The sequence below is a fragment of the Acanthochromis polyacanthus genome, chromosome 9, assembly GCF_021347895.1.
Source record: "Acanthochromis polyacanthus isolate Apoly-LR-REF ecotype Palm Island chromosome 9, KAUST_Apoly_ChrSc, whole genome shotgun sequence".
Taxonomy (NCBI): domain Eukaryota; kingdom Metazoa; phylum Chordata; class Actinopteri; family Pomacentridae; genus Acanthochromis; species Acanthochromis polyacanthus.
The window spans coordinates 31,456,489-31,570,134 of NC_067121.1; the positions used below are offsets into that span (position 1 = coordinate 31,456,489).

The 113,646-nt window shown below is 40.4% G+C and overlaps 7 protein-coding genes and 1 non-coding gene across 15 annotated transcripts; 4 read left to right on the forward strand and 4 right to left on the reverse strand.

Annotated features, from left to right (window-relative positions):
• Positions 1 to 2,392: 2,392 nt before the first annotated feature.
• On the forward strand, positions 2,393 to 16,669 carry LOC110964557 (discoidin domain-containing receptor 2-like). 2 transcript variants are annotated; one of them, XM_051953669.1, is made up of 16 exons: positions 2,393 to 2,666; positions 3,535 to 3,641; positions 4,775 to 4,877; positions 6,525 to 6,762; positions 8,837 to 8,984; positions 9,142 to 9,244; positions 9,339 to 9,522; positions 9,971 to 10,211; positions 10,336 to 10,401; positions 10,935 to 11,071; positions 12,822 to 13,334; positions 13,600 to 13,727; positions 13,842 to 14,060; positions 14,156 to 14,390; positions 15,699 to 15,848; positions 15,967 to 16,669. In XM_051953669.1, exons 2-16 carry the CDS (start codon positions 3,557 to 3,559, stop codon positions 16,099 to 16,101), a joined length of 2,685 nt encoding a protein of 894 aa, XP_051809629.1. In that variant the 5' UTR covers positions 2,393 to 2,666; positions 3,535 to 3,556; the 3' UTR covers positions 16,102 to 16,669. The 2 variants fall into 2 exon arrangements, with proteins under 2 accessions (XP_051809629.1, XP_051809628.1); XM_051953668.1 differs by lacking the exons at positions 2,393 to 2,666; positions 3,535 to 3,641; positions 4,775 to 4,877 and having other exon boundaries at positions 6,251 to 6,762; positions 12,822 to 13,032; positions 13,111 to 13,334.
• A 652-nt stretch (positions 16,670 to 17,321) lies between these two features.
• On the forward strand, positions 17,322 to 25,659 carry LOC110964314 (3-keto-steroid reductase/17-beta-hydroxysteroid dehydrogenase 7-like). Of its 4 annotated transcripts, XM_022213020.2 has the most exons (9): positions 17,327 to 17,514; positions 19,790 to 19,993; positions 20,121 to 20,213; positions 20,316 to 20,430; positions 21,491 to 21,685; positions 21,839 to 21,943; positions 22,039 to 22,095; positions 22,208 to 22,306; positions 22,436 to 25,659. In XM_022213020.2, the coding sequence occupies exons 1-9, from the start codon at positions 17,444 to 17,446 to the stop codon at positions 22,568 to 22,570; spliced, it is 1,074 nt and encodes a 357-aa protein (XP_022068712.1). In that variant the 5' UTR covers positions 17,327 to 17,443; the 3' UTR covers positions 22,571 to 25,659. The 4 variants fall into 4 exon arrangements, 3 of the variants coding, with proteins under 3 accessions (XP_022068711.1, XP_051808870.1, XP_022068712.1); XM_022213019.2 differs by having other exon boundaries at positions 17,326 to 17,514; positions 22,208 to 25,659; XM_051952910.1 differs by having other exon boundaries at positions 17,326 to 17,514; positions 20,156 to 20,213; positions 22,208 to 25,659.
• Positions 25,660 to 29,796: 4,137 nt separating this feature from the next.
• On the forward strand, positions 29,797 to 39,358 carry serbp1b (SERPINE1 mRNA binding protein 1b). Of its 2 annotated transcripts, none has more exons than XM_022212993.2 (9): positions 29,797 to 30,187; positions 30,901 to 31,081; positions 31,404 to 31,544; positions 31,836 to 31,907; positions 32,225 to 32,299; positions 32,599 to 32,776; positions 34,035 to 34,100; positions 34,343 to 34,528; positions 37,560 to 39,358. In XM_022212993.2, exons 1-9 carry the CDS (start codon positions 29,932 to 29,934, stop codon positions 37,617 to 37,619), a joined length of 1,215 nt encoding a protein of 404 aa, XP_022068685.2. In that variant the 5' UTR covers positions 29,797 to 29,931; the 3' UTR covers positions 37,620 to 39,358. The 2 variants fall into 2 exon arrangements, with proteins under 2 accessions (XP_022068685.2, XP_022068675.2); XM_022212983.2 differs by having other exon boundaries at positions 29,802 to 30,187; positions 34,340 to 34,528.
• A 1,168-nt stretch (positions 39,359 to 40,526) lies between these two features.
• LOC110964307 (UDP-N-acetylglucosamine/UDP-glucose/GDP-mannose transporter-like) lies at positions 40,527 to 49,322 on the forward strand. Its single transcript, XM_022213006.2, has 13 exons — positions 40,527 to 40,776; positions 45,196 to 45,229; positions 45,324 to 45,410; positions 45,508 to 45,575; positions 45,660 to 45,731; positions 45,816 to 45,884; positions 46,894 to 46,996; positions 47,075 to 47,167; positions 47,257 to 47,324; positions 48,182 to 48,260; positions 48,737 to 48,819; positions 48,894 to 48,946; positions 49,045 to 49,322. Exons 1-13 carry the CDS (start codon positions 40,580 to 40,582, stop codon positions 49,053 to 49,055), a joined length of 1,017 nt encoding a protein of 338 aa, XP_022068698.1. The 5' UTR covers positions 40,527 to 40,579; the 3' UTR covers positions 49,056 to 49,322.
• Positions 49,323 to 49,972: 650 nt separating this feature from the next.
• Positions 49,973 to 60,185, reverse strand: mier1b (mesoderm induction early response 1b, transcriptional regulator). Of its 2 annotated transcripts, none has more exons than XM_022212971.2 (13): positions 60,103 to 60,185; positions 59,284 to 59,308; positions 58,125 to 58,273; positions 56,490 to 56,675; positions 55,658 to 55,787; positions 55,476 to 55,543; positions 54,986 to 55,058; positions 54,743 to 54,894; positions 54,558 to 54,639; positions 54,354 to 54,448; positions 53,921 to 53,967; positions 53,118 to 53,245; positions 49,973 to 51,790 (listed from the first exon to the last, which is right to left on the reverse strand). In XM_022212971.2, the coding sequence occupies exons 1-13, from the start codon at positions 60,109 to 60,111 to the stop codon at positions 51,471 to 51,473; spliced, it is 1,464 nt and encodes a 487-aa protein (XP_022068663.1). In that variant the 5' UTR covers positions 60,112 to 60,185; the 3' UTR covers positions 49,973 to 51,470. The 2 variants fall into 2 exon arrangements, with proteins under 2 accessions (XP_022068663.1, XP_022068659.1); XM_022212967.2 differs by having other exon boundaries at positions 53,921 to 54,048.
• Positions 60,186 to 60,586: 401 nt separating this feature from the next.
• Positions 60,587 to 63,634, reverse strand: dynlt5 (dynein light chain Tctex-type family member 5). 2 transcript variants are annotated; one of them, XM_022212958.2, is made up of 5 exons: positions 62,723 to 63,634; positions 62,369 to 62,469; positions 62,104 to 62,192; positions 61,608 to 61,732; positions 60,587 to 61,533 (listed from the first exon to the last, which is right to left on the reverse strand). In XM_022212958.2, exons 2-5 carry the CDS (start codon positions 62,464 to 62,466, stop codon positions 61,330 to 61,332), a joined length of 516 nt encoding a protein of 171 aa, XP_022068650.2. In that variant the 5' UTR covers positions 62,467 to 62,469; positions 62,723 to 63,634; the 3' UTR covers positions 60,587 to 61,329. The 2 variants fall into 2 exon arrangements, with proteins under 2 accessions (XP_022068650.2, XP_022068642.2); XM_022212950.2 differs by having other exon boundaries at positions 62,894 to 63,622.
• Positions 63,635 to 64,110: 476 nt separating this feature from the next.
• Positions 64,111 to 89,878, reverse strand: sgip1b (SH3GL interacting endocytic adaptor 1b). The gene is made up of 23 exons (XM_022212938.2): positions 89,420 to 89,878; positions 82,642 to 82,705; positions 81,590 to 81,635; positions 80,639 to 80,695; positions 80,249 to 80,306; positions 79,005 to 79,180; positions 78,841 to 78,852; positions 78,324 to 78,335; positions 77,848 to 77,872; positions 77,256 to 77,319; positions 77,073 to 77,143; positions 76,903 to 76,977; positions 76,704 to 76,772; positions 75,884 to 76,618; positions 74,594 to 74,715; positions 74,266 to 74,416; positions 73,665 to 73,776; positions 71,845 to 72,000; positions 71,570 to 71,702; positions 69,721 to 69,923; positions 69,298 to 69,362; positions 68,597 to 68,761; positions 64,111 to 68,506 (listed from the first exon to the last, which is right to left on the reverse strand). Exons 1-23 carry the CDS (start codon positions 89,427 to 89,429, stop codon positions 68,484 to 68,486), a joined length of 2,604 nt encoding a protein of 867 aa, XP_022068630.2. The 5' UTR covers positions 89,430 to 89,878; the 3' UTR covers positions 64,111 to 68,483.
• A 1,744-nt stretch (positions 89,879 to 91,622) lies between these two features.
• trnak-cuu (transfer RNA lysine (anticodon CUU)) lies at positions 91,623 to 91,695 on the reverse strand. Its single transcript has one exon. It is a non-coding gene; the product is annotated as a tRNA-Lys (tRNA).
• Positions 91,696 to 113,646: the final 21,951 nt, after the last annotated feature.

Below are 113,646 nucleotides of genomic sequence, written 5' to 3' on the forward strand. Positions count from 1 at the left end.
CTGGGCTCATAGAAGGCCACTTCAGAATAGTCCAACGCTTTTCTCTCAGCCATTCTTGGGTGTTTTTGGCTGTGTGTTTTGGATCGTTGTCCTGTTGGAAGACCCATGACCTGCGACTGAGACCAAGCTTTCTGACACTAGGCAGCACATTTCTCTCCAGAATGCCTTGATAGTCTTCAGATTTCATCGTACCTTGCACACTTTCAAGACACCCTGTGCCAGATGCAGCAAAGCAGCCCCAAAACATTACTGAGCCTCCTCCATGTTTCACCGTAGGGACAGTGTTCTTTTCTTCGTATGCTTGCTTTTTGAGTCTATGAACATAGAGTTGATGTGCCTTACCAAAAAGCTCCAGTTTGGTCTCATCTGTCCAAAGGACATTCTCCCAGAAGCTTTGTGGCTTGTCAACATGCATTTTTGCAAATTCCAGTCTCGCTTTTTTATGAGTTTTTTTCAGCAGTGGTGTCCTCCTTGGTCGTCTCCCATGAAGTCCACTTTGGCTCAAACAACGACGAATGGTGCGATCTGACACTGATGTACCTTGGCCTTGGAGTTCACCTTTAATTTCTTTGGAGGTTGCTCTGGGCTCTTTGGATACAATTCGAACGATCCGTCTCTTCAATTTGTCATCAATTTTCCTCTTGCGGCCACGTCCAGGGAGGTTGGCTACTGTCCCGTGGGTCTTGAACTTCTGAATAATATGAGCCACTGTTGTCACAGGAACTTCAAGCTGTTTAGAGATGGTCTTATAGCCTTTACCTTTAAGATGTTTGTCTATCATTTTTTTTCGGATGTCCTGGGACAATTCTCTCCTTCGCTTTCTGTTGTCCATGTTCAGTGTGGTACACACCTTTTCACCAAACAGCAGAGTGACTACTTGTCTCCCTTTAAATAGGCAGACTGACTGATTATGAGTTTGGAAACACCTGTGATGTCAATTAAATGACACACCTGAGTTAATCATGTCACTCTGGTCAAATAGTTTTCAATCTTTTATAGAGGTACCATCATTTTTGTCCAGGCCTGTTTCATTAGTTTGTTTTTTTAAATAATTATGTTAATCAACAATTCAAAAGTAATGGCTGTTTTTGATTATTTAATTTTCAATAAATTTTTATTTATTGTTACTTTTGTGAGTTTCAAGTGATTTCAGTGAGAATTGTGGGTTTTTCCTTCTTTAACTGAGGGGTACCAACAATTTTGTCCACGTGTGTATATCTTGATAAGTTTGATTTTTTTTTATTCCAGGGCTATCTTTTTAAGTTACACATACCTGTGACTAAACATGTTGTGCGATTGTACAATCACTGTGATCAGTTGTAATGCACACAAATAAATGTTAAACTGAGTCATAGTGTTGTTGAAATTGCACTTACTTTAATCTCTGGTTGTTTCTAATATAGTTTTTAAAAGGACAGTTTATTACATATAAAGATTTTTCTAATGTACTTGTTCTCCTTTGCACTAAAATGTTGGAAAAACTTAGACTTATTGTTACTTCTCAGTAATTATGCTCTAAGTTTACTGGTCCGGCCCCTTTGAGATCAAATTAGGCCGTTTGCGACCCCTGGACCAAAATGAGTTTGACACCCCTGGTCTACACTGTAACACTGACTGCAGCTGGAGTTTGGCCTATTCGCCAACATTTCAAACTGTTCCTTTAAGTGTACATGAGCTATCTTGACAGATTTAGCATGGACACACTAACCTTATGATGACAGGTGCTGCTGTTGTTCTTGATCAGCAGTTAAAAATCAGGGATCTCAGATGTTGTAAAATCCCTTGAAAGACTTGTGGTTTCAAGAAAAGCAAGCTTAAGTTAAAAAAGGAATGTGTGGCTTTAAATAAACAGCTGTAATAAAAGTCTTATTTTTCTTTTCTTCTTTCTTTCACCGACACATTTACCCCAGACACTATTTTCTTATAAAACATTGAGAAGAATTGTTTAATTCTGTGTGTAAAACTCATGCAGGTCTTTGTTTCTTCTCTGAATTAATATAGAGAACATGAATATGAACTTTAACTGTCTAAAACCTTTGTAAGCTTTTATTCAGAGTAATGAGAACATAATTTAACATACATACCATGGGGTTTTCCATTCAGCAGAACTATTCTGAGCCTTATACTAATCTGTAACCACTAAACTAGCTTCTGTTCCCGTTCTGGTCTGACTGCTGCGTCCATTTGACTTTTATTACCCAACTTTACTCATCTTGTTTGTATCCAGTGAGCTTTTTCTTGAACATCATGTCATCATACTTCAGTAATTAGCAGGCTTTCCTCTGTAAGGAAATGACCTCCTGTCTGTTTTTGTCAGTAGCGCTTGTTGGAAGCTGCCAGCTACTGCAGCTCTCAGCTGCCTTTGTGGGCCATAATTGAAACCATTCGTATATCAGGTGGAATTCTGGGATTTTGGCCTCACCTCAAAATCCTGAACCGTGTTATTTTCTCTCTTTCTTTCCTCCAGCCAGAAAGACTCTTACATCAGCCTCAGTTTCCTTTCCCTCTCTCTCTCTGCCTCTCTTGCTCTCTTTTCCACTCCCAGAAAGTCCTTCCGATTAAGAGGTCAGCGGCTCGCAGTGCTGAATGCATCAACTCACAGTAGATGTGGAATATTCCCCGAGACAGATGGATTCATAAAAAAGGAGAGAGAAACTTGCAAAAAAGTAAGTCAAATCCATATTTTCTCATATGTGGCCACGCTGACTTTAGAAAAAGTTTGTGTCAGAGTGCTTCAGTTTAGGGAGTGACATCATGAAGAAAAATATTCACTTTTAAAGTAAGTAGAAGTAGAAGCAGTGCATTTGTCTGTGTATATTTTAATCAGTCACCCTCATGTTTACGCTAAAGTAGCTCTAGAAAGTAGTCATTGATCATCATAATGCTGCGACAGAAATAAAAACTCCAGTGAAATATGCATTAAAGACTCAAGGTTTCGCTACAATATACTGCTCTGATGCAGCATATTAATTCAATATATATTCACCCTTTTAATTTCACTCATGTTTATGCATGAAAGTGAAGAAATTACCATATTCCTGAGTTGCAAATGTTACCTTTATATTTATATCTTTGAACTGCAATGCTTTGTACCCTTCACAACATTATTACTGTTTTTTACATTCTACTGTTGTTGTTTTTTTAATAATCTGTTGGCGGTTTTGTCTTAATTAGATAAATACGGAGGAGAAAGACAGGAATTCTGGGGAAACACTAGCAAGGGAATGACAATAAAGGGTCAACCACCAGGGAATGAAACCGGGGACTCACTGCTGGCGGCATTTGCGTCCATGTGGTTTGCACACCAACTGTTTGGCTCTCAGGTTGTCCCTGCACGCTAGTTTTTCAACAGAGCCTCGCGAGTATGCAAAACTGCCTTTCTGGCTTCACAATTAAAGCCTGTGAATTCGTCTCCATCATCCAAATTTTAGCTATAACACACGGGGCCTGCTGAGGACATGAATTAGTCTTTTACATCAGATCGCCTTGATGTCAATGTTAATCTCACCCACTGATCTGCGACCTTCCTTCCAGGTGTGCAGCTTCTTAAGAAGACATGAAGGTCATGGAGGTTAAACTGATCTCACACCAGGTCTTCTTTATCCTGCTGGCTGTCACTGTAAGAGCCCAAGTCAACCCAGGTAGACATTTATCTCTACATTTTCCGCCATTAAGCCGACAGGAAGGGGTTCATTATCTTGAAGGAGGACAGTTTGGAAACAGTACACATTACAGGGAATAATCCTCAGACATTTACCGCACGAGAATCAGAAAATCAGTGCTAGACTGGGGTGAGCTGCTTTTTTTTATTGTGATCAGAGCAAAAGTGCACAAGCCGGACCTATGCATATGTTATGTTCAAGCTTTAAATAACTTCTTCATGTTCCCAAGGGATGAGCGTGTTGACAAGATGGAGCAGGAAAGCAGGTTTAGGTGGGTGGGCTCTGAATGCAGGAATATAATGTGTTGTGTGTGTCTCTGCGTGTGTGTGTGTGTGTGTGTGTGTGTGTGTGTGTGTGTGTGTGTGTGTGTGTGTGTCTGGTTTACCTAATGGCCAGAAAGCAAATATCCTCAAAACAGGCAGCGCTTTCACAAGCAGGGGGCATTTGTGGAAAAAAAAAAGTTAAAATTTGTAGGCGTAGTTGTAGGTAACACACACACACCTACACAGGCTTCCCCTCACACACATTCAGCTTCCCACTTTGAATATTTTCACAGTCAAAAGCTTGTTTGTCCGTCTGCTGCCTCTGAGTCCATGTGAGGGGTTTAGGTGGAATTATGGATAAAACACAATGTGCCTTAATGAGCAGGTAGCAATGAGAGGAGTAAACTGGTAGATGGAGTCGGCTGCTGAGTTATATTAACACTGTAATGCTACTTGTGTTGTTGTTGAACCTTTTTTCTTACACACAACATATGAGTTCATGTCCAGCCGACACCTGGCCGTTAAAAGTCCAAAGGTTCTCTCACGTGTCTCTGGTAGAAATTATAAAAACGGACGAAAAATGAAGAGCGGGCAGCTTCGAGGACACTCCCTTCTCATTTTGCTTAGACTGGCACCTACACAGTGATGCCTCTGTTTGGCTTTTGAGGCCTTGCAGGGCTGCAGGAAAAGAGCAGGGGGGGGAAGGGACGAGCTCTGACCGCTTAACACTCTGCTCCTGCAAGGATACGAAAAGACATGTGAAGGCATATTTGTCAGTCACATGTACAAACATGCAGCACATATTAAAAACATGAGCGACGGGCATCATTGGTATTCATGTGTTTGCAGAAATGTGCCGCTATCCTCTCGGTATGACTGGTGGGCAGATTCAGGACGAGGACATCTCTGCTTCCAGCCAGTGGTCTGAGTCCACTGCCGCAAGATTTGGAAGGCATGTTCATTTGTACACTTCTTTTACTGCCTTTTATGCTTTAGGGCAGCATACTAAGCTTTAGCTCCAACAAGCACGGTCTTACACTTTCCATTTCCAGTGATGTTCTTTGGAAAATTCTCTTTCATCTTACATGAAACTTTTTATTTTCAGCCATGTTGGTCATTGCTGCTGGTGGCAAATTCTTCTATTTACTCCCAGCTAATGAGCTGCTTTGTTTTTAGAAACTGCCCTATTAAGTGTAAGGCAGTTTCTAGAAACCAAAAAGCAAGCCAAAAAAACAACAACCAAAAACTAAATAATTTCACCCACACAGAGTTTTAACTTGGATCAGATTAATGCCATATTTTGCTCTCCAGGATCAGGTACTCTGTCTTACTTTTGGGCTGGTTTTTAAAAGCAACACTGTGTTGGATAATCCTGATCCAGATACAAACTTTTAAAGATTACCAAATTCTCCTAATGGTGCTCTAAACTACATATTACAATGTGGGCTACTAAATACGTAAAGAACGACAGGCTGCATGGTTTTACTTTAGGTATTTGATTCAAAGGGACAGAAAACAGCACAATAAAGCAGCACAAGCAACCCTGAAACAGTCAGAGCCCTTATCTCACCCACAACAAATAAATACAGAGAAACAAATGTACAGAATTCACAAATACATTGTGAGCATCCGTTTTAAATCACGACAACCTGAATGTCCAGTAGTTAATGAAATACACAATGTTCAGATTTCTTCCTCATTTCTCTACTTTATCACTGCAATGGTTAAACAGACCAAGTGTAATATAGAAATAAATGTACATATACTTGAAGCAAATGCTGTATTATTTGACCAATTTCAAAGCATGAATGCATTTTTTTTCCTTTTAAACAAGTCATTTTCAAGATGAAATCCAGTCTGAATATATCTGAACAGCTGGGCCCAGGTCCATTTAGTAGTTGTGCGGGAGCTTTTTTATGAAATCACATTATCTTTATCTTTGGGATGGATTTGTTTGAGCTGGAACTGTTGAACAAACTTCACAATAGCGCAGCAAAGTCTGTCTGCAAATTAAGATTGTGTGCGATGAATTAAAAGCCTCATAGGAGGTATTAAATGGACTTGGAGAAGAGATTGTTCAGTTAACTGTAGCTAATAAAGTCAAGGATAAGCTCAAAACAGAATATAGTGGTTAAAAGCAGTATTGTGTTAGGAAAGGGTCAAAGGTAGAGGAATCGTTCAGTATTTGTTAAATATGCATTCTCCTTCTTCATGAGAGTGACATGAGAAGATGTTCACTTCTTATCTTTGTGTGATAAATATGAACCTAATGACAGCAGCTGGTTCGCTCTGTTTGCTTTGACGCTCAGCATATGTGACAGTTAAAGAACTGACGCATGTTAGTTGCAACGTTTTCAACAACATGTCCAGTGACATTATGTAATAGTTGAAGATGTTCTCATGCATTCCTTAATATAGAAAAAACATGTTCTAGCAGATAATGCCACTAACATTTCCCTCTGTTTGCGTTTCTTATCCACAGTCCCTCTTCTTCCTGCACTCACGTCTTTCAACATTTCTTCCTCTCCTCCTGTCCATGTTTGTGTACCTGAACTCTGATCCCTCCTTTCCTTCACCGCCTCCTCTGTGCTCTCTGCAGACTTGACTTTGACAACGGAGACGGTGACGGCGCCTGGTGTCCTGACATCATGTCAGAGCCGGACGGCCTCAAAGAGTATCTCCAGGTGGACCTGCGCTCGCTGCACTTTATCACGCTCGTGGGCACCCAAGGTCGCCATGCTGACGGCATGGGTAATGAGTTTGCCCAGAGGTACAGGATCAAGTACAGCAGAGACGGTAGCAACTGGGTGGGATGGCACGATAGGAAGGGAAGGCAGGTGAGCTGGTGGCCAGATATAAGACGCTGCTTATCTTTGATTCTGTTCTCACACATCTGATTCACTTTAGGCCCACATATGTCTCTGCATTTACTGAAGTTTTAAGGTACTTGTACTATAACTGAGTATTTCTACTTCATGCTGCTGAAATACAACTCAAAGGCAAGTATTGTGCTTTCGACTCCGCTACATTCATTTGATACCTTCAGTTAATAGTTATACTTTGCATATTCAAGTTGATAATACAGAATGCAGTCAACAAATGTATTATTATCCATTATGATTCAATTATTCATATTGTTATTGTTCTCCAGGATTAATTAACAAACTACCCAGCAGTAAACAATGTTAAACATCAGCTTCAGTTTTGGCAGTCACACATTAATCCACTAATATAATATACATTATTCTGAAATGGATCATTCTAATCAATGAGGACTTTCACTTTCGGTGCGTTAAGTATATTTTGAAGCTAATAGTTTTGAAATTTGAACACAAGACTTCTGTTTGTAACAGAGCATTTCTACACTGTGATATTTTTACTTAAGTACACGCAAGATTTGAGTACTTCTGATTTTATAAAACCAGTGCTCCTGGTTATAAATTATCCTAACAGCATCAGGAGTTTGCTGTGACAGGTTTGCTTTAGAGGCTGGGCTGACATTATGGGCATGACAGTCGTCCATGCTACAGTTTTAACCCCTTGATGTGCAGTGTGGGTCAGGAGATGCCCATTTTCCATTGGATTTGGGTCACTTTTGACCCATTTTGCGCATCAAAGGGTTAACAGGTAACCACTTTGAGTTTGTATACTTAAATGAGATGAAGAGTCTTAGCAAATCCCAAAGATATTTAAATTCTAGACGTTAGACAGCAGTTTAACTTTTAATGATATTACATTCTTTCTCAGACTTTAAAGTCTACAAAAATGAAAGTGAGTGTTGGAATGTAATGGAGTATATTTACTCAAACACTACAGCTTAGTTTAAATTTTAGATCTTTGTTCTTCATTTCTTATTTTATACTGTTACTACACCACATTTCATGTTTTCAGCCTCACTGCATTCACTACTCTTTACTTCAGAGACAAAATTTAGATAGAACAGATTACAGATTCTAAATTTAAAACAATATATGAAACACTGGTACTTAAAGCTCCAGTAGGCAGTATCTTTTGGCATCATTGTGCTAAAGTTCCATACTAAACTTTTAACTTTTGGAAATCTAGGCTGTGATGGGAGAGTTACTGATCAGATGGGATGGTTTAAATTGCAAAAAAAAAAAAAAAAAAGTCAAATTTTAAGCACAGGATGTGTCAGTGCAGATTTCAGAGAAAATATAACATGACACATTCAAATATTGACATTGAGCTTGACTAACTTTGGGTCTTTGAGGAGCTTCAAACAAAGAACAGAGGAAAAATGCAGGAAGAGAGCTGTATATTATGTATATAAGTCTGACATTTTTTTGCTTTTTGTTGTATATTTTACCAAATTTCAACCAATTGCAGCTTTAAAATCAACCAGCCACAGTAGAAAAATACCACTCGAAACAACAAGCATGATTGTACGGGCGAATAGCTCAACATTCAGTGTTCAAACTCCTGAATTGTTGATATATTTGCTTTTAACACTTTTAATATTTCAGATTTCAAGCAAATTAAGTTTTTGTATAGTTCTTAGGTTAATTATCTAAATACTTTCTCCACTTCTGGTGAAAGATTCCGGGAAAGAAGATGTATTCTTTGTAGCAGACAGAAATATTCCCTATAGTTTCTACTAAAAGGAAATGTCTTCTGAAATCAGGAAACAGTGAAATTAGCCAGAACTACTAATTAGTAGTAACAATTATCAGTTCTGGTATGAGGTAAAGAGGACTGATTTGTCACAACTGATTTGACAATTATACATTTATGCTGCTACACATAGCAATTTAGTCTTTCAGCAGCTCCGCTTTCCTGCAGCAGAGTTCTTGTTGAAAGCATTAACACTGTGTATATTTCTGTGGTTTGGTTTTCATTCGTGGCACGTTTCACTCACAGTCTAAATTCTGTCGTCTTCCTCTCCTCCGTCAGGTCATCGAGGGCAACAGAAATGCGTACGATGTGGTCCTGAAGGATCTGGAGCCTCCCATCATCGCTCGCTTTGTTCGCTTCATGCCTGTGACGGATCACTCCATGATCGTGTGCATGAGAGTGGAGCTGTACGGGTGTGAATGGCTGGGTTAGTCACCGATTCCCGTTACAGAGCGGAACGTCTTCACACAGTCCGGTTGATTTAGTGTTTGCTTTTATCCAGTTTTGTTATAGTGCACATGCTGAAATCTTTGTGTATCTGAATAAATCGGTCATGATTTGTCGTTTTGATCTGCCTCTTTCAGACGGCCTGATGTCTTATAGCATCCCAGATGGAGACCAAATGATCTACAGAGGCCTGGACGTCTTCTTTAATGACTCTGTGTATGACGGTGCATCAGCCGAAAGGTCTCAAATTAGTGTTATAACGTTCTTCAAACCTTCCTTCTTCTTTTGAGCTAACAGAGCGCCCATGAATTCACAAATTTCCCCCCACCACCAGGCTGACAAAGGGCCTCGGCCAGCTCACAGATGGCACTTGGGGTCTGGACGACTTCCTCCACAGCCACATCTACGGCGTGTGGCCCGGATACGACTACGTGGGATGGAGCAACAAGAGCTTCCCCAAAGGTTACGTGGAGACAATCTTCGAGTTCGACCACGTCCGAAACTTCACATCCATGAAGGTAAGAATCCAGCGTGGGGTAAGAACCTCAGCACAAGAGCGAAACGGGGGAATATTTTTAAAATTGCTGAGTGAACACTGCTGAATGGAGCTGCACTGTGCCACGCTGGGCAAGAACCCATCTTTTATAGCTGCTAGAGGTTTTATTGGGACATAATTTTTTTTTTAAAATGGACGTTGAATAGCCTTGTAGTGTGAAAATTACATTTCTTGTATAATTAGTCTATTTGTCATGGATAAGTGCTGTGGCTGGAGATCAGGGATGGTCAATGCACAGCAGGACAGATTAGTCATCTCTACACCTGCTCCTGCGTCTTCAGCTTCCGCTTCAGTCCCTTGTGCGCTTGTTAGCTGAACGAAAACAAAAATGCCTGTCCGTCAAAGATTGCAACATGATAATTGAGCATTTGCAGTAAACATTTCCTTTCTTCTACGTGTATCGTCTCCAGGTTCACTGCAGCAACATGTTTGGCCGAGGAGTGAGGATGTTCAGACAGGTCACTTGTTACTTCCGGTCGGGATCAGACTGGGAGTCCGACCCCGTGACCTTCAGGCCTGCCGTCGACCGCACCAGCCAAAGCGCCCGTTTTGTCAACGTGCCCCTCGGGGATCGAACAGCCAGCGCCATCAAATGCCGTTTCCACTTCGGTGACCTTTGGATGCTGTTCAGTGAGGTGGCCTTCCAGTCAGGTAGTAAAGGACACGTCGCCCTAGAAGCTTTAACTCCATGATACAGTGATAATGCATGTTTACTGAAGTGCCTGACTTCCCCGTGCAGCCTTTAGCCTCGTCTTCCCTCCTTTGTTTCTTTCAGGCTCGGCGGTTTACAATACATCTCTGACTCCTCGCAAACATGGACATCCCACAAACACTCTGCCAGGTAAACAACCGAGTCTCTTGGGATTATTTTTATTTCTTTGGGTTATTGCTGTACTTTTGTTGGCGCGACTGTCAGGAGGTGGAGAAAAATGCCTGCAACAGACCAGCTGATATATGGGCCACTGGGAAAGGATGTGCTTGTAAACAAAACATGGGATGGCTATTGTTTTATTCATCAAAAAAACACTATTTATGAAAGATTGTTAAATATTTCGAAGATCATCATCATTTTACTATTTTCTCAACTCTGTGTCTTACTTCTCGCTGTAATCTATAATGATTTTGTAAAGGTGTTAAGCACGTTTATGTGCACAGTTTAAAGCTTAAATAAATAGTTTTCTGGTTCAACACTGCCCCCTGCTGAGAGTATCAGAAACTACCCATTATTATTAAGATCAATGGGCTTCTTACTGTAGCTGTAATGAAACATCAAGGAGATTATGCAAGAACAATGTAATGATTTTTATAATGTACTGTAATGAGATTTGTGACGGCTTACAGAAAATCCATGTCAACTCTGATCTGGTTTGTTAGGAGATGATCCCACTCATAAAGTGGATGACAGCAACACGAGGATCCTGATTGGCTGCTTGGTGGCCATTATAGCCATCCTATTGGCTATCATCGTCATCATCCTGTGGCGGCAGGTCTGGCAAAAGATGCTTGAGAAGGTAAAAAGAGCTTCTTATTTATTCATTTGATGTGTTTCTGTTGCTTTATTCTTCTACTCAACAACAGTTCAGAGGCAAAAATGACACTTTTTTACTCCATTACATCTATTTGATAACTTAAACTGCTTTGCAAATTTAGTTAAATAATATAAAATATTATCAGCGGATAGAAAAGAATAGAATAGAATAGAATGCAATAGAATGGAATAGAATAGAATATCCTTTATTAAGCCCACAAGGGGAAATTTGTAATGTCACAACAGCAAAGTGGCAGTAAGAAAAGCAAGAGGACATAAAATATATACACTGTATATACAAAATAAATAAGAAAAAAATAGAGAAAAATACACACAAGGATACTAGAAACACAAAATTAATCATATATATGAATAAAAAATGTAGAAATGATATTTTTGATTAAGATATAACTTAGCTGATCCCTGTGGAGAAAGTTACAAGCTCACCAGCAAGTAAACAATACAAAATACTTAAATTGCTTTTACCAGCTCCAGTGTTAAAGTAATACAATATTAGGGTATTAGAAATATGCTATTCTGCATAAGGAGTACTTTAACTTTTGCTAGTTGAAGTATATTTTGATGTTAATGTTTTTCCACTTTTACTGTTTAGTAAAGATGTAAAAGCATGACTTTGACTCGTATTGTTTGTAGTGTTAGTCTTACTTCAGCACAAGCTCTGACTCCTTAATCTATCTCAGATTATTTCAGTTATTTGACATTATGATTGTGACATGTCCCGCATTCTTATTTGAACAGGAGTCCCCAAAATTTAAAAGTAACAAAAATGAGTGGAAAAAAGAGTGTAAAGAAAGGGTCGTGGCACCTACATGACATTGAAAAATAGGATAATTCAAGCAGTTGTTCATATATTGTGTATATAGTATGTACAAAAAGCAACAAGTCAATATGCAGTATAAGTTTTGGTTTGGCTCTGGAAAATATAAAACATCAATGAAGGGGTAAATTAAATTACATTTTGATTTGATTGTATGTGAGTTTTATGAGCTGGAAATGACTTCAAGCAGGTGTTCAGTGCCATCAGCACCATATGGTGTGTTGAAAAAAGTCTCTGAAGCGTGATGATCTGGAGAATAACCTTCAGCATTTTAGATGTTAAACACTGTGTCGTCACAAAGTTTAAATGAGGGATTAAAGTCTTCAGATCATGATGTGTTCTTATGTCAGAGTGGTTCGTCATTAATACCGGATATGATTTCTGCTAATTTGCTAATATGCTAAATAAATATCAAAGATTACAGAAAAAGTCCAAAAAGTGTAAACAGACTTTTTTTTTCTTCTCTCCTCCTCCATTAGTCATGTGACATGCCCTCAAATCTGTCAGTCTGCTGCCTGTATATGAAACTCGATATTAAGTAGCTCAAAACTGCACACAGACACACTGACATTTCAGTATTTATAATCTAATGATGCCATGTGTAGCGATATAACAGAGGGACTAAACCGGTACTTTTACTTCAACACTTTAACTTTAACTTCTGTATTTTTACAAATACTAATGCAGTGTCTCCACCTGACATTCTAAAAGCAGGAGGAGGTTTGTGCCAGATAAGACTTTACAGGTAAAAACCCTGCATGGATAAACATTTTATGAGCTCCTATTTCCCTCCCTTACAATTGCTGCCTTTACCAGCACACAACAAGATACTGATGTCCTACCACGACCCTTCACAACAACTCTCATATTGCATCTGATTGTTATGTTTCTTCAGGCATCCCGTCGCATGTTGGACGATGAACTCACCGCTCGTCTCGCCGTCCAGACTCAGGCCTTCTCCTTCCATCACTCCTCTCTGTCCAGCGAAGGTGGCTCGACCTCCAACTCCACCTATGAGAGGATCTTCCCCATCTGTGCCGACTACCAAGAGCCTTCACGCCTCATCCGGAAACTGCCTGAGTTTGCTCAGTCCTCTGAGCACCTTGGTAAGTTTGCAAAGAGCAGACGTCTAAAACATCAGCTCAAGCTACAGCTCTGTATCGTGCGTTTCTCTCCCACATCAGAGCCGAGCGCCTCCTTCAGAGCTCTGACAGCCAGTGGTTCAGATGGAGCTCCTCACTATGCAGAGGCGGATATCATCAGTCTGCAGGAGTCTTCAGACAGCAGCACCTACTCCATCACAGCTGTCAGCATGAATCTGTTCGCTGGCACTGATTCATCCATGAGAGAGTTTCCCAGACAGAAGCTCACCTTCAAGGAGAAACTGGGAGAGGGCCAGTTTGGAGAAGTACATTCTGTTTCTACTGCTTTCTGGCATGCCTTTATATATTCTCTGTTTGGCATCAGTGTGTTGGTGTAACTTTATAGCTGTCTTTTATAAAGTTAAATGACGGAGCCTGCTGTGTAGTAAAAGCACCAGACTGTGAAATACAGTGGATATACGTTACACGCTGACGGATAGGCAACACAGAGGGGCATTAAATGGAGCTAAACAGATGGTTTCAAGTGGTGCCAAGTGGATGATGGACTGACAAAGTGCTTTTTTTAAACAGGTACACTTGTGTGAGGCCGAGGGCATGCAGGACTTTTTGGATGAGGATTTGTCTATAGAAGGAAACAACGAGTCACCTCTGCTCGTCGCTGTTAAAACATTACGGGAAGATGCGAACAAGAATGCAAGGTAAAAGCAGCTAGTAGAAAGATGTGCAGGAAATTTGTCTCCAGCTCAATGTGGCTACTTTTTCAGTCACTAATCAAGCAGTAAATTGCATTGTTTGCTCCCGCTGTGCTGCAGGAATGACTTCCTGAAAGAGATCCGGATCATGTCTCGTCTGAGGGACCCCAACATTGTCCGTCTGCTGGCGGTTTGCGTGGACACGGATCCTCTGTGCATGATCACTGAATACATGGAAAATGGAGACCTGAACCAGTTTCTGTGCAATCTCAGACTGAAGGAGGCCGCTGATGAAGACAAGACAGAACAGGAGGAGAAAGAAGAGAAGAGTTTGGTCAAGTAGGCTCCTATCTTGACATTAAATTGGTATAATGAAATAATCTGCAGAGCCAATTCTGTGAAAATTCTTTACTTTTGACCCTCTGTGTTCTTAGTTACACCAAACTGATTGGCATGGCAGTGCAGATTGCATCCGGAATGAAGTACTTGTCCTCTCTCAACTTCGTCCACCGTGATCTGGCGACACGTAACTGCCTGGTGGGTAAAAACTTCACCATAAAGATCGCCGACTTCGGCATGAGTCGGAACCTGTACAGAGGAGATTACTACCGGATCCAGGGCCGAGCCGTCCTGCCCATTCGCTGGATGTCCTGGGAGAGCATCCTGCTAGTGAGTGATCTGATGACCTGAGACAGTTAGTCCATTATTCCCTAAATGTAGACATAAGAGTGGTAAACCCCACTGTGCAATAGAGAGACCTGCTGCATGCAGAGGTAAAGTTATTAGTTCATGATATTTTGTTGACCTGGGATCAGAATGCAGAAAATGGCAGGATAATGGTACAAAAACAGCAGCCCTTCAATAATCCAGTAGTGTGTACACTGAACAAAAATATAATACTGCATGGTAATGATCGTCTTTTATGACCTAGAGAAAATGTTAAAAGTCTCATTTCAATTGTTGTGGTAAGAAAATGGTCAAATTTAGCCAATTGTGGGACAAACGTGCACGGATCAGCTGCCGACAAATTCTCTGCTATGTTCAGGAGGTCCTCGATTTACATCAGAGTTCCATTACTACGGCCTGACATATGCCAATTTTCACTCTAAGTTGGAAGTCCAGCAAAAATGTCCACTCCGCTCACTGACTAGTTCCACGTAACCAGTTCCGACAAAACGCTGTACGTCGTAAATCGTGGGCCCGCCCATAACCAGTTCCGACGTAGCAACGAAACGGCATAGCTCGAGGACATCGTAAACTGAGGACCCCCTGTAGTTGATCCATCCACGATCTAGTCAGCCGTGGCTTTAAAGGACAGTCAATAGATAGTGTGACCGGTACACAGGCACTCCTTTGACTGGTGACTATAAAAGGCTTTAAAATAAATTAATCAAACATGTATTCAAATGACACAATGCCACAGATGACAAGAGAAAGATAAGAATGAGCTGATGGCTGCTGAATGCTGATATTTCAGTTAGGGCTGAGCCAGACATTTTCATGTTTAAAAACTCCTTCATTTATCTTCAAAAAAATTCATTTCTGACAATTCAGGATCGACAAGTCTGACAACATGATCCTGTCTCCCAAAATGTCCATCAAGTTCCCCAAGACCTTCAGAAGGAATTGGGCGATATTCACAAGCAGCATCAACAACTTCATTAACTCTATGCATCACAAATGTGTGACTCAATACTGACTTATTTCTGGTCTATGACCCCACTTTCCATCTGCCCTCATCCATTCTGTTGTAGAGATTCTGTGTGTTGAAACAAAAAATACTTGTTCCCTTAATGTCGTAAAGAATCAAATGGATAGAATTCAATAAAATATTGACTGTTGTGCCAGTTGGATTAAAATGATTCCAAATGTTTTTGTTCTTGTCGTTAATTTTTACTCCAAAATATGAAAAAATGTGCCCCAAGTTTTAAAAACAGCTGGATCAGCCTTTAAGTTATCTGTTGTCTGTCCTCTTAGGGTAAGTTCACCATGGCCAGTGATGTTTGGGCGTTTGGGGTGACTCTGTGGGAAATTCTGACGCTGTGTAAAGAGCAGCCTTATTCCCAGCTCTCTGATGAGCAGGTCATTGAAAACACAGGAGAGTTTTTCAGAGACCAAGGCAAGCAGGTGAGTACTGTTTCAGAATGTATTTGTTTATTGAATTTACAAGAACTATCTCACATTTCTACTGTATCTACATATAGCATAAATCCCACAGAGTGATTATTTTGTCCTGTGATCCCAGGTTTACCTTCCAAAGCCTCCCTGCTGTCCTGACAGAGTCTACAATGATCTCATGCTAAGCTGTTGGAGGAGAAACGCCAAGCAAAGGCCGAGCTTTCAGGAGATACACACTCAGCTGATGGAGAGTTTGGCATAGCAGATGGGATTTATAGTTTCTCTCTGCCATCCACTGTCCTCTTTGCTTCCTTCAGCGTGGATTCATTTGGATTATATTCAGAGTCAGAAGCAACACATCGAATGATTTTGTAAATGCTTGCTTGTCACAATGGTGCTGTACATAACAACACACAAAAATACCCTTGAACAGAGCCTTATATTGTAGATATGCAAATTAGCACAGTGTACTCACACCTTTGTGTATTTATTAACTATTTTTATTTCGTATGCTATGTATATTTATAGAGTACTTCATGGTAATCCTAGATTAAAGAGTTGTGTATGTTTTTTAAGTCTTTTACCCATGCATAGCCAACATGTAATTCTATTGCACATTTATTAGAGAATGCCAGCACTGTCGTGTGACCTTTATTTGACATTTTGTTGATGAGAATGTGTCTTACTATGCAGAAGCTCAGTTACATGTTTTATAAATATGTTGCAGAGATAAATTTGCTGTATATAGCTGACAAGTAGGAAAAAACAAACATTTTTTTTTTTACTATATTTCAGACCAAAGATTCTTGTAAATAAAGAAGAAATAATAATTGATTGTGTTTGCCACACTTTATTCAAGGTTTTCTACAAATACTAAAAGTATGAGATACACTACAGGCTAAAAGTTTGGAAGTACAATCAATTTTGTACAAAAAAGATCATAATTCCATTTGTATAGCGTGTAACAATATAAACGTGAATATTATATAAAGAGTCACTAATCAGAATGCATTTTTACTACAATTATCAGGTATTTGTATCTGTACTCCTGTTTATTAACTCAAATGTTTCTTTCTAGCCTTTTCTGGGGTAGTTGCAGGGATATGGATAGAGTAGAGATTTATTGGAATTTTTGCACACAAACTCTCAAAAGCGAAAGAGCTGAAGTGAAAAATGCTAACTGTGATTCGTTTTATACTTTTGCACTGAAGTTGTGACTCTTAGAAATCTTCTCAGCTCTAAAACTTAGCCCTTCTTTTCTTCTGTGGACATTTATTCTGCAGTTACCTAGTAACATCAAAGTATGCCTAAAGGTAAATTGAGGAAAATAGGCTTGCTGGTTTTATTGAAAACATAAACTTGTAGTACACAAATTCACGAAGATGCACTTTTGATGATTGCGCTCTTCTTCCGGTTTGGACCTCCTCGCTCTCCGTAGATGGATTCTGATTGGCCAGTTGTTTGTTGACATCCAATCACACCACGGCTGTGCTGCTGCATATAGGCTGAGTGCTAGCAACTGAATCGGACGATGGGCTGAACGTCTGCGGGTCCATGTGTACTACACGGAATAAATAACTCCTTTTAGACTTTGTTCTGGTGTCATGTTCGTCCACAGCAGCTGCAAATTCCGGTCAGACATGGAGAAAGTTGTCATTGTTACCGGAGCGAACAGGTGAGTCCAGAAGCTACGTTATAACTACTAATATAGACTGTAACTATACAAATTAGCTGATAAAAAGCTGAATTAATGTGTTTGTGAATAAAATATAGCTTCACTGAGAGAGAAAGTCATTCCTCCAGAGAGATTACCTGCTTCTAAATCTCTTATAAACTGGTTTTGAGCTGTTAGAATATGTACCTGTGTATTTTTAACTATAGTTAATTATCAAATACTTTCCTGACAAGATATAGCTACAAACTGCATCAAAAATACACAGGTTATATGCATTGCATTACATTAAAATGCTGAAAAAACAAAAACAAATGATCCCATATGTGAAAATCTAATCAAATTTTAGAGTTGACAAGATTTACAAGAGTCACAACTTTAGTGCTAGAGTAAAAAAAAAAAAAATCACAGTTTGCATTATTTACTTTCGCTCTGCAGATTCTGTGATGTCTCTGTGTAAAAAAAAAAAAGGTAGCTCAGAGAGAAAGTTAGAAGCAATATAATATACAGCTGTTTTCATCCATGCTGTCAATCATAGATGCAGAGAGAGTCTTCTTCCTGAAGAAGCTACAGAGTCTGAAACAGCCCATTTATAACCAGGCTAAGATCAGGAGTTACACAGTCATGGTGATATGAAGCTTCTCTGCAGTATTTTGAGTTGGAAAGTTGAAAGATGCATTTTGGGGAATGTGTGAGACTTTCATTGTTTTGCTGAAAAGTGCAAAATTTGGGACATTTTACTAATACAGTTAATAGTAGTGGAAAACAAATGAGCATTACTTAGGCATAGTCTACTTGATAAATTTACCAGGATGATTCTGGCAACTGTTTGGACACACCTACTAATTAGAGGGAATGTTCTTATTTTTACTGTTTTCTATTGGCTTAAATTGTCAAACAATACAGAAGAAATCAAAATTATGAAATAACACATATAGATTGATGTAGTTAGCAATAATAGTACTATAAACTTAGTTAATTTTTAAATTCTTCATCGCAGCGACCTTCTGCATTGATAACCGCTTTGCACATTCTCCAGCCAGCTTTGTGAGGTCGTCACTAGAAGCTTTTCCAACAGTTTTGAGCATGTCCTGAACACTTGTTGGCTGCTTTTCCTCTGAAACCATCATAGTTGGGTTTTAGATTGTGGGATTGTGAAGCCAATGTCATCTGATGCAGCCCTCTATTACTCTGTGTCTTGATGAAAAAAGTCTTACAGTGCTTGGAGGTGTGTTTGACCTGTGGAAAAAGCAAATCATGGTGCCAGAAAGCTCCAACTAGATGGAATAGCGTGTCGCTGCAGGATGTTGTATTAGCCACTCATCAGCTCAAAGTCCAGATGACCATTGGTCTGATGTCTATTTCTTGTGTGTCATGCCGCAAGCAGCTGGTTGATTTCTTTGCAGCAGTTTGACCATAAAAACCTAATTGACTGTTTTTTGAAGATGTATCTGCTGCTTGAACTCTGGGAATCATTGAGGTGGGATCCATTTTGCAATTTTCAATGCTGGTGGATCTCATGAACTTGTCTTTTTCAACTTTGATGGTTTTTGTTCTTGCACTTGAATCTACTGAAAATTTACAAATTGACTGAACTGTTTAGACGTAAAGATAGACGATTGATTCTCTACTTAACTTAGTGATTCTTGTCATAATATGACTTGTGTGTTATTTCATATTTTTTGATGTCATCTGTCTTGTTCAGTACTGTAGAAAGTAGAAAAAATAAAGCAAACCTTGAATTAGTGGGTGTGTCCAAACTTTTAAGTGGTACTGTAGGTGTCAGTGTATCTCAGAAATTGGAATTTATATGACCTGTAAAAATATTTTAGTTATTTTATAAAGCAAGAATAGATTTTAGAGAATATACGACTGTTTCATTAACAACTTCCTCGTCATACATTATGTTTTTGAAGAGTGAGCATTGCTTCCAGTCTTTGTGCTAAGCTAGAACAGCTCCTTACTTAACAAGCAGACAGCAACAGCCAGACAACAGCCCATCATTTTCTCACTCTTAGGTTTCACACAATAGCAAATATATCAAGTAAACATAACTTACTAAACTTATGAGTCACCAAAAAATAAACACAGAAATGTTTTCAGTATAGTCACTATTTATTCTCCAGTTTTGTTACTCCAGGCTACTTCTATATATAGAAATGCATATGAATTGCTTTATTTAAACTGTGAGATGATTCACATGTAGTTCTTCTGGGACGGTTTGTTATTAATGTGCAATGTGGCTTTGTTTGTCTGCCATCTGTCTCTCTGTCTGCAGCGGCATCGGCCTGGCCTTGTGCGAAAGACTGCTCACTGAGGACAGCCAGCTTCGACTGTGTCTGGCCTGCAGAAACCTGCAGCGGGCCGAGGCCGCCCGCTCTGCCCTCCTCACCTCTCATGTCGATGCCCACATTGACCTGCTGCAGCTGGATGTGGGTTCTGTGCAGTCAGTGCTGAACGCTGCTCAGCAGATCAAGTCCAGGTGAGAGACCTTTAATGTCCTGACCTCATGCTGCTGTTCTTTGATTGTTGTCTTCCCTCTGTGGTAACATCCCCAGATATGAAACTAAGATTGACTATTCTGTAATGTGCATTGTCTTTTTCCACAGGTACAGCAGAATTGACTTTCTGTATCTAAATGCAGGAATTATGCCCAATCCACAAGTGGACGTTAGAGCCTTTTTCAAGGGTCTGTTTTCCAGGTAAACTTCCAAAAACAGGTCATGATTTACTTTGCTTTGATTTATTTGGCCTGAAGTTGAATGGCCCTGCTGTTATGTAATAGTGTCCCTTCTCTGCTGCAGGAATGTCATCAACATGTTTGCGACAGCAGAGGGTCTCCTCACGCAGCAGGACCGCCTCAACTCAGATGGCCTGCAGGAAGTTTTTGCCACCAACCTCTTTGGTCATTTTCTCCTGGTACACCACAGACCACACACACATATAGACTTAAATCATAAAAAAATGACAACAAATCCCTTTATCTGGTATAATATAGCTGTTAGTGTTACATTTTAGCTACACAGAGTAAAGGCTGGGTTCTGCTTTCTGCAAAAATGAGCCGCGCGAAAATGAGATGCTTGGAAATCCACTCGAGAGAACGTGTGTGACTTTATACTGCATGCGGCGTCTGCTCCCAAACTGCAAGGGCAGTGTATCACAAACACACGTCTACCTCAGGGGTGTCAAACTCATTTTGGTCCAGGGGCCGCATACAGCCTAATTTGATCTCAATGAATTGTTGGCGGGTTCGAGGAAACGGCAGTCTGTTTTCACCGGAGCCATGAGGTCAGCGATGCCCTCAGTGAAAGCCAGCTACCGAATTGCTAGCAAAACAGCATTAGCATCAAAGCCGTACTCTGAGGGGGAGTTTGTTAAAACTTGCACGCTGAAGGCTGCAGAAATCTACCTAGTCTACTTTGGAACTAGAGTAGAAGTTTGCCATTGTTTACACCACTAACAACATGGTATTTTACCGAATAGTTACATTTCAGCAGTTAGTTTTAGTTTCACGCCATGAATTGTTCATAACTCGGTTACCACAGTGATCTCTGTGTGATGAATCGTATAAATGCCTGTATTTCTGCTGCTAGGAGCTCCTCTTCTTCCTCCAGTTTTCCGCATGTCTCTGTCTGTGTAGTTAGAAAAATTTGGAGGTGCATATCACAGAAATTTTCTTCTTGATAACTAGCTCTGCATTGAATTGCACGATGATAATTATCAACCTTGAAAGGCTTTAAAATAAAATATCCACCATTGTCCAACATTAGCATTGACAGGTAGATAATGCCTTAAAGTCTATACTATAGTGTGTAACTGTTAAGTATAATGAGATATAGCAGACATATTCATGAAGTTATTGTTTTTATGCATCTATGATGTATTGTTATTCCTCTACCTGCGAAACATTACCCATGTGTGTTGCCTCTGCTAGTTTTCTCTGTGAAGCTGTGGTGATATTTATGTCTGTGTGCTTCAGATCAGGGAGTTGGAGCCTCTGCTGTGTCAGTCGGGTCACGCCACCAGAGTAGTGTGGACCTCCTCCAGTAACGCCCGCCGCTCTGCCTTCAGCATTGATGACATTCAGCACAGAAATGGGACGGAGCCCTACAGCTCCTCTAAATATGCTTCAGACATGATCAGCGTGGCCCTCAACAGACACAAAAACAGCCAGGTTTGACTGACTCACTCTGCACTGCACTAACACAGTAATATTTATCACTGCAGGTCATATTCAAGAATTCTTAAATAGCCATTTACAAACTGAAAGATGGAGCAAACAGACAGCAGGGTTTATCATTTCCCTCTTGTCTTGTTTTTGTGGCAGGGGCTGTTCTCCTCTGTGATATGTCCTGGACTGGTGATGACCAATCTGACCTATGGCATCCTCCCCTCATTCTTCTGGACTCTCATCATGCCCATCATGTGGCTGGTAAGTGGTGTTTTTTTCTTCTCTTTTTTATTCACCATAATTAATGCTACATATGAACTGCCTCGTGTTCTTATATTTATTATCTCGCATTACAGATTCGGATTTTCACGAACACTTTCACACTTACACCCTACAACGGGGCAGAGGCACTGGTATGTTGTCAGCTTGTGCTGTTATTTTCCATATGAAAAATCCTCTAAAAGATGCTGCTGTCTCTGCAGTAAATACACTATAGACATGGATTTCTGCTCTTGTCGTTCACAGCACTGGTTGTTTCTTCAAAAGCCAGAGTCTCTGGATCCAAGAGCTAAGTATCACAGTTTAACATCAGGACTTGGAACTAATTACACTCAGCCTCGGCAAGTGAGTAACTATGAGATGCTGTGTTATGGAAAGCCGAGCAGGGAAGCACGGACAGTGGTGTGTTGTTTAAGAGGCTTCATTTACATGCAGTTAATTCAGATTTTCTGTGTACTCATGTTCGTGTTTCAGATGGACATCGATGGTGAAATGTCTGAAGTTCTTTTCTCCAAACTGCTGGAACTAGAGACAGTAGTAAGGAGGAAACTGAGTGAGAGAAATGCTGAGGATAAAGCTCATCAGCAGTACCTGAGAGACATAGAGTAGTGAGTCTCTCTTCAGATGGACTAAATGCAATTTGAACCAGCATTACAGCTCCGAAATCCACATTAAACAGTATGTGTTTTGTTGAAATGTAACACCAGTACTTCTGCTACCTCAGTCAAGATCTCAACTTGGATTTATGTAAGTGACTATATTGGTAGTGTCTACGGATACGGGTCCGTATCCGTAGCCCACAGGCTACGGGTATGGCACTTTCCATTTGCCAGACAGATACGGACCCGTACGCGAGTCTCGCGAGTCAAGACGCTGCTAACCACTGCAAACTGTTGAAAGGTAAGCAAAGGTTAAGGTTAGGGTTAGTGTTAGGGTCAGGTTTAGGGTCCGTACCTGTCATACCGATGCTACGGTCCGTACAGCTAGCGTCTACCGGGAGTCACGTGACCAGATCTCGCGCATCTGATTGGCAAATGGCAAGTGCCGTATCCGTAGTCCACAGGCTACGGGTACGGGTCCGTACCTCTAGCAACAACCGACTATATTGGCTAAATGTGTATGATGACCAATGGAACCACAAGGTAACGCAGCTCATGTAGGAAGTAGCAACATGTCAAAGTAAAACTATCTGTTAGAGGAGGATTTATTTTTTCCCCATAAGTGACTTATTTTATTTAAAGAGCCCATATTATCCACATCTACGGGTTCATAACTATGTTTTGGGGGTCTGCTAGAAGATGTTTACATACTTTAATGTTCAATAAGTACATTATGTTTCTCAAACTGCACACTGGTGCAGCACCTCTTCTCTGCCTCTTTCTGAAACTTTCCATTTTAGCTCCTGTTTCTCTAAGGATCCCTTCCCATAAGACCCAGCTCTGATTGGTCAGCTGACCCAACCAAGCAAATCAACACTGATCTGGGGCCTCATTTATAAAGCTTGCGTACGCACAAAACAGGGCTAGAAAGTGGCGTACGCCACTTTCTACGCAAAGGTTGTGATTTATAAAAACAAACTTGGCGTGAGAATGTGCGCACCGGTGCACCAACCTTGATTCTTGATGCTTCTTTACGCACAAAACAGGGCGTAAATCACAAACTTTGCGTAGAAAGTGACGTACGTTGTGTTCGTTGTGATTTCTAAAAAAAACTTGGCGTGAGAATGTGCGCACCGGTGTGCCAACTTTGATGCTTGCTTAAGCACATTTTGGAGACAGAGGGAACGGCAGTGCCGGAGGGTGAAGTGGCGAATTGAAACCAGATTGATCTCAAACCTTTATTGTTATCACATATTAGACTTGTAGAGCCGGATAATCATAAACCCTCATTGTTGTAGATGTTCATATAGTGCGCCATTCGGCCGACGACTGTATTTGCAGAACTATGTTCATATATCAACAGGGGCGGATTGAACGTTATTTCATTCGGTCATTTAACCGAAGGGCCGGTATCTGGGGCCGGTGCGGTGATCTTTATTAAATACTTTTGTTTACTGATCACCCGGCGCCCGTATGGATCATCGGGGAAAGCAGAAGACCCATTTGCAGGGGTGGTCTCTGACGCAGTGGCCCGGGTTCGATTCCTGCCTGCGGCACTTTTATGCATGCCTTCCCCCTACTCTTCTCCCCATTTCCTGTCACTCTTCACTGCAACTATCACAGTAAAAAGGCAAAAAAAAAAAAAAAGTAAAGAATGTTGTTTATTTATCCATATGCGGCCGAATGGGATGAGCGTCCAACCATTAATCAGTCCTGTACAGGCACACAGGCACACATGCTTCACACCACAACCCCCGAGTGAAAATGAATTTGTCTATGTGAACCGAAAAAACGTACATTCAATCAGTGTACAAATTATTTGTACATCGGACATGATCATAACAAATTTAGTGGCAGGGTGGCCTGGGTCAACACATGATTCATTCATCCTGACGCACAGCAGTGAAAAGACTGCCGGCCGGCGCTGCGTGAAATGCCGTGGATCAGCAGCTTATTTAAATACAGATACATTCATGAGTTACTTTGCATTGACCATTCATGGTAAAATGTGGGTGTGTTGTGGGCGGAATGTGAGGTGGATCCACCTGTGCAATCTTCCAGCTGGTGTCTGATTTATCAAGAAATTGCGTGCAGCTGTGCTTACGCAAAGTTTTATAAATCAGGGGCGAGGGGCATACGCCCTTTTCGTATTTTCGGCGTACGCAAACTTTAGTATGGATCCTACGCAATGTTTTATAAATGAGGCCCCTGATCTGTATGGCAACAACAGATCTGATAGGATAAGAATGTACGCCTAGCAGAAACAGCTTTAGTTAGGGAGCTGCTCATTCTTTGTTTAAGGACCAAACTAGCTGCTAGGTATTATGCAAATGTGCTACATGATGACATCATAAAGTAACGGAAGAAAAGCGTAGATTTCAAATGAGGCATTTCAGGCAGATAAGGAGAGAAAGCCTCCTTCTGGTGTGAACCTTTGGCTTTATAAGTTTGCAGACCTTTTACATGCACAAAAAGCTAAACACACTAAAGGAAGGAAAAGCCTAAAAAGCATCATATGGGCTCTTTAAATATACTATTGCTCCTGATATTGTACTTTTAAAACTGTTTATAGTTTTACTTTTTATTTACCAAAGAGACAACATATTCATTCTTGCACATGTTTTATATAAAATAACAGTATATATTTTTAATTCAAAGAAAATATCAAATGGGAATAATCACAAATTGGCTCTAATATTCACACGACTTTTTTCTGTGAATTGCAACTTTTATATTCTGCTGTTATCTCGTTCTTAGCATGACACTGATGTCAAAGTCGTGCAGAAAACACAATCCTTAACTCTTCTTTGAAATGAGAACTGTGTATTATGTGCTCAGTGCTTCTGTACGCCACGCTATAAAGACTTGAATTCCAATCATAACATCCACTTGACCCTCATCACGCTGAGATCTGATTTGAATAACTAAAATACCTAAGTGGGTGTAAAGGGCCTTTTGTGATGAGCTATTTCATCTTCTCTACAAATCTACTCACATCGCTTAATGTGCCGTTTTCACATTTTGGTATAATAACATGAAGAAGATACATTTTATCTCTTGAAAGTTGGTGCAAAAAATAAAACTACATTTGTCTCTTGACCTAATCCTTTCACATTTTTGTGTACAATATATTTCTTTCTTCCATATACGTCCTTTTTTTTGGACAAACAATAAAGTCAGGGTCATCAAGTTCCAATGAGATCAGTAACCAGCAGTGGTATCATCTGTTGCTGTTTTCCCGCTGTAACGCAGATACACCCACCTGCTGTGTTTTCACCTGATAGCTGCATCGTGTTTCCTGCCTCACAGAGTTAATTAGCGGTTTGTTTATGATCGGGTTTCTCGAGGCCACTGACTGTCCACCGGCTGTCTGTGATCTGGGGATCGTTTCACCACAAATCATAAATTATGGACGACTGGCCTTGTTTAAATAAATGAAACGATGAGGTTTAAAATCGGCCAAACAAGGAATATAAATGCGATCAGGTGTGAGATCATTTACAAGGTTGACGTGAGAAATTGTAAATTGTAATGCAGCACTACCTTTGGTACTATCTCGTGAACACAAGCCTTGTTTAATGATGATGGTGGTTTCACAGTTGAAGTTCATCAGAAGTTGGTTTTGTTTGACCTGCTGTTTGGTATGAACAGATATGCACAGCTGCCACTCTGATTTGTAAGTGTGTCTCTAAGCATTTTCAAATCGGGAACAGTTAAACCTCTCTTCTTGTTTAATGATATAAAGCAGTAGGAATTGTGTGACAGACTAAATTTAATGTACTACGCATTAATATGACTAATTATTAGGTTGCTTCATAGGTGTGTTCTTAGTTGTGATTATTAACGATCTACAGAGGATTTCAAGTGTGAGTCTGAGAAATCTGGAATATTTTTTAAAACTTTATATGACATCATGTTAATAATACGCATGTAAAATTTCAGAAATTATCCATCATCAGTGATGATCTGATTGACATTCCAACATAGGACTATACAATATAGTTGTGGTTAGAAACTCACTCCATCTTGAATTTTGAGTGTCATTTATTTACAAAAAAGAGACAAAAGATGATATAATCAAAGCTCAATTAAACTGATAGCACTATTGTTTAAACATTTTCCACAGATATGTCAGTGATGTTTTCGCAAATTCTTTTGGTTACTATAATCGTGTGGTGAAAATCTGATGTAGTGACAGCCTAAATTTCTAGTGTTGGTTATCTTTATAGCGCCACAGTAGACCTAATTCAGTTATTCACTTCAGTGGGGAGTTTAGTTTTTTTCTGAATTCAATATCTATCAGTAACTCCCTCCAGTTATAGTAGGGTCCCTCTAGTGACAATGAAGTTTTTCTTTACCCTGGTTACATGTCTATATGATGTGTGTGTGTGTGTGTGTGTGTGTGTGTGTGTGTGTGTGTGTGTGTGTGTGTGTGTGTGTGTGTGTGTGTGTGTGTGTGTGTGTGTGTGTGTGTGTGTGTGTGTGTGTGTGTGTAATCCTGTCAGCTTGCAGGACGGGGTGTTTCTTCTTCAGAAGCAGTTTCCAGAGCAAACATTGCCTAAATTACTCTGTTTACTCTGTTACTAGAACTTGCCATTGTGCAGCACAGAGTAGTTTTTACAGTGTTTGAACAAAGTTGAAGGTGAGCTTATGCGCTCCACCACAGTGAGCAGGGAGAAGTGGATTAAGAGAAAAGATACATTTTAGAGGAAGAAATCATCTACAGTTGCATTGCACCTCAGTAGGATGTCTGATCTCAAGTGCAGTGATCTTGATTCTTGTTTTATATCAAAGACACGAATAACTCAGAATAGGAGTTTTAACTGAGATGAAGAAGTGTCTGAATTTATCTTCAGCTTTAGTTGCATCTTTCTCTGCGTACCGATGCGATGACTCTGCAGAGGGCTGACCTGTCTGATATGTTACCACCAGCTGTTACTCAGACTGCCCCTACTGGCCTGAACCATGCCATTTCCTGCTTTTTATAAACTCACAAATCCCACTTAATCTTTTGATATGGGAGCCTGGAGCATCAGCGTAAGGTCACAGCTGCACATACTGAGTTTTTAATAGCAATACTTGAATCCTAGTAAAGCTTACTCAGGTACATGTTAAGTACATTGTGGTCTCAGACTATAATATGTATTTAATTAGGTACTTAGGACTTTTTAAAGTTAGCATTGGGAGCTTTTCTTCTTCAGTTGCCCTCTTGTCGTGTGGGGTCCCACAAGGCTCAATCCTTGGCCCCATTTTGCTTAGTTTTCATCTGATGCCTCTCGATGATGTTATTTTCACCTGTTATACCACTGCTGCACTGATGACTCCTAGTTGCGAGTCTCATTTGCCTCTGAACATCATGACAGTCTGGATTCTCTGCAATACTGTCCCACTGCAATCAATGTCAACATGGCTTCTGATTTCTGATAACTTCACACAGATAAGACAGAAGACCTGGTTATTGGTCCTGACTATATTTCTAGCAATCTCATCCCCCTACCTGGGACAACAATCAATGAACATGAACTTTAACCATCAAGTTAAGACTCTAAATCAATCCTGCCATCTACAAATTGCAATTATATCCAAAGTCAAATCAATGTTCCCCAAAAACAGCTTATCCATGCAATCATTTTATGGTTTCAGTTGATATAAAACTCAGCAACAAGACCGTTCACGAAGACTCAACACAGGGAATCTGTAACTCTGGTCCTGGCTGAGCTATGTGAAACTTGATTACTTTTAAATCTCTACATTGTCTGGCTCCACTTGATACCTCTGAACTTTTAACATTTTATTCTGCACTGAGACTCCTCGGATCAGAGAATCAGATAGTGTTAAAAGGTCCATGATCCAGGCTTAAAACAAAGTGGGAACATCCTTAAACGGTTTTAGCGCCAACGCTCTGGTACAAACTCCCCATCACTGTCAGAAAAGCCTCGATTCAGAGAGGTTGTAGAAGCCTCCCTGTGTAGACCAGTATTTGAATAGTATTTTAACCTTTTTTGGAATATACCGTTACTGCTCTTTTGACTCATGTTTTCTTTTACTGTTTTATTGTCACTTTCTAATACTTTGTATATGTTAATGATTGGTACAGCACCTTCTCCAATTTTGCTAATTTTTACAATGAGCCTAATAATTCGACATTTTTGTCTCTTATTTTTGCATAGCAGATTTTTTTCTATTGCCAGAGGCATTTCCAGGAGAGGCTACAGCGACCCATAACATTTCACTGCCCAGCCCTGTGGCCACCTAAAGAGAATCAAGAGATTCAGTAGTTCTTTTTGTCCCATGCTCTTGCAGTATTATGGACAGTGAAATGGTTAGTGAGAAGCAAAGTGACTGTTTGATATGACATGATGGGGAAAAAAGAACTTAAAAATAGAAGGAAAACAATGAGGAGCAAACTATCTGATCTGATAGGTTAATATCATTCATAGAAAGCAGTGTCAAAGTGTCAGTGAATGCAACTAAGATGTCTACGTGCAAATAAAAGCAGCTGTTTACCACAGTCAGAATATCTTTCTGTCAAATCAAGTTGTTTTTAATTTGTTTTCTTTTCATTTCACAGTCTTGCAGCAGTGGCATTATTGTGTGAATGGAAGTGTCGTAGAACAGGACCTCTCTAAACAACCACACAAAATATGGTAACAAGTAGCTGAGTAACAATGAAAACACATTTTAATATCCTGTTACTGGCTGTAGTTTGATAAATGATCACCACACGTGGACAAACAAATCTGTGGGTGAACTATTCCCCCTAAAATACTCTGCAGCATCTCTCCTCATGGGTTTGTCTGAACTGTGAGTTGCATTTGCAACTTCTACAGCGTACTATGGTGACCACAGTTCACACTAAAACTGTGGGGTATCCATCCAAACACACCAGATTATTAGTAACCTTCACTCCAAAATAAAGTACAAAGTATGAGATGTATTATTGTCATTCCCCCCTATAGATCAAATGCATAACAGAGTTCCTGAAATTCGTGTGTGACTTCCAGGTTTTTAGTTTCTTTCCACCTCTGTGAGCAATGTCTGTCCTCAGCAGAATATCATGTTTACAGAGCAGCTGCAGAGCCTCAGAGCCTGATGTGATGCTGCTAAAAGCCTCCCCTGCATGTAGCATCCTCTGAGAAATTAAAGCTCGGATTAGAGCAGCAGGAGATGAAAGCACACCATTACATAATGTAAATAAAAACATTGCAGCCGCCGCGTGCTCAGATTGGTGCGCGCCGCGCGATGTCCCGGATGGTGCTCGCACCGGAAGAGAAGGGGCAGCTCTCCCAGCCATCTTGTGGCAGCATCCAGCGATCTGGTCGCATCAAGCCTCGTAGAATCGGAGGTGAATCCCGTTGAAGGGGCGCCATCATGCCCGGACACCTGCAAGAAGGCTTCGGCTGCGTCGTAACCAACCGGTTCGACCAGTTATTAGACGACGAGTCGGACCCGTTCGAGATCCTAAAAGCTGCTGAAAACAAGAAGAAGGAGGGGGCCGCTGCTGGTTCCACCAAGACCGCGGCTCAAGCCGCCAAGCAGCCGAAGAAGGAGTCACAGAAGGACAGAAAAAACCCGCTGCTGGACAAAAAGGAGGAGTCCCAGGCGCCGGTTCCCCTGAAGAAAGAAGGTAAAATAACGGCACCTGCTGCCTCGCTCGTGTGCGGTGAATGTTTATTTTGTGGTTTTGATAGCAGCTGTCATGTGCAGCTCCTGTTAGCTACATTAGCTGATGCTGGTCGGAGCGAAACACAGCGTGAGGTCAACATGGACCCTGTCCTGCTGCTATAGAGGACAGACTCATCCAGACTCCAGGGCTGGGGTTAGTCGGACACGGACACACGCCTGCAGCTCGGAGCTTTACTGAGATGCTCTCATAAAGCCACCAGCAAGGTCCTGTGCAGACTGTGTCGCAGAAATGGTTTCCTCCAGCATCCGACTGGAAGGTGCAGTGTTGGGTTACTTGTCTGCTGGGTGATGCTCAGACTTTAGCTGCGCAGCTCCGCTAGCAGCTGGAGGCTTTGCAAAGCAAATATTTAAAATACTCACCTGAGCACTGGGGACACTAGGCTGAGCTCTCTGGATGAAGTGAAATCTGACAAATGTTTCACAGCTTATCGGTCATATTCTGAGGTTATATGTTGAAAATGTCGATGTAGCATGAAGTAAAGAATAGTTGCATGAAATAATATAAACTGCAAACAAGAGAGGAGAGGAAGTTAAATTAGTTGTTTACATAGTATTTTGCATGTTCCTGCACACATGGTGCAAACACTCAAACAGCCACATTATAAGTACTTCTTGAACCAGCAAAGCTTAATAGATTCCTTTTGTGCCCTGCAGGTATCAGGCGGGTGGGGAGAAGACCGGACCAGCAGGGCCAGTCTGGATCCCAGCACCAGGGCGGACAGGGCGAAGGGCGGCCCGGAGACAAGAGGCCGGACCGGAGACCTCCTCGCGAGCGCCGGTTTGAGAAGCCCACTGAGGACAAGCCTGAGGGAGGTGGAGAGTTCTCGGTGGACAAGTGAGTGTCTGTGATGAATGATGAAGAGCATATTTAAACAAGCTGAGGAGCTCCAGGCTGGCTGGTGTGATTGCAGGACCAGTGTGGAGGTGGATGCGGGGTTTGCTGCTGTTGATATAATCTTAGCTCGCTTAACCGCAGCATCGCAGTCATCTGTAAATTAGTGGGTCTGGGAGCTGGGCTGCTCTCTGACATTTCTGTGGAAACTGTTATTAATAAGATTACATGTGCTTGTGTGTTGCATGATCTTCTAGAGATGATTGCTTCTCAAATAAGGTCACTGTTGTCCACTTTTCTAAATTGTGTCCGTGTCCCCCATCAGGCCTTCTGGAGACAGGCCCCCGAGAGGGCGTGGTGGCGGCCGAGGTGGGCGTGGTGGAAGAGGTCGGGGCATGGGCCGAGGAGACGGCTTCGACTCGCGTGGGAAACGAGACTTCGACAGACACAGCGGCAATGACAAATCGTGAGTCCTCAGCGGCCCGCTGAGTAGAAATCACTCACCAACTGCATGTCATTTTCAAATGGAGCCGCCTTCCTTTGTGCCGCATTTTATCATCACGAGAAAGTGTTTCTTAATGATGTCTCAGATTAGGATCAGCGCTACCATTTGTTCTGTCGGCCAAGTTAAGTGCGCTAATCTGCTTTTGACTACAAACGTGAGGTCAAGAGTTTGTTTTCCAATTACTCTTCATTGTGGGCTGAGGGGAATTTTTAGACACATTCTCAATGCGCTTGTTGTTTGTTTTTGCTCCAGCAATCAGAAAACTGAGGAGAAGCGCAGTGGCAGCGGCTCACACAACTGGGGCAATGTGAAAGAAGAAGCGAGGTGAGTTTTTCACAAACGGACACATGGCCTGTTTTGTCAGAGTGTAACTGTCAGTGCACATCTGATATTTGCACGGACATGGAAATATGTAGTTTCTTAAATATATTTTTGCATTAAAGCAAAGATTTTTGATGTCCATGCCACAGGATACTGCAGTCTGACTTTCTGAAATGTTTACAGCTCAGTTCTAGATTTTATTGTTGCCTAATATTAGCTTACACAGTTTGTGAGCTAGCTTGGAAAGGCTCCACTGTGGGATGATGCGTCAGCTTGAGCCAATTTATGATTATTGACAAGAAGTGTTTCTTTATTCCCAGTGAGGCTGAACAGACTGCCGCTCCAGAGACGACCCCAGAGGGAGAGGAAAACGCACCTGCCGGCTCTGAGAACAAGTGAGAACCCATTTACTGTCAGATGTTTTGAGAGACACTGCAATGAATCTCACCTGTCTAAGAATACAACTACAAAAAAAATATTATGTCATCAGGCTGTGATGCTCTGGATTTTGGATGTCGTCGTGTGTCGCACACAGTATTATTTCTGCATGCGCATTCTGCCTTGAAGCTTAAGTGCAAATGGGATAAACATTGTCACCGACCGTTTGGCCTCAGGATTAGAGAGCATGTATAGAGGTAAGAGGATTGGCTGTTTGAGGACTATGGCGCTACATTGTTGTGTGCTCGCATTCCAGAGAGAACGAGGTTGAAGAGGTGAAAAATGAAGGTCCCAGAGAGATGACCCTGGACGAGTGGAAGGCCATGCAGGACAAGGAGCGCACCAAGGTGGAGTTCAACATCCGGAAGCCCAACGAGGGAGCCGACAGCCAGTGGAAGAAGGGATACGTGCTGCACAAGTCCAAGAGCGAAGATGTGAGTGTGATGGTTTATGATATTATGGACAGTGGAAAACTTTTTCCCACTGTGTGCAGATCAGATATTTACGGTTAGTCTTGTGTCTCTTCCTGCTGAGATGATAAATGCTTGTTAAACCAGTTAATGATGCTACACATGTACTCGTTTGTAATTCAGTTTTCTAGCACAGAACAAAGTGCTACGACAACAGAAATGTGCACTTTGGAGGCTCTCAAACCTGCTCAAGTCGTGTTGCGTTTTTTAGGATGTCAGCTCAGATGTTGAGTGCATGACAGAAGGTTTACTGCACAGACTGCTAGTGTTTGAGCGATGTAGTTAGCGATTTTTCAAGAGCAAGTTGGCTAATGGCAGATGTAAAATACCGATATCATGTTGTGTTTTGTTTTAGTGCGTTTACTTTAAACAAATCAACTAAACCTCCTTTGTCTAATGTGAAGGTGATGAAGAAGGAGAAGTTTTAGTGCACTTCACAGCATTTATCAGCAGATCACAATACTTCCTGCAACTGTTGGGAAGATTTATTGAACTGTGACAGTGCCGTTTATCTTGACTCATGCCTTAGCACTTCTAGTAACGCTAACTCTCTCTGCACAGTCGCTAACTTCGAATTTGCTTCCTTTTTTCAAGCATCCGTTCTGCAGAATTCCCTGCTGCGTTTAGACTCAGTGTATACTTATCATGCTCTCTGAGGTCTGCTTGATTAGCAGATAACAATGGCCTCTGTGTGTTTGTAGGTTCTCCTCCGCCTCTTTTAGCGATAGTAATATTTGTAGTAAACGCAGCCTGTTATCAGCAGTGGAGGTGAGGCTTCCTGTCATGAAGTTGCTGCTGTGCACACTAGCTGATGCTGATTTCTTCAAAATGCCATTTACTTGACCTGATTAATCAGCTGACTGATTAGTAGATCTGTCACTAGTGCAGACCCAATGTGAGCACTGCTGATATTTCCATAGCCTGCAGGTAACCTGATGTAGACTTCAGGATCTGACTGCTCTCTTGTTGTCTTTGTAAATGAAAGGGCTGTGATAAAAGTTGCCAGCACCTAGATTTTGTCGTCTTGTCTTTCTTTGTGTGTATTTAAATAGACGATTGTCACAGGGCTCGCTGTGATGTTCGCTCTGCAATTTGTGTGTGACGTTAGCATGAGGTACACTCACTGTAGTGGTGGTGGAGATCACGTGGTCTTCTGGCCAGTTAGTGAGATATTACGTCTAAAAATAGCTTCCTGCTGATGTTCATTTTGTTTCATTTCCAGAGGCCTGTTGGTGCTTTGATTGACGCCGCAGAGACGGAAGCAGACTCTCACACTCTGTACCACAAGGTGTCTACATCTCTCACACTGGTCCTTCATCCACACAGTCCAGGAAAACATTTGGTGTTAAATCTGTAATAAACCATCTGTTACTGAGGGTTTTAATCCCCCCCTCAAGTACTGAGAATAGTCTAGAATATTTCATTTTTACTTGGTCAGTTCCAAAGAAAATGGAGAAACAGTGCATGCAAAAGAAACACTTTGCTGTAATGCTCTGTAACCTACTTGTCATGATCTGTGCTCATCAGCAGGGCACCGCTGACGAGTCCAGTGACCACCATTTCCGCAAACCAGCCAACGACATCACATCTCAGCTGGAGATCAACTTTGGAGACCTGGGCCGCCCCGGCCGCGGGCGTGGGGGCGCGCGTGGAGGCAGGGGAGGCCGCGGCGGGGGAGGCAGCAGGACGGCGCGTGGGGGAGGACGGTCCGAAAAGGTAACAACAAAAGCTGTAATCGCTGCCAACGACAAAGGTTTAGTGTCGATCACAAAAAGCTTTAGCCCGCTGACTCGAACACGCTGTAAAACCACTGACTTGGAAAATGTGGTGTGGAACATAGAGGAGCTGAAATAACAGACCAGTGACTACATGCTCCACCAGGCAAAACACACTCCCTGACAATGGTGAGGAGGACATCTGTTATGATAGAGCAGAGGTTAGAGTATTGAACTGGCACGATGGCATCAAATCCATACTTCTTTTTTTTTTAACTTTGTGAAGCCTGATCCATCCAAAAAATAGCCAGAAAATTCAGTTTTTTTGGAACTGAGATGTTTATTAAAACCTTTCTAACAAAATCCACAAAAAAAAGCCACGTCATTTTGTTGATTTTTTTTTTTTTTTTGTCTCCCATTTGATACATTGGGCAGTTTTGGGAACATTTTGCTCACAGCAATGTTGATTTTTTTAGAAACAAAAACTAATTTTGTCCTATTTGTTTAACTATTTATCATGTTGTTAGAGGTCTCAGAAACTCATGTAGCAAAGATTATATGCGTAGGTTTTTTATATGCCGTAATTTCTGGACTATTGAGAGCACCTGAATATAAGCCGCACCCACTAAATTTAAAAAGAAGAAAGGTTTTGTACATATATAAGCCGCACCTGACTATAAGCCGCAGGTGTCCACGTTGTAACATGAGATATTTACACTGAAAGATTTTATTTAACTTGTAATTAAATACATACTTTCTTCCCGAACAGTGCCTGCAACATGGCAGTGAAACACATAAAGTCAGTCCACGCACGCTGCCAACTCCAACGCGCTAAGCTAGCACGCTTAGATTAACACGCTAGCGCTAAAACTTATCTTTAAGTTTTTATTGTATCGTATATCATCATGATGCATTTCACTCTGCAACACACACACACACGGCTGCAGCGCTCCTCCTCAAGTCACACACACACACACACACACACACACACACACACACACACACACACACACACACACACACTGTAACCTGCCTAGGTTAAAGGAGAGCAGGCTTGGCCTGCAACAGCTGCATCATACGCATTTCTTCGTGTTTTCCATGATGAGGGTGTGTGCTTGAAGCACAGAATGATTGATCTGAAGAATTTAGTGTGTTTGATTTAATTTGAACAGTGTCAATGGTCCACTGTGACCTGTTTGGTAATTTTATTGGTCTGATGTGACGAGGCTAAACTTAATGATGGCATGAAGCTCCCACGTAAAAATCTGTGCATAAGCCGCATCTTTGTATAAGCCGCAGGGTCCAAAGCGTGAGGAAAAAAGTAGCGGCTTATAGTCCGAAAATTACGGTAGGTTTTTTCCTAATCTAAGGCTGCCTCTATCGGTGGTTTTCATTAACAGTTACCTAGACTGTGGCACCCAACTACAGTCTAATAAGCCACCACTCAAATAAAACATATCAAGAACACCATTACTCAGTCCAGTAACTCAGATAATTCATTATTATTATTAAACCTTGCAGAATGTGGCATTATTTTCAAGCATTCCCTTTCAAACTTAACACTTCAAGGTATTGAGCAACACTGTGCTGCCAAAATACTAATGTCTTTTCCTCAAAGAAACCAGTGGACTTAAAAAAAAAAAAAGGCATTTATAGTGAGAGTTTATGCCCTGCAGCTCCACTACGTCCTTGTCTATTTACTATTCTTACCGTCAGTCTGATCAAGTCGTGCTCTGCTGAGCCACCTCAGGAAGAGCTGCTCTTTTGGTTTTCGTTGCATATGTCACTAATGCACAAGCAGCACAATCATTGAATGTGCACTGTCAACCACAGTTTCCTACCCTTTCAATTGATATCTTCAACATAAATCTAAGTGCATGTGCCAGTTTAGTCACTCTTTCTGTTGCAACCAGTTGAGAAGTCTTTTTGACTGAAGCTCCTGCCATCTGTACCTCAACAATGAACCCTCTTTAAAAGTCACTTAGATCTTTTCCTCTTGCCATGTTTATATATTAAATCGGAATAAATTGGACCCGCTCAGCATTGTTGTACCTGCAAGAGACTGTAATTGGATGTTATTTGGGAAATGAGAACATGCTTTGCACCTGTGTGGAAGCATCTGCATTTGTTGTTTGTACACTCATTTATTTAGTCTGTGTTTCAGTAATATGTGTGAGCATTATGTGATCAAACCTGGAATTGTGGTGGCTCAGATTGGGCCTTTGGGAGGTGATTATGTTTGTCAGTAAGCATCATTCATCTGCGTAAATGAGTTTGTGCTGCTTTCCGTGTTTCTACTCAAGCAAAATAAGCAGTTTTTAACACTTAATTTTTATTCCCAGTCATTACTATTTTGGCCCTGTTGATAGTTCTTTGGTGCTTACTAAAACCTGTTTGGGGGTCACCAAAATTTCCTCTATGCAGCAAAAACCCTGCAGACTCATGGTACCGTCTCAGCACTGGTTTTTAACAGAAAGAACCCTTGAGCACAGCCCGACTCTTCATATGGGCAGACCCATCTGCCTGCTGGTCGGGCAGGTTGAGGGGGACAGAAGACATAGAGAAGTAGAGGGGGAGAGGGAAGGGAGATGAAGGGATGGGAGAAGAGGAGGGTGGGGAACAAGGAACACAAAACACACAGTTGGATTCATGCATGATAAGATGGTTCTTAGCCTGATTTTAGCAGCTTCAGAAATCTTCTCAGTTGTTTTCTTTGCTTTGACCCTTCTGAGACAGATTAACATCTTTTTTATGACACAGGATGTCTTCCAACTTGGTTGTTTAAGAAATGAGAAGCTCCTCACTGCATCAGCTTGGGGTAAATAAGTTGTTGCAGCTGAAATGTATTCATCACTGCAGTAATTATCCAATGGAAGGCTCTTATCTATTTGATTAGTTAAATCCAGGTTGTGACTTTTTTTTTTTTTTTTTTTTTTGGGGGGGGGGGGGTGGGGGGGCAGGTATGTTGATTACAGCAGCTTCAATACAAGTTTTGTTAACGTTCCTGCTTCTTGTGTGTTTCCTCCCACCAGGCCAGTGGAGTGTCAGTCCCCAACGTGGATGATCCTGAGGCCTTCCCAGCTCTGGCCTAAAGGCTCCCTCTTTCACCACCAGCCCACCCATCAGCCCTTCCGGGGCCCCTCCTCTACGAGGCTTGCATGCTTACCACATCTTCAAGTATATAAGAAAACAAAGAGAGAAAAAAAAAATAATGACAAAAAAAGACTGTCATCCCATACCACTCACACCACCAGAGGACTTAAATTTTACCTGTTTTAAAGGAGAACAAAAGACAAAAAAAAAAACAACGGCGGAAAAAGGACCTCTTGTTACACTGAAGTTTTGTATTTAGGAACATGAAAGCAGGGATGTTTTCATACTTTTTTCTTTTTTTTTCAGAGATTATGCATACTTCATTGATATTTTTGTGCTGCTTGAATTTATGCATTTCTGCATTTAGGTTGAAGTGTGTGTATCTCTTTCCCCCTCAAAGCTTTTGTGCTATTTTTTTTTTTTTCTCATGACTTCAGCTCAGTATTATGGGGTAATCTTTAGGAAAGACTTTCTACTGGAGGTTTTTTTTCTTTTCCCCGCAGTAAGACACACTGATGTGGTAGCACTACACTACATAAGAAACTTGTACTAGATGTCTGAAGTATGGCTTAACATGCATTTAAAGTGTAATTACTGGGATCCTGACTACCCATCCCTTTGCGAGGCACAAATTCCGGATGGGTAACCAGGCAAAGTGACTTCCTACTAAAGCTCGGTATTTTTCTGCTTGTCGTGCAGTGAAACTTAATGCCTCTTTTCCTTTATATTTTTATTTTTTTTGGATAGCTTGCCTTTTTTTGGTGGACCAGTTGTTAGTAACGCTTCGTATCCCCTGATCCAGATGTGCTACCCGTGTTTTCAGGGTGTCCCAGGGCCCAATGTATCTTTAGGCTGGTCCTCTTAGGTCATACAGACTGTACTACTTGTAACTTCAGGACCACTAAGCAGATATTGTATTTTTTTGTTAAGGATATACAGTGTGTGTGTGTGCGTGTGTGTGTGTGGCTGTGTGTGTTCAGCAAAGTGCGACTGAATGTGTGAATTTGACAGCTAGTTACTTAGAATTTAAGTATTCCTCTGCTAAGAACTTGCCATTCTCAAACAGTAGACGGCAAATTCTCGCCTGAAGTAGTTCATACTGTCTTTTGAGAGGCGATTGTTGAAATGTAGGTGAGAGTGATAGATAGGTCATGGACATATCTTGCTTTTAGAGAATCTGCTGTCTTTTTAGATCTCAAAGCATTTGGTTTTATCAGCCCCAGTCCTCTGAAGATTTTTTTTCTTCCCCTCTTTCCAACTTATTTGCTGTTATTTTATTTTTTTTTATCCGTGCTGATGGGTCAATGCATAATTTGTCTGAAAGAAATGTCGGCTGTCATCGTGGAACAATCATGAGCTACAGAATGTAAGCTAATGGTGCTTTCAGCCACCTGTGTCAGCGTCGCCAGTGAGCGTTTTTTTTTTTGTTTTCTTTTTAATAAAGCGGGTATGTCTGACATGGGGAATGGGCAGGGGTGGGGGGGGCGTTACAATGAAGACATGGAGTGAATTTCAAAGCTTTACATGTTGTGCTCTGCAAAGACTTGCTGGCGACGCGCCGATACAGACGGCTGGAGCAGTTCTCTTGTACGACTGTTTGAGCCACGTGACGATGAAACTTTTCCCTGCAAACATCCCTGTTCTAATAAATTGCTTTAGAGGTGTTACATGTATTCTGTCGATGGCCGTCGGGTTGTTTCAAATCAATGCTGTGATTTTAAAGGTGTATACAAATGTGCTGCCGACTCTTTATTGCTTTGAACACACGAGGGGGTTGTGGTGTATTTCCAGCTCATGTCATGTAGACTTAGGAGGAATATAAACAGTCTGTAAGGGTTTGGTTTACACTGTTAGCCAGTTTAGGTAAGATTCAGCTTTCTTGTCATGGCAGAGTGTGGTGAATTGAAGTCTTGTTTGCAAATGTGATGTGGTTAGGGGCTTGTTTTGGGTCCCAACTTGGCGTTTGCAACCCCAACCTTCTGGTTAAAAACCCAAAGTCTTAACCACCGAGCCACTAGATAGGGATGGTTGTGGTTTATCTGGTAAACCAAGCAGAACAAATGCAGTCTAGTACAACATCTCTGCAATAAATCAGACCTTTTGTTGAAAGTTTGGAAGCTGTAGTTAAAGGGCCTTTTAAATTGGACTCCATTTTATTGAGAACTGTTAGTCTAGGCTCACTTTTATTTTATTCGAAAATGTAACTCGGAAAAAACCCAGTAGCATCACAAATTAGTCTCCAAATGACCATGAAGCCCACGTAGTCTGTTCCTGGTGGATTGTGTTAAACTGCATTGGTTTGAGGTTTAACCCTTGTTTTCTACTACCAATTCAAATGTGTTAAGATAATGTTTTCTCAGTTTTTTAGTGAGTTAGTTTAAAACAAACTCTTCAAATGTTTTCTATATTAATCTGATATGTGGCAGAAGTGGATAACAGCCACTATAACTTTAAATCTGTGTACTTTTCACCCATTAAGCTTCAGAAAAATGCAGCTGGACCTCATTTTTTGGTTCTTTAAATTGAGTTTCAAGAGGCTTCATTGGTTTTGAAAATCTGTAATGAATGTGCTTTTCAAAGTTCAGGTCCTTGGGTTTAGCGAGTTGTGAAATGAACAGATGAAAGACAGATATGAGGAATTGTAAAGGCAGTTTTGAAAAAATAATGAAGTAGTCTCATGTATGAAGGGTGAAATAGTTCCAGGTAACAAAAAAAGTCTTAAAGATCGACTAAACTCAAATATACAACTCAGTTCCATATTTTGAATGCAGAGTACAAGTTAAAATGGTTTATAAAACTTTAAACTGACTTCTTTTGATTGTTTTTAAAGAGTTTTCAAAACGTAGTTAAATCCAGATGTTTTACTTCCTTACTTTCAAGTGACGTTGTGCGCATGTGCAGACGGATTCACAGGTTTCCGTTGGAAGTTGATCCTCGCAGCGATGCGAGCTGGACATTAATGATGGCGGCGGCCCGAAAACGGAGACACGAACACGGCGACAGGAGCTCGGCCGCCGGCAGAGCATCCTCCAGGAACAAGAAGGACACGTCCGGTGACGGCCCCACGGTTCTGGTGAAGCTGTTAGCGGCGGCGTTTTACGGAGTCAGCTCGTTCCTCATCGTGGTTGTGAACAAGAGCGTCTTGACCAGCTACAGGTAAGAAGAGCAAAGTACGAGTTAGAAAGGACGTTTGACCAACTTATGTCAGCGGTGACAGCTAGTACATGGAGGCAGACAGCAAGGAGAGGGTGAAGTAAAGAAAACTAATGTTATCCTGAGAAAGGAAAATGTTTCTATTCAAGACAATGCTGGACATGTACTGAAGTCAGTGCTACTCACACACCTTTATGTGTTTACAGGTGGTGTGCCAAAAACTGAGTGCTATCCTGAGCAGCAATTATCCTCATATTCTGTGCCCTTAAATACAACCAATCCAGCAGATTCTACTCGTTAAAATAGCTTTAAAGCATCAATTTCAGCTCGTATTATGCCATTTTCCACTTGCCAAAAAGAGTGACTGCAGCCCCTACGTTGTGACTGAAATGATATTAGCACGTCATAAAGAGTAATAATAGCTTTATTTGTGTAGCATCTCTTGGAAACCAACTTGCAAAGTGCTTTATACTAAAAGAAATGTGAAATCTGACAATAATGACCGCAATTTCAAACAAATGTGCCAACAAAGTTTCGTTGCAGAAATGCAATGACAAAAGTATACAGTATTTTTATTTTTATTTTATTTCTTTAATTTTTTTGCTCTTGTGTATGTGTGTGTGTATATATATATATATATATATATATATAAAGTCTAAAAATGAAAAATCAGCAAAAAGTGTTAATGTTAATTTTTTAAAATATCAAAAATAAAGCAAAAAAATTCATATATGTGTGTAATGTTTAATTTTTTTTGCTGTTTTTTTCTATATTTGGGTTTATATATTTGTATTTTTTTCTATGAGTCAAAATCTGCTAAGGAGTAATAATGTGTAACAAATCATCTAGAAATTCACATTCTTTTATTGATTAATCAAAGGACATTTTATTACACTTTGATGATTGCCTTAACAATAGAAACATATGAAAAGATAGTAAACTAGGCACGTTTTTGACAAATGGCCAATCAAGTGTCCAAAATTATGCTTATGTATGTCACTTTTTGACGGAAAAAAGTTAACTGTCATTTAGTCCGGACTAAACAAATAACAGCAGCATGAATCTCAAACATCATTATGAGGAGTCTGGATTGAGGTTTCTCACTTGATAATGATCAAAACATGAAATTTAGGTTGGTTTAAAGGAATATTCCACCTTAAATCTCTGAATGTTGACCTAAAAGGTTAGTTTCAGGAAGTATTCCACCTACAAGGTCCTCACACATCCACCTTAAAGGATCATTCCACCAAAAATCCCGGACATGCACGTAAAATGTTGGTTTAACCGAGTATTCCATCCAAAATCGTCAAAGAGACCTGAAGGGCTGGTTAAAAGAAATATTCCTAAAACCTCAACTAGGGCAGTACAGAATATTATTTCTTATTTTAGGTGTGATAATTGTCAGTAAATATTCTAAGAAGTGGAAATTGACAGGGTTGTATATAGTGCTGTTCTTGTACAATATTTGTCACTTAATTGCCCTCAGGATTCTGTCGTTGAGCTTACTAGTTTTACATAACAGGCAGATGCTGCACCTAATGATGCTGTAATTCACATAAACAAGGAAACAAGTCCATCATAATTTTAATGTTAACAGTCCAAATGAGAAGGTCATATAGAGCTTTCCTATTGGGTTCAGGAGCCAAAAAAAAACCATGAAAACTACTTTGTAAAAGTGAGAGGTCGGTTGCAGCTTTCATTTTTTCTTACACCTTTTCGGTGCCCCCCCCCAAAATATCTGTTGTACCTCCTGTACCGCCCCCACCCCCCACCCCCACCCCCCGGATCCGCCCCTGTTCACAATGACCTACCTCTGCCATCACCGCTGACATAAAGTTGTGCATGTTTGACCCAGATTAAAGTATATAAACTGGATGGTAATCAGTTTTTGGGACAACATCTGTGATCAAAATGCAAAGGAAGCAAAGTTTACAGAAAATAATGATATTCCAATTCATAAAAGTTTCTTTAAAAATGGATTATTGCTGCAATGGAAAAGCACTCAGATACTAGTGAGACTATTGCACTGGAAACCTTCTGAGCAGACATGCAGAGCTAATATTTGTTCACGAGGCACACCTATAGTGATGGTAATGAATTCTAATACATTGAAAATATTATCAGCCAAAACATCTAGCTCAGTAGCATTAATAATAATGAACTTTATATCTACGGCTTTGGAAATAATTAGCTGTATAGCACCTTTAAAAATTGGATTTACATTCATAAACAACAACAAAACATTAAAAAAGACGATAAAACATACTAAAATATTCTACAAATGCCATTCTGTTTGTGTTCTGACAGTCATGAGGAGCTTTTTCTCCAGTCTTAAGCTAAAATAGTGAAAGTATTGCTAATAATAAATAGTTTTTAATGATAGCAATATACAGTTAGGAAATAAACACAAGTAGTCACTGAAGCTGAACTGAAAACACACATTCTTAGGAAAGGTTGCAGCTCAGGCAGACTCATCTAATAGGTTCAAAGATGCAGTCTGTGAATAGAAGACGCTTTTATTTTCCTGCAGGCATCGTGGACGCAGCACAAGCTGTCCATGTTTATCAAGCTGGGTTTTGAATCTTTCTTAATAAATGTGTCGCAAACAAAGAAACCATCAGAGGAGAGAATGATGAATGAAAGGATGTTACTAGTTAGCAAAGTAGTTTACGTCCGAAAGGCTCCCAGCAGCTCCAGGCAGCTTTTTATCATTCACAGTTGTATCACTGGTACAGTAACTGCATTAGTTCAACAGCAGAGTAAATTTACTATATTGACCCTCAGGTGTCAATGTAAAAAGGAAAAAAACATTCATCCAAACAAATGTCCTATAAATATATATTATTGTTTTTCCCAGTTACCCTCCATTAATTTTTTAAGCCAGTGTCAGTCTTGATTTTAACAGACATATGTTTTTTCTTATTAAGCATTTTAATCTTTTAAATAGCTTTTTTTTGTTGCATGATGTCACTGATTTTTTAAAAAAACAAATACAACTCAAATAATGAATCATCTTCCATATAGTTATGACATTAGATTGATTCGCACAGCCTTGGATGTGTCAGTGCTCAGCATCAACGTTGATTTTGATGTGTTTTTTATTTTTGAAAACTCACACCTGGGAGGACACATGAGTCAGAGTCCAAAACTGTCCTAAAAAGATTAAAAAATGAATTATTTCCCACTTTCACAGCATCAGTCCTGAGCATAACTGCCAAATATTCAGTCGTTTTCAGGATTTTAACCTTAAAATGTCATGTCTTACACGAGGCCTTTAATGAGAAAAACATATTTTCCATGTAATATGTGATGAATTTCCCTTGATTACCCCTGGACCTGTCTAAAACATTTCCAAATCTGTATTTCAGAGCTCAATCATGCATTTTAGAAAGACGACCACTGTGTCTCTGATCAGCGGTACCATGGCTTCTTCTGCCTCCTGATTACTCTAGGAACTGTGCTTTGACTGAATTTTCGCTTCTCACTGAGCTTCCTGTGACCGTTTGCCTCCTTATGAAGTCCGTTACCTTAGACATGGAGCCACGATGTAGATAAGCAGCCCACAGGTCCAAAGTTGAGAAGGTTTTGGTGTTCACAGGTCAGTTTATAACTGTGTTCATCAGAAATCAAAGGTTTGTTTGTTGTTTGGGTGATCACAGCTGTATTCACTTGTATTGAGGTTGTAAATGAGGGCCTGTGTTTTCACTTTCATAAGAGGAAATATTCTACCTGTTGACCTAAATACTCTATAATGAAAGGTGACACAGTTTGACTCATTTGACATTTAAATGATATTCCACAGGGGTTGAAATGGGAGTATTCTGTCACTCATGTCAAGGAAAACAGTTTCAGAATTGTAAGATTTCTTTAAAACTAAAATTAGATAAAAGCATTCCATCTAACTTTAGAATTATGAAATAGCAGTTTCTTTTTCTTGCAAATTAAACGCCCTTTAACTGAGCTGTAGCTTCAGGTGGCTAATGCTAGTCTGTGTAATCAGATTACTGAGTCATTTCAAGTTGCACAGTTTTGCTTTGCATTCTCAGAAGTATTAATCTTTGTCTGTGTTTTGTAGTGGACTGTGTAATACATAAAATGTGTCAGCAGCATTTTAATGGTGGCGGTGGAGCTAACTCAAAGATCAGTACATCGTTGGGCGGCAAGTAATCACGTTTAAGTGCAGTAATTTAGGAAATGTGCTTGGTTGCTTTCCATCACTGTTAATACGCACTGTTCTGCTGCCAAAATGCTGTTTTTAAGATTTTCTTTTGGTCTAAAAATACCATAAATTAACCTTAAAAAGTGCATGAGTGCATAATGTAAACTCTTCTTCATGTGATTAACTGGGAAGTGAAGCAAAGGTTGGACCCACAGCAGAATTTGCATGATTGATTGTTATTTTTTTGCCTCTGTGTTTTACAGATTTCCATCGTCAACATGTGTTGGAATCGGCCAAGTAAGCATCTCTTAAACTAACCCACACTACTTCCTGTTTGCTTAATAACAGAGCCTGACGTTTTATTTTTCCACCTGCTTTTAAACCTCTGCAGATGCTGGCCACAGTTGTAGTTCTGAGGACCGGGAAGATGCTGGGCGTTATCTCATTTCCAGACATGGATTTGAGCATACCACGCAAGGTCAGGAGGGGACTGTTGAAGCTGAAGTATAAATTATAAAGCAGTCATCACATCAAAGATCAGAACTGCTCTGATGTTATTATATGTGTCTTTCCAGATGTTCCCGCTGCCTCTTCTGTATGTCGGGAATCAAATATCAGGACTGTTTGGAACACAGCGACTCAAGTGAGAACCTGCTGGCCGTTTTTAAAGCTTTACATCAGCAATAATTTCCTAATAAATATGCACGTTGTGTTTTTCCTTTCTCAGTTTGCCCATGTTCACAGTCCTGAGGAGGTTCAGTATTTTCCTCACCATGGTGTTTGAGGGCATCTTGCTGAAGTAAGTGTAGCTCTTTACCTCCTCCTCAATATTTACCGACACTGTTGAGTGAAAATGAATCATTTCTTCCTGCAATCCTCACAGAAAGCAATTCTCCACGTCCATTAAGATGACCGTGTTCACCATGATCTTTGGGGCTTTCGTTGCTGCCAGGTGAGACGGCAGCAAACGCCGACATCCGCTGTTTAAGCTGCATGTTTAAGTACATACACTGGAAAAGATGCTCCTCTGAAAACAAGAAAAATAACTTATTTCAAAGAACTTTTACCTTGAAATAAGTGAAAAAAAAAATCAGCCAATAAAACAAGTGAAAAGTGGCTTGGTGAGATTTCTAGAAATAAGAGATGATATTTAGAATATTGAGATCTTAAAATTAGCTGGGAAACTTATTATATGCTCTATTTTACTAGGATCGCCAAGCTTAGGTGTCCTAACCGTCCTGTTGTCCTCATTTATGGCACCAAAAATATTGTTGCCTTGTCTGAAAAGAAATCTAAAAAATTATGAAAATTTGTAAAACCTTCAGGAAGAAAATTCCCTTAAATGTTTCCCTTAGAAGTTTTATTTAAAAAAAAAAAAAATCCCCAAATTTGGCAAGAAATAAAAATTTAAAAAAATAAATTATAAATATTTTTAAAATGAATAAAAATCTTCAAAAAAATCCTAAAAATATCTAAAGTGATTCCATATATATCAGTAAAGCTTCTGATATTTTCTTTAAGAACATTCAGAAAAAAATCAACCGAAATCCAGCGAATCTCGATTTTTTTTCAGAATGTTCTTAAAAAAACATTTTTTGACATTTTTTTTCTTAAAAAAATGTTCAAAAATTTCCCCAAAAATTTTGAAAATGTGCAAGTTTTCACGGTGAAAATATTTTTTCCCACATTTTCAAGCTGTAAAACGGATCAATTTGACCTGCAGGATGACATGAGGTTTAAAACAAGATCATTTCAAGATTGTTTGACTTAACAAGACATTTAAGATGCATTCTCTTAAAACAAGTCCCTCCATCTTGCTGAAATGTCACTTGTTCAGTGAATTTATCTTAAGTCAAGTGAAATGAGACATTTTGACTAAGAATAAGACAAATAGACTTTGTAAGATCCTGAGTTTTTGCAGTGCGTTTAACTGTTTGGCGTGTTGTCGTTTTGTTCCGTAGCGCCGACTTAGCTTTTGACCTCGAGGGATATATCTTCATAATGCTGAACAACGCTCTGACAGCAGCCAGCGGGGCGTACATGAAGCAGAAACTCGACTCCAAGGTGAGCAGGGCAGCAGATCGCTCAGTGTGACGCTGCTACAACATGAATATTCCTGATAGCGCGCTGCTGTTCTCATAGGAGCTGGGCAAATACGGGCTGCTGTATTACAACGCTCTGATCATGATTGGTCCCACTGTGGCGTACGCTTACTACTCAGGGGATTTACATTCGGTAAGGGAGTTTTCTTAGCACAAAATGGTGTGTTTAATTTGTTCAGACAGCTGGAGTAAGTGCTGCTGTGTGTGTTTGTGTTCGTGCAGGGGATGGAGTATGGAGGCTGGTCCGATCCCATGTTTGTTGTGCAGTTCGTGCTCTCCTGTGTCATGGGGTAAGTTAGACCCTCCAGAAAAACGCGATTATGCGATCGCATGAATTCCCGCATTAATCACCAAAATGCCGCTGATTATGCGGGGGTCAATTATTTCCTAAAAGACCGCATAATCCCCGCAAAACAGCGCATAATCCCCGCAAGAATCACGCATTTCCACGAAAAAGAAGAGAAATATGCGGGTCCCGCTTGATTTCACAATTTCCGCATAAAATGAGAAAACTATGACCAATATAAATGGAGTTGTGAGTGAGTTTTTATGTGACGCCCGGCCTGACGTCATCAGTTCGCGCATTCAACACACACACACACACTAGAAGCACGAGCTGATGCGGAGCGCGGCGCCAGTGTTGCCAACTTGACGACTTTCTCACTAAATCTAGCGACTTTCCAAAGAGTCCTAGCGACTTTTTTTGTCAAAAGCGACTAGCCACAAATCGAGCGACTTTTCTGCCGTTTTGGAGACTGACAGGAAAACTGGGATCATTCTGCAGTTACTGTCCTCAACAAGCAGCAGGTGCTGCTGTGAGCTTCTCCCCCTCCCAAAGCACAGGCTGTCAGTCCAGTAACCCCGCAGCAGTCCCAGTGTCTGATTAGAGGACTCATCCCTCCGCGGCCAGACGGCAGGTGAATCGCGCATATTTTTGCTTATTTCATAACTATTCGCATACTTTGCAACTTTCCGCAATTTCTCCGCATAAAAGGGCATAAAAACCCTGCATATTTATTCACATAATCAAGGATTTTTGCCCGCGTTTTTCTGGAGGGTCTAGTAAGTACAGTAGATGCCTATGAGTATGGATTATTAGTAGGTCATATTCTGCTCTTGTCTAATTCTGCTCCACTGTGTTGCACAGGTTCGTTTTAATGTACTCCATCATGCTGTGCACGCAGTACAACTCAGCACTCACCACCTCCATCATAGGCTGTATTAAGGTAAGTCATTTCCTGTTGGCTCCTGATCAGCGTGTGAATGATAGGATAGATTTTGGGGCAGCTCACTGTTTTGTTTTTTTTTATTTTTTCTAGTGAGAAAGGACACTTTTAGCTTTCTTTCAGCAGCACGGAGAGTTAGTTTAGTTGAAAAGTTTGTATGTTTTTCTGGACTTTAGATTGAAGTGAATGGCGTTTCTGATGCTGTGCCACGTTTCCATGGTGATCTTTTATTAAAGTGAATTACTCATGAATCACCCTCATGCATGAATTACACATCAGAAATGCTTCACCCATAGTAGAGAAAATACAAAAAAATAGACATCTATGGCAACAAAGCATTCAGTCGGTATCTTAGAGACAAAACAAAATTGAATAAATCCTGTTTTTCTCCGCAAGCTCGTGTCCTTTGTCGTTCACATTCTGATAGATTTTAGTATAAAATACGTGTGCAGTGATTTTCTTTTTGACATCCCTAGAATATCCTCGTCACTTACATTGGGATGGTGTTTGGTGGAGACTACATCTTCACCTGGACGAACTTTTTAGGCCTTAACATCAGGTAAGAAACAGACACTCACCTCACACGGTTACATTGTGAAGATGAAGTTTTGTGACGTTTGTGTTTTCCCACAGTATCGCCGGGAGCCTGGTGTACTCCTACATCACCTTCACACAGGAGCAAACAAGTAAGAGCTGTTGAGCTGAATCCAAACCCCCACCGTTAATGTTTTATTTGTTTGGAATGATCTGTAACGTCTGAAATATTTTGCTTTAAATTGAACAGAAAAGGCCTAAATCATGCAGTCCCACATCGACACTGAAGAGCTACATCCAGCACATGCCATGTTATCCGTGCTCTGTATGTGGATTTATTTTTAAATCATGCTTTTATAAACACTTGAGTTTTGCTACAATGATAGAAAATTATTTTTTGATGTGATGTAAACTTTTTGTCTGTGATTTAGATAAAATATGCTAACTTTTATAATTGTTTTTATTGATTAAATGCAATGGAACTGATATTTTTATATGAGAAATCAATAAAATTAAGATAATTCTGGATTTCAGTTCATTTACTCAGTTCACTCTGTATGGTATTAACCTTCGTGTTGTCAGCAGGTCAAAATTTACCCGTTTTAAAGTTGAAAAATGTGGGGGAAAAAAAATAAATTTCACAGTGAAACTTCTGATGTCCACATTTTCAACATTTTGGGAAATCTTTGAACATTTTTTCGTGGAAAAAAGAAATGTTAAAAATGTTTATGAACATTCACATAAAAATCAACCAAAATCCAGCGAATTTCGCTGGATTTTGGTTGATTTTTATGTGAATGTTCTGAAAAAAAACGTGAAGTTTTACTGATGTATATGTAATCATTTTAGATAATTTTAAGATTTTTTGGAAGATTTTTACTCATTTTTTGAAAATATGTACAAGAATTTTCTTGCCAAATTTGGGGGAGTTTTAAAAAAAAATATAAAACTTTTAAGGAATTTTTGGAATTTTCTTCCTGAAAGTTTTGCAAATTTTCAGCAATTTGGGGAATTTTTTTGCTGAATTTTTGGATTTTTTCAGACAAGGAAACAATATTTCTTAGTGCCTGTAAATGAAAACAGGAGGGTTAAAACCAGACTCAAAACACTGATCTATTAGGTTGTAAAGCGTTACTTTCTCTGTATTTAATTCTATAACTCACAACATGACAACTCCGATTCATTAATACATTTATTAAATATAGCCAATGTTACTCAATTCATAGTCAGTCTTGGAATACACTTCATTTTTATTATTCATGTCATCATTTACAGAGAAAAAAAAAGGACATCACTGTCAAAAAAACAAAAAAAGAAGGACTACATGGATCAACATTATTGGAGACAAACTTATCTTAATTTCTGAATGTAAGTTCAAAAGCTGGAGTACAAAGTAAAACATTTACGCATTAAGCCGAACAGCTACTGTACCAAAACAAGTCTTCCAGGTCACACGTTCACGTCAAACAGGCGTGTTAAACTGCTGGAGATCCACGGCTCTGAAGACACTTACTGAGGAACCACAGCAGATACTGCTGGAAACTAAGCATTCTGAATAAGCAGCACACAGAACCACAACGTGGGGCTTTTTCTGCAGCAAACTGTCGAGGTTTGAGCACAGGAATGAGAAGTACTGCCAAACAGAGAGGGGAACTGGAATGGCTACTTTTTTTATTACATCCATCTCAGAGAAACAAAAGGCGAAACAGCTTCCCAACAAAAAGCACAGCCTAACAAGGAAGACCAGAAAATACAGAGATGAACAGACAGACGGTTATAAAAAATGTACCAACTGCTCAAGGTAAGAAATCTATACAAACTTTACATTAAAAGTCACAAACATTCTGTCTAGTAAAAACAAAGCGTTGAGCAAAGCACTGACTATGAAAATCCAAAAATACAGAGATCTTCTACACCAGTTATATTACAGGACATCACTGATGTCAGCTGCTTTACACAAACAAACCTGCAGGGGGGGCTAACCCGTCGGTTTATTTACCTAAAACATACGGCGATGACAGAGAAAGAAGTGAGGGAGTGAAAATGTATTTCTGCTGGGTTCTGACACTCATCAACAAAGATGAGACACATACAATCAAAGTGCAACTAAAGAGAGCTAGCGGCTCCTGTTTCTGCCTAATCTGCATCTTTTCGACAACTTAAGCACGTAATCGTTTAAAACATGTCCTGTCCCATGATCAAATCCTTAACAGCAAACAAATGGCTTTAACAGCAATGACCCATCGTTAGATTTTTTTTTTTGCGTTAAAAAATATAAATATCTCTCGTGTAAAAAAATATCACAGGTGATTTACTTTCTTTAAAGTACAAATAGAAAAAGGAAATTCTTGGCAAAATTTTGTCAGTCTCCAAAAAGGGAGATGATGGGTAGAAGATGTTTTGTCGGACATGATCTGGCTGTGGTGCTTTGGGATGAGCTGAGTGGGTGGTCGGTACATGGATGATGGAGGGGCGGGGCTGAGCTGGGGCCTCTGCTGCCCCTCCTGGACGACCAGCTGCTGATTTTCATCGACCTCAAAGTGAGTCTCTGCTGTGCTCACGGGTCGATCCTCCTCATCCTCCACTCCCGTAAACTACCCACTGGTGGAGAAGTAGCAACTAATTTTTCAGCCCAAACCAGAGTCTGTTAGTCAACACTGCTGAGCCGGGCAGCCTTCAGTTCTCCTGCACTCTGGATGGTTCCATCTCGCTTTGGCCTAAAGGTTCTGCCTCCGTCCTGCACCTCTTGGCCGGCCGGTCATGAGCCATCGCTGCCGTGTCTCTGTGGTCCAGAAGAGGCTCCAGAGAGCCGTTTCTGTCGTGGCTGGGAGCGGTGGGTTGGCTGCAACCGTTGGAGTTGTTGTCTGAAACCGGAGGAGGAGCTTCTGCTAGCGGATGTGAAGGACCGTTGGACTGAACGCCCTCAAGCTTGACTTGATTTGCTGGAGGCAACGGAGCGCCATCCACTGGGTGGGTGGAGTTGTGGCTTGTAATACCTGTCAGAGAAAAATAAAACGTGAGTGGAATGGGCTGGATCTACCAAATTACAAAAACTACGATTGTATCAGACCATTCAGATCAGTGTGGAATTACCAGACCAGGTTTAAGATCTTATTGTTTACTGCCTGTAGACACTACGGTCCTAATATCACTCTTGAACTTGTTTTATGGCTCTTATCCAGGTTGTTTTCTCCTCACTAGATCTTTGCTTGTGTTGCATCTACTCTCAGATGTACGTCGCTTTGGATAAAAGCGTCTGCTGAATGAAATTGTAGAAGATACTACTCTCAGATGTCAGCCTTCATCTGGATAAAACATGAGGAATGTGACATAATTTGTGGCATTGGCAACTTTTAATATTAATCTCATCCCCACCAACAAAAATAAGATCAATATTTGCGGGTGATGGTGCTGTAGAAGTTACTGAACATAACTGGTCAACGCTGAGCACCATGAAAGAAATCCTGAACATTTCAACTGTGGTATAATAATAATACTAAATTTATTTATAGATAATGATAGAGGCAGAAACTTATAAACTGATACCTGAAAACTTGGAAGAAAAACTAAACAGATGGCCATTAGTAATATCTCTTTCTTTAAACCTAAATTGAAAGGCGTCATATCTTTAATCTTTATTTTTAAAATTTGTCAGACAAAAGCTGTGACAACAGAAAGAACAGTTCTTTCAACACATCATGTGTGACTTCCTTCTGGAAAATTAAACAAATGGAAGCTCAAAATTGTTAAAAACATCCCCCTAAATAAACTGCATGATCTAAGCCAGATATTTTAGCTCCTTGTCAAAACCTTGAGACCATAATTACTCCTCCACCACCGGTCTACTTCTACTTTCTTCCAGTTATGGCACTTGGAAAAACATTGTACATGTTGATGGAAGTTTTTTGCTCATTTTTTAAAAACTAAATAATCTGAGGGGTTCATGTTTTCTAACGTACGGCATAATACCGTTATGCTGCACAAAGAACATTTTTGAACTCTCCGTGTTGTTTCCATAAAGGTGCAGAAGGTGAATAAGGACTCATTAATAATAACTACTTGCTTTTATTGCTTGGTTAACTGGTTTTCATGTACTGTTTAATGCAGAAAATAGAATTGTGTTTTTTTCTTTTAAATTACCGTAGACTCAACTGACAGTCGACACTCTTGAAGCTGGAAATGTTTTAGTTGAAGCCTTTGTGTCTTTTAAAATGAAAATAACCTTTCGTAACTGTGTGTGTGTGTGTGTGTGTGTGTGTGTGTGTGTGTGTGTGTGTGTGTGTGTGTGTGTGTGTGTGTGTGTGTGTGTGCGCATGGGCTCACCGTTCTGACTGCTGCTGTCTTCCCTCTCTGAGTGGCTGGTGCTGCTGCTGGAGGTGGTGGGAGGAGGTGAAGCTGCTCTACTCGATGCTGCGCTCTCCGTCTCATCCAGTAATCTGTCCATGTAGTCTCTGATGACACACAGCGACACACACTCCGTTACACACCACATCAACTCTAGACATAGCTTCATAAAGCGTGCGGGCAGATATTGTGCTTCATCAGTGAGTACAGGTGGGACTGACTTTAAAACACTCGAAGTAAGCTTCTTGTTTCATCATGTGTGCAGTCAGTGACAACAAATATCAGTGAAAGGACCACCACCCATTCTGTCTTCACGCTGATGTTGTGTTCCATACAGCAACTTTAGTAGTTACACAAAGCTCATGTAATGACTTCACAATCATTTCTACAAAATTCTAAATCTTCTTATTTTGTAATAGAGTTCATCAAACAGGTCTGAGGAATCTTACAACATGAAAACGACAAACATTCATCCTGATATCCTGGGTTGTGTCAGTCTTCATAACCTTTTAATTCTGGCTTAACCTCTGTTCTTTCTTTGCCTCGTCTAACTGTTCTGCCTCGGCAAAACGTTACTATACTGCACCTCTCATACACAGAATGGGAATGAGAATAAATAAACATTTCCATGAGTAGTTTTGATCTCTGTGTTGTTTGTAACCACAGATGTCTTATTGAAATACCACAAACAGCAAAAACATCAATGCTTTTTTCCATGAATACTTTTGCATCAGTAATGTTCTTCACAACGGCACGTTTTTGTTAAAAAGAAGAAGACTTACGTGACACCAGGGTGAAGGTTGTATTTCCTTTTCCCAAGTCTGGTTTGCTGTGCAAAGAAATCATAACGCTCAGACTTCTTCCACATGTAATAAAAGGCCACACATTCTCCTACAGACCTAGTTCTCACCTGAAAGATTTAATTCAGCAGACATGAAATAGCCATTATTACCATCGTCTGAAGAGATCGGTTCAGTGCAAATTCAAATGAGAGACAGATCAAATTTCAGTTTTCACAAAGGTTAAATGACCTGCAGTCACTTTAACATTTAGAAAAACAGAGAAATTTGATTTGTCTCAAAAAGCAGCAAAGTCAAGCAGATTGCAAACCTTAGCAACAATAAACACATCAACAAAGAGGTCAGATTAATGTTGTGGGTATCAAAAATATGAGAGTGCAAAAAATATGGTCATGATCAGAAACACTTCTCTTACCTTGTTGGCCTGTATTAAATGAAAGTCTTTGCCATAAGCTTTTAGTCCTTGTTCAAAATTTCTACATTCTTCTTCGGTCCAGACAGATAATTCCTCTGAAGCAGAGAAGGTCAGCGTTAATGTTGCATCTGTATGAAAATCTTTAGAGGATAAAACTATTAAAATACTGAACCAGAGCAAAACGTCTGAGCAAAGTCTGCTTACCTCTGGCTGCTTTTACATTAAATCTTAGTCTTCTTAAAGCTTCCTCTGTGTCAAAGTCACATTTCACGAGTTCATACAATGCCTGCAGGAAGAGAAGTAGGTTTAGATTAGTCGTGTAAACAGTTAAACATATGATGCACCAATTTATGTGTATTCATTACAAACTTCAGATGTGCTGCTCTCACCTGTTCGTTATCTTTGATATGGGATCCCTCTGGGATTGCGTCCACCCCTTTCTCATCTCCTGTTCTCCTCGATGCTTCTGTCAAGAATTCCACAACTTTCCCTTCAGGAAGACACTCGGGGTTCCACAACAACTGGTCGTCGTTTTCATAAACTAAAGGACGAGTTCAAACAAAAGAGAAATAAGAAATCAACCTTGTCTCCACTAGAACTCACATGCAGACGTCCACAAACCACCAGCTTACCTTTCTCATTGTCTTTATATTTACACAGACCAGCAGGAGTTTCTGCCTGATACATGGAACCCACCATAATCTCCTGTTGGGGGAAAAAGATTCAGCATAAACCAGATGATAATCACTTAGTAATTTATTGCAAATAAGAAGCTCGCTTGCACCATTCTTTATAACATGAATATACAAAGTCATGTCTGGACAGAGTTGGATTTCTCTCAATGTATTTTTCTGTTCTGTTGTAAAAGTTCACTCTGAGAAGTTCAGTTTAACATTTCTGCAGTCTCACAGTATAATTCTGAATGCCAGAAATCCACCACAGTGACAGCCAAATTTGACAGCTGTGGATTTCTAGACGTCTGAAGGACTGATATAAATGAGACATGGCCTGTATACAAACTCCTCTGATAACGTTTTTGGTCGTTCACATATTTGAAGGTGCAGCACAAATTCAGCTGTAATCTTACCGCACAAATGTCTTTTAAACAAAGCCCTTACAAACCTTTTTCCAGTCTTCAGATGGAACATAGTCCTCATCCTCATCCGACTCCTCCTCTGCATCATTATTACCTGAGACACAAGGCAAGACCTGCTCAGCCCTCTAAACCTCACTAAAAATTAAAAATCCATCACCATGTAAAGTTGCAACAAGAGAAAAGACACCAAAGAAATGACGGCACATACTTTCAAAGTACTTTAGTTTCTGAGGACGAATGAGTTCTGCTGTGCCAAGCGACCGGACTGAGCGTGTGCGACCCTCAGAAGTTGACTGAGCTTCACCGGCCTGACCCGACGAGTTCTTCACATCCTCACCCTGAAAACACACAGAAAATAGAAACAATACTGAAATGATGTAAACAATGCACATATCCAGGACTTCCAGTTCAACTAAACTCACTTTATACAGTCAGATTGAGACGTTTCAAAAGACAGAAGCTGAAGACTCAATGCTGATCTTTTATTTTTATTTATCGCTGATCTATGCTAGTGAGCGCAACTGATTCCAATTCTGGCTTGTTCTCAACATGTCTGCAGCTTGATTCTAGTCATGCATATTTTTTTATGTCTGTAATGAAAAGGACAGAGTCTGTCGCTCTTGCCGTCAAAACTGATAACAGAGTTGCCTATTTGTACAAACTTGTATTTTTTCAACCAATTTATCTATTGCCAATGTTCACATTTAATGCTAGTTTCACGTGATAACGTGTTGACTGACCGTACAGTGTGAGCAGAGAAGGTGTGGGATCTGGTTGTGCAGGAAGGTAAATTAAAACGCTCTCCATGAATCAACACATCATACAAGGTTAATAAAAAAGAAAACTACCAGAATGTTATAGTTGTATACCCTAGATATAGTATTAGCTGTCAGACTGTCAGGTAACAATGGGTACACACTGGCAACATGTTTCAGTGGAACTCATGCTCTAAATGTTTTGTTCGTGGGGCACAAAGACATACTGGCATTTAAGTAGGAAAAATTATCACTATGAATAGGCCATTAAAAACACCAGCGTACCTCGTTTCTTTTCAGTTCACCAGTGCTTCTGCTGCTCTCATCATTATCGAGGTCCTCTTCCTCATCCTCTTCCTCCTCATCCTCTTCTTCCTCAGGTTCTTCCTCTTCCTCCTCATCCTCATCTGCTGGCGATCTGCCCCCGTAACCGTAGAGACTCAGCAGCTCATGAATGGGCATCTCACCCTCCTAATAAAACAAAAGTGACATTGTTTTCTAAAATTTAAGATTCACAGTAGGACTGAACAATCTGGGAAAACATCTAATCGCAACAACGCTGGCAGATTTTGTAGCTGCAATTTAATTTGATGTATCATTTTATAAAAGTCAACCCAGGGTTCTCGCCAGCGCATTTCAGCGTAACGGCCCGTTGCGCTGTCATAACGGCCCGTTACGCAGTCTTAACGGCCCGTTACGCAGTCTTAACGGCCCGTTACGCAGTCTTAACGGCCCGTTACGCTCATTTTAAAAGATTACGCTGTGATTAGGGCCGCTACGCCAGCGCATTTCAAAGATTACGCTGTTGTTATGAGAGTGTGTGGCTCCGTCATGAGAGTGGGAGAGAGAGCAGCGTGTGTGTGTGGGAGGGAGGGGGAGAGCGAGTGAGAGAGACGGGCAGTCGGTCCAGTCGGAGGAGGAGAGTTGGGTTGGCGGTACTGTGCGGTTCAGCCACTGTTTATAGACAATAAAGGCTGCAGTGTTCTTCGATACGGCTGGGCTCCTGTGTCTTTGCCTCTACGGCTGCTGAGGAAGTGAAGGGGGTTAACCCCGGGCTTCCTGACCACGGTCAGGGGCCGAACAGGAAGGGTTAACACTGTGATTAGGGCCGCTGCGCTGTTATTTTGACAGATAACGCCATGTGCGTTTGTTTTTATCAACTGGGTGCCTGTCTAGGTTAATGTATGTCTCCCCACCTCAGCCGTACTTTCCTGTCGATTGACCCGTTCCCGTCAATTGCGTGCGCGCTCGTTCTCGTCTATTGCGCGCGCAGGAGGACCTGCCGTTACGCTGAAAAAAAATCCTGGCGAGAACCCTGCAACCTTTAGTTCAACATTAAAGTAACAAATTTAAAACATTTCAAAGCATTACCACATGACACATCACGACGCAGCATTTCTCTTGGTGAGAAATGCTGTTTAATGTATTTCCTAAACTTCAGCCTTTGCAGGTTCAGGGTCTTGATCTGGTGACTTTATTTCAGGCCAGTGACTCAAAATCTTAACCTCAACTTGCTGCATCTCCAGGTTTTACTTGTTTTTACTTAATGTGAATCAAGGTATTTATTTATACATGTAAAAGTATTTATTTATGGTTTTCATTACTGTAAAAAACTAAATTCATCACCTGTGTACTTTGATGAATAGACGACAGTGGTTAAAGTCAAATGAAACCTTTCTTCTTTATTAGAAACAGGACATTAAAAGGATGAAACATTTCATCGTGATATATTTTATGGCTTTATCAACCAGCCCTACTACTAGACACACCAAGCTTTCTGATAGCAGCCCTGTGCCCTCATGGTGTCCCATTTTTGGCATTTGGGAACCAATTTAAAATAGCAAAAGACATAAATCAATTTTCTCGTTATCTCACAATTAGAACCAACCATTAATAAATATTAAAAAACATAACACTAACCCGTGCAAGATCCTCAATCTCATTGGCGTTGGTCTCGTCTGCTGCCTCCAACATTTCTTCCTCCTCCAGGGTTCGTTCGTCGTCAAAGTCATGGACGAGCATGTCAGCTGATGGATCGAAATCATGGTCGTCGGAACCTGCTGAACCTCCTACAAAATGAAGCACAAAAATAGACGTGACAAAATTTTGTATGTAAACATGACGACATAAAATTTTTGTGGCAGGAAATTATAAACGAATGAAATAAAGATACAGTCAGTATTTTTGCTTGAATACATACATGAATTACAGACATTTTCAGGGGTAGGCAGGAATGTCATTTTATAGATTTTTTTTTCTTAAATAGTTTTAGAATTCATTGAACCCTTTTTAAGGAGTATTTAGCTTGGGTATATATGGGGAAGTGATTATCAAATGCTCATGGATTTTGAAGTTTTATTTCATTAAACTATAGTACGACTGTTCTAACAACAAATGGGGTCCTGAAACAGTAAATGTATTACCCTTGTACCGACTGTGGGAGTTTTAACAACAATTGATTTTCTGATTTGAGGCGCAGAAAAACAGATCTGAGATGTAGAGCAGAGCCTGACTATGAAGACGTCCAAAAGTATTAGACAGAATCTTAACTGAATTTCAAAAGGAATCATTGCAATTCTCTTAGAATCGAAGTAATATGTTCTCTACACTGAGTGTTTGTAAGCAGTTTCGCAATAACCAACATCATTTTGGCAAGTGAGTGACAAGCTTCAGAAAATGAGGGTGTGATTGAATTGTTGAGGCATGTTTTTGGAGAGCAGTGGTATCATGAAAAGCAAATTTGTAGATAACAGGATGGAAGACTCCTAATGTTAGCATAATAAACACAATCTCAATAAAATCTGATTTCATCATCCATCCTTATCCTCTATATATTTCAATAATAAAGTATATATAGGTTGGACTTGTGGTTACAAAATAGCATTCAGTATTTTTTAAATAATCATGATTAAAATAGATTTTACTATGATGTAAGAACATCTAAACAAAACATCAGAAAATGCTTAATTTATTCACTTCTTTATATTTAAGAATTAAACTGTATTTAAGTTTGGACAACAGATCTCAAAGCTATAAAACCATCTAAACAACAGAAAGGCTCCAACTATATGTAAGTTACCTGGGCTCGCATTCCCGAGGGAGGGCTGGGAAGAAAAAAACACAAAAAAGAGGAAATTAAATAAAGTTGAAGAACAGCTTCAGATCCCCACATCTCATTAGAAGTGCCTCAGAAACTATTTATGACTTGTGCACAACATGACATGTTCAAGTTACTCCGGCAGAAGAAGATAAATGGGAGCTCAGAAAAAGCGCGCCCGACCCTGTGCCCTAAAAGCTGCCTCCAGTCCGATAAGCAAAGAAACAAAGAATACCGTAACCGTATCCTGCGGGGGAAATGCAGCTCAGTAGCGACAATATCACAGGTACAGCTCTTTATTCAGCCACAGAAAGCTGCGCAAGCCGACTGCTTGCTAGGTTAATTCTCCCAACTCGCTCACTTAGACTGCAAGTTACAAGCTAGTTAATTCCCCTTTATGCCGTGTATTTACGCTAACGCGTCCAAGTTGAGCTTGGTACCAACTGCCTGCAAAAAATGGCCAGAAAACAACACAGAAAATATCAGAGGCACGAAACCCCCGCTATGTATCCGATTAAAGACGTTAACACGCACAGTGAAGTATTCTTGAACAAAACCGCGAAGTAACATCGCTAACGCCGCAGCTACCTTCCGTCGGGGCTAGCCGAGCTAACGCTAGCTAAACCCGAAGTTTACTAAACATGCTTGAGTCAAGAAATGTTTGTTGTCTAGCAACGCAAACTGCTCGTACTTAATTTCGCGCACGAAAGCTATGACACGCAAACGACGTACACATTCGACTGGACTAACTATCCCGCAGTATAAATTTATTTTTTCCGAATATTTATTTCACTTTCTTACCTCCGCCATGTTTGCAATCCTGCAGGGTCACGTCAGGGGTCAGCGACAGTTCCCGGATGTGGAGCCCCGCCCACATGCAGTATAAAGCGCCTGATGCTTCAGACTGCAGGCTGCAGAGAGGTGCTGATCTGTGTCCCCAAAACGACATTTAAAGCTTTACTCAAACGTATGAATTAGATTGTTTTAGATGTATTGTTTAGACTTAAAATTAGATAATTTTTTGTGAGAAATAGGTATATGTGGAACTTTCTGTGTCGTTTTAAGTTGCCGAAATGCACTGATGCTAGTTCCTCTTGTGAGACATTTGTTGCAACAGAAATACTGATCCACTGATATTTACAACATGTAAGAACAGGTACATATTCCTAAAGTGTTACATGCAAGTGCAGGCTTTCAATTTTATTCATAACAGTGGCCCTTCAACCATTTTTTCCTGGAAAGAGCACTCTGAAAAATGAAGAAAAATCTAATCAAAGATGTCACGTTCATGGAATACGATTTCATACTTTATTGTCATTACTCCAAATGAACTCAGACCTTTTTACATATGTAGAACTTGTGCAACAAATCACAACAGTGCTGCATATGGAAACATACTGTGCAATAAATGCATCCACAGTGATGTTATGAACATAGACTTTTACAATCTTTTGTTATGATGCTCCCAGCAGATATTTGCACTAGAAAAGCCCAGAAAGCAGGTAATATTCCTACAACACCTACTAACATTACCTCTAAGTTCTAATAATGTTTAAAGAAAATGTTTTAGTTTAATCTAGACAGAATGTGTTAAAGATATTTATCATTTCATCATCATTTACAATGGTAAAATGTAAACTATACCAAACCATCTATCTATCTATCTATCTATCTATCTATCTATCTATCTATCTATCTATCTATCTATCTATCTATCTATCTATCTATCTATGTAGATATATATATAGATATATATATATATAGATATAGTTATTAGAATTAGCATGACAGATTTGCTTGTGATGGACCACCATTGTCAACAAGATTTCAATCTTAAAAACTTTGCTAGAATGAAGTGCTTTCATTTCTCTTGCAAGCACAAATAAAACAAAAAACACCATGATTTTTGGATAATAATTCTTGTTTTTATCACTTTATACATGGCAACACATAAACCTTTAACAGCAGAAATTAACCATGAGAAATTTGTGACTAAAGTAACTGTTTGGCTCAGAGTGTGTCGATGATTTACTCAAAATAAACGGTGTAAACAGTCGCCACACCAAACAGAGATCTGTTCTTGAAGGAGTATGAGGCTGAGACGTCGTTAGATGTGTCCCACAGGCAGCGGCTGTCGATTTGCATGCTCTGCCCGGTGAGCTGGCCGATGTGGACCAAGATGATGATTTTATATCTGGGGATCATTAAGTCCTTCACACGGGCCCTAATCACCTAGGAGAAGAAAGATTATGAATAAGGCAATAATTTCAATGCATTCAGGAAGAGTTACACTTATTTTTATTTACCTCACATATTGTTTTTATCATTTTTTGAGACCACTCTGCTTCGTATCTCTCCTCTTGGAGGTAATTGGTGAGGACATCCTCCAGTATGTCTGTGACCGCAGCGACAGAGAAGCGTTTATACGGCCCTGTGGTCCAAAGAACATACAACAGCAATCACATGATGAAAAAAAAAAACTAACTTCATGTGTGATATTTTGGATAGCAGGGTTAGGGTCATTTAATGTAATAGCAAACAACTGAGATGCATCTTAAACTCAAATAATACTACGATTTTGTCTTAACTCGTAATCTGTCACATCTAATCACATGTAATATTTTGGTAGTTTAAGGACAACCTTTTTCTCTCTAAACATTTTGGAGTCAGATTAAAATTTAGACTTAATCTAATGAAATTAAGAGTTAGAGCCCAAATATGACATTTTAAATGCACTGGTTTGTGTACTATCTTTGTAGCTTGTGCTGCTGTTGTGGTGCATTAAGGTGAGTGTTATCTCACCCATCTGGTACGTATTCTCCATTGTTACAGCCATCCGAGTATTGTCATCATGGTGCAGTTCATCTAAACCTGACACGGTGCTTATAGAGCTGAAAGACAAATGCCGAGATAAAACGCCTCCACATAGATAGTAATTTAAACATATTGAAGTAGGTTTCTGATTAGTAGTCGTAACCTGTGGCTGGTATGATTAGTAAAACACGGCTGATAAAAATGCAAGAAAGAAGCTGGATATTAATTAATATTCTTGGCAAATTGTACTCACTCCTTTGTCCTGACAGTTGAGTCTTTTCCTCTGGCTCCATAGCTTTTTTTTTGGACTCTCTCTCTGACCAGAGTCCACATCCCAGGTTTTCCTGCCATTAGCTTGCGCAAAAGCCCAAATAAATTAACATGTACTCAAGTGTCTGCAGTTGTATGTCCAGTGGATTATTACAGTAACTTTGAGATCAACACTGTGCAGACGTTTTAGACAGTAAAAGTGAGGAAAATAATGAATGATTGAATAGTTTTTAGATGTCATGAAATTTCATAGGAAGTGCACTAAACAAGCAAACAAACAAAAACTACCTAAAAAGTACCTAAGACTGTTTCACAAAACCAGCAAACATTTACAAACCTGTCAGTTAACGGAGAGCTGCGTTAGCTCGTTTAAATCAAATATATTTGTATTTAGGCTAACTGGACCCAGAATAGAGGCTCAGTAGACAATAAGTAGAATTTTAAAGGACACTTCTTGCAGCAGTGGGTCGTACAAAAATAACACTGAGTCAAATTTGACCCGTTTTACCGGTTTCAGAAGATCTTGAACCGAGTGAAACGAACTGCCCCACAGAGCTTGGTGTTGTCATGGTAACACGAACCCGGTAGTGGGAGGAGTTCTTGCTGAAAACTCGCGAGATGTACAAAAAAGTAAACAACATGTATTATACGTATCCTATATAGTTTTCTAAATGAGTTTTGGATTAATTTAGCCTTACTCGACTTCAGCAGGGACAGCAGTCTTTTTAACAGTGATAGGACATTCAATTTAGACATGTTGGGGAAAAATATTATTCACTCTTTGGACCATTTACTTTGTTTGAGTTACTGACAACATGCTAAACAGTTAAGCAGATTGTCACTTGTCATCTCTTTTCAATATTAAATTCTACAACATCATGCAATTGTTACTCTGTCTGCTGATAAAGACTGTGAGATGTCTTTGACAGTTCTTTAAAAAGCAAGTAGTGGGACCTTGAGTTGTTGTTTTTTTCCCTTTTATTATATCCTAATTACTAGGCGTGAACTCATTACTGGCCTAATCGGTTATCAGATCCAGTCTTCAGCAATTTTATGATGATTGAAACAGTTAATTTTGAAAAAAAAATCAACACTACTGACTGATTACATCTTATTAGCAATAGTCTATTAGCACTGAAGGATAAATGTTAAAAAGTTCTCTTTGATTTAACATATGGAAAGCATTAATAAAACAAAGGCTGTTAACTGTGTTGTCGTTTACGTTCTTCCAAATTTTTCACTACAACTGCAAATGCACATTAGTTCCAAATATCGGCTATTCGTCTTCATTGCTAATAAATGTTATTTAATTAGTTGACCCTGACTAACAACATAATAACATGAGGTTCAGAGTTAATTTTTGATCTTAGAAATAGGAGTTTAAAAACAATTTTAGCTCAAGTTCTATTTAGTACTTGCTTCAGAGCTTCCAATGTGGTGTTTTAATGTATTTTTTTTTTGAGAATTTCAAAAACTTTGAACATCAGCTAAGGCAACACTTTAAAAGATTGATTAACCTGAAATTGCAATAAGAACATTTCTTACCTGCTAGCATTTTGTCTCCATTTAACCTTAACCTTGATGAAGCTTTGGAAGTGAATCGTGACAAATAATACAAAAAAAAAAAAGACTGGGGATTTGCATTAAGGTCATTTTACATTGTGGCTTACCATGTGTGCCCAAACTGTGCTTTTATGTCTTAGAACAAAAGAGGGAGAAACGTGCTTCATATTTCCTCTTCTTTATTACCAAGTAAAACAGGTATTACATTATATTGATTTTTTTTTAATATATTTACTTTCAAAATCTTTGGATGGGAAATTTACATGAAATGTTTGCATATTCTGATTCTAACGCAGTGAAAGAATACAGCCAAAGAGTTGTAGAAAAAATAAACTTACAGAAAACCTCCGATATCGGAATATATAGTGTATGTTCAAAATAAGGCAAAGAAAATTAAAAGCATTGTAACAGAGAAAAAAAGCGACCTCTTCTTATTGAACAGAAAGAAACAGTTTTTCTTTTCCTAAGAGGAACTAAAGGAAGTGTTACACCCGGGCCCGAACTGTGAATCAACACATTAAAACATTCTGTAAAACGTGATGTCCAAACACTGATGAACATGTGGCATGGGGCAATGAACCGTGTCATGAAGAGGAGTGCGTTTTGTGTGCGAGTCAAACACAGGAGGATGTCAAACACCTATAACAGATGCATGGAATGGGTATATCAATGGACACATGCCAGATTTATTGACAATGAGTTTCTGAAGGTGCATCAACAGCGAAAACAGAGAGCGGAGGCTTAAGTGAAGGCAAGAAAGTCTCCTCTCGTAGCACAATTATACAAGAACACACGCATCATGACCGTGTTGAAATGGACAGATTGGTATTGCATTGATAAGACTGGTGATGGGGAAAAAAATGCAGATTTCATGCGGCACCGTTTTGGAGTTATTCATCAACAGTAACACTTCTTTTTTTTCTGTTATTTTTTTTTGTACAAGAAACCCGCATGTAAAAACACTAGATGACGTGAGTGTTGACATGTGTGTCGCTACGTAGAACCAAATGCATTATGGGTGCTGACATCAATAAACCAAAGGACAATCACAGACACATCCATATGCCCAGAGAAGTATTTGAAACATAGCTTTTTATGTACACTTTTTACACTTAAATATTGCTATTAGAAAATGATAAAACATTTATTCAACATGGTGGAAAATAAAGCAGGGACGTAAATAGTGCTGTCTTCTTGATAGACACTTATTTTTCGTTATTCTGTGATGTCCCCCGAATGTTCCTCCTCAAGACCTCCGTCAAAGATTACGGTCAAAGGAATTGGCCGAGTTTTAAAGCAGCATCAAAGGCAACTCCTACAATCTTCAGCCCAGGTCCCTCTGTATCTCTCTGGAAGGTCCTTTTCCTCAACATATGGCACTCTCACATCTGGCTCTGTATGTGTCAAGCATCTTAAGGGCCTTTCAAATACAACAACTTAATAAATCACCCAAACTGTTCCAGCGAAAAAGTAGCAGCTTCTCTCATTCACATCCCCTCATTAGAATGCAGCTTCACCGATAAAACACCACCACAAACACCACTTACGTTCTGTAACGGGAGAACTTTGAGGCATCTCAACCGGGGCTGTCATGATTACAGATTTTCACTATGCTATTATCGCGGTTGAACGAGCCCACGATTACTAGATTATCTCAATATCTATAGAAAATCTGAAAAAAAGTTCTGTTTTGTGTAGTAGTCGCACGATGTGGCAGCTGACTAGCTAGTTGCTGCGCCTTCTTCTTCTTTTTTCTGTTTTATGAGTGATGACAGCAGGCGTTAAGGTGTCTACCACCACCTGCTAATCCACCAGAAAGACCCGGCGATGGATTATTTACGAAGTTGTTAAATGTGCATTGTCAACATGGTTTCAGATATCTGTGACACCCCTCTTTTTATTAACATTGCACTTGCCCATAGTGGAAATGTAATGCAGGTCAAACTGACACGACTCCTAAACAGAAAACTGCAGTCGGTAGTGTTAAAGGCTGCATGTGGTAAAATATGACATTACGGATCTGCATCGATCCTGAGCTCAGATGAACATATGCTGGCTGCACATAGAAGCATTTTGTAGAGAAATTAATCATTTACTCACTTTTGTGCTCAACAATATATCTGTGTGTTTGCTATTAGCCACATAAGCCACAATGACAGTCAAGTCATTTCTGCTTGGCTGTTGATGTCTTCAATCAGACCTAAAGTAGGATTATCTGTTTCTAAGTTTGTAAGCAGACAGTCTAAAAAAAAAAAGTCATGTCCTACATATTTTCCTCGACTTCTATAAAAAAAAATGTCACAAGGTCAAGAAAAGATGCGAGAGATTTCATTCAGGACAACTGCAGTGAAGAGAATCTACCCACATTAACATTATGCTACGATGGTAGATCGCTATGGATGCTTCTCTTTCATTAAGGATGGACCAGTGTAACCCTAACCCTATGCCACAAAAAAGAAAAAAGGGAGCAGTGCAGCACCTTTCTTATCATTTACAGCAGGGGTGTCCAGAGGGTCCGATCCGGCCCACGAGACGACTTTGTAAAGTGTAAAATTACAGAGAAGACATTAATTGCAAACTTTAAATTTGTAAGACTATACATTTATAATAATTTCTGGACCATGACAAATTGTTTTGATTATAAAGTAAAATACTAGATTGCTCATTGTTCTTTTGCCATTTTGTGTCTCGTTTTTGTAATATTTTGTCTTGTTTTTGTTGCTTTCTGTCTTCTTTTTTGTCAGATTTTGGTCGTTTTGATCAATAATTAAACCACTACATCGTTCACTTCCAGATACCTGAGACTGAATGTTTTGTGCCTTTGTAGACACTCGATGATCTGTAAGCTGTAATGAGTAAATGATGAACTGAGGCATAGTGTTGCTGAAATTCACTTATTTTTCTGAAGAAATTTCAGTTTGTTCATGCTTAATAAAAAGATAATTCATTAAATGGGAATATTTTCAGAATGCACTTTTTTGCAATAAAACAAATGAAAATTTTAGAGCTGTTTATAGGTCGTTATGTTGTGATTTTACTGGTCCGGCCCACTTAACATCAGTTTGGGACCTGAACTAAAATGAGTCTGACACCCCTGATTTACAGAGTTCAACAAGCTCTTATCATGGCTGCCAGTTCAAAACTGCCACGTTATTTCACTCAGCTAGGTATTTTCCTAAACAAAAGATTATTAAACCACAATGTAGGAAACATTGAGAAAATGGCAGACACACCTCAGCTGCACATGAGCACTTTGGTAAGTTTCGGTTTCATTAACCTTTCTGAAAGTCTTTTTTATCTGTTTTTGGGTGAGATTTTATCACTTTTTAAAAGGATTTTAGCACCATGGTAGAAAACAGCCTATCAATACACCCTAGTAACACAGGCATAAATCTGCAGTTGTGTAAATGCCAAGCAAGCAAACAGACTCACTGAGCATATAACAGATTTTTGCTTGCTGAAATGACATCGCTCTAATCAATCTGAACAATACAATTTATGTGCACGCAGAAAATGATCATGACCTCTGATCAAAATGTCCCATCAAGAGCTCAGGATTGATGCACAAATATAATCTCACATAAAAAGCACCTAAAGACTCAAAGTGCTGATGTTAATCCAGCGCTGCAGGTCGATTTAAACTGATAGAGTCGGATGTGACACTTCCATGGCTCTCTAAACAGAAGAATACGACCCGGTTTACTCTTGGTTTTAAAATGCACTTTGGTGGACAGTCGAGACATCAGCCTCCGTCGCCTCCACTAAAAGTCAAAAGGTTGGATTGGTGTTTACAGATCTGGATTAAATGCGTTCCAGACAGCTTTGATACGTAGTTTAATTCATCGAATCACAATGCATCTTGGGAGTTGTTCATATTTTATTCAGTGCTGTCCACTTGTAATCTGAGTGCGCGGGACATATTTTAAAACCAAGTGTAAAGAGGATCTCATTTCTGCTCAAACTACTACATATGGTGGAAAGGAAAATCTGATCTGAGGTGGCAGTGTAAATCAGATGTCACCATGTAGCCAATAATTCAGAGGAATAAAACTTCAGAGCAAACCTATACTACACGTTTTCCTCCATTTCCTACTCTTTCCCACCTCGTTTAGGATTGTTTCTCTGTTAAATCCTCCATTCACATGATCTTTGACAGTGCATCTGCAGTGACAACCAGTCAGACGAAAGAAACTGAAATGAATAAGGCTGGATCACTGCATGAAATCCACAGTAATTTTCAACAAGAACAAAGAACCAGGGTTTTCCTATGTTTTAAGCTCGCAAGTGTTCCAAGTGCACAAAACTAATGATTCATATTTACTTGCATAAACTCAGCAACAGTCAGTCTACTGAAGATGGTGTTAAAAAGTCAAACATTATCTCGTCTGTGTGTTGTGACCTGCTGTTCTATTAAATCTCATCAAGTGTAACGGTTGCTAAAGATACATTTTCAAATGCACTAAACATGGGATGGATCCATATTCTTCACAGTCAAAAGCCATTGATTCTCTTGGTTCTGTTCACAAACAGGTCCACTAATTATCTGCCAAATATTTCCCTGTGAAACAAAAGGAAACATGTCAGAGAACGGAGAAGTTCGGCCTGAAACGTGTGTTTGCCAGCTGTAATTTGTGACACTTCGACTGACCTGCAGCAAATCGCTTCTTGACCAGCGATAGCCGGTATCCAGTCCCGACCAGCTGGATGTCGCAGCCCGACAGAGTGCTTCCCTCGCTGGTGAACTGGACCGCCAGCTGGGAGGGTTTACAGGGACCTTCGATCATCTGGAACCGGCCCAGGAGAGCCCCGACTCCTGCAGAGCACAGATAGCTCAACCATAATATTCATGACAAGCAATAAAGCTCCAGCCTCTGAGCAGAAAGTTTTGTGCTCTGAATGAGTTTTTAAAAATCTAAATCACAAAAGGAAGAATGTCAATGACAAATGTAGATTAAAGATGTGTACTTTTTTGCCATCAGATATTACTTGTGACTGTAAATGATCTTTAAAATCTGATCATTTATGACAATATGTATGACATCGGACTGTGGGGGATGGATGAAGCTGGAGTTCATCGTGTCTTACATGGTATGGTGGCAGTATTTCTTAGTATTCATTTATTCTCCCTTACTTTCAATTGCAATTTCATTTATTTAAATAACTGACTCTCAATGTACCCTTAATTTGTTTTCTTTTTATTTTATTTATTTACTATTATTATTAGTATTCTTTCTTCTTCTGTTTTAAATGTGCAATGTGTTACAACAGCATGAAGTACAATCATGTTCTTTTGTCTGTTTGTGAAAATATAAAAACCAATAAAACTCTGTTGTTTCTGTGCGTACTTGCCTCCATTTTCAGACCTGTGAGACAGGCTTGATAGTTTCCACTGTATCGTCTGTTGCTCTGGATTCCTTTATGAGAAAATATTTAAATTTTAAGACATGCTACTGCGTAATATGAAATAAATTTGTGCTTACATGTTAAAAGCAGTCATTTGTCTGTCCACAAAGTTTTTTTTTAGTGTCATCTGAAGGTTTATGGTGCACACAGAAGTCTATAAACAGCATCTCTGTGCAGTGAAAATCTCTAACATGCCCCTTGAGCTAGCAGCTACACATATACAAGTGAATAGGCGGTACAAAGTCAAGTTTTGCCTTACAGCATAGCATCTAAACATCCCACCGTTTGGGTGGAAGGGTAGGACACTGTACTAGCTTGACCTTAGCTCCTCTACATGCAGAATCAGGCCTACATGTGAGACGTCCTCACCAGGTGGCAGGCGGGATCATGGCCTGCAGTTTGGCGATGCCTCCATCAACAGGAACCAGGAAGTGGATGTTGTGAAGCGGCACAGGGGCGGCCATGGCCTCCGTGTTGTATTTGTAGTCTATTCTAAGGTCTGTGTTGGTAGCATCACCTCGCCAGCTCACTGCCAGGTTCAGAGGAGTGGACTGGATCCCGTCTGCTGACACCTGGAGGAGGAAAGAAGACAGGAGGATACAACAGTCAGATTGGATTATCTTCTTGTTTCTTTGTCATTCTCCTATAGAGTTTTGGCTGGTAATGAAAAGGCAACAGTTTTAACTCCTTCAGAGGAGTCATAGGTGTCTTAGTGCCCTCGATCATTGGTCTCTTTCTTGCGTTGTATCTCAGTTTCTAAGGACGGCCTGTTCTTGGCAGATTTCCACATTTACTATATTCTGTCCATTTCTTAATGATAGATTTACCTGTACTCTGTAAAGAACTTTGTATTGCAATTTCTTGTATAGAAAGTGCTATATAAATAAAGCTTTGATTTGAAAGTTTTGATTTGATACTCCAAAGGATATTTAGAGATTTGGAAATGTTCTTGTATCCAGACCCTGACTTATAATTTTCAATAACCTCTTGACAATATAGTGTAGTTGTAAACTTCTGGTTAAAACTGAATCTCCAGTGACTAAAGAGTGCAATCACTTAATTTGTGATTTATATTTCAACTTAGTTAAGAATATTTTGTAGAAATCTGTTTTCTCTTTGACAGAAGAGTAGGGATTTTTTGCCAAAAAAAATATCTGAATTCTTCCATTCAATTCAAATTAACTCGACAACAATTCAATGTTGAAAATTAATTTTATGAAAAACTACCAAGACAAATAGAAAAATACATACAAAAAGTGCTGTCTGAGGGCATTTATTAGTTTCTGACTCTGGGAAAGTGGAGAAAACATTAAAATAAAAAAAAGACTTTATTTTTGACTATATATATATTTATTCACTGTATACAGGGTGTTCCAAAAAATTTGACATAATTTCATCACCTAATAATTTGTTTAAATTTGTTGGCTCTTTTTGCTCAAAAAAGTGTAATCATTTTTATCTTTCTGCTTTCAGGAGTAGACATGCCGTTTCCTGCAACAGAAAAGGCGTTCTGTGTCTTGAAGCACGCCCAAACTCAGTCAAATGTGAATGTGCAATGTGAATTTGTTAGAAAATTTCATCAACAAGCGCCAACAGGAAAGCAGATTTGGACGTGGCATAAGAAGACGAAGACTGTTTTTGCCGGAAAAAAGGATCTGGACGTCCGACAGTTTCAGAAGTTTCAGAAGTGGCGCACACATTGAACATTTGCAATAACTTTGTAACATTATAAAATTACCATCCCCCAGAACTTTTCATTTGAAATTTGTAGAATAAAACATTTTACATCAAAAATAAATCCTATTAAATATAATTTCTCCTGGTCATTTAGTCATTATGATATGGACATCTCAGATGATGGCAGTATTTTGGGACACCCTGCATGTTTATTGTTTCCATTTGACACTTTATGGTGCATTTTTTTCAAATTAATAACTTTTGTAATCATTTATTCATAATATATTTTTACACATCATTGTTCATTTTGTATCTTAACATATTTTTCTATTATATTAATTTGACATTTTTCCATCGTGGTGGTCACTTTACTCTTTCTGTTTACTGCTGTAACAACAGAATTTCACCTTGGGGATCAATAAAGTATTTCTATTCTATAGCCTGTTCTATTTTTCTATCTCTTCAAGCAAATAACACACTGAAGCTAACATACTGCCCAAGATTGTTGCGTAGTGAGAAGCTGATAGCAGATATGTGATACCTGATATTTGATCATATCCACGTTGTAGTACGTCGCCTGAGGCTTCTGTTCAGCCACTTTCTTCAGATGGCTCATCAGGTTTGGCATATTTACCCAGAACTCCTTGGTGTCGACACTCTCTGCTGTGGAATCACTAAGAGATGAAAGCAACACATTTGACTCAGGCAGTAACACAATGAACTATGTGACCAACATAACTAGATACTTACATATGTAATACGAAAACAAATACCATCTGCTCTATCGTGTGTGTTTGCCTGTGATGCTGTTCTCACCAGCAGAGCAGCTGTGGATTGGGGAGGACCTGCTCCAGTCGGCTGTAGTTGCTGATGCTAAAGGTGAGGATGGGTTGAGTCGGGTGACTGGCAAAGTGCCGAGTGATGCCTGCAGGGAAGGACAACACCATCTCCCCTGTGATCTTCACAACACATCTGGGAGAGAGAGACAGGGAGAGGAAAAGCTCAGACTGAACCAAAACATACATTTACACATTCCTGCTGGTATCAAAACCAAAGCCAAACCCTGCCTGTTCATGTCATTCATTTTCCTGTAAAGACTCAAGTGAGAACTTGCATTAAATTCACGGGACATTAATGTCTTCTCCAAACACTACTTAGGCATTTTGGAGGTTTGGTGGTGTGAGATAAATTTAGTAATTGTTGCGATTTATTCTGAGCCTCGCTAATCCCTTATCTATCACAAGAAAGAGTTGAAATTTGACCTGAACATCAATCAAACCCCGATGATGACAACTGAAAATTCACAATAATCATATTAGTAAAAGATGCACAGCTTTCCATCCAAACACAGAATGTTCAATTGTCTTTTTTCCAACCAAACTTGAACTCTGTGTAGTATCAGTAAAGTTCCATCATAACTACAAGTTACTTGGTCCTGCATGTAAAATTCACTGCAACAGGCTGTTAAATAAAGCTTGAGAGGTGAAAAAAAAAACACTTCCTAAGGCATTCTGATTGTATATGTTCAGTCATAACAGACAGAAAGATGATACATCCTGTATTAATCTTTAGAAAAAAAGCTCATTTTTCAAATTTATTCAGCGCTTTCATTTAGTACATACATTTTTGTATTATGTTGACTTCAAGGTTTTTATGTTTGTGTGATATTATCTACTCACTGGCCATTTTATTAGGTATATCCTTGAAATCTAATGCAAGTCAATGCAACAATTACGCCATGAATTTGACATTTACAAAGTTCCTACATTTTCCTTCTTTTTGGTCTTTAATGCAAATTATTATAAACAACTAAATAACACTCAATTTAAAACTGAAAACAGTCTCTTCTAGCATCAATCCATACTGACAGTGTCAGAACATTAATGGGTCAATATATAACTGAGGGACTTTTGAAGTTCATGGCATATATCTTGCCTACATTTTATTAAAAGTAAAAAAAGCTAATGTTTTTATGTTCATTATGATCATGTCTTTACTAATTCCATAATTATATGTTATAGAAACAATCATTTATTCATTAAAAATTACTGGATGTCACTAAAATATCAACTAAATAACCGTCCAAATTTAATAACAACCACCTTCTAAATAGCTAAACAATAATAAAATGAGCTTATTCAAAAATAGTTTCAATTTTGTTCTTTTTACTAAGATGAGATAATCATGACAGTTTTTTTGGCAATATATCAAGTTTTATATGGAAAATAACTAATTGTATCTGTGTCCAAGAAATCATTTTCAACCAAGTTCCCCGTTACAAAAACACCTCTCAAGGAAGTGTGTTAATTCCAGATCACATGACCTGCTCCACATGATGTCATTTCCTCCTGAAGAAAAGCCTGGAAAGACTCCAAGGCTTTCTGAGTTATTTAATATAAAGTAGTGTGAGAGTCAAGTGTGGATTTATGTCAAGTCAACAGGTTTACGACAAGATCTTTATAAATAACTTTCAATTTCAATTTTATAAGTAATATTTAGAAAAATCTTTCTCTAAAAATGCCATGTGGTGTTTGGTTATAAGCGGCCATGTTGATTTAGCCTAGAAAACAGATAAATGTCAACTACACTACAAAAAGTTCCGCAAATATATATAGACCCTGGTAATGTTGGCTTACTTGCTGGGGTCAGCGCCTTTAAAGTAGGCATTGATGGTTTCTGTGAAGGCAGCTGCCACTGGCAGAGTGTCCTGTGGCCCCATCGTGAGTGGACTGGGTCCTCTGGAGCATCCTAAAACACAAATAAGAACAAAAATACTTTAAAACATCATGCCTGTTCTGCTAAGTTGTACTCTAGCTGCCTAAAAGTTAAGTCATAGATTACACCCAGAGGATTTTTTACAACAGAAAAGCAAAAAAAAAAAATTAAGCAAAACTGCATTGTCAGTTATGAAACTGGATTCTAGGTGAGTGAGCAGGACATGGGATGGGGATGGGCTGCAATACTCAGGTAGAAAACAGGGCAGGTGCTTTCAGTCCATGCAGTGGTGGAACTACAGCAGCACTGAGGCTCAACTCACCTTCAAAAGCTAAATAAAACCTGCCGTGGTCAAACCATACCAGAGGCTGAGAGGCCTCTGAGTGAGCAAAGACATGAGGAGGAGAGAATCATGGAGAGGGACAAGACGGTGAGGTGAGGACACGATGATGACCGACAGACAACACGTGGACTCAGACTGAGATGTGCAGCTACAGTAAAGAGGAGGACGGCTGTATGTACCTGTGGTGGACATGTTGAGGTCCCTTCCTAAGGTGGGAGTGGACGCTGCACTCTGCGAGGTAATGGAGGAGATGGAGGAAGAGCTCTCAGCCCGGGCCAGAGGGGCGAAAGGCGGCGGGCTGCCTGAAACCGGTGGACTGAACGGCCGAGTCTGGAGGCAAAAAGACAGATCAGACACAATAAATCAAAGTATATGTCAAAGTAGCAGACGCATAAAACACAACACTGATACTTTCTTTGAACACACAGAATTATATTTCAGCTTTTTACATCAAAAGAGAAAAGAGCAAGACAATTGTAAAGAGAAGAAGTGAGGCTCCACATGTACCAGGTCTGTGATTGGTTTCCCCGGGGGCAGCTTTGGTCGCGAGGACGGACGAGGAGGAGGAGGTGGAGGAACCGGGCTGCCTCGAGACTGAGGTGTGGCAGGACGAGCCGGAGATGAGGGGCCTGCGGCACATACCAGTGTCTGTGGTTAGCACTGCCTTCAGATCACAGCGAGACAGACTTTTATTTAGCTCCCACATTAGCGGCCTCCTTGCTTTGGGCCTGTTCACGTCAGCTCAGTAATGTTTGGAAAGAAACGAGAGTGGGCGCCCTGTCTGGTTCTGGGATAAAGAAAGGTATTGTAGTTCTAATTCATGCAAAAATCCGTGGCAAGATTCAACCACTTGATATCTCCATTGATACCATTGATCCTGTACTTCAAATAAAGGTCTGATACGTGTGGCAATTACCGTATGTATGATCACCACTGAAGGCTGGTAGTTTTTTTAACTGTCGAAGAAAAATATTGAATTATATCTGCATCTCTTACTCAGCTGCAGCCTCTTCTTCGCAGTTGCTAAAAATAAACATCTGTAAATTTTATAAGTATGTCACTTCCAATATTAAAGCTTCTACAGTTACTGGATCTCAACTGTTATACTACAGGTGCATCTCATTAAATTAGAATATGGCCGACAAAGTTCAATATTTCATTACTCAAAGTGAAAATTCCACATATTCTAGACTCATTATACATTCATTGATATATTTCAAGCCTTTATTTGTTTAAATTTTGATTGTAACGGCTTACAACTCATGAAAGCCCTTCTCAAATCAGTCTCAAATATTCAGAATATTTTGCAAAGGACCACAGAGATGTCCATCAAGGACTCTTAGACACTCCCACACAGTCCTAAGAAGGACTCTAATTAGCTAATTGACTCAAAACACCTGCAAATACTGATATTTTACGAGATGCACCTGTGCCTGTGAAAAACTGTTGTTATTATACGATCACAACACTAGAGGTCAGTAAAAGCCCCATTTACTTTTAACTCTCCAACAATTCCATGTTTATTCCTCTGGGGACACGTAGTTATTATGTAATACCAGTTTTACTCACCTAGCTGAGATCCACTACTGTGCTGAGATCTGTAGATTATTTCGATTGTGTTTCTGTCCAAACTTTGGCAGAAAAATGCCAGATAAGTTGCTAAAATTACCGACAAACTTTGAATCTGAGCTGTGATCATGTAAAATCATCATTGTCTTTTTTGTGTTGGCACTACAATTCTCTTTTGTTTTGAATAATCACACTTGGCGTAGAGTAGAAGCAGACCAGAGTACTCACTGCTGCCTGAGTAGGGCCCCGGGGAAGACATGATAGACCTGTAGGTGGTGGGAGGAAGAGGAGGCGGCGTCCCCCTGAAGCTCGGCGTCAGCTCCCTGGGAGAGCCCATGAAGTCCGGTATATCATCTCTCAGGTACGAACCCTCCGGAGTCCTCTTTCCCCCCAGGACCAGAGGAGACGTGACTCCCCCCCGAGGCGACCTCCGCTCTGCTGGGAGAGGAGGCACTGGGCTGATGGGCGCAGGGGAGGAACAGTACTCCGCAAACTGCAGCACCTCCTCATCGATCGCCTCCTCATCGAGGCATAAAGGAGGCGAACTGGAGGGGGAGAAGTCGGGGGGTAAGGGGGGAGCCGGTTCATCTGGAGGGGGAGGTCCGAGCACGATAGAGGGAGGTGAGTCTGGCGGCGTGAAGGGAGGAGGAGACCCAGGGGAGAATGGAGGGGGTGACGGCGGGGGTTCGTTTGGTGGCGGGCCAGGAGAGAGGCAGGGGGTGGAGGGGGTGGATGAGGGGGTGTCTGGAGGGGGAGAGTCTGGTGGTGGAGGGGGAGCAGGCTCGTCGGGCGGAGGAGGCCGGTCGTCGGTGAAGGTGACCCATCTGGGAGACACGATGTCCTCGCTGGGGCCGAAGACGTCGTCCAGGTCGGGGGCCGGGGAGCCTCGGTAGGAAGCGGGGGAGAGGACGTTCAGGTAGATGGGGGCAGACCTACGAGTTGCCCTTCCATTGGGTAGATCAGCTGCACAGGATGTAAAGAAGCATTAAAATCCCAGCACAATTAAGTGAACGGTTGATACACAACATGAGTTTAAATGTAAATTTACCAGCAGCGTCTGAAGGATAGCCATAATGACTTCTTGATGGAATGTTTTTTGGAGGAAGCGGAGGAGGAGCTGCAACAAGGGCAACAGTTCAGTACAACTGCAAACGTAGACAGCTGACGTGATTACTATGAAACACTAATAATTACATTAAATTATTACTACAGCAATAACAAAGTGAGGTTAATTCATTTCAGCTCACCTCCTGTTGGGAAACTTCTACTCAGCTGTGATTCTGATCGTGGTCTGGAGTCGCCCCACATGTCAGCAGGAACCACTGCCCATGATTCAAGATAAAAACAGTCAGTAGCACCTTTGCAAAGTGAGTGTAATCATTTATGTGAAGTTATGTCCTATGAATAGAGGACAGACCGTCATATCTGGCATATTTGCTCTCTGAAGGCAGCCCGAAGAAGGCAGGAACGTTCTGCGACAGTCTGTCACTGCAAAAGGAGACAATCAGACACGACTGTTATGTAACGAAAATCTGCAGCAGAACAGTAACATGCAGTGTTAGCCTCAGGGTATTTACTGTAATTTGTCAGGATGACAGACCTAGGCGTCTCAGGGGCAGGGCTGGGTGTCGGGGTGGAGCGTCGGGGTCTTGCGATCTCCTCACCTGGAGAAAACACACCAAAAACTCAACTTTGGCCAAACCAAGATGCTGAACATATTAAACAATTTACCTGCTAAGCATTAGCATGTTAGCATGTGTGGAAGCACTTAGGTCAAAACTATGGATGGATATTGGATTTTTGTTAACATCTAATATGTAAACATTTTCCAAGTCATTTCTGCTTGTATATTTAAATGTTTTTTCCACCAATTTGCAGAGAACATTAAGCTTCTCCTATGGAAAAATTAACATCTTGCTATGCCTACTCTTACAGGCAGGTACAGACTGTACCTAATGCACTCTGCAAACGAGAAAACTACTTCAACTTGCACCTAAAACATGCCGTATATATTTCTACATGACATTTTGCAACAAAACTGAGAGATTTTAACTCAACGTTGTTGTTGATTTTGGGCCAATACAGATAATCCATTTAAAAGCCTTTCTTGGCCAATGCTAAAGTTGATGCTTCCATGGTCAAAACACTGCTCATACTTAAAAAAAAAACTATTTCCAAATAGATATACTTACAGGACAAGTTCCTTTTTATCTGCCCCTGCAAAAAAAACAGATTCCAAACAGAAGATATATTAAGGATAGAGAATGAGTTTGTGATTTATTGTGAAAGTACACACCTCAAACAGATGAGCATCTGAAATCCTCTGATTAAAGATGTTACTTTTTTCTCAAGCAATTAACAAACCAGTAAGATTAGCTTGCTTTTTATTTGCTTTACTTAATTTAATAATTTTTAAAGACGGATCCCTTCAATCACATCACGAAAATACTGATTTGTGTCAGAAATATATCAACTTCTCTCACCATATTATCATGTTTTCACTCAAGCTTTTGAGGCTTCTTACTAAATCACAGCTATTCTTATTTTGCTGTGCATTTCTTCACTTTCTACACTCCCCAGCTTAAAACAGGTCAGGCTGTGGAGGTCACAATGTTGTGTTTGAGGCTGACAGCTTGGAAGCAGCCAGCAGATGGAGTGAGAAACTCACCGGACTGCGTCTCTGAGACCAGCAAAAAGGAAGAGAGAACAGACCTGGGTCAGAGAGTGAGTGACAAATCAGTCAAATGGACACCAACTAAAACTGCACACAGCGCATCTCTTTACTTCAACTGCAAAGCCTTAATAATGCAACATGAGCCATAGCACCAAGGACAATACGAATGTTACACTGAATGCAGCAAATCACTTGGAAGCACCACTGAGACCAGATCAATAGGTTTGGAGCTGAATGTGTGTTATGTTTACTTTGCATTATGTAACGCGGATGCTTTGCCACACCAGGTTAAGTAAAGCTGTTGCTAAAACAGGTAAAAACTGATTTAACAGAAAAGTTTTCTCGTGGCCTGAAAAGGCACAAACACAGAGAGTGAGACAGAAATTGCATGCAGAAGAAAGAGGAAAGAAATAAAGCTTAAAATTAAACATTTTATCAAGCATTTCCACCGAGTGGGCGCATGCCATGCAGTCTGTCTCGGTGGTGGTGTGAAAATGCGTGACAAGCTTACCGGACTTCTCTTCTACGAGAGGACAGCAGATATGCGAGAAGGAAAAGACAAGCGCAGAAAGAGGGTTAAACAGATTTGCGATGGGCTGATGCAGATCAGCAGCTGCGTTTTGTGCCCTTCAGAGCCGTGCAGCAAGAACAAGAGTGATGATCAGCGGCGCTCACCAGAGATGGAGAGAGCGCGAGGCCTCCCACCGAGGCTTTCAGCTCGTCCATAGATGGAGTGGCACACTTGGCACTGTCCGACACCAGCGGCTTGATCTTAATTTTGAACTTTTTCTTGCTGTCCTCGTCGTCCTCCGAGTCGCTGGAGGAGAAAAAGTGCTTTTCTTTGGAAGCTGGTGAGCCCTTGTCAAGGGCAAAGTGGAGCGAGTGTGATGTGCTTTACAAAAGATGGAGAGTAATTCAACCTTCCACAGGATTTAAAGCCGGAGCAGCGCTGCAGCGGAGGAGTGAGACATCCACTACGTCTCAGTCTGCCGTGTCCCAGTTAGCAGTATCATACCTGCTGTAATTCACACTCCTGCTCAGCTAAATCATCCTGCTCATGGGAAGGCTCTGTAGCGAGCTCTCTATGATTCCAGTTCAGACATACAGCAGCTGACACCTGCAGGAGCGACAATTTAAAATACCAGTGTCAGTGCTTAACCCTCGTGTCATCCTGCGGGTCAAAACTGACCCGCTGCAAAGTTTAAAAAGGTGGAAAAAAAGATATTTTCACAGTGAAACTTCTGATGTCCACATTTCCAACATTTTTGGGAAATTTTTCAAAAATTTTTTTGGTGGGAAAAAAAAATGCTTCTTAAGGACATTCACAAAAAAATCAACCAAAATCCAGCGAATTTCGCTGGATTTTGGTTGATTTTTTGTGAATATTCTTAAAGAAAATATTAGAACTTTTACTGATACATATGTAATCACTTTAGATGTTTTTAGGATTTTTTTGAAGATTTTTACTCATTTTTGGAAAATATTGACAAGAATTTTCTTGCCAAATTTGGGGGATTTTTTAAAATAACTTTTAAGCAAAACTTTTAAGTAATTATTGGAATTTTGTTCCTCAACATTTTGCAAATTTTCAGAAAATTGGGGATTTTTTTAACCAAATTTTGGGATTTTTTTCAGACAAGGAAACCATATTTTTTGGTGCTCGTAAATGAGGACAACAGGAGGGTTAATGAGACTGTGGCAACCAAAAAGCCAATCTGAATGTGATGTGGTTCAGTCCGGCTGCTCCCCTGCTCCTTTCTTTTTCTATTTTTTTTTGGCAGCACAAGGACACACACATGCAGGGACTATTGATTTGGCCTATTTAATGCTGAGAAGCACTCGACCAATGAGTCACTCAGCCAAACAGGTCAATAGTTTTTGCAGGCAATGAGTCCCCAGACTGCTCAGTGAAAGGATATCATCGCCCTCATCACCGGGCCGGAGGCTGAAGCCCTCCTCATCCACATCAGGAGAGGCCTGCAGAGGAGAGAAAGGAGAGGTGGCACTCATTTCTAGCTCATCACACACTGTAACAGAGGCCCCGCCAAACTGTTCGGCGCTGCATAGAAATGCAGATTAGATTTCACAGATGTCTTGCCCGAGACGCTCAGCTTCCTGGCGGAGGCTCCTGCTGCTGACTCACTGAATATGCAGCGATCACTCTATTTGCACAGTTTACTCGGTAATTTTAAACCTCGCGTCACATGACACGGAGTGCAACAGCACGGTGAGTATTTCGTGCCAGAGCTGCTCGTTCAAAAACGTAAAAACCGAATGAGTTCAAGAAAAAGCACGACGTAGATACTCACATATCTGTCCCAGTCAATCTCTCCGTAGAACCCATTGGGAGCCCCGTTGGCCTTTTTCTAGTGGCAAAAATGGAGATGAAATCATTAAAAGAAGATATAATTATGAAGTTTTGAATGTCAAGTGCAAATTCTACATAGACATATGGTTTCACCAGTTTAGTTCACATCATCCCTATACCAAGTATTAGTAAATGTTAGTTTAACCCTTGTGTCGTCCTGCGGGTCAAATTGACCCATTTCAAAAATTTGACAATGTGGAAAAAAATATTTTCACATTGAAACTTCTGATCTCCACATTTTTATAATTTTGGGGAAATTTTTGAACATTTTTTGGTGGAAAAAAAAGAAATGTTAAATTTTTTTTTAACATTAACAAAAAAATCAACCAAAATCCATCGAAATTTGTTGGATTTTGGTTGATTTTTTGTGAATGTTCTTCAAGAAAATATTATAAGTGTTATTGATATATATGCAATCACTTTAGATATTTCTAGGACTTTTTTGGAAAATTTTTACTCATTTTTTGAAAATATTTACAAGAATTTTCTTGCCAGATTTGGAGGATTTTTTAAGTAAAACTTTTAAGGAGTTATTGGAGTTTTCTTCAAGAAGGTTTTGTAAATTTTTAAATTTGGGAATTTTTTGTTTTTTTGCAGAATTTTGGATTTTTTTCAGACAAGGAAATAATATTTTTGGTGCCCGTAAATGAAAGCAACAGGAGGGTTACTGTAACCGATTTTGATGATTATATCCAACCGAACACAAAAGGCTCAAGTTGTGACGTTAGACATTTTCTTTTAGCTGCTATACGTTATGAAACTATGACAAAACACATGTCTACATCTTACTAATCCACCATGCTGTGCTTTCCTCTGATAAACAGCACCACACCACCCACAGAACAGAAAAAGGAGCAGAAACACTTTCACATAGAGCTAAAAATGTACATACACTTCCCTTCTTTCCACTTCCAGTTCCTTCTTTGTCAGGTGAGCTCCTGTTTGGAGTAACAAGGAGAAGGAAAAAATGAGAATATAGGAAATCGGAGCCAAGTTTTGTTTCAAAGCATTTGATACTAGTACAATGTAATGCACTTGACTTTTCCAAAATTCTATGCTTTTTAAAATGAGAAATTAGATTTACTGCACACGTGTTTTTTTTTTTATTCTTCTTCTGTTCAATGCATGAGAAAGAATACCATTTTGTGTTAAATAATTTATAAATTCAAAGATTTTGTACAAGAACTTTGGTCAAGAGTGCTGTGGTTTGATAAGCAGCACTTTTTTTTTTTTTTTTAACAAATCAGTGGTGTGGTTAAGAGACTGTGCCATGTTGCATGTTGGAACGGTGGATGCCATTTTCTGAATGACACCCTCCACTTCTTGTGTCTGCTACAGTCCTCCTGCTTACCTTTTGTTCATTTGGCTGAAAGGTTGGATAAATCAGACTGAGAAGGGACAAGATGGAAAAGCTCTGGGGCAATTTTGCAGTGGCTGGGTGCACAATTTGCTAATTCACGAGCTAGAAAACTGCAAGAGGCCAGCCATACTTGCAGTGGTAAGGTATCAAATCAAACAAACCTGTAAAATTAATACATGTAACATATTAAAAAAAACAGAAGAACTTGTAGGATCAAGTTCTAAAATGTAACAAACTCATAATACTACAATATTAAGGCCACGAAGAGCAACCTATGCTCTTGAAAACACGCACTTTTTGTGTCAAGTGTTAGCGAAGGAGGAACATTTGATGGAAAGAGATTTATTCCAGAGCTTTCTCTGTTAATCCCCTTCACCCCCCTACCCTCGACTGTGGATTTAACCAACTTTTCAGTAAAACGAAACAAAAGATAAGCATGCAACCACCACAGTAGGCACAGATAAAACAGCCCGTTCGTCATAAGATGAAGCCGACATGCAACAACGTGCAACAACCTGAAACATCAACTTTACATTCTCTTTGATTCTTCATTGTGTTGTCAGTGAGGGTCTAAGCAGACTCACGCTGTCTCTGTGTCCTTGTCTTTTCTTCGTAAGCCCAGGGCTTTCCTGGTTCGGTTTTTCAGTCCTAACACCGACAGGGAGAGAGAGCAACATCATGAAGAATTAATTTAAAGTTTTAGCGCCTAATATAAAGCTAACTATCTTGTCATTAAAATGCATTTAAAAGCAAATAACACTGAAGAGTAACAGGCTGGTGTGTTGTAACCCGAGGATGAACGCATCCTTGTGGATTCCGACAGGAAGTACAGGAACCCCACTACACTGATACAAATTAATTTATCGATTGGAACAAACTCGCTGCCATCTGGAGAGAGAGCCTCCACATAAAATGAAGCAATGCTGATGTAATCCTCCTAAGTGTCCCCTTCCTGACTACATAAAACGGAAAGGAAACACAAGCAAAGGTTGATCAATGTGTCCACTTCATTAGTGAGATTCAGGAGAGAGCAGGGAGGGAGATCTACTCCGGCATCCCGTCAGCCGAGCTGAATGCCAAGATGCCTGCAGCAGTGACGGTTGGCAACATGCAGCGAGGAAATCAGGATGACGGCGATACCAAACAAAGAGACACATTTCAACGTGTGAAAAACCTAAAGGTTCTCCAGCACAAGTAAATGATGCCTGCTTCATTGTACAGCTGCATTTTTGTGCATATTCTGGGTTTGCTGTGTCAGTAACTAATAGTTTGTAAAGCCAATTTGCAATTAATAAAAACAAACTCATCATTAGTCAATTAATGTTTAACTCAGCGAACAGAAAATGTACATGTTTTTAGTGAAACCTTTTCTCTGTTAGTGATTTTAAAGTTTATTAATTTGGTTTTAGACTAACTGGCGATAAATTGATCATTAAAATAATTTCTGGTTTTAGTTCTACAGATGAATGCATTTGCTGAGTCACACCACACACTGTAGGAGTGTAAGGATTTCAGATTTACAGCCATGCTAGTTGCTCTGTGAGGCTGTATTTATAGACACAGTAGTGCTTTGAGCTAACTGCTAACATCAGCAAGCTCACTTGCCAACACAGTCAGTGTCAATTACCATGTTCACTATATATATTTAGCATGCTAGCATGCCATCACATTGATATCTTTAAAGAGCTAGCATGCTAAGATTTGCTAATTAGCACTAAACACAGCACACAGCTGAGCGTAAAGCTATTTCATTGGCTAATAGGACCAAACGATTTGAAGAAAATCTGTTATGTGCAATAACTCTGTTCAATATTGTGGTGATGATACAAAATGCAATGCATAAACATATTGAACATACTGAAATTGTTCCTTTGTCTTTTAGCTTTAACAGATCTGGCGCTAATACAGACCCAAAACAGTGAACAGCCATATGCCCACTAAACATGCTTTTACTGAACAAAGTACATACGAACACCCAACCATATAAACAAAACATTAAGACATTCTAACTATATAAAGTGGAATTTCCAATTTTCCAATTCAATTTAAAATATTTTCTTCAGAACTTGACAAAAACACCTCTCGACAGTTTTCTTGCCTTCTGTAGGCATCTTGCTAACTTGCTAACCTCATAGAGCACCACCAAATCAAAACCAATTTATCTGAGCAAAGCTAACAGCTAGCGAGGGCTTCATGAAACTGCAAGTCAAATGCTCGGGGCTAATATTAGCATGATATTTGCTGAAGCAGAAACAAAGAAGGTCACCATGATTATTCAATATGTTTATTCAATGCATTTCAGGAAGTGTTTTACAGTGGGTTTATTGCGCATATTCAAATTGTGATGGTGATAAAAATTCTATTTGTATTTGCTAAACCTTTTGACTGGTTTGATTCTACAAACAGAAAGTCAGCGGAGCACTAAAACTGGTAGGACTCATTCTTTGGGAACCATGGATGTCTGTACAAAGATTCACAGCAATTCTTGTAGCAGATGTTGAGGTATGGTAAATGGTCTGTATTTATATAGCGCTTTTCCACCCGCAAGGTACCCAAAGCACTTCACATGATACGTCACATTCACCCATTCACACACTGATGGCGGAAGCTGCCATGCAAGGCGCTAACCACGACCCCATCAGGAGCAATTAGGGGTTAGGTGTCTTGCTCAGAGACACCTCAACATGAGCACGATGGGCCAAGGATCGAACCGGCAACCCTCCGGTTGCAAGACGGCCACTCTACCCACTGAGCCATGCCGCCCCATTTCAGTTTATATTTAATGGACGTTGCCATCGAGAAAGCAGCGCTGCTAGCATACTAAATATTTAAAAAAACAACTAATTAGCATCTGATTTTGATCATTGACAGTAGACACAGACTTCTGTTTGGACTTACAGTTAATGAAGTCCAATGAGTTCTGACATCGATAATCCACTTCCTTCGCTCAGGTCAAAGGTCTGAAGGTTATTTGACTTCATTCAACATGTACCAGCATGATGGCAACAGATAAATTCACATGCAGGATAATAAATCACGCAGAGAATTTTTGCCCTATTTTTACTTTTGTGTGTGTGTCTGTGAGGATCAACTGTGTTGTTGTGGGATGTGTTTTTGCCAAAAATACACAACTAACAGGTTTGCATAACTGTGTTTTTGACGACAAGTGAGCACATTTGATTCCCAAATCCATTCAAGAGCAACAGGGACACGTGTGATGGACAGTTGGGTGGATGAACATTTTGTGCTGCTCAGAGGCTGCTGAGGCAGTTTTTGGTTTTTCTTTTTTTTTCCATCATCTGTTTCTGTAATCTGTGTGTTGTATGTTTTAAACTGGATCATACTCCCATAGACAGATTTAGCATTTCAATATAGAATCTACTACTAAATATTCTGGTGAAAATAGGAGCACAAAGTTGAAAATTCATATAAATACTGACTCATTGATTTGGTGAATCATCATTGGAATCCTAATAAAACTAATGAATACTATCAACGTGAAAACTGGTGCTCAGTACCGTCACTGAGGAAGGACATGTCAGGGTATGTGATGTATTAGCAGCTTGCTGTAGCGCTCAATAGCAAACATTATTCTTGCATCAGAGCTCTTCATCAGTGCAGACAGCTCAGCACCGGGAGCCTTCTCTCCGGTCCTAACTGGCATGTGTCTCATGTGATAAGGAGTAAAAATAAAGTATCAATCCGGCTGACGTTGATGCGTATCAAACCTGCTGAACTGTACGACACACAGTGAGCGAGCACAAGTGGTCTGCTCAGGTTGACTGGCTGTGCAGCGATGCACGTCACATCATGCATGAGAGCAGGATTGTTGTTTTTGTAACCCATTTACAAAGTTTGCCTGAGGAGAGAATCATTAAACACAGGGATCAGAGTAATTTAATGATATTAGCTGTAAATATGGTGGAATTAGGATCTTCTTCATGACACTTCACAGGAACTAGATCTTTGCACATTGTGTGTGGTTCAAGTACAAGTGATATATACTTTACTGCTAACCCTTTCTAGAATAACATAATGCGATCTTTCTTTACTATAGTCCCATCTAAATGTGTCATGATATACTGGTATTGATACTAACCATGATATTTAAAATAAGATAATGGCATAAATGATCCAGAAACTATAGTAGTTGGTAATATTGCACTTTAATGCTGGCTATAAATATAGCAATCCTGTTGGAGATGACAGACTAGCAAGGTACTTTACAAACGACCAAAATAAAAGGCCAGTTTTTAAATAAAATGTTCTACTATTGTGGATTCCGTTGTACACAATACGATTGTAGTGAAAGTATGACATTGAGACAGCTAGAGTCCCATCATTCTAGTGTTCAGTGTATGGGCTTGTATATATTGGGTTTTTTTTTTTTTTTTGTATTCTTTAAAGGTCTCTTTTTCTTACATGAAAAAAGTGTATGTCTGTAAGAAGTATCGGAAGAGAGAACTGTTTTTAGGCAAGTCCACTGTATGCCAGAGTTTTGAATGTACCTACAGCCTGATAACATGTTTTATTGACCTCTATTTATTTTAATGGATATATTGCAAAAAAATTAAAGAAATATTAGCTAAACAGACTAACTTCCAAATGCCAAGAAAGGCCCTTTTCTCCAGCTACTTCACTATGGTATGGAATTCATTACACACTAAACCTAAATGAGAGAAGAAGACTTTTTTACAGTCTTTTTGTAATGGTCAAATGTTTCTGAGAAACTCCGATCATCAAGCAGCAACTTTTTAAATCCAGTTCACTTTGAGAAAGTTGTTTGCAGCACCAACTCTAAACCACATGTTGGTGTCCAAATGGCTTTGCACTTACACTGATTAGCTACAACAATAAAACTACTGCCAGGTGAAGTGAAAGACATTGATCATCTTGCTACAATACAATGTTCTGCTGGGAAACCTTGGGTTCTGGCATGCATGCGGATGTTACTTTGACAGGTACCATTCATCGAAGCATGTTTTCAGGCCAACCACACCTACCCATGGCAATGTCACTGCCCAGCACCAAAGACATCCCCATGTAGGAATATGTACCTGTCACACTGCAAAAATGTCTCAGGAATGGTTTAAAGAACACGACAAAGAGACCAAGGTATTGACATGGATGCACTGGATCAAGCTCAATCCATGGAGGCTCCACCCTGCAATCCACAGGACCCTAAAGATCCTACACCAATGTTCCAGTGGCACAGAACACTCTCAGAGGTCAATGGCTATGAATAGAACTGCTTTAGCAAGAGGAAAGGAACCAATATAATTTTGAACTCAAGGGCTACTTACAACATTTCTTCAGGATCTTTTCTTCACACCTGGTAGCCTTCATCAGTAGATAATGAAGCCTGTATTTGTACACGAAGGCTACCAGATGTAACTGAGAGCTACAGAGGAATTGTTGCATGTGGTAAATGGTCCACACATGTATAGCACCTTTTAACCTCTACTAGATTCTACAAAGCAATGTGTTTCGATTCACACGGCAGAGCTTCAGGGTCTTAGCGAAACACACTTAAACACATGTGGGGACAGGGACTGAATCTTGACGTTTTTAGACAAACTATTTACCTTAAGGTCAAGAGTGATGCTTCACAATCACAACTTGTGTCTGACACTTAAATCTACGAGGACGAAATTTCCAAAAAATATCAAATCAAACCAGCGAGAAGATCTCTCAAACAAGGTCCTTCTCTCACTGCTTCAGTCGAATCTGTCCCACAGTTTTTGTAATTCCCTAAAACAAACTGTCAATCATCTGTGCTTGATGTGTGTGGGTGTGTAAATTCTGCTCTTGTGCTTCTTTGCACACCTGTCTCAACCACAGCAATGTAGTGTGCTAAACAACACCATGTCTCAGTGGCAGATAGCCGAATTCAAATGAAGAAGGAATAGGAGAGCAGGAATAAGTAGGTCTGTTCAGGCTTTCTCTCTGTGCTACACTTGGACCTTGTTTTAACTCCATCTTTTGACCTTCATTGAATATTTTTTTCTCCCAAGGCATGGCTACTTTACTGTACCATCATGTTAGCAGTTGGCAAATGAACAAACAGCACATTACAACCACCTACTGATCTCTTTAACCAGTGAAATACACTGGTTTATATCATAAGTCTGCTCTTTCTGGGATATATAGCCTCTACGCCCACTCACTTGGCTTTTAACTGTGATCAAGATGTATTTCCTCTTTTTTTTAATGTTCTCAGCAATGGATACCTTACCTCCAGAAAGTTTCAAGTTTCAGCTAGTTGATTTTTACACAGTATGGTCGGAGGGTGACTGGAAAGAAGGAAATCAATATAATACCTTATGTTATGATCTGTAAAGTGATCAGCAGTGAATAGTTTGCTTGATTGCGTGAGCGAAACATGTAAAACAAACCCTCAAGTATAAACGCAGAGTTAAAAAATGAGTAATTTCGTAAAGGTTTTCTCAATTAGAGTTGAAATATTCTTATTATTTTGTTATAAAGATGAGAAACTCACATGATTTATCAACATGAAGGTTCCTACTGCAGCCATCCAAATAACACTGATCATCACAATCTACATTTGACCACCAATACTGGATAACCAGCCATGCATGTGCAGCCAACAGTGCTGTGAGTTTGTGACATCTGCGTTGAGTGTGGAGTTCCTCAAGCTTGTGAACTGAGTACAATATCGTGGCAGGCTGACTGCAGGCCTTTTGCTAATAATAGCCACCTTCCATTACCACGTAGGCATAAATGGATGGTAAAGGCCCAGCAACTGTCATGCAGAGTTATGTCTCTGAATTAGCTCCTCCATCATAGTTTATAATGTACATTACCTCATACGGCTGGTAACTTTGACACAGCATTTCCTTAGTTTAGTTTATGCAGCACATGCAGCAGATACTCTGTGGCTTAAGGATCAGTTGACCTATTGGCTTTTTATAATAGTAGCAGCAGCAGCAGAAGAGGTATGAATGAGTGCAGCTACTTGGAGTGCTCTGCTTTAATGCACGTTTCTAGGACGCAGATGTAAAGACAGAGCTGTAATCTGAACGCACAAAGATACAGAGGCATGCACAGTCACGTGTAGGAATACACACAAACACAACAGGACGGCTGTGGATGTCAGTGCTGCCTTTTTATACACATTTCGAGTCATTACAGCTGCAGTTCGATAAATCTATCACACACACTGTGAACACCGGTCGTGCACACAGCTCAGTTGTTCCAGAGGTCCACACAGCATGACAGTTCACATCTCTGGATTTCACTGGCTTCTAATGGCCCAGCAGGACACAGGAGGGCAGGAGGAGGACACAAGGAGGAACAAGACGTGGGAAATAAAAGAGCAGAGGCAGTGCACAGATGACTTACCTTGCATCATGGTTGCAGATTTTCATCCTACGTTGCCCTCTGGTGTGCAGGCGGACAGAAACGGAGAAATCCAACCGGTCAGAAGATGCCTGGGCAGGGCATAGCTAATTCTGCACGGCTCCCCCAGCGAAGAAGCACGATGTTGATTTCCTCCACCCCCGAGGGCCTGTATCCCAGACACCCGCACAGGGGAGGAGGGGAGGCGGTGGTGGTGCCGGAGAGCTGAAAGACAGCAGCGGGAGGAGACACCCCGAGGAACGGGGCTGCAGATCTGGGGGAAGGGGCTCCTCTCCTGTTAGGCCCCGGACGCCCGAGCAGCATCGACACACGCCATCTCTGAGAGGGGGGATGCTGAGGAAAGGAAGAGGCGAGAGAGAAAAAAATGAAAGCAGAGCGCTACAGAGAGATAGGGAGGCAGAGAGAGGCAGAGAAAGAGTGCGAGAGAGAGAGAGTGGAGGAGGGAGGGAGGAGTGGGAGGCTCGCTGATGTCACATCTGCACTAAACCAATCCCTGCAACCACGGTCACATGGCCGCTGTCCCCTGATGCCTCAGCAGTCACACTACAGCCGACTGCATGCATACTATACAAGGTCTCAGGGAATATGAGGCAGTTTGGGGGGGGGGGGGGGGGGACAGAAATTGAAATCAGAGTTTTTCTAAATATTGCTGGGTTTGATTTCCCTTTCAAAACAAAAATAATTTCTATATATTTCTGTTTGTTATTGGACATTTTGTGCTGTCATTTATTTATATTCTGTTTGCAGATAAAATACTTGACTCCTAAAAGTGGAACAAATACATCAAACATTTCGAATAAAAATAAGACGTCTGGTACAAAAGAGTGACCTTAAGTCCTTTGTTGAAATCATGAATAGAGCTTAAAAAATCTCACAAGAGCACATTTTTCTGTCATTTTTGGTCAGTTACTGAACCATATGATTTTGTCCTTGACAGATAAAAGCCTAGATAAAAAGGGCTGTGAGTTTCTAGGGAACAGGAGTTTCGACATATACAGCACCCTCCATAATTACTGGCACCCCTGGTTAAGATGTGTTTTTTAGCTTCTAATAAATTCAGTTATTTTTCTAAATAATATAGGACCACAATGAAAAAAGAGGAAATTCCAACCTATAATTTAAGTGCATTTATTCAGTGGAGAAAAAAACACACATTAAGAAATAATTCTTTTACATCAAATCATGTGTGCCAAAATTATTAGCAATCCTGATGTTAATACTTTGTACAACCCCCTTTTGCCAACAAAACAGCACCTAATCTTCTCCTATAATACATTTTCTACAATTTTCAGTGCAAGAGTATGCTTCTGCAATAAAAACTGAATTCAGTTTAAGGCTTTTAACACATCTTAACCAGGGATGCCAATAATTATGAAGGGCGCTGTAGATACTGAATGCTGGGACAAGACCACGCTGTGCTTCTTTTATTGAAATTTTCTAGGGAGGAAATAGTAAGGGTGAAACAGTTTTCTACTCATCTTAGAAGGAGTCTGTCTGTAGCAGAGGCTAAAGAGCTCAGAATCACCAAAATATAAATATACTTGTATTTCCTTGCTTGGAGCTGTTTTAATTTTAGTTTCTGACTTGTTCAAAGAAGACTGGGCTCAGCTGGAAAAAGCCAGTGCTATTGACAGTACTTCAATGGCCCCAAGTTTGTTTTCTAATGCTAAGCAGGTTAGCTGGGTTTTTCAATGTTAAATTAATATTGCTGCAGTCTGCTGGTCTACTGGTTGGTCATTGTGTTCTCATCTGAGGAAATTCACATTGATCTGAAAATCGACATCAATAGCATTCCAGGATTAATCGATTATTTTGTTCATTTATGTTTTTTGTAAACATGGGGACACTCCTTCCAAACTAACCGTCACGATGTCGACAAAATGGCTGCATTCTGTGTAAAGTGAGAGCCAAAAACTGGAGAAAATTTAGCGTATTATAGCTTAACAACCAACATGAATGACTTGTCATCTACAAACACCACACTAACTGGCCAGTATCATATTCCAGTTGTGTTGTAGTTTTTGTGCTGAGAGCATCAGCTGATACAGTTCTATTTGGACTAGTAGGTGGTCTGTTCCCAGTCTGTTGTCATTTTGTTACGACTTTACCAGGTCTTAATAATTTAATATGCTTCAAGAGATAGATCCTTTATTAATCCCACAGCGGGGAAATTTACAGAAGTTGACGCCCAACATGGGGCTCGAACCCACAACGCTGAGATTAAGAGTCTCATGCTCTACCAACTGAGCTAGCCAGGCTATAAAAAAAACCCACTGTCTGTTAATTTTCAATTTATCGAGGCAAATTTCGCAGGTCGAGTGAACTGTGGCCAATTAGTTTAATCTATATATAATTTGCAGATTATTTTTTCTGTTGTGACCAAACGATTGGTTGAAGAGTTGGTACCATTTCAAGATTTTCTTAGATTGACTACAGCCATTTAAATTAATAATAAATAATATCTTCTAAGCATTATTCATTTAGGGTTGTTGCTTATTTAGGCATGGTGTTATATAGAAATAATGTGGTACAACACTAATGGTAATATAATTTAATTTATCATCCAGCCTTTTGGGGAATTTGCTTTTCTGAACAAAGGAAACACTGAAATTCATACTTTTTTTATTTCCTAATATCACTAATGTAAGAAGAAAAGAGGTTACTTTGGACTCAAAAACCCTTTCAGTGCTGACTGTCAGATAGCTACAGACTAGTTTAGCAACATTAAAGGCATTAGAGGAGATTTAATTTCCTATGACTTTGAACGTAGCATGCGCATGCGCACATACAACCTCTCCCTCACCCCCCTCTAACCTCCCCCCTCTTAACATTTACCAAGAAACACCCCCCTCCAGAAACTTGCGTAGCACTCGTGAAGCTTTCTTTTACGGCTGGGTCCCCCTGGATCTTTATCTGCCATTATGTAAAAAAAGATGAGCAAAACAAGTCGCCAGCTAACTACGAAGCTATACCAAAGCAACGCATACAGAAAACATGTAAGTCCAAGGCGTACGTAATCTACGTAACTAGGCCTGAGCCGGAAGATTTTTGATTGACAGGAAAGGGAGCAAACCAAACGCCTCGGTCCGAGCGCGTTGATTGGCTGATGTTTTTTTTTATTTTTTATTCTTTTAGAGACCATACATACAAGTCCACTAAAGGTCAGTATATTCATTTTATGTGAATCAGACAAATTAAACAAAAAAAACATCCTCCATAATGCCTTTAAGGCTACAGATATCCTAACTCTATGTTCAGTGGTGTTCTCTCCATTCAAAATTAACATCTGACAAAAATGTATAACTGTCTAGACCTTGAATATAAGACAACCTGCACCTTTTCCAAACCTAATTGCCATAAATTTGAAATGTCCTACATTTTCAGGGCTCTAATAGGGGACTGAATTTAATGTCAGCAACTCAATAAAAAGAGGAGATGTTGCGTTTTTGAATAATATGGACGAATGAGGCACAAAGACGGGAAATAAAACTGAAGCAGAAATCAGGCCTAAGGGCAGCCCGCAGGATACTGAAGACGAAGATGAGCAAGAATCCCCAGTGGAACCTGCATGAAAGGTTTGTCTTGGATGAATATGAGGAAAACATTTCCAAGGAAGACCCAGGGAGACACTTGAGCTTTAGCCGGTGGATCGTAATGATGTGGTCAGCTCTGTGAAAGCTTGCAAACAGACCTCAGAACAAGATGAGATTATTTGGCCAATTTTAGAAGGAAAGATTTTAAACTGTGACAGACTGGGTTGTTTTTTTTCTCAGATTTGAGTGAAAACTAGTTTCTCTAGCACTCTGTAAACAAAAAACAAATATAGATTGTTTCTATTGTTAAAAATGTCTCCCAATGGGGGGCTACAGTAGCCTAGCCGCGCTACACAACCCACGGCAATGAATTTAATTCTCTGCCAGGGTGGGTCAGGTTACCCTCCATAAGGCTCGAGGCTGGATGCTCCTAAAACTGGCCGGACGAATCACCATGAAGTGTAGAGTCAGAAGGCGGGCGTAACTAAGTGACGACAGAGGCACGACGATTCTGACAGAAACAACCGGCGCACAATAAACAGTTATCTTTCGACTCGGCTTTGGCCACAACCCTTAAAGATTTGAAGCTAAAATTCAACTTGAAAGATAAACAAAGGACGGCACTGAAGTGTTTCATTGAGAAGAAAGACGTATTTGGACTTATGCCGACGGGATATGGCAAATCCTTAATATACCAGTTGGCTCCGCTGGTTGGGAAGCTAATGGGACTTAGCCACAATCCAGCGCTCTAAGAACTATGTCAGCCTATTCGTTGCGCTGATTGGTTGTATACCTACCCAACTGCTGCAGAGTGATTTGATAGACAACCTTTTAGCCCGCCTCCCTCCCTGTCGAGCGTGCCTAGACCCTTGCGTCTTCAGAACATGGGTCTAGCGCGGCTAGGCTAGGGCTACAGTACATCTACAACCACAGAGTGTTCACTATACCCCCACATTTTAGCCTGAAATATAAAAGAAAAGCACAATAGGGCAAACCATTCCTGTTACTATTATGTGCTACACTTCAGCTGGACTACTCAGATGTTTCGGTGAAAGCTGTGGTTTGATTATTCAGCTGCTTTAATGGCTGAACATATGGAGCAGAGTGATTCACCGATGCAGACGGACAGACAGGCTGAGGCGGTACGACCATGTGTGCTGTGTGTGAGGTTGTTGTCGGGGGCAGATGTTTCTCCTGTGGAGGTCGTGTCATTTTAAATGTGTTTTCTCTCCTTCTGGTGTTTCTGAAGAGGCCACTGTATGTCAGTGAATGAAGTGATATGTTAAAGAGTGTAACCAGATGCAAATATAACATGTGGACAACTTCATGGGGTTTGTTTGGCTGAATATCAGCTTCAATGTCCTAAACCAGAGCTCAACAAAAAAGGGCTACCAGATGAGGAATTATTTCAACAATTTTGAATTCAACACAGATATTTTTTATCCAAAATTATAAGCAATGGGAAACCTCAGCCACAATAGCCAATACAAAGAGGCCCAAATACATTTTTATGGGTTTCTGGGTGATATCTGGGGTACTGGAAGAGGATTTTGAGGCCTTCTTTAACTCTCTGAACATCCATATGTATGTACTAAATTAACTATCAGCTGAAATTCTATGGATTTTCTTCATGGCACCACACTTAAGGGTGGAAATTTTCAAAAAAAACCCAGATATGCAGATACTCATGATTTACTCCAAAGAGCAAGCTATCACTCAAAGACACCTCTGCTGGACTGGTTTTGAAAATTCCATTTCATTCACTACACACATGGACCATTTTTAATTCCAATACTGATATCAATGAAGGCACATTTGGCATAAAAATAATATTTTAGGAATACTAGTGTCATGAATACTTTGGTTTCCCATCACTGAATATCTATAGCGCCATTAAAGTCAAATAGACAAACAACACAAAACATTCTTATGGCCAAACAATGAAATAAAAGGTACAAATTTGAAGAAAAAAACATATGGTATGTAAAATAAATGAATACGTTTAATAATGTTACTTTCCTCTCTGCTTATACCTAACCCTACTCAAATGTTTCCACGTACCCTTGTAGCACTTCTGCCATATCTATTTTTTCAGTAGAGAGAATAAATGGTTCCCGTATGGAGTCAAATATTTCCTTTTTCTCCTCCAAAACATACTATAAGTGATTTCCTCCACTGACAGACAGGAAGACGTCTCCTGGAGCCACTGGCCTTTTAACATTTTTCCAAGCTATTAGACATGGGCATGGAACCATCAGAAGTTAAAAAGAGCTTAGGTTTTATTTGGATGTTTGGATCATTTTGACAGCTGTCTAGCAAGAAAGAAAGGAAGATTTCTATTTAGAATAGTTACATTTTCTCCCTCCAGAATCTTCTTGCTTTCCCACATGCAGTGAATATATTTTTTCTTGTTCACATGAATGTGTTCATGCATGTGTCTGGACTGTCTTTGTTAAATTTGTGTACTTCTGACTGGAATTATGGGTATGTGTGCACATCAGCAAGTTAAACTGAAATCACCACACCCTGGATTCACCACCTGAGTATGAGCTTCCAAGTGTGCAGCACACTGAGGTTTATTTGTAGATGTTTTTGTTGTTGAGCATGCGAGAGTAAGTGTTAATGAGCTTACCTAATCCGGTGCAGCCGACCACAGGCTGCTCCCGTGTGCTTCCCTCAACCTGCTCCTTACATAAGATGCCATCCGAAGGTCGGAGGTCACGGCAGCTGGGATTAGCAGGGCAGGGAGGACACGAGGAGAAAGCTTTGAGCTGCTAGTCTGTCACTACGGTGCACAGAGGGAAATGGAAATTCTTAACACATCACACATGTTTCAGAAACAAGAACAGCTTTTTAAGTAAGGAAAAAAAAAAACTAAAAACAACTCCTACATCATGATGCTCCCCATGTGTAATATAAATAGATTGCATTCAGTGTAATAAAAACTATGTGTGGACATGATGGCCTTCACAGAGGTCTAAGTGCAGGAAACTGACAGGATTACGATGTAGTGTAAATCCTTTCCCTCTGTGTGGCTCAGTGCTGCCACCTACTGAATGAAGTCACTAAAAACTCTCCAAAAATAATTAACTTACCATCATTATTATCAAGTATTTGCTCCCCTTGGAAGTTTTTACCTCGTATTGCCTTTCAACATCACGATCATGATCAATTTAATGTGACTTTTTTGACAAGAATGTACAACCCCCCCCCCCCATGTAAAAATTCTAATAGATTTTTACAAAGTAGTGTAAAAAAAAAAATCAAAATATGAAATGCAGAATAAGAGATCACATTCACCTCTTTGAAAGTGACTCATCAAATTCAACACAGATGCAGTCACTTATTGGTGCTAAAAGTGACACAATTAATAAAATGGAGACAAAATGAGTGCAGTGAATGTGTCTCAGGTGTCTGTAGTATAAATATGTCTGTATCTGGAAGGATCAGTCAAGGATGGACACAAAAAAACCCCACTCTTCTAAGTCACTGGGTACAGTGACGAAGTACAGTTGCTTCAATTTGTCAATGAGACTAGTGAAGAAGGCCACTAAAGACACACTTGAAGGAGAAGACGGCAAAGACAGAGCACTGTTGCCCTTTCTTCAGCAGTCAAAGCTTTACAGGAGAGTAGTAAAGAGAAAGCCACTGTTGAAATAAGCTCATAGTAAATATAGACTACGGTTCACCAGAGGGCACTTGCAAGTGAGCTAGAAAAAAGTTACATGGTGATGAGACCAAAATGAACCTTTGGCTTTCAGATTAGACACTGTGTTTGGTGGTCTAGAAACACTGCACATCATCATAAACACACCGTCTCCACCGTGAAGCATGGTGGTGGCAGCATCATGATGCAGGGATGCTTTTCTTCAACTGTCCCTGGAAGATTTGAGGGTACAATGAATGCAGCAAAAATGTAATAAAATCCTGATGCAGTGTGCAGGAGAACCGCGACTTGGAAGAACAGACGACTACCCGAACAAAACAGCTAAAGCTACACAGAAATTGTTTAAACAGAACAAGGCGAATGTTGTGAAGTGGCTGAGTCAGTCCAGACCTCCACCCAATTGAGAATTTGTGGCTGAACTTGAAAAGAGCTGTTCATGTACGATCCCTGTGTAACCAGACAGTACTACAAAGAACAATTGAGTAAAATTGTAGTTTTAAGATGCACATGGCTGATTGCTGAATGCCTGATATAAATTCAGAATGTGCATACACTACCTTTTGGTTCAGCTCTGTCCTATTAAAAGGATCTAACAAGAAAATCCCAGTTTAAACAATAGCATGTGTATCATATCTGCAGTTAACCACAAATGCACAAACAGCACATCCACCCTGAGCACCATCACAGGATTATTAACAGATAATGTCCTCCTCTTTGCAACAGAGGACGTTGTGTCCTTGTGCGATCACTCCTCAGGGACTGACAGGCCAGTGGAGGCCATGTGGGTGCTGGCAGCCATGGTGAGCTGGTGTGACCTTGTAACTGCTCTGCATCCTGCTTCCAGCTTTTCCACCACAGGAAAGGAGGTCAGCTTTGAAAGCACAGCTGCAACGAATCATTGACTAATCGATTACTTGTCAACTAATAAATTAATCATCAACTATTCTGATAATTGATTACTCTTTTTGTGTATTTTTTTTAAGAAAAGAAAAATTACTTCAACTGCTGGGCTGCACAGTGGATTAGTGGTTAGCACTTTTGCCTTGCAGCTAGAAGATTCCAGGTTTGTGTCCCGGCCTCCCAGAATCTTTCCACATGGAGTTTGCATGTTCTCCCTGTGCGTATGTGAGTTTTTTCCGGGTAGTCTGGCTTTCTCCCACAGTCTAAAAATATGCTGAGGTTAATTGGTAGCTCTAAATTGTCCGTTTACATTAAAGTGAATATTTATGAGATTGCTTTGGAGGATGTGGACTCCTGCTGGTGACTGACAGGAGACATGGCTCCCTGCTACAGTGTCAGCAGGTAGACCTGATCAGGGTTGGGTTAATGCCTAAAAGCCCCATGACACAGCAGGGCGGGATGAAGAGGAAGGGAATACTGTTGTTGCTTCTTATCCCCAGCTTACCCCACATTGGTACAGGTGAGGAAGCATGTATTTAAGTTTAACATTTAGACAGTAGAGGAAGAGTTTGAGGGCCTGGAGGAAGGTTTCTGTAAGAAGTCAGGTTGTGTTCAGTAGCTAGGGGAAAGAAAAGGGACAAATAAGAATGTCTGCAGTCGAAACACACCAGTGAGGAAATTCTCTGCGAACAGAATCAGGTTCAAGTAAACTCAGATCTTTTTAGCATGAACCAGGCGCCACACGTTCACTTTGCCACATTATCCTAACATGCCATATAACCCAGTTTTTCAAAGAACTGTTAAACTGCTATCATAACCCTTGAGAATAACATTAGTGTTCGAGGTTCTAGCAACAAAGTATTTTGTCAGATTCTCTAACTTGAGAAGCCTGTGCGATGAGCCTCATTTAAAGCCGCAGAATTGTCTACATTTTTTCTGCAAAGACAGCCAAAGCCTGCCTGAACTCTTGGTGCAACTCCCAGCAGGACGATTAGCTAAGTCTGATGTAGTGCTTCCAAAACTGCGGGGATCTGATGATTTCATGAGCTGCGGTGTGAATTACATTGTGGAGGTTTTTAAAAAAAAAAGGCTGTATTTAGAGAGGAATGAAAGCAGAACTCAAATCAAAAAGTGATATATTTACACTTTATAGCTATCTAGGTTGGAATTAGAATAACATATGCCATTAAAGACATTCACTTAATTAGGGTCTGAGCACCGACGGTGCAGAAGGACCCTGTTGAAACACTAGGGTTTCTTTTTTCTTCTTCACTCTTTTCCCATTTTTTCAAACTCCACTTTGGCGGCCTAAACATACCCCACATGTGCATACATGTGGCAAAATGGCTCCACAGCACCACCTGGAACAGTTCAAACATTTACTATGGCCAGTGCGTGTGATCCAGAGTTATGAGTTACGCCGCCTGCTAGATGGAAGGAAATGCTCTATAACTACCCTATACATGCTCCGGTCTGCTTGAAACTTTACATGTGTGATCAGAGACCAATCCTGATCACATCCATAGGCCAAAATACAATCTCGGTCACAGCGCCACCTGGTGGATGGATAGGAAAAGCTCTATGACTAGCCTGTACATGCTCCAATCTGCCTGACATTTTACATGTGTGATCAGAGTCCAACCTTCATCATGTTCACAGTTCGACATGCACTCTCGGTCGAAACGCCACCTGGTGGACATGCATGGACTCGCCGACCAGCAAGGATGCGAGAACCCGTCCAACGCTGCTTGCAGCTTTAATTGTTTTTACTTTTTCACTCCATTAAGAGGCTGCTATCTGTCTCAGGAGCCCGGCCAGATGGTTTATCGGCTCTGAATCATGGCAGCAGTGTTGCTAATGGACTGGAGAGTAAAATAACAACAGCAAGCGTGAGAAAAAGCCCACAGCTGAGCGGCAAGTGTGGAGGTACAGAACACCTGGCACAGTGTGGAAAGCAGGAGTTCATAATGCAAACTGCTGTTTTTTTAAATCACCTGTTGAAAATGGAGAAAAGGAATGACATAAAAATGAACCTCCAAACCTTTGGCCTCACGTAGATCAGGCGTGTTTGTTTACAGTATTTCTAAGCTTCTGTTGAAGAGCAGCGATGGGACTTTGTTCTAAATATTGGCAGCCATCAACTATGTGCTGAAAATAAGGCTGCTGAATTGAGCAGTAAAGCCAAGAGCAGGGTCAATTGCTGAACAAGAGGAAGCTGGCACTGGAGACACCCAGGGGAAACTTCCTCCTCTGCGTCCTCACCCCACCCCACCTTCATGCCAAACCTCCGTGACCTAGGCCAACATCAATAACGCAGTTTAAAGAGGATGGACTGTAAATAAAGATGATGGATCCTGCCGAGGAAGAAGCTTTGACCACTGATGGCCTACAACTGGCTGTCCGTTCGCTCACGACAGATTTTTAGATCGTGTCGTTGGAACTGTTGCGGAAATCTGGATGAGTCGCAGCAAATACAGTCGAGGTGCAACAGTATTTGTAGATAGATACTTTATTAACCCTGAGGTAAATTCAACGGAGCTTAAACCTTAACTGGTCTGTTTCACCAGCAAGACTGCTGAAAAAAATGCATGTAAAAGAAAAACTGCTGAGCTGATACACTGATTGAATGGGCGAAGTCTCGGTATAATCCATCCCTGCAATCTGAGTAAGATTTATATGTTTTTTGAATGAGGAAACCAACCACTTTTACACTTTTGTATCAACCACATTAGCAGAGCAGATAGCATCTTGTCACCTGAGTGAATATTTCTTTGGTGAAAACAAAAGCATTACTCACCCACATTTACACAGCATGCATATCAAATGCAGCACTTGGGGGAAATGCAGAATGTGTTAGTCATAATTCTGCTTATTTCACATGTGTGACAGATCACATTTTATTATATAAATCAGCCCATTACCACCTCTGTAAGTTACACTCAACAAAAATACAAACGAAACACTTTTGTTTTTGCTCCCATTTTTTTATGAGATGAACTCAAAGATCTAAAACTTTTTCCACATACACAATATCACCATTTCTCTCAAATATGGTTCACAAATCTGTCTAAATCTGTGATAGTGAGAACTTCTCCTTTGCTGAGATAATCCATCCCACCTCACAGGTGTGCCATATCAAGATGCTGATTAGACACCATGATTAGTGCACAGGTGTGCCTTAGACTGCCCACAATAAAAGGCCACTCTGAAATGTCCAGTTTTATCACACAGCACAATGCCACAGATGTCACAAGATTTGAGGGAGTGTGCAATTGGCATGCTGACAGCAGGAATGTCAACCAGAGCTGTTGCTCTTGTATTGAATGTTCATTTCTCTACCATAAAGGCGTTTCAGAGAATTTGGCAGTACATCCAACCAGCCTCACAACCACAGACCATGTGTAACCACACCAGCCCAGGACCTCCACATCCAGCGTGTTCACCTCCAAGATCATCTGAGACCAGCCACTTGGACAGCTGCTGAAACAACAGGTTTGCATAACCAAAGAATTTCTGCACAAACTGTCAGAAACTGTCTCAGGGAAGCTCATCTGCATGCTCGTTATCCTCATCGGGGTCTTGAACTGACTCCAGTTCGTCGTCGTAAACGACTTGAGTGGGCAAATGCTCACATTCGATGGCGTCTGGCACATTGGAGAGGTGTCCTCTTCATGGATGAATCCTGGTTTACACTGTTCAGGGCAGATGGCAGACAATGTGTGTGGTGTTGTGTGGGTGAGCAGTTTTCTGATGTCAATGTTGTGGATGGAGTGGCCCATGGTGGCGGTGGGGTTATGGTATGGGCAGGCATCTGTTATGGACGAAGAACACAGGTGCATTTTATTGATGGCATTTTGAATGCACAGAGATACCGTGACGAGATCCTGAGGTCCATTGTTGTGCCATACATCCAAGAACATCACCTCATGTTGCAGCAGGATGATGCACGGCCCCATGTTGCAAGGATCTGTACACAATTGTTGGAAGCTGAAAACGTCCCAGTTCTTGCATTGCCAGCATACTCACCGGACATGTCACCCATTGAGCATGTTTGGGATGCTTTGGATCGGCGTATACGACAGCACGTACCAGTTCCCGCCAATATCCAGCAACTTCGCACAGCCATTGAGGAGGAGTGGAGCCCCCCAATAAAACAAAACTGCACCTTTCAGAGTGGCCTTTTATTGTGGGCATTCTAAGACACACCTGTGCACTAATAATGGTGTCTAATCAGCATCACCTGTGAGGTGGGATGGATTATCTCAGCAAAGGAGAAGTGCTCACTATCACAGATTTAGACAGATTTGTGAACAATATTTGAGAGAAATGGTGATATTGTGTATGTTGAAAAAGTTTTAGATCTTTGAGTTCATCTCATAAAAAAATGGGAGCAAAAACTAAAGCGTTGCGTTTATATTTTTGTTGAGTGTAACTGCAACATCAGAATGTGTTGAACCTGGAGCCGGTCAGCTGCTCGTATTAATCAAACAGCCCACTTCCCTTTATGACACCAAGCAAATAGTCATAAATGCTCTTATCTGCCTTTCTAATAGTGTGGACGTTACAATCAGATTCATGGTGGCGTAAACTATTACATTTCATTTTTATCACATCCAGCGATCACTTCTATTTCACGGGCCTTGTTTATAATGGCCGGACAGTTTGTTGCATAATGAAATTCAAAGCACTCTATCGACCAGGGAGATCTCCCACTCTGTCTACTTATATTTACATATATTTTGTTTTCCCAGGACAGGCAAACAGGCATGATGAATGTATGGCCCTGCTGGGACACAGAGCTGGTCTGAGATCAGGCAACTTCCAGGCTCTACTGTAAAGTCTGGAGAGGATTGTATTCGTATATATTTATATACAATCCAGGCCAAACGTTGGGAAGCCAGATCAAATTTTTGCAAAAAAAAAAGATCATAGTTACCTTGTGAGGCGCTGCGGCGCGAATCCCCCCCGGGGTTCCTAATAAACACAGTTTGTGCCTCAGTGACAGGCGAAACAGCAGCTCTATCGGTCATGTGACTTTCTCAAAGCGATAGGCGCACCGACACGGGGTTTCACTAAGTGTAGCCCTGTGATAGGGGACTATGAGGTAATGAGGACTAAGTGGTGTACAGACAATGGATGGATGGATGTACTTGAAGTGTGTATTATCTATCAAAGTTATGGTAATTTTATATAAATGGTGCTGGATTGGGACTCAGCATTGACATATAGTAAATATAAAATGACTGAGATTGGATCTGGTGATGAAGACATCCCTAATGGTAATAATAACACAAAAATGCCAAACATTCCCTGATAAAATAACACAAAAAAACTATCTGAAAACAATATATTATCTTCTGTCTTATTAAATGTGGCATCGTTGACTATATTCTGCTATTTTTTACACTAAAACAATTATTCGAGAGAAAAATAGGTATAATAATCAATAATGAATTTTTTTTTTAGTTGCAGCCAGTTTGTATTCTAATACAAGTTACTTTCATCACAGTAAATACTGGAAATGTTTCCTCACCCTACAAGTAATTACCAGTCAGAGCTTTGTAAAACAGAATAGTGCTGAATAATTAACCATTTATGGTTGCTGAGGGATGTCTCTGTCTGGTCAGTTACTCAGTAATAAAAAACAAATGAAACAGACTTTCAAATAATATCTTCCATGCTGTGACAGACATGAAATATTGAGCAGAATACATGTTTGTTAAACGACAGAATAAAATCCCCTGGAATTAGTCACACTCCACTCCTCCGTCTAATAGAAAATACAAACATAAAAGCCCCCCCCCAAGGAAACCACCAATTGCTTGGAGAAACTGGACATCAAGGGGAGTGAATGGATGCACATTGTGCGCTCCTACTGTTATTTTCCAACCTCCAAGCGAATACACAGAAAGGGAGTCTTTCAAGGCTTTCAGATAAGCTGCTATATAAATTTCCTTAAAAAACAAAATCTCTCTGTGCTGAAAATTCTTCCTCCCCTCCAGCATTTGTTTTTATGGAGGAGATAACAAAGAGGCATTAAGTGCTCATGGAAGCTGAGCAATGGTGTCATGACCATCTCTTAAAGTCACAGGCTCAGTCAGCTGAGCCAGTCGGCAGCACAAAGAGCTTCTGTAACATCACATTACACTTGTGACTCGGATGGATGGAAAGAAGCAAAATGTAGAATAGACATGCCAATAAATACAAGCTGAGGGTTCACACTGAGCAAAGATGTGGACATTTTGGAGGAAAATGTCACAGCATTCATGGATCGTCCTTCTTGATTTGTGCCACTAGATGGCAGAACAGCCCTACCAACCCACAGCAAACTACTCCAACAGCATGCAGTCAACTCAGGCTGGGTTAATTATGACCACAAAGGACTAAAATGTGTTCGACGTGTTCTCACCGCTGCTGAAAATTTGGCTGGATGTCATGTGATAATGAAAGCTACAGTTAACATGGTTGGTGTCGTGGAGTCTGCGTGCTGCAATGTGATCGAAGAGGAGCGATGTCGAATATCATGACAGACCAAACATGCCACTGAAAGGTGTGCCAGCTCCAGCAGACGGCCGTGTGGATCAGGAGGTGGCAGTGTTATACACCGGTGAATTAACCAATTGTCTCTGGGCAGAAAAGGCTGAGCACAGAGGAGCATGGAGAAGAGGAAAAAGGAGCAAAGAGGATGATGTAATCCTTTAAAGGGACATTCACAAAAAAAGTGAATGTGGTAACAATGGAAACATGGATGCAGTAAAGCTGAGATGTGGGGGAGATTTACAAAAGCCAGAAGAAATGATTATGTTTATTATTGATCAAAATATTATAAAATACTTACAAGGTGTCATCAGAATTCCACAGAACTAAAGTGACGTCTTCATATTTTTCCTTTGTAAGATCTGCAGTGGAAATCATAAACATAAACCTGATCATCAAAATAGACACCATATTGACACCAATTGCCAATTAGTTTTAAGTATGTGTGGTTTAATTTACAAAAGTTGGAATGAATGGTTTTCTAGTTCAAATTGTCCTCACAATTCCACAGAACTAAGGCAACCTGTTTCTTCTGTTGAGAAACCTAAATCACAAAGACATGGAGTGAATGACATTGATCATCTTGTAATAATGCAAAGATCTGCTGGGAAACCCTGAGTCCAGGCATTCATATTGATGTTCCTTTGACAGGTATCATCCACATAAATGCTGCTGCAGACCAAGCAGCCCTCATGGCAACAGCACTCTCAGATACCAGGGATCTTGTATTATGTGTAACACATCACAAAAATCCATGAACGACTCAAGGAACACGACAAAGGGCCCAAGGTGTTGACCTGGCCTTCAAACTCCACAGGTTCCCATCCATTCGAGCCTCCACGTGATGGGCTTCACGGAGATTATCCACATCCTGCAACCCACAGGACCCAACATATTTGCTACCAACATCCCAGTGAGGACGGTTTTAATGTCGTAGGCGATTGGTGAATCTGGAACCAGCTAGGGTTTGGCATTTCTCCTTGATAACAGACATAATTATTTACTTGACAATCAAAAATAGTCGTCATTTAATACCATTTAGCAGTTAAAATAAGTATGTGTGGTTGTGGGTGGGAGTGTGCAGGGTAATGCTTTGGAATAAGGGGAAGGGCTTTAAGCTAAACAAGTGCAAGAGATGAACTCATATCAGTAATTTAAAAAAAAGCATATTAAAAATGTCAAGAGTTGCATAACATCCTGCATCAAATCAAATCAAGGGGCTCATCAGCCAGAAATGTAGTATAGACACATTCATTCTATGTAGGTTATCAATAAACAAATAAAACAATCACTAAAACAAAATTAAAATGGAAAATGTTGAGGTGTTTTTCATTCAAGCTCTGGTGTCTGAAGGGAACAATTAAAGTCACTAAATGGGCAAAAAGTGGAGTGGGCGTGATGGCTTGTTTGAGGTGAAATTGCATGAATATCTTCCTCACAGAAGCACAATTTGGCGTATAAAAGTAATTAATTAAGATGTATGCAGTATTGTTCAAATGTTCATGAGTCAGCAGATGGCAAGTCTTCCATTAATAACTAGAGAAATAGTTTAAACCGCAGATGATTGGACTGGGTGACGACGGCTGGGTGCACTCCAGGTTTTATGTTTTTATTCTGTTTCATGCAACTCATGTTTGAGTCAGTGTGTGTCCTAGATAAATGTCCCTTCTAAAACAAAGAAATAATAAAATAAAGTTGATTTTGGATGCAAGATACATAAAAACTAACAGATATCAATGAGGAATTGACAGTGAAATCTCAAGTCTTCATCAAATTCTCTGCAGCAGTGACTCCATTCTAATTCATTTATAATTAATATAATTATAATTTAACTCTCCCATAAAAGAAAGTTTGGTGTGACAAACAGGAAACCCTGCTTCTTCTTTTTATTATTATTATTCAACAAAAAAATTCAATTTAATAAAAGCAGTCTGTGATAGCCAATTGTGTCACATAAAGTAGATTAAGGGTGTGGTGCGATCTTTTGGGCTTTTAAAATGAGTTAAATATTACATTTTTAATAGACTTCAAATACAGAGGCTTGTGTGGACTGTTAAGAACATATTTTATGAACCTGATTAAATACATGTACAAAAGCTGAGGTCCAGGATCTGTCTTGTTTGCATATGACCTCAGCTCCAACGCCTTAGGCTAAACAGAAACACCATCCATTATGAGGAGTGGTTAACCAGCTCTCTCCCAAATTACAGTGACTCTGGGTTCCCATTTTACTGATTTAGAGGTTGTGTGGTTCCCCATCTCATGTTACTGACTGTTATAGTGAGACACACTCACGCAGGCTATCCTCCCCTTGTAAAAAGTGAGCAAGGCATTTGTTGGCCCTCTAACAGGCACCGAGCAGGCACCAAGTTAAACACATTTAAAGATCCGTGACAGGCCGTACGGAGATTATTTTTCTTATTCTGCGAAAGGAAAGCACATTTAATCTTTAAAATAACATCGCACTTGAATATACTGATCTGAACTGACCGGGGGGATGTTGCGCAGTTGCTTCAGAAATGCAGCCTCGGGGCTCCTCGGCTGAGATTTAACCACATCCTCCGACAAATGAAGGTGGAACATTTTACCACCCTGACCAAGAGGCCGTTGCACAACAGAGACAGAACATTTCCTGGGCATGTTTATGCAGCGACTGAACCTCCATCCAGTCCCTGCTGTCAGTGCTGGTGACAGGTCGTCGGTCTCACTGCGGTGTGACTGTGACGGGCAGCTGTGTGGAGGTATCCAGATAACGCAGTGGTTATAGAGCTGACCCTGCTTTTAACCTGCTGGCACACCTCCTGTCTTCACTCCCATCTCCCCTCCAGGCCGGTCCAGACAACATTTACCCAGCCTCTTATGCTCCACTCCTCCAGAGACATGTGTCCCTTTTTTAATGCTGATCTTTGACCACTGACTCTAAAGATAAGTTAACCCCTACGACCATTTTGCAAGTGCACATGTGCCGTTTCTGAATTGCATTCCTACACAGTTCAGTTTCACGGTTAAAAATTTAAAATCAAATTAATAATAAATAGCCAAAGTGTGGAGTTAAACTGAGTTTTATGAAAGGCGCTAGCTTTGTGTGAAGTGTGAATGGCTGCAATACTATTTCCCTCTCTTTCCCACCCTCCTGCCAGCACCAGTCAAGGGATTTTCCTTCCCACCATCTCCGGCTGGAACACTATTTCCGGATTGTGTTGTTCCTTTACTTAGTTCGCAGAGTACTCGGGAATGAGAGGCCATGGAAAACTGAGTGTGGCAATGTGGCTGGAAGAGAAGGGAGGGGAAGACAAGAGGAAAAGGAGAGAGAGGTGTGCGTTGGATGGAGAAAGGAAAAGACAGAGCTGAATCGTCAGAGACAAGCCCAAGCAACAGCCTTTACCAAAATAGCACAAGGAAGAATCCCTGTGGGTAACATAAAATTGAGCATGATGAGGGTAATCAAACGGAGAAGGGTTAGACATGCAGCATAAACTGTCTTCATGGCCATGTGATGTTGAGGATTCCTTTGTCACAACTGGGTCTTGGCCTCCCCGCCTGCCTTCTTGCCGGTCTGTTTGTTAATCCGAACTCTTTCTGCTTCACCCAGAACATCCCATGCCGAAGCCAGGTACAAGCTGTTAGTGGCCCGTTTACCTTTTGACATTTCCATTGTTGATAAAAGCTAACCCTCTGTGACAGGAATAATTGTCATTACGGTCACACGAGCTTAAGAGGCCTTTGACCTTTAGGTGACGTGCTATATCCTCGTTAGATGACCAAACAGGATTGAATCCATTCTCTAAGCCCATCTTTGTCTTGACTTCAGGGAATTTTACAGGAGTGGTCCAACGAGAACAAGGGGCATCTCAGCCGCTTAATGCTAAATTACATTACAACGCTGAGAACTTAACCAAGCTACGTTTGCAAAGTAATGTTTTAAGCTGATCAACACATTAGCAGCTCTTTTTCAACATCAACATCTTTCTCTTACACTCTGGGTTCTGCGGACATGAACTTTCAAATTCCTCTTTTTTGAAGGATCAAATCACCAATTTTACACATAAATATCAATTACTTGTGACAAGGAGAACTAATCAGCCTATGCAGACTGTTGTAGAATATTATCTGTAGGACAAGAAAGCTTTGTGAAATGAAAATAGACGTATTGTTTAGCATAGTAACACCGGCAGCTCTGTAAAGTTGTTCTCAGAGACACAGTGGTGCTTTGTGCTGATGTCTAACATGCTCACAGTGACAATGGGAACATGCTTATGTTCAGCAGATGCAATGTTTTGCATGACTACATTGAAATATGAGCTAATTAGTACCAGTGCTGGGGGTAACACATTTCAAAGTAATGCATTATTCTAACATGTTGCAAAGTCACACACTACTGTAACCACATTGCACGTTTCTGTTGCGCATTAATCACAGTGCAGTTACTAATCAAGAAACTATTATTTCCAGTCAGTGCCACTTTTATTCTCTTAAGCCTTACTTATTCTCCCTTGTGGACATGCACACGGACAGCTTTTTGCTATTAACTTTGCAGTAATACTCTATTAAAGATCACAAAAGAAAGATTTTGTGTCTTTCGTAGGACAGGAAATTGTACTGACGTGAACTTAAGTGAGGCTTAGCTTGCATTAGCACATGCTAACATCCATCCCAGATGATGTTGCAGAGTAATGAAGAAGTTATGTAGCAAATCGCTTTCTATGGGGACTAAATAAAGTGTAATACTTTACTTTCGGTGAACAACCTCAAGATTTTTAGGTCTGATATTATTTTTACAGGTGTTCGGTCAAAAAACAAAGTATTAAATGAATAAAGCTTTTGGATTGACAATGGTGCTACAGGAAAAGGTGGCTAGCTACATTGATGCCATTTCAGTGTTGCCCAAGCTAATGAGTGCACGATTGTCAAGTGAATTTGAGGCAAGCTTTTAAAACGTCAGAAAAAATACGTTTAAAAAGGCTTGTTTCCATTATCTGCTTTGGAGTTAATAAAGTAGGTAGATTAGCAACGTCAGAAGTTGTCAGAAGGCGGTATAGGTTACGTTACACATGGCTGTAAATACACAGAGTAGAGGAAGTAGAGATCACGAACCGGAGATAAAACCAGTTTTCTGCTGCCAAAAAACCTTGAATGAAAAGAAACAAACAAGCTCTGCTAATCTACGAGACAAAATGGAGCGATGTTGTCAGGAATTTTGCTCCACTGGCCAAGTTGTAATTATTCCTTCATGTCAGCCATGTTTCATGGAAGTGGAAACAGTTGATCAGTCATATGAGTTAAGTGTTTGCTATGACAGAAGTTATGCAAAAAAGGTGTTTCCATCTGCCATGACATGCATTATCTCTATCTGAAGAAGTCAAAATTCACCTCACGAGAGTGTAACAGCATTATTGCAAATTTGATGATGCTTTTGCAAATGTTTTCATTTACTTTGTCCAAAATGAAACTTCAAAATATACATAAAAGTACATTGCTAAAACACAGCTAGTGATGTTCATGTTACAGTTACAAAAAGCGTTCAGAACAGCACTGGGAACTGGCTAATAGCAAACATGTTACTGGTTGACATTTTAACATGTCTTTTGAGTTCCTCCAAAAGTTTAATTGGCAGCACATCACGTTTCAGGCATCAGTTTGTAACCTCATATCACCAGCTTCCATTAAAAACGACAGGTAGCGAGTTGCTTTTCATCCTCCTTTTTGATCTTTGTAATTTCATCTTTTCTTCTCTTGTTATTATACTTACATACAACTATTGTCCAACTATCCAACTAAACTGTACTGCAAAGTCCTTTACATTTTTACCTTTTGTTGCTGATTTGCTGGACACAACGTGCTCTTTCAGTATGCTACTCTAGTGAAGTGATGGAGCTGTACATAGTGTTGCATTGTGTATAAACCTTGAACAACCCTCTTTGTCAATACTGCCTTTAACTATGGTCATGCCAGAAAAGCTAATATAAATGTGGCTTTATTCTACATAAAAAAAACCCACAAAACTCCTCGGGTCACAGGAATCAGATGAGATGAACAGCCTTCAGCATCATGTTCTCGGGTCACCATGACAATTACAACCCTGTGCAGTCAGCAGTTTTACTGTATAGCCGTCTGCTGAACAGAATCTCTTGTCTTGAGACTGTGGCGAAAAAGCCGCAGATGCAGGCGTGAAGAGGAAAGATCACAGCAATTTGTGGTAAATGTTATGAAAACAAATGTAATCAGTATTTTGGAACACACAGTGTGGGTACAAGCTGTATTAATAATGTAAATTAGCGCAATGTGTGGGTAGGGAGTTTATGCACCATAAGTCATCTGGAGTGCATTCAAATTGTTGCAAGAGGGATTTAGACATTTTCATAAAACAGAGCAAAGTGACTCCCGATAATTACATTTATTCTGTTCTTTCTTGACAGAATGTTTTGTTCTCCGGAGACTATTTCCTAAACTGAGTGTGATATTTTGACTAGACTGAAAGCAAAGAAAATGGGGACATTAATGGAATCGGATATTGTTTTATGACGTGTTTAATGCTTTACGTACTACAGATTTAACTTAACCGACTCAAACGTCAGCAAAGACCTAGTTCAGTGTGCCACTAATAATATTATTCTTGATCTTTTCAGAAGCAGTCTAATTCTATTATCCAGGAAAATCAGGGCACAAGGAGGGTCAAACGGATGGTGACATTCTTAACCTTCTGTAACATACATCCCAACCTATGGCCTCAAACCATCGAGTTAAATCCCAACACATGACGCAGAAAATGAGTTTACTTGCTCTCCTTGTGGCTCAAGGCTGTGCCATTTACACAGGTCACTGATGGTGCTATTGTTTGAGCCATAGTTGTGTAATCCTAGATTCTTCTGTCCTATCCTCTTATTGTTATAGCTCCTCAGCGAGTACTTAAGGAATGCTGAAAAAACTTCCTTAAGACCTATGTAAGCAAATACCACTTAAGTATTTGTGTGCACGTACACGAGAGTGTGTGTGGGCAAAAAGGGAAGGGGGCGACTTGCGTGCCGGACAGGGGTGGTTTGTTTTGTCAGCAAAATGTCAATCTGTCTTTGCAAGGTTATCCCATATGATCTCTCTAAATACACAGGGCTTGGTTGTCCATCTGGTTGGCAGTTGAGAGCTCACACCCCCCCATTAACACCCACTTGCGCTAGCCCATGTCTGGAGGTCTTGGCTTTCTACCTCCCACTGAGAGGATATGAAAAGCCCGACAAAGCTTTCCATTCTCTTCTTTTTACTGTCAGATTTTTGGATCAGTGTAATCCTCAAATGGCAGCAACACGTGTACAGCGGTTTGGTTGCTCCCTAACAACTAACTTGACAACTAAACAATGCAATGGTTCTCGCTGAAAAGGGACACTCTTAAGAATTCTGCACGTCCAAGAAAAGATCTGGACTCTCGTACATGCGCGCACACTCACACAGGCAGGCAGCTACCCAACATCCCCTAAAAAGTCCAAAAAAGCCAGATCCGTCCCCAGTCCAAACTGCCTCGGGCTCCCCTAAGCTATTCAGCGTGTGCAAATGAAAGATGTGTCTTGGAACAGTGCAGGCCTCTAGGCAGAGCAGAGCTAGCCTCGCACACAGATATACACAGCAGCCCTCTGGACAAGTTTGGCACCCACACCAGCAACTGTGGGCCAAAACTCATGTTGCGTGCTAACTCTCTCCCTCCCCCATCCCCTCATGCTATCCCGCTCTGCAATTATATGCTACGCTCCCACCCAAACATGCAAGAATAGGCCTTCTCAGTCAACAGACAAACCGAGTCATTCTGTCCTCAAACCATGACATCATGACCATTTGACTTCAGCGTGAAATTCAAGCTTAATTTAACTTTGTCAAGAAAGAGAGAAAAAAAGTGGTGTGTGTTACACTGGCAGAGCGCTGCAGTGGTGTGAACAGTAACTTTATGCAATTCTGGGAAGGCAAAAGTCATATATTCTCTAGAATATCAAACCTGTGAGGAATATGTGACTCAGTCTCACACATTGTATTTACTGTAATAAACGTCTCGACTGGCATTCTTTAGACGACAGCAGAACAATAATGACAAACTCAGGCATTGTTGTATTTTCACTCACTATGTCAGTACAGCAATGGTGTAGATTTCAGTGGGGGGTGCAGGGGACATGTTCCCCCTCAGGATCTAGTACAAGTGCATTTGTCTGCATTATAAAAACAAAAAAGCAGAGGACATTTATTATGAAAAGTCACAAATGGGTGCCTAGAATTCACCAAAATGAAGTATTTTACACTAAATGTGTTGCTGTCAGTGCTCAAACAAACCCTTCACCAATGCAGTGCAGACATTAAAATATTTTTGTGTGAATATTCCCACTTAATTAAGCACTTAATTAAAGCAGTCAAATAAAAAACTCAAATAATTTAACTATGCAAAAAACAACAAAAACATTGAAATCCCAGATAATATTTTGACATGTGTCTGAATAACACCACCTTTGGTTCAGACTAATGTCAGTGGCCACTACTTTCCCAAAGTTTCGCAGTGCTGAAATGCCTGAGAGGCATCTGTCAAACTGCTGACAGTTATTGTGTGGAGCACACCTCATTTTCCAAATCTGCCTCGCAACAGTGTCCTCTCCTCTGTCCTTGCAGCTCTGGGAGGGGTTCTTAATAGTGTGTGAGCGCTTGCATGTGCATGTATATATGACAGAACCAATGACAGGCACCTCAGCCCTGCCCAGCCCTTCGCAACAAAGAGGACTGGTGGGTTTCACTGCAGCCCCACTTGCTCTCCCACACACTCATAAATAACTATACAGATTCTCAGCCTTGGCCAAGGGGAGAAAAAGGAGAGAAAAGAGCCATTTAGGCAGCTCCTCTCCTCTCATGCCTTCCAGCTGACCTTTTCCAAGGGTCAATCAGTCCAACCACAACTCCTTACTCTGACCCCCTCCCCTTCCCTCAAACCTCCCTCGCTCTCCTTGCTGACACTAACCTGAATCATCCCAACCCTGGCGCTATGGAGAGAAGCCACTTAGCAGGCTCGGGTCATTGTAAAGAAGTAGTCAAGACCTGGAAGGCACAACGCCTCAGTCCCAGAGCATGTGAGATGGCAGTCGGGGTCAGAGGTGAAGGTCACAATATGGGAGGAGGGGAATAAATCCTGTAGCATGGATGACAATGGCTGCAATCCCCACTGACAATGATGCCATTGTGGGCTATGGGTTGCTTAGTGTGTCCTGGAGCTGTGCCTAATAGAGTTATAGTGCTGATGTGATGGCTGCGTAGCCGAGGAGAGTAGTGTCCTTTTATATAAGCGGGGAAACTGCCCAGGAGCTTGAAAGAGGTCTCGGCTTCTCAATTTTGCTTTGCATGAAAGCCTGGGATTGTGTGGGTGCATTTGTGTGTGTGTGTGAGAGAGAGCTTTCTAGCTTAACTTCAGTGAGCTTCCAGCCATGAATCCTTTGCTCGCTGACTCCTCTCTTTAAAGAGTCACAGTCGACAAGATGCATCGCAGAAGTTCTGCTAATTTCAACATGCAGGTGGGCTGACCGACACATGACTTTTCCATTTCTCAACCTATTTAG

Coding starts and splice junctions, on each gene's coding strand:
- LOC110964557 (XM_051953669.1), top strand. CDS start 3,557: ATGAAGGTCATGGAGGTTAAACTGATCTCACACCAGGTCTTCTTTATC. Junction 4,878..6,524: donor ACTGCCGCAAGATTTGGAAG/GCATGTTCATTT, acceptor TGCTCTCTGCAG/ACTTGACTTTGACAACGGAG. Junction 9,523..9,970: donor GAAACTTCACATCCATGAAG/GTAAGAATCCAG, acceptor TATCGTCTCCAG/GTTCACTGCAGCAACATGTT.
- LOC110964314 (XM_022213019.2), top strand. CDS start 17,444: ATGTTCGTCCACAGCAGCTGCAAATTCCGGTCAGACATGGAGAAAGTT. Junction 20,431..21,490: donor TCTTTGGTCATTTTCTCCTG/GTACACCACAGA, acceptor TGTGTGCTTCAG/ATCAGGGAGTTGGAGCCTCT. Junction 21,686..21,838: donor ACAGACACAAAAACAGCCAG/GTTTGACTGACT, acceptor TTTTTGTGGCAG/GGGCTGTTCTCCTCTGTGAT.
- serbp1b (XM_022212983.2), top strand. CDS start 29,932: ATGCCCGGACACCTGCAAGAAGGCTTCGGCTGCGTCGTAACCAACCGG. Junction 31,545..31,835: donor CACAGCGGCAATGACAAATC/GTGAGTCCTCAG, acceptor TTTTTGCTCCAG/CAATCAGAAAACTGAGGAGA. Junction 32,300..32,598: donor CCTGCCGGCTCTGAGAACAA/GTGAGAACCCAT, acceptor CTCGCATTCCAG/AGAGAACGAGGTTGAAGAGG.
- LOC110964307 (XM_022213006.2), top strand. CDS start 40,580: ATGATGGCGGCGGCCCGAAAACGGAGACACGAACACGGCGACAGGAGC. Junction 45,576..45,659: donor TTTGGAACACAGCGACTCAA/GTGAGAACCTGC, acceptor TTCCTTTCTCAG/TTTGCCCATGTTCACAGTCC. Junction 45,885..46,893: donor GGGGCTTTCGTTGCTGCCAG/GTGAGACGGCAG, acceptor TTTGTTCCGTAG/CGCCGACTTAGCTTTTGACC.
- mier1b (XM_022212967.2), bottom strand. Junction 56,676..58,124: donor AGATTGAGGATCTTGCACGG/GTTAGTGTTATG, acceptor TTGTTTTATTAG/GAGGGTGAGATGCCCATTCA. Junction 51,791..53,117: donor AGACAGCAGCAGTCAGAACG/GTGAGCCCATGC, acceptor TTTCTCTGACAG/GTATTACAAGCCACAACTCC.
- dynlt5 (XM_022212958.2), bottom strand. CDS start 62,466: ATGGCAGGAAAACCTGGGATGTGGACTCTGGTCAGAGAGAGAGTCCAA. Junction 62,193..62,368: donor TCAACTGTCAGGACAAAGGA/GTGAGTACAATT, acceptor TTTGTCTTTCAG/CTCTATAAGCACCGTGTCAG. Junction 61,733..62,103: donor GGAGAATACGTACCAGATGG/GTGAGATAACAC, acceptor TTTGGACCACAG/GGCCGTATAAACGCTTCTCT.
- sgip1b (XM_022212938.2), bottom strand. Junction 81,636..82,641: donor GACAAGGACACAGAGACAGC/GTGAGTCTGCTT, acceptor TACTCCAAACAG/GAGCTCACCTGACAAAGAAG. Junction 80,696..81,589: donor GAAGTGGAAAGAAGGGAAGT/GTATGTACATTT, acceptor TTTTGCCACTAG/AAAAAGGCCAACGGGGCTCC.